Source organism: Lissotriton vulgaris, chromosome 2_1 (genome assembly GCF_964263255.1).
Source record: "Lissotriton vulgaris chromosome 2_1, aLisVul1.2, whole genome shotgun sequence".
Taxonomy (NCBI): Eukaryota; Metazoa; Chordata; class Amphibia; order Caudata; family Salamandridae; genus Lissotriton; species Lissotriton vulgaris.
Window position 1 is genome coordinate 564,222,223 of NC_141687.1, and position 144,179 is coordinate 564,366,401.

Genomic DNA, 144,179 nt, shown 5'->3' on the forward strand with positions numbered 1-144,179 from the left:
GGCCTTTTTGGGGCGTGTGGTTCTGAGCAGACCCATACCTTTAGATCTAAGCAACCTGCTCGGTTCATAGACAGAAGCCAAATCCGACATGTAGGCCGGTGCTCTGTGATGAATTATTTTATGGCACCACAGCATAGCTTTAAAATCAATCCTCTTCCTGATGGGCAGCCAGTGGAGGGCTACGAGAGAGGGGCGAGATGGTGCTCGCCGAGGGAGCCTTAAGACCAGGCGAGCTGCCGAATTCTGTAACACCTGAAGCTTTTTAATATTTTTCTCAGATGTACCCATGAGCAGCACGTGCCTCTGTATATATATATACAGAGGCACTTACCTTTTGGTCCTGAAGAATGCCCCTTAACCCCGGCTGGGGTCATTAGTAGGCAGAAACATGTTTTCCTAATTTTCATCCTGTCCTATGAGACACTATAATAAAGACATTTGATCTCTGAGATGCAGTTTTAATTTTTTTCTCATTTCTTTTTGCACTCAGCCCCTCACCAGCCTTACCTTTGGTCCCTTCCTCTTAACACCCCAGCTCCTCTTCTAGCCCAGAAGAGTCATAGCCCACAGCAGGGACTTTGCAGCCCTGTGGTTAGGAGGGAACCCTATGATGAAGCATGTCACCCTTTGGTGAGTGAGTATTCTCATTCTAAGAAAAGTCTCCTATCACAAATAGGGCGTCACATTTCTCTGGGCCCAACACTGTTATTACACTACTATTGGGGATCTCTCTTTTCTTGTTCCCCCTTCTTTGATTTTATTATTTTTGAGAACAAACTTCTAGTTAGCTTACATTTAGATAGGGAATAGCACGGTCTTCCATTAGGGCCTCTGTCTTTGATTCTTTGTGTGTATTAATAATAACATAATCTGAAGCAGTAGTCAGAGACAGGCAAAAAGGCAGGTCGGGCCTAGAAACATCACCATGAACAACAGAAAATGCAGCCCTATCTGCTACTCCAATCATCTATCAAATGACAATGCTCAAGAAGAACTAATCAGCATCTCCTTGCTAAGAAATGCTTCAATGCATTTTTAAAGTTAGCTCTGCCTCTAATTTGCTCACTTCCGTGTCTGTGTCTCCAACTACAGAAATGTAATTAATACGCTTTCACTTCATGAGGAAACCATCTTTTCCCTTCATCTTGATGTATGACACAACCAGTGGCACCTTAAGAGGATCTGAATGGCTTTAGCACACTCACACATATTAGTACAAAAATGTATGTGACACATGCTCACTCAACTTGCAAACTTACTTAATATGCACATGGGCAGTCAGCTCCAGGTTCTGGGCGTTACATAACAACTGAATTTTATAGACAAGAGAGAACATTAGCTACCACTTTCTCTGATATAGATTAAAGGTTCCGGTGACACTATCCGCCTGATTCATCATTCTCCCGTTTTGCGAGGCCCTAATAGCGATTCATAGCGAATCGCTATTAAGGACTCGCAAAACGGGATTCATGTAGGAATCGCAATATTTTTAGCGATTCCTACACATTCTTTATTTGCGATTAGCAAATTGCTAATCGCAAATAAGGAAAAACTCCCCATTCATTCCTATGGGCCAAAAGGCCCATAGGAATGAATGGTGAGTATTCCTTATTTGCGACCAGCAATTTGCTAATCGCAAATAAGATAGCGATTTGAAGGGTGCCAGGGGTGTCCAAAGGACACCCTGTAGCACCCCTCAAATGAAATTTTACACAGGTGTTGCACACACACATGTCCAAAGGACATGTGTGTGTGTAACATGCAACTCAGAAAAATGCATTTAAATGCATTTTTCTGAGTTTTCGCAATTTACCACGAGGTCTGACCTCGCGGTAAATTGCGCCTAGAAATTGCGAATTCGTAAATTTAAATTGGATGTTGAATTGCATTTAAGGAATCTCAAATAGAGATTCCTTAAATGTCATTCCTCGCAAAATTGCGAGATCGCAATTAGCGATTTTTACATTTGGGATGCTGAATCCCAAATGCAAAAATCGCTCTCGCAAAGGGCCAGATTCTCAGAATCTGGCCCTTTGCGAGCGCTATTTCTTTTGATGAATCGGGCGGTAAATTCATAAAAGACCGGAATTTTGCGTTGAACACCTATCACAGAAACAGTATTCCACTGTCTTCTAAGAGGGTACAGTTGGTAAGCCCCTCTAGTTTACAGGACAGGTACTAAACCTTGCAATGTCAGGGACATTCTGAAGCCTCTGCACTCAAATTAGATTAGTGTGACCCGAAAGCCAAATGAAATGCCAGGATAACAGTTTCACATGCAGTTGTGCCCTCAAGGCAGGGGATCATCCACATTTACTAGGCAGGGAACATTCCCGACTCTACAGAACTCATCCATTTGAGGTCAGTTCTTACAGCATTGAGTTCACAAAAGAAAGAATGTATTGTATTGCATACTTTTGATTTTGAAATATGACTGAAGGTTGGGTGGTGCATAACACGTATTCTTTCCTAGATCTCATTTATTTAGATGCATTGGCAAACGGCATCACTGTCAGTTTCGTTGTTTGGTTTGTGCACTCAGAAATGACCATGTGAGATGATGTTAACATATCAAAGACAAAACATGCCATTGTTTCTTTCCTCTTGTGCCATATGATGCTAAGAGTTTTTCCATGGTTCTCCTGCATTTGCCATATCGGTGTTGACGTTCCAAAAACAGACTAACCAGCACCACATATTTCCAGTGGGAATTCACAAAGTTAATTATTTTGAATGGGGTGTTTGAGTAATCCCTGGTGTCTCCTAACCAGCTCCTAATGTATTTTACTAGCTTTCCATGGCTTTAAGGAAATTACTTTTATTTACATGTATTTGGCAGATTGAAAGCGAATCAAACATTTCTCAAGAAATATGCTCTAAGTTGATCCCCTATGTCTGCAGTCAATCAATCAATCAATCAGGATTTATAAAGCACGGCTAATCACCCAATAGGGTATCCAGGTGCTTGAAGGTCCCGCAGGCTTATTCGAACAGCTAGGTCTTGAGTGCCATTTGTAATTCCAGAAGTGAGGTGATGGCCCAGAGTTGTGTGGGGAGGCTGTTGTTAGTCTATTCTGCAATGTGGGAGAAGGGGCATTCTCCACTTCTGCTTCAGTATATGCAGGGAGAAGGGCCAAGTGAGAGGGAGGCGGAGCATAGCCTTCTCAGCGGTTAGTCAAAGTATAGGCGGTGGTTAATATAGGCCTGTCTTTGGTTGTTTAGAGCCTTGTGTGTGTGGGTCAGCAGCTTGAATTGGCATCTCTTCTGTACGGGTAGCCAGTGGAGTATCCTGAGGTGGGGAGTGATGTGGGGTGTGATGTGGGTTCGTTAGGGAAGGCAGAGGATGAGTCTGGCTGCAGTTTTCTATATGGTCTGAAGTCTCTGTTGGAGGTGTTTGCCAATTCCTATGTACAGGGCGATAGTCTTGTGATCAGTCAAATATATTTGCATCATTTTTAATTAGTGGGATACATTTTTCTAGACACCTTCTGTCCCACCTTTTCTTTTGAATGTAAAGGAGATATTTGCCTAATACCAATCTCATGATTAGTAGAAACAGGAATGGAAGGCACCTTATTTAGGTTTGCCATGAACTATACATTTTCACTGCATCTGCTTATGCATCACCCCAAGGCAGATGCTGCACTTCTGTTCAAGTGGGAGCTAAGTTACTTGAGTACTTGGTACATATACCACATAGAATGGTACCATCCATTGCCCAGTGCTCAATACTTTACGAGTTGTCAAACCCCTCTGCACACAGAGTTTAGCCGTGCAGAGCCATTATGAGCTGCAACCCTTGGACTTTGGCCAGGCTTGGTCCACAATCCTCTGCAAGAGGCTAACCCCTCTGCACAGGGGCTTTAGCCATCCACAGACGCAATAGCTCCAAACGAATCCTGCTGCAGCGTCCACCTCCACATGTGGGCATTGTCAAAACACAGCTATAGTGTTTTGAATATTTTTTTGTATTTGTTTTTTAGGATTTATGGATCCTGAGAACCCAAGGAGCACCCACGATTTACAAATCCGCCATAGGATTCATGAGTCCTGTAGTCAAAAAATATTTTTTTCTATTTATTTTATTGCAAGGGTCCTACTTTGCCTACAGAGTTCAGGGTAGGTTCATTCTTACCCCTCAGGCTCCTTTTTTTCCATCACAGTGCTAGAGGCACTGTGTTTAACAAAGATCACCATCACAGATGTTTTTTTCTGATGCCCAACCAATCATAGCATAGTGATAAATAACTAAATTTAAATGGGTGGTTAATAGACTTGTCACGAAACAACATTTCTGAAAATTCGATGGATTAATACGCTTTTTCATGTCCTTATTACCCGCTCAACAAACACGTTCCAACTACATGTCCCAGCAGGCTCACAGGATTATTGTAGTTAAAAAACGGGCTGAAATCTCAAATTAATGTCTCACACATAGACGTATCTTTGAGGGTTTCCTGCACTAATAAACAATAAATTCTCGATCGTTGGACTTGTTTCCATAGAAACAAGATGAGTTTCTGGTTGTCCGGCGGTTACATCGCTCCATTCTCCATGACCACCTAATGAGTGGTCTAAGGCATTCTGGAACTACGTATCCCAGGAGGCTTGCAGGATTTCGTAGTTCCTTCACGGCTATATTTTGTACATTTTGCATTGTAGCGTTATTACGGAAATTGTAAACTTTTGTAAATGTCGAATGCTCTTATGAGTGTGACTAATCTGTATTGTGTATAGATAATAAATCACACATGAGTTTAGCGTGAATAGCTTAACCAGCTGGGACTACGTATCCCATCAGCCTAGTAATTGGTTGGTTGATATGCTTTATTTCGATACATAAAAATATCTTAAAAGCAGTACATACAACAAATATTTAAAAAAAAGGCATTCACCAACTGTACATAACAAAACATCCAAATGGATAAAAAAGACGATAAAAACATTGGGATAAATACAATTAAAAAAGAATTACATTGATACAGAAAGCCTATTTGAACGGATCAACCAAGACCATTTTAAAAATTTTGAGATGCCACAAACTACAAGGGCAGAAGTGTCTGTTAATAGAATCCGTAGGGCCACTGAATGTTGGCGGTTGCCAAATGATCTGCACACTGGTTTGAGCCAAGGCTTCCTTGGGTTACAATAGTCCGGATATTCAAAAAGGATGTGAGCAACCGTGTCCACCCGCGTGGAGCATAGGGCACAATAGGGGGAATGCTGGGAGGTCGATTTCCATCTCAATAGCAAATTATCTACTGGTAGGGTGCCCACCCTAAACCTAAAGTACAATGGCCTATCAAATGCGATGGAAACCAGATCAAGATAGGGTTCGTAGGCCACCACGTCTTTGATTCGTAGAAAAGCTGATGTGGAATTGCAGTGGCGTGGGTTGCTAATGAGTTTGAGAGAGACCCAGTCCCAGTACAGTTTCTTCAGGGTGGCTTTGGGTGGGGCAGATCGAGTAACCCATGCTTCGCCCAATCCCAGCTCCCCCAAGAGGCTTTTGACATCCCTCAACCACTTTACCCTGTGCCAACCCCCCATGGCCATCACCTCGGACAGGCCCTCAGCGTATGAGGCAAGTTCGGGGACCCTCCACAAACAAACCCACAACAGCAGGGGCCGTAGTCGTGCCTGATCCACAATCGATCTACATCCCAGGTCCAGTAGTACGGGAACTGTGGGTGTGCTCAAGGGGAGAGCCATCAGATCTTTCAAAAAATTGCTCTCCACTTTGGCTATTACCTCCAAATTACAAGTGCCCCACAGCTCTTCCCCATATAGTGCAGCGGAGACCCCTCTAGCTTAAAACACACTCATGACATGTTAAATTACATTATTGAGTGACATCACCTATGACATCTCAAATGACATTATTGATGCCATCAGTGATGACATCAGTGATAACACTATAGTCATATACTGCATAGAGTTACTGAGTGTAAACATGTGAGTTGAAAGCATGAAAATAGTGTAAGGTCCAGAGACAAGTGTTATCGTCCATTATATGGATCAATTCATTTTATTATTATGAAAATCACAAAATCAGATGGTACACAGCCAGAAGCGTACAACCCTCATGGGCTGGCAGAGTGGTATCAGAAAGAAAAAATATGTACCCAACTTTTGCCTACAACCCTGAGGCCGGCAGCGATTTTTATAAAGGGTAAAAGATAAGATTCCCCAAAACAATCCCCCTGCTCCCCTTTTCCTTCTGCCACTGTAAGAAAGTAGTGGGCGTTAAAGATCAGTTACAAATAGAATCAATAGGTGGTAGAGTCAGAATCACAGGGATGAGCACGGTGACATGGATTGGTGGAGGATCAGGAGGGGGCAGCAAACTTAGTATCTTCAAGTAGGAGGGGCAAGTCAGTTGATTGCATTCCGTGGCTAAAATGTGTATAAAGGGAGTCCATTCAGTCTTGTACTCTTCTGATTTCTGATCAAATGTAAGTGATATTTTCTCCATTTCCTGGAAAGACCATAGTTTGTGTAACCAAGTTGTGTATTGAGGGCTTTTATCAGTTCCCCTAAGAGCAAGAATTACCAGGTGTGCCGCTCCAAGGGCCAGTGCTGTGTGTTTTCCCGTTCATGAATAGAGAGTAAATGTCAAGGGATTGCGGAGTCCAAGAATTGTGTAGACTGGAAACCTAGGGAGAGAGGTCACAAATGCTTTGTTGATGTCATCTAGCACCTGGACCCAAAAGCATGAAAGTTTAGGGCAGTGCCATAGAAGGTGGAGCAGTGAGCCCATCTCCCACAACCCGTCCAGCACTCCACTGAGGACTCAGGTTGCCATGCACTGAGTCTAGCTGGAGTCAAATACAAGTAGGATATTATCTTACATGCTGTCTGGAAATGTGTGCTGTACGGCATGCCCTATAGTATATGTTTGCAAACTATGCATCAGAAAGAGGCCTGCAAATCTCATTTTCCCACTGCCTTTGGCCAGGTGTACGAGAGGGGGACCCTTCTCTGTAAGGGATGACGTACAGTTCAGTAATTAGCCACCTGTCGTTATCTTTCAAGACTAACCATTTTTCAAAAATGGTCAGGGGTGTCTCCGCATGGGATCGGATGGAGGGGTTGCAGGACCCAGTGGCAGACATGGAGGTAATGTATACAATCCACATCCTCCAAGCCTGGTATCAATACCAGGGGCCATGCAATGTTTGGGGGAAGAGCAGCCTAGTAATTATATTGTAGTTCTTGTACACAAAGTCATCATATCGCGCTATGGGTCCGGCTAAGCTGCAACACCTGTGCTTTTCAGTATTTAAACATGCTGACTTCTTCTGTCAGATGAACTCCATCCCAGCGAGAGTTTTCGCCGAGAGGTACTGACGGAGAGGTGAGTTAGGAAGTAGAATCGCTGTTGTTTGAGATTCGGACATTAGATTATGACTGTTGTTTGCTGGTTTGCATTGTCGAGTCCTTGATGCATGAGTTGTGCTATATTTTACACTCTAGAGAGATCGATGCTATTTAATAAGTGTCCCGTCGAAGCAAGTCGCTTCCCCTAAATGCTGTGACTTAATTGTTAGCAAGTTTGCATTTGTGACAGTTTTACATTTCTTAAATCTTCCAACATAGAGACAGTTAGGATGCCTACTTGTATATACAAAATGAAGTCCAGGGCATATTGAGTATTCCGAGTTGTGGCTTCTCCATAACCTCAGGATTGTCATTCAATCACTCACTGGAAATAGCCCTATGTCATGTAGAGGACCAATACATTTGTTGATAAAGTTTCCCAAATAGCGGGCCGCTTTTCTCTCCCTGCTGGATAGAAGTTAAGATTTGAGTTTCGAGAAGGATGAATTTAAATTTTTTGTGGGTAGCTGATATTTGACAGATGCGATTGTCTACATTATTTAGCAATGTTAGAATTATTTAATAAATTTGGTTACTTTTTAGTGCGGGGTCTCATGTAATGATACTCGAGCTGGTTCCGTGTGAGGTGAGGTCCAGACCTGGACAAGTAGTGGTAAGCACTTGGTCTATTTACTAAACAATGTCTGAATTTATTTTTGACATGTTGGCACTAACATTAATGATGCAGAGCCTATTTACAAGTTTCTTTCAATTCCTTTGTAGATACCATCAAGCATCATTCTTGTCTCAAGGATTTCAAACAGGATATACACTGTATGTATTTATCCTTTATTTTTTGCAGTGACATTATACGTTTAGAGGTCCTGACGAAAGCCAGGGAGACTCATCCCCATGGCTGAAACATGTTGACCACATAGACAGTGATTACTATCTAACTGACTTTCCTTTCACCTGCACTTTGGTTTTAAATTGGAAAACTTAGCTGAGTATACATCAAATTGATGGTTGGATTGTATATCTCGGATGTTTATCCTATTTTATCTCAAAGCTTTTCACTTTATGCACTGCTTTTTCTCACTCAATTCTTTTGAAAGTAATACTTTCCCTGCTTGCACTTTGTTCTTGTGAGATTCCACAAGTGGATACAACTATACCTTGTTGTTTTTTCCTAATGTTCAAAGGAAAGCTAGAGGTAGTTGATTGGTAATACCCAGATGATGACACTGGGCACACTTATATATGTGCAATGATGGGATACCAAATATCCAAGAGGGGCTCCGGTTCACTTTTTTATTTGTAATTTCAGTTTTCTGCATCATTATGTATCTTTTCCACTCTCTTGACATATAGTAGATAGTGGAAACAGTAGTACATACACCTAAACTGTACTTCTAGAGCACATAGACCTCCAAATGTTTGTTGTTTTGGACATATAAGGAGTAGGGGGATTAAATTTGGTTGGTCTTGAAATAATTTCCCTCTGGCCCCCCGTATCGTAATATTTTTTAACCCAAGGAGCACCCACAATTTACAAATCCACCATAGGATTCATGAGTCCAGTGGTCTAAAAATATTGTTTTTTTCTATTTATTTTATTGCAAGTGTCCTACTTTGCCTACAGAGTTCAGGGTTGGTTCATTCTTACCCCCCATGCCCCTTTTTCCATCACAGTGCTAGAGGCACTGTGTTTAAGAATGATAACCATAACAGACGTTTTTCTCTGACACACAGCCAATCATAGCATAGTGATTTGTAAATCAACAGCTGGATTTACAGATCTGCAATGAGGTGACAGGAGCAAAGCCCTTCTTTAGCACTCAAAAAGAAAACACTTTTTTTTACTCCTGACCCATTTTTTCCTTGCCTCTTGATGGATCTGCATAAAAAATTGCTATGCCAAACCCAAATTGAATCTTATATAGACATGTTTGTGCAAATGTGTCTAATTGCATCAAAGTTATTACAAAAACAAAAAAATGTATTTCCAATGGAGACTTGTACTGCTTATGACCATCATGTGTTGCAGTTATGACCTCACATATTACACACTCATGACATGTTAAATTACATTATTGAGTGACATCACCTATGACATCTCAAATGACATAATTGATGCCATCAGTGATGACATCAGTGATAACACTATAGTCATATACAGCATAGAGTTACTGAGTGTACACATGTGAGTTGAAAGCATGAAAATGGTGTAAGGTCCAGAGACAAGTGTTATTGTCCATTATATGGATCAATTCATTTTATTATTATGAAAATCACAAAAGCAGATGGTACACAGCCAGAAGCGTACAACCCTCATGGGCTGGCAGAGTGGTATCAGAAAGAAAAAATATGTACCCAACTTTTGCCTACAACCCTGAGGCCGGCAGCGATTTTTATAAAGGGTAAAAGATAAGATTCCCCAAAACAATCCCCCTGCTCCCCTTTTCCTTCTGCCACTCTAAGAAAGTAGTGGGCGTTAAAGATCAGTTACAACTAGAATCAATAGGTGGTAGAGTCAGAATCACAGGGATGAGCACGGTGACATGGATTGGTGGAGGATCAGGAGGGGGCAGCAAACTTAGTATCTTCAAGTAGGAGGGGCAAGTCAGTTGATTGAATTCCGTGGCTAAAATGTGTATAAAGGGAGTCCATTCAGTCTTGTACTCTTCTGATCTCTGATCAAATGTAAGTGATATTTTCTCCATTCCCTGGAAAGACCATAGTTTGTGTAACCAAGTTGTGTATTGAGTTCCCCTAAGAGCAAGAATTACCAGGTGTGCCGCTGTGTGTTTTCCCTTTCATGAATAGAGAGTAAATGTCAAGGGATTGTGGAGTCCAAGAATTGTGTAGACTGGAAACCTAGGGAGAAAGGTCACAAATGCTTTGTTGATGTCATCTAGCACCTGGACCCAAAAGCATGAAAGTTTAGGGCAGTGCCATAGAAGGTGGAGCAGCGAGCCCATCTCCCACAACCCGTCCAGCACTCCTCTGAGGACTCAGGTTGCCATGCACTGAGTCTAGCTGGAGTCAAATACAAGTAGGATATTATCTTATATGCTGTCTGGAAATGTGTGCTGTACGGCATGCCCTATAGTATATGTTTGCAAACTATGCATCAGAAAGAGGCCTGCCAATCTCATTTTCCCACTGCCTTTGGCCAGGTGTACGAGAGGGGGACCCTTCTTTGTAAGGGATGACGTACAGTTCAGTAATTAGCCACCTGTCGTTATCTTTCAAGACTAACCATTTTTCAAAAATGGTCAGGGGTGTCTCCGCATGGGATCGGATGGAGGGGTTGCAGGACCCAGTGGCAGACATGGAGGTAATGTATACAATTCACATCCTCCAAGCCTGGTATCAATACCAGGGGCCATGCAATGTTTGGGGGAAGAGCAGCCTAGTAATTATATTGTAGTTCTTGTACACAAAGTCATCATATCGCGCTATGGGTCCGGCTAAGCTGCAACACCTGTGCTTTTCAGTATTTAAACATGCTGACTTCTTCTGTCAGATGAACTCCATCCCAGCGAGAGTTTTCGCCGAGAGGTACTGACGGAGAGGTGAGTTAGGAAGTAGAATCGCTGTTGTTTGAGATTCGGACATTAGATTATGACTTATGTTTGCTGGTTTGCATTGTCGAGTCCTTGATGCATGAGTTGTGCTATATTTTACACTCTAGAGAGATCGATGCTATTTAATAAGTGTCCCGTTGAAGCAAGTTGCTTCCCCTAAATGCTGTGACTTAATTGTTAGCAAGTTTGCATTTGTGACAGTTTTACATTTCTTAAATCTTCCAACATAGAGACAGTTAGGATGCCTACTTGTATATACAAAATGAAGTACAGGGCATATTGAGTATTGCGAGTTGTGGCTTCTCCATAACCTCAGGATTGTCATTCAATCACTCACTGGAAATAGCCCTACGTCATGTAGAGGACCAATACATTTGTTGATAAAGTTTCCCAAATAGCGGGCCGCTTTTCTCTCCCTGCTGGATAGAAGTTAAGATTTGAGTTTCGAGAAGGATGAATTTAAATTTTTTGTGGGTAGCTGATATTTGACAGATGCGATTGTCTACATTATTTAGCAATGTTAGAATTATTTAATAAATTTGGTTACTTTTTAGTGCGGGGTCTCATGTAATGATACTCGAGCTGGTTCCGTGTGAGGTGAGGTCCAGACCTGGACAAGTAGTGGTAAGCACTTGGTCTATTTACTAAACAATGTCTGAATTTATTTTTGACATGTTGGCACTAACATTAATGATTCAGAGTCTATTTACAAGTTTCTTTCAATTCCTTTGTAGATACCGTCAAGCATCATGCTTGTCTCAAGGATTTCAAACAGGATATACACTGTATGTATTTATCCTTTATTTTTTGCAGTGACATTATACGTTTAGAGGTCCTGACGAAAGCCAGGGAGACTCATCCCCATGGCTGAAACATGTTGACCACATAGACAGTGATTCCTATCTAACTGACTTTCCTTTCACCTGCACTTTGGTTTTAAATTGGAAAACTTAGCTGAGTATACATCAAATTGATGGTTGGATTGTATATCTCGGATGTTTATCCTATTTTATCTCACAGCTTTTCACTTTATGCACTGCTTTTTCTCACTAAATTCTTTTGAAAGTAATACTTTCCCTGCTTGCACTTTGTTCTTTTGAGATACAACTATACCTCCTGTTTTTTCCTAATGTTCAAAGGAAAGCTAGAGGTAGTTGATTGGTAATACCCAGATGATGACACTGGGCACACTTATATATGTGCAATGATGGGATACCAAATATCCAAGAGGGGCTCCGGTTCACTTTTTTATTTGTAATTTCAGTTTTCTGCATCATTATGTATCTTTTCCACTCTCTTGACATATAGTAGATAGTGGAAACAGTAGTACATACACCTAAACTGTACTTCTAGAGCACATAGACCTCCAAATGTTTGTTGTTTTGGACATATAAGGAGTAGGGGGATTAAATTTGGTTGGTCTTGAAATAATTTCCCTCTGGCCCCCCGTATCGTAATATTTTTTAACCCACGGAGCACCCACGATTTACAAATCCACCATAGGATTCATGAGTCCAGTGGTCTAAAAATATTGTTTTTTTCTATTTATTTTATTGCAAGTGTCCTACTTTGCCTACAGAGTTCAGGGTTGGTTCATTCTTACCCCCCCATGCCCCTTTTTCCATCACAGTGCTAGAGGCACTGTGTTTAAGAATGATAACCATAACAGACGTTATTCTCTGACACACAGCCAATCATAGCATAGTGATTTGTAAATCAACAGCTGGATTTACAGATCTGCAATGAGGTGACAGGAGCAAAGCCCTTCTTTAGCACTCAAAAAGAAAACACTTTTTTTTACTCCTGACCCATTTTTTCCTTGCCTCTTGATGGATCTGCATAAAAAATTGCTATGCCAAACCCAAATTGAATCTTATATAGACATGTTTGTGCAAATGTGTCTAATTGCATCAAAGTTATTACAAAAACAAAAAAATGTATTTCCAATGGAGACTTGTACTGCTTATGACCATCATGTGTTGCAGTTATGACCTCACATATTACACACTCATGACATGTTAAATTACATTATTGAGTGACATCACCTATGACATCTCAAATGACATAATTGATGCCATCAGTGATGACATCAGTGATAACACTATAGTCATATACAGCATAGAGTTACTGAGTGTACACATGTGAGTTGAAAGCATGAAAATAGTGTAAGGTCCAGAGACAAGTGTTATTGTCCATTATATGGATCAATTCATTTTATTATTATGAAAATCACAAAAGCAGATGGTACACAGCCAGAAGCGTACAACCCTCATGGGCTGGCAGAGTGGTATCAGAAAGAAAAAATATGTACCCAACTTTTGCCTACAACCCTGAGGCCGGCAGCGATTTTTATAAAGGGTAAAAGATAAGATTCCCCAAAACAATCCCCCTGCTCCCCTTTTCCTTCTGCCACTCTAAGAAAGTAGTGGGCGTTAAAGATCAGTTACAACTAGAATCAATAGGTGGTAGAGTCAGAATCACAGGGATGAGCACGGTGACATGGATTGGTAGAGGATCAGGAGGGGGCAGCAAACTTAGTATCTTCAAGTAGGAGGGGCAAGTCAGTTGATTGAATTCCGTGGCTAAAATGTGTATAAAGGGAGTCCATTCAGTCTTGTACTCTTCTGATCTCTGATCAAATGTAAGTGATATTTTCTCCATTCCCTGGAAAGACCATAGTTTGTGTAACCAAGTTGTGTATTGAGTTCCCCTAAGAGCAAGAATTACCAGGTGTGCCGCTCCAAGGGCCAGTGCTGTGTGTTTTCCCTTTCATGAACAGAGAGTAAATGTCAAGGGATTGTGGAGTCCAAGAATTGTGTAGACTGGAAACCTAGGGAGAAAGGTCACAAATGCTTTGTTGATGTCATCTAGCACCTGGACCCAAAAGCATGAAAGTTTAGGGCAGTGCCATAGAAGGTGGAGCAGCGAGCCCATCTCCCACAACCCGTCCAGCACTCCTCTGAGGACTCAGGTTGCCATGCACTGAGTCTAGCTGGAGTCAAATACAAGTAGGATATTATCTTATATGCTGTCTGGAAATGTGTGCTGTACGGCATGCCCTATAGTATATGTTTGCAAACTATGCATCAGAAAGAGGCCTGCCAATCTCATTTTCCCACTGCCTTTGGCCAGGTGTACGAGAGGGGGACCCTTCTCTGTAAGGGATGACGTACAGTTCAGTAATTAGCCACCTGTCGTTATCTTTCAAGACTAACCATTTTTCAAAAATGGTCAGGGGTGTCTCCGCATGGGATCGGATGGAGGGGTTGCAGGACCCAGTGGCAGACATGGAGGTAATGTATACAATTCACATCCTCCAAGCCTGGTATCAATACCAGGGGCCATGCAATGTTTGGGGGAAGAGCAGCCTAGTAATTATATTGTAGTTCTTGTACACAAAGTCATCATATCGCGCTATGGGTCCGGCTAAGCTGCAACACCTGTGCTTTTCAGTATTTAAACATGCTGACTTCTTCTGTCAGATGAACTCCATCCCAGCGAGAGTTTTCGCCGAGAGGTACTGACGGAGAGGTGAGTTAGGAAGTAGAATCGCTGTTGTTTGAGATTCGGACATTAGATTATGACTTATGTTTGCTGGTTTGCATTGTCGAGTCCTTGATGCATGAGTTGTGCTATATTTTACACTCTAGAGAGATCGATGCTATTTAATAAGTGTCCCGTTGAAGCAAGTTGCTTCCCCTAAATGCTGTGACTTAATTGTTAGCAAGTTTGCATTTGTGACAGTTTTACATTTCTTAAATCTTCCAACATAGAGACAGTTAGGATGCCTACTTGTATATACAAAATGAAGTACAGGGCATATTGAGTATTGCGAGTTGTGGCTTCTCCATAACCTCAGGATTGTCATTCAATCACTCACTGGAAATAGCCCTACGTCATGTAGAGGACCAATACATTTGTTGATAAAGTTTCCCAAATAGCGGGCCGCTTTTCTCTCCCTGCTGGATAGAAGTTAAGATTTGAGTTTCGAGAAGGATGAATTTAAATTTTTTGTGGGTAGCTGATATTTGACAGATGCGATTGTCTACATTATTTAGCAATGTTAGAATTATTTAATAAATTTGGTTACTTTTTAGTGCGGGGTCTCATGTAATGATACTCGAGCTGGTTCCGTGTGAGGTGAGGTCCAGACCTGGACAAGTAGTGGTAAGCACTTGGTCTATTTACTAAACAATGTCTGAATTTATTTTTGACATGTTGGCACTAACATTAATGATTCAGAGTCTATTTACAAGTTTCTTTCAATTCCTTTGTAGATACCATCAAGCATCATGCTTGTCTCAAGGATTTCAAACAGGATATACACTGTATGTATTTATCCTTTATTTTTTGCAGTGACATTATACGTTTAGAGGTCCTGACGAAAGCCAGGGAGACTCATCCCCATGGCTGAAACATGTTGACCACATAGACAGTGATTCCTATCTAACTGACTTTCCTTTCACCTGCACTTTGGTTTTAAATTGGAAAACTTAGCTGAGTATACATCAAATTGATGGTTGGATTGTATATCTCGGATGTTTATCCTATTTTATCTCACAGCTTTTCACTTTATGCACTGCTTTTTCTCACTAAATACTTTTGAAAGTAATACTTTCCCTGCTTGCACTTTGTTCTTGTGAGATTCCACAAGTGGATACAACTATACCTCCTGTTTTTTCCTAATGTTCAAAGGAAAGCTAGAGGTAGTTGATTGGTAATACCCAGATGATGACACTGGGCACACTTATATATGTGCAATGATGGGATACCAAATATCCAAGAGGGGCTCCGGTTCACTTTTTTATTTGTAATTTCAGTTTTCTGCATCATTATGTATCTTTTCCACTCTCTTGACATATAGTAGATAGTGGAAACAGTAGTACATACACCTAAACTGTACTTCTAGAGCACATAGACCTCCAAATGTTTGTTGTTTTGGACATATAAGGAGTAGGGGGATTAAATTTGGTTGGTCTTGAAATAATTTCCCTCTGGCCCCCCGTATCGTAATATTTTTTAACCCAAGGAGCACCCACGATTTACAAATCCACCATAGGATTCATGAGTCCAGTGGTCTAAAAATATTGTTTTTTTCTATTTATTTTATTGCAAGTGTCCTACTTTGCCTACAGAGTTCAGGGTTGGTTCATTCTTACCCCCCCATGCCCCTTTTTCCATCACAGTGCTAGAGGCACTGTGTTTAAGAATGATAACCATAACAGACGTTATTCTCTGACACACAGCCAATCATAGCATAGTGATTTGTAAATCAACAGCTGGATTTACAGATCTGCAATGAGGTGACAGGAGCAAAGCCCTTCTTTAGCACTCAAAAAGAAAACACTTTTTTTTACTCCTGACCCATTTTTTCCTTGCCTCTTGATGGATCTGCATAAAAAATTGCTATGCCAAACCCAAATTGAATCTTATATAGACATGTTTGTGCAAATGTGTCTAATTGCATCAAAGTTATTACAAAAACAAAAAAATGTATTTCCAATGGAGACTTGTACTGCTTATGACCATCATGTGTTGCAGTTATGACCTCACATATTACACACTCATGACATGTTAAATTACATTATTGAGTGACATCACCTATGACATCTCAAATGACATAATTGATGCCATCAGTGATGACATCAGTGATAACACTATAGTCATATACAGCATAGAGTTACTGAGTGTACACATGTGAGTTGAAAGCATGAAAATAGTGTAAGGTCCAGAGACAAGTGTTATTGTCCATTATATGGATCAATTCATTTTATTATTATGAAAATCACAAAAGCAGATGGTACACAGCCAGAAGCGTACAACCCTCATGGGCTGGCAGAGTGGTATCAGAAAGAAAAAATATGTACCCAACTTTTGCCTACAACCCTGAGGCCGGCAGCGATTTTTATAAAGGGTAAAAGATAAGATTCCCCAAAACAATCCCCCTGCTCCCCTTTTCCTTCTGCCACTCTAAGAAAGTAGTGGGCGTTAAAGATCAGTTACAACTAGAATCAATAGGTGGTAGAGTCAGAATCACAGGGATGAGCACGGTGACATGGATTGGTGGAGGATCAGGAGGGGGCAGCAAACTTAGTATCTTCAAGTAGGAGGGGCAAGTCAGTTGATTGAATTCCGTGGCTAAAATGTGTATAAAGGGAGTCCATTCAGTCTTGTACTCTTCTGATCTCTGATCAAATGTAAGTGATATTTTCTCCATTCCCTGGAAAGACCATAGTTTGTGTAACCAAGTTGTGTATTGAGTTCCCCTAAGAGCAAGAATTACCAGGTGTGCCGCTCCAAGGGCCAGTGCTGTGTGTTTTCCCTTTCATGAATAGAGAGTAAATGTCAAGGGATTGTGGAGTCCAAGAATTGTGTAGACTGGAAACCTAGGGAGAAAGGTCACAAATGCTTTGTTGATGTCATCTAGCACCTGGACCCAAAAGCATGAAAGTTTAGGGCAGTGCCATAGAAGGTGGAGCAGCGAGCCCATCTCCCACAACCCGTCCAGCACTCCTCTGAGGACTCAGGTTGCCATGCACTGAGTCTAGCTGGAGTCAAATACAAGTAGGATATTATCTTATATGCTGTCTGGAAATGTGTGCTGTACGGCATGCCCTATAGTATATGTTTGCAAACTATGCATCAGAAAGAGGCCTGCCAATCTCATTTTCCCACTGCCTTTGGCCAGGTGTACGAGAGGGGGACCCTTCTTTGTAAGGGATGACGTACAGTTCAGTAATTAGCCACCTGTCGTTATCTTTCAAGACTAACCATTTTTCAAAAATGGTCAGGGGTGTCTCCGCATGGGATCGGATGGAGGGGTTGCAGGACCCAGTGGCAGACATGGAGGTAATGTATACAATTCACATCCTCCAAGCCTGGTATCAATACCAGGGGCCATGCAATGTTTGGGGGAAGAGCAGCCTAGTAATTATATTGTAGTTCTTGTACACAAAGTCATCATATCGCGCTATGGGTCCGGCTAAGCTGCAACACCTGTGCTTTTCAGTATTTAAACATGCTGACTTCTTCTGTCAGATGAACTCCATCCCAGCGAGAGTTTTCGCCGAGAGGTACTGACGGAGAGGTGAGTTAGGAAGTAGAATCGCTGTTGTTTGAGATTCGGACATTAGATTATGACTTATGTTTGCTGGTTTGCATTGTCGAGTCCTTGATGCATGAGTTGTGCTATATTTTACACTCTAGAGAGATCGATGCTATTTAATAAGTGTCCCGTCGAAGCAAGTTGCTTCCCCTAAATGCTGTGACTTAATTGTTAGCAAGTTTGCATTTGTGACAGTTTTACATTTCTTAAATCTTCCAACATAGAGACAGTTAGGATGCCTACTTGTATATACAAAATGAAGTACAGGGCATATTGAGTATTGCGAGTTGTGGCTTCTCCATAACCTCAGGATTGTCATTCAATCACTCACTGGAAATAGCCCTACGTCATGTAGAGGACCAATACATTTGTTGATAAAGTTTCCCAAATAGCGGGCCGCTTTTCTCTCCCTGCTGGATAGAAGTTAAGATTTGAGTTTCGAGAAGGATGAATTTAAATTTTTTGTGGGTAGCTGATATTTGACAGATGCGATTGTCTACATTATTTAGCAATGTTAGAATTATTTAATAAATTTGGTTACTTTTTAGTGCGGGGTCTCATGTAATGATACTCGAGCTGGTTCCGTGTGAGGTGAGGTCCAGACCTGGACAAGTAGTGGTAAGCACTTGGTCTATTTACTAAACAATGTCTGAATTTATTTTTGACATGTTGGCACTAACATTAATGATTCAGAGTCTATTTACAAGTTTCTTTCAATTCCTTTGTAGATACCATCAAGCATCATGCTTGTCTCAAGGATTTCAAACAGGATATACACTGTATGTATTTATCCTTTATTTTTTGCAGTGACATTATACGTTTAGAGGTCCTGACGAAAGCCAGGGAGACTCATCCCCATGGCTGAAACATGTTGACCACATAGACAGTGATTCCTATCTAACTGACTTTCCTTTCACCTGCACTTTGGTTTTAAATTGGAAAACTTAGCTGAGTATACATCAAATTGATGGTTGGATTGTATATCTCGGATGTTTATCCTATTTTATCTCACAGCTTTTCACTTTATGCACTGCTTTTTCTCACTAAATTCTTTTGAAAGTAATACTTTCCCTGCTTGCACTTTGTTCTTTTGAGATTCCACAAGTGGATACAACTATACCTCCTGTTTTTTCCTAATGTTCAAAGGAAAGCTAGAGGTAGTTGATTGGTAATACCCAGATGATGACACTGGGCACACTTATATATGTGCAATGATGGGATACCAAATATCCAAGAGGGGCTCCGGTTCACTTTTTTATTTGTAATTTCAGTTTTCTGCATCATTATGTATCTTTTCCACTCTCTTGACATATAGTAGATAGTGGAAACAGTAGTACATACACCTAAACTGTACTTCTAGAGCACATAGACCTCCAAATGTTTGTTGTTTTGGACATATAAGGAGTAGGGGGATTAAATTTGGTTGGTCTTGAAATAATTTCCCTCTGGCCCCCCGTATCGTAATATTTTTTAACCCAAGGAGCACCCACGATTTACAAATCCACCATAGGATTCATGAGTCCAGTGGTCTAAAAATATTGTTTTTTTCTATTTATTTTATTGCAAGTGTCCTACTTTGCCTACAGAGTTCAGGGTTGGTTCATTCTTACCCCCCATGCCCCTTTTTCCATCACAGTGCTAGAGGCACTGTGTTTAAGAATGATAACCATAACAGACGTTTTTCTCTGACACACAGCCAATCATAGCATAGTGATTTGTAAATCAACAGCTGGATTTACAGATCTGCAATGAGGTGACAGGAGCAAAGCCCTTCTTTAGCACTCAAAAAGAAAACACTTTTTTTTACTCCTGACCCATTTTTTCCTTGCCTCTTGATGGATCTGCATAAAAAATTGCTATGCCAAACCCAAATTGAATCTTATATAGACATGTTTGTGCAAATGTGTCTAATTGCATCAAAGTTATTACAAAAACAAAAAAATGTATTTCCAATGGAGACTTGTATTGCTTATGACCATCATGTGTTGCAGTTATGACCTCACATATTACACACTCATGACATGTTAAATTACATTATTGAGTGACATCACCTATGACATCTCAAATGACATAATTGATGCCATCAGTGATGACATCAGTGATAACACTATAGTCATATACAGCATAGAGTTACTGAGTGTACACATGTGAGTTGAAAGCATGAAAATAGTGTAAGGTCCAGAGACAAGTGTTATTGTCCATTATATGGATCAATTCATTTTATTATTATGAAAATCACAAAAGCAGATGGTACACAGCCAGAAGCGTACAACCCTCATGGGCTGGCAGAGTGGTATCAGAAAGAAAAAATATGTACCCAACTTTTGCCTACAACCCTGAGGCCGGCAGCGATTTTTATAAAGGGTAAAAGATAAGATTCCCCAAAACAATCCCCCTGCTCCCCTTTTCCTTCTGCCACTCTAAGAAAGTAGTGGGCGTTAAAGATCAGTTACAACTAGAATCAATAGGTGGTAGAGTCAGAATCACAGGGATGAGCACGGTGACATGGATTGGTGGAGGATCAGGAGGGGGCAGCAAACTTAGTATCTTCAAGTAGGAGGGGCAAGTCAGTTGATTGAATTCCGTGGCTAAAATGTGTATAAAGGGAGTCCATTCAGTCTTGTACTCTTCTGATCTCTGATCAAATGTAAGTGATATTTTCTCCATTCCCTGGAAAGACCATAGTTTGTGTAACCAAGTTGTGTATTGAGTTCCCCTAAGAGCAAGAATTACCAGGTGTGCCGCTCCAAGGGCCAGTGCTGTGTGTTTTCCCTTTCATGAATAGAGAGTAAATGTGAAGGGATTGTGGAGTCCAAGAATTGTGTAGACTGGAAACCTAGGGAGAAAGGTCACAAATGCTTTGTTGATGTCATCTAGCACCTGGACCCAAAAGCATGAAAGTTTAGGGCAGTGCCATAGAAGGTGGAGCAGCGAGCCCATCTCCCACAACCCGTCCAGCACTCCTCAGGTTGCCATGCACTGAGTCTAGCTGGAGTCAAATACAAGTAGGATATTATCTTATATGCTGTCTGGAAATGTGTGCTGTACGGCATGCCCTATAGTATATGTTTGCAAACTATGCATCAGAAAGAGGCCTGCCAATCTCATTTTCCCACTGCCTTTGGCCAGGTGTACGAGAGGGGGACCCTTCTCTGTAAGGGATGACGTACAGTTCAGTAATTAGCCACCTGTCGTTATCTTTCAAGACTAACCATTTTTCAAAAATGGTCAGGGGTGTCTCCGCATGGGATCGGATGGAGGGGTTGCAGGACCCAGTGGCAGACATGGAGGTAATGTATACAATTCACATCCTCCAAGCCTGGTATCAATACCAGGGGCCATGCAATGTTTGGGGGAAGAGCAGCCTAGTAATTATATTGTAGTTCTTGTACACAAAGTCATCATATCGCGCTATGGGTCCGGCTAAGCTGCAACACCTGTGCTTTTCAGTATTTAAACATGCTGACTTCTTCTGTCAGATGAACTCCATCCCAGCGAGAGTTTTCGCCGAGAGGTACTGACGGAGAGGTGAGTTAGGAAGTAGAATCGCTGTTGTTTGAGATTCGGGCATTAGATTATGACTTATGTTTGCTGGTTTGCATTGTCGAGTCCTTGATGCATGAGTTGTGCTATATTTTACACTCTAGAGAGATCGATGCTATTTAATAAGTGTCCCGTCGAAGCAAGTTGCTTCCCCTAAATGCTGTGACTTAATTGTTAGCAAGTTTGCATTTGTGACAGTTTTACATTTCTTAAATCTTCCAACATAGAGACAGTTAGGATGCCTACTTGTATATACAAAATGAAGTACAGGGCATATTGAGTATTGCGAGTTGTGGCTTCTCCATAACCTCAGGATTGTCATTCAATCACTCACTGGAAATAGCCCTACGTCATGTAGAGGACCAATACATTTGTTGATAAAGTTTCCCAAATAGCGGGCCGCTTTTCTCTCCCTGCTGGATAGAAGTTAAGATTTGAGTTTCGAGAAGGATGAATTTAAATTTTTTGTGGGTAGCTGATATTTGACAGATGCGATTGTCTACATTATTTAGCAATGTTAGAATTATTTAATAAATTTGGTTACTTTTTAGTGCGGGGTCTCATGTAATGATACTCGAGCTGGTTCCGTGTGAGGTGAGGTCCAGACCTGGACAAGTAGTGGTAAGCACTTGGTCTATTTACTAAACAATGTCTGAATTTATTTTTGACATGTTGGCACTAACATTAATGATTCAGAGTCTATTTACAAGTTTCTTTCAATTCCTTTGTAGATACCATCAAGCATCATGCTTGTCTCAAGGATTTCAAACAGGATATACACTGTATGTATTTATCCTTTATTTTCTGCAGTGACATTATACGTTTAGAGGTCCTGACGAAAGCCAGGGAGACTCATCCCCATGGCTGAAACATGTTGACCACATAGACAGTGATTCCTATCTAACTGACTTTCCTTTCACCTGCACTTTGGTTTTAAATTGGAAAACTTAGCTGAGTATACATCAAATTGATGGTTGGATTGTATATCTCGGATGTTTATCCTATTTTATCTCACAGCTTTTCACTTTATGCACTGCTTTTTCTCACTAAATACTTTTGAAAGTAATACTTTCCCTGCTTGCACTTTGTTCTTGTGAGATTCCACAAGTGGATACAACTATACCTCCTGTTTTTTCCTAATGTTCAAAGGAAAGCTAGAGGTAGTTGATTGGTAATACCCAGATGATGACACTGGGCACACTTATATATGTGCAATGATGGGATACCAAATATCCAAGAGGGGCTCCGGTTCACTTTTTTATTTGTAATTTCAGTTTTCTGCATCATTATGTATCTTTTCCACTCTCTTGACATATAGTAGATAGTGGAAACAGTAGTACATACACCTAAACTGTACTTCTAGAGCACATAGACCTCCAAATGTTTGTTGTTTTGGACATATAAGGAGTAGGGGGATTAAATTTGGTTGGTCTTGAAATAATTTCCCTCTGGCCCCCCGTATCGTAATATTTTTTAACCCAAGGAGCACCCACGATTTACAAATCCACCATAGGATTCATGAGTCCAGTGGTCTAAAAATATTGTTTTTTTCTATTTATTTTATTGCAAGTGTCCTACTTTGCCTACAGAGTTCAGGGTTGGTTCATTCTTACCCCCCATGCCCCTTTTTCCATCACAGTGCTAGAGGCACTGTGTTTAAGAATGATAACCATAACAGACGTTTTTCTCTGACACACAGCCAATCATAGCATAGTGATTTGTAAATCAACAGCTGGATTTACAGATCTGCAATGAGGTGACAGGAGCAAAGCCCTTCTTTAGCACTCAAAAAGAAAACACTTTTTTTTACTCCTGACCCATTTTTTCCTTGCCTCTTGATGGATCTGCATAAAAAATTGCTATGCCAAACCCAAATTGAATCTTATATAGACATGTTTGTGCAAATGTGTCTAATTGCATCAAAGTTATTACAAAAACAAAAAAATGTATTTCCAATGGAGACTTGTACTGCTTATGACCATCATGTGTTGCAGTTATGACCTCACATATTACACACTCATGACATGTTAAATTACATTATTGAGTGACATCACCTATGACATCTCAAATGACATAATTGATGCCATCAGTGATGACATCAGTGATAACACTATAGTCATATACAGCATAGAGTTACTGAGTGTACACATGTGAGTTGAAAGCATGAAAATAGTGTAAGGTCCAGAGACAAGTGTTATTGTCCATTATATGGATCAATTCATTTTATTATTATGAAAATCACAAAAGCAGATGGTACACAGCCAGAAGCGTACAACCCTCATGGGCTGGCAGAGTGGTATCAGAAAAAAAAAATATGTACCCAACTGTTGCCTACAACCCTGAGGCCGGCAGCGATTTTTATAAAGGGTAAAAGATAAGATTCCCCAAAACAATCCCCGCTGCTCCCCTTTTTCTTCTGCCACTGTAAGAAAGTAGTGGGCGTTAAAGATCAGTTACAACTAGAATCAATAGGTGGTAGAGTCAGAATCACAGGGATGAGCATGGTGACATGGATTGGTGGAGGATCAGGAGGGGGCAGCAAACTTAGTATCTTCAAGTAGGAGGGGCAGGTCAGTTGATTGAATTCCGTGGCTAAAATGTGTATAAAGGGAGTCCATTCTGTCTTGTACTCTTCTGATCTCTGATCAAATGTAAGTGATATTTTCTCTATTCCCTGGATAGACCATAGTTTATGTAACCAAGTTGTGTATTGAGGGCTTTTATCAGTTCCCCTAAGAGCAAGAATTACCCGGTGTGCCGCTCCAAGGTCCAGTGCTGTGTGTTTTCCCTTTCATGAATAGAGAGTAAATGTCAAGGGATTGTGGAGTCCAAGAATTGTGTAGGCTGGAAACCTTGGGAGAGAGGTCACAAATGCTTTGTCGATGTCATCTAGCACCTGGACCCAAAAGCATGAAAGTTTAGGGCAGTGACATAGAAGGTGGAGCAGCGAGCCCATCTCCCACAACCCGTCCAGCACTCCTCTGAGGATTCAGGTTGCCATGCACTGAGTCTAGCTGGAGTCAAATACAAGTAGGATATTATCTTATATGCTGTCTGGAAATGTGTGCTGTACGGCACGCCCTATAGTATATGTTTGCAAACTATGCATCAGAAAGAGGCCTGCCAATCTCATCTTCCCACTGCCTTTGGCCAGGTGTGCGAGAGGGGGACCCTTCTCTGTAAAGGATGACGAACAGTTCAGTAATTAGCCACCTGTTGTTATCTTTCAAGACTAACCATTTTTCAAAAATGGTCAGGGGTGTCTCCGCATGGGATCGGATGGAGGGGTTGCAGGACCCAGTGGCAGACATGGAGGTAATGTATACAATCCACATCCTCCAAGCCTGGTAATCTTGCAGGAGGGAAAACACAGCCAGGCCACCCTTATGTGTTGAGCGATAAAGGAGGTGTTTGTGTAAGGTAAAGCCTGAAAAAGGTAAAGGATGCTCGGTAGAATGGTAATTTAATGGCTGATATTCTACCCAACCAGGAAATACCTAAAAACTCCCAGCCACAAATTTCCATCTCACATTGCTTGGCAAAGATACTATAGTTGAGGTAGACAGTTTTAGTAAGAGAATTTGCAAGTTGAATTCCAAGATAAGGAATTGAGGGTGAAGCCCATTCAAATGGGAATTGAGACAGCAGAGTAGCCTCTGTTGTGGGTGAGACAGAATGATTTAACATTTGTGTTTTTTTCATATTGACCTTGAAGCCAGGGAAGGTGCCACAAGTGAGCAGCTCTGTGACCAGAATGGGAAATAAATTCAAAGGGTTTGAGATTGCCAGGAATGCCTCATCTGCATAGAGGCTAATTAGATGTTGGTCACTCCCAAATTGAATGCCAGAGATGTCTAAGTGTGCACATATATGTTGAGCCAGGGATTCCAAATAAACGGCAAAAAGGAGAAGGCGACAGAGGACAACCCTGTCATGTGCTCTAGCATAAGGTAAAGGATGAAAACCCACATTTGAGCCCTAGAAGAGCTGTAAATGCTCTTGACCAATCCAATAAACCGGCTACTGAAGCTAAAGATTTCCAGAGTCCTGGAAAACTATGGCCAGTTGACTCTGTTGAACGCCTTTTTAGTGTCAATTAAACGGAGAGTTTGAGTTTTAAAGAATTTGTAGAGCGCTCGTACACCAGGCGGTTTCTTGGCGCTGTGTGATTACTACTACTCAAGGGGCATGAAAGCTGAGGCTTCTCTTTTCGTCCTCGAGACCTTATCGAACAGATGGTAGATGTGCATGGTGTTATCCCTGCATTGACGTGCATGGATGAAACCAGCCTGGTCTGGGGAAATTAATCCTGGCATAAATGGGTTGAGTCGATGTTCTAGGATGCTTGTACATAATTTAGCATCACCATTTATGAAGGAAATGGGTCTAAAAGACCCACACAGTATTGGGTCCTTGCCTGGCTAATGGATGATCGAAAGGTAAGCTACTAATATAGAATCTGTGAGGAAACCGTGAAAGCAAAAGAGTTGAAAAGTTGAGTGAGGATTGGAGATAATTCATGGCAGAAGGTTTTATAGAATTTAGAAGAGAAGCTATCGGGCCCAGAGACTTTATGAGCTTAGGGTGAGCAAGAGTCAAAAACACTCCCTCAATAGGAATGGGTTTATCTAGGGATTTAACTGTTTGCGGCATTCTGGCAGATTGGAGGGTAGTATGTGAGAATTTAGGTGAACTCGATGGGAGCTCCTATTGAATGTGCGTAAAGAGATTTATAAAAGTCTTGGAAAGCTTCAGCGATTTGTGAATTTCAATGTACCTCTGTGGTTGGGGTGGGATGTTGTGCCTGGAAGGACCCAGATTTTATTATCTTGGCCATAGGCGATGAAACAACATTCTTTCACAGTGGTTACTGCTTGGATAGAATTTATGTTTCAGGAAGATGAGGGCATATTCTGCTCTATCTAAATCTAAGCATTTAAGGAGCAAACACATAGGTTCTAGCTCTCTCCAGACCCACTGGTACCACTGTGTCTGTGAATTGTCTCCAGTTCAAGGACTTTCAGGTCGAGTTTCTTCTGCTGCTCTTTCCGGAGTCCATTTTCTGAGTCAGAAATAGCAATGGCTTCCCCTCTGACCATCAATGTTAAAGCTTTGCAAAGGGGGGAAAGTGTGACCTGAGCAGTGTCCTTGGTCTGTAAATAATTGAAAATCGTATTTTGCAAATCAGATAACTTTGAGGGAGATTGAAGTGATAAGTCTCTAAGGCCCAACGCCGAGTGTTTGCTTGAAAGGTGTAAATGTGAATGATAAGAGTTAAAGATGCATGATCTGAGAGTGACAGTGATGCAATAGCGAAATTACCAATTAGGGTCTGAAGAGCAGAGGTCGCTAAGAAATAGTCAATATTGGTACAAAGTTTGGCCGCTGCTGAATAATAAGTGTAGTCCCGAACATCAGGGTGTTGTAGCCACCAGACGTCAGTCAGTCTGCTAGCCAGTGGAGAGACTGTATAAAAAATCCCCGACTGGTCTATGCTTTGGTTAGAGCAGTCTAGGCCATTATCCATGACCAAATTTAAGTCGCCTCCAATCAAGATAGCTGCATCTGGAGGTTGAAGTAAGGGGATAGGGCTTTCATGATAACAGCTTCCTGCTGGTCATTTGGGGCGTACATATTCACCAGTGTGAATTGAAATGTACCCAGGCTAAGTCGATCTGCAATAAATAGACCCTTTATATCAGTCACCTTGGAGAGTATCTCACCCCTAAACCTAGAGCATAATACTCTTCTCTGCTTGGGAGGGATTGGAGGACCACAGCTGGTGTGGGAACTAGCAAGATGCATGCGATGCAGGTCAGTATATTAGCTGGGGAAGTGTTATCCAGTCTTGGTGGACCCACTTGGTGTACTCGATCAAGCTTCAGAACTGTGTCCATAGTCCCAGGATATAGTGAAACAGGGCCCTCACATATTCTCTGAGGTCTGACCCTTCTGTATGAGTCAGGACTCCCCTGATCCACATGTTGTTCCTTCGTGAACTATTTTCTAAGTCCTCGGTGTGGGCTTAGAACAGCGTGATGTTTCTTCAAATGCAGAACTTCTTGTTGGAGGCATTCAATCTCTTCACCTCATCCAAGTTCGAGATCTTCCAAAGTAGACACCCTGGCACCAATCTCTTCCATCTCTCGCTGGACTTCCTGCCAATCTGCAGATAGATCCTTCTTCATCGCCTGTAAATCATCTTGGAGAAATTTGAAAAGTGCTTTCAAAAAGGACCTTTTCTGGATCCCCATTGTCGGAAGTGTGGTTCATGTCCTGCATGATTGATTTACTCTCTCCCGTAGACATGGTAGGGTTTGCAAGCATATCTTTCAGCGAGGAGACATTTATTGACCTGATCGCAGACATGATGAGGATGCTATGTAGCTGGATGTGGGTGAGGACATCCAATCCAGCTCTGGCCCTCAGTTAGGATTTCCACAACAGCAAGCTAGAAGAACTGTAGACCTCTCAAGGGTAAAGAGGAGTGTGAGGAGGAGGTGCCATTTCTTAACCTACAGGAAATTAATTTACCATGTGCTACTCTACAGTCTTTGCTCGAATTCCAGTTTGAATCCTAGTACTGTGAGGAGTGAGAAGTTTTGAGTTCAGGCCAGGAGAGCAAGAAGTCCAGTGCAGAGAACAAATGAGGGGCTATGGAGAGCTTTGCATCAGTCCATAACCCCATGGTTGTTTTGGGAGAACAGAGGGGGTTGTATAGCTGAATTGTTCTGTTGAAATGATCCAGGGCCCTATACTCCCACCTGATGTGGTAGGTTTGAGGGCTCTTAACCACCTTGTTGATGGAAGATGGGGCGACTAGGTACTCCCATGCATCACAAATAAGGGACAGGCAAAGTGCAGGACATAAAATGGGGGGCAGGGCAGTCAAGGGGGTCACCAAATGAGAGAACAGCCGGTGGTGAAGACGGGGTCCACTGTTCAGTGATGGGAGGAAAGATGCGCTGCCTGACCCCAGATAAAGGCTGCCACTTGGTTTCTTTCAGACTATGCGAGGCGCAGCTAGACTGGCGGAGGGGTTTTAGATGGAGTCTCTTAGCAGGCTATGGGCATCAGAGCGTAGCGGAGCTCGGTATGGCGCCCCCACAAGGATCATAGAGAAAACTGGGGGTATTCCACTTCTGCCACCTGGAAGGGCCCTGGGCACCACCATTAACTTACTACCTGTACCCTGGAGGGCCCAAAATCCAACTCCTCTGTGGTCCTGGGTGTCTCTGGGGAACATTTATTGTCATAAGATCAGCCCGCCAGGCCTCAGGAAGGCACGATTTGCCTCTGCCGGATGCCACAAAGTTGGCCCTAAATGCTGTCCACCCGTCCCACCAGCAGCATTGTGCTTGGCTAGGTAATGATCAGCACCCCTCTGCAGTCTCTGCCATCTTGTCAATCAGCGCCACCATGCATTTCTCCAGGCCGCGGTCGATGTCATCGGGTTAGGGCTGAAATGGGATTCTGAAAGGATCAACAAGTACCATTGTAAAGGCAGGAGCTTGTAAGCGCCTGGGGGATTCAAACAGAGCAGGCAGGAAGGGCGCTATACCATACAATATTCTCAGCGTGGACGGAGAGATTGGGAAAAGCATCTCACTTGTCCGCCATCTTGGCCACGCCCCCTTATGGTGCATTTAAAAAAAATTGTGATGTACTGTTTACAATCAGCATTTATCGTTTGTGATGAAAATGTTTGGTTTTGAAACACTGTTTATAATTTACTGTCCGTTTCTATTGATGTAGTGTTCACCATATTAATTTTATAATCATGACTCAGTTATCAGAGAACGCAATTATTTGGGGACTCGCAATCTTAAGTATTGTATTCCCGTGTAAACTTCCTGTTTTGAAGCCGATACCCTCATATCATGTGACCAGCGGCACTTGACTATGCCTTGGTTCATGATTAGTTAATAGTGCACAGTAACCTTTGAACATGGCTCCTCAGTTTGTTCACAGAAACGCTTTTGCTCCCGGTCTTCAAGTAAGAGGGGGAAGGATTGTTAACGGTCGAAAGTTCTGTTAACGCATTTGGTTTAGGATGGGAAAGGCGTGCGTGTGATTAATCAGTTACGCATTTTGTTAAGAAATGGTTGAGATTGCGATTATTTTGTGGTCACGTTTTGGGTCAGCTCGCCATTAACGTCAGTCTGTTTATTTCACGTACGAGGGATGCAAAGTGTTTGGCATTTTTTTCATTAAATGTGTCACATTAAGAATTCTACATTAACTTGCTAGTTTAGATTGACGTTATTTTTTATTATGTTTTACACTCAAGCACAATATAAGTGGGCTAATTAACTTGGTCCTGTATGTTTTCTTTACAGACCCCTGAAGAAGGGTCCTCTAATAGTGACCCGAAATGCATTGGGTTTTCAAAAGATTGGGAAAAAGAATATAATGATGATAAAAACACAAAATCATAAGATGAACATTATGAACATTTGAACAATGAATATAAATATTTGAATCTTTGAAAAAGTGGAGTTTCATTGTGATGATTAAGATTAACATTGAAACCTGAAGGAACTATAGTTCCGCATGTTACAGAGCGCACATCTTTGTCAGGAGTAATGCTTCTCACTCTACGTTGACACTACATTTACACACCCATACAGATTACTGATAACACTATATAGCACACAAATAGTATTGTGTGGGATTCTGTGAATCATTTGTGCAACACCAAATAAAGTGTCTTGATTGTTTTGGCCCAATCTCCAGCAGACTTCATAATTACAGACAAATGTGCTTCATTTTTGCTCTCTTGACAGCTGAAACCAAATAGTTAATTTACAGTTAATTGCATTTCATTTTGTGTCGCAAAGAAACAACATCCTAGTACCATTCTGTAGGAAATTGGGTTGTTGTTTGACTGGGGTGTGAGCCTAGGTCAAGCAGCAACCACAACCCCAAGTTAACCTGTGCTCAACCCTCTGTTAGCTTGGCACATAGGAGTCCGGGTTAACTTACAGGCAGTTTGTAAAGTATTTGTGCTTTTCTTCAAAGAGTAATGAAATGAAAACCAAGGGGCATATCAACAAGGAGGCGATAAAAAATTATCGCTGCTTTTACGGCCGCTTTCGGACGAAAAGCAGCGATAATTTTATCGCAATATTAGCAAGGTGAATCCTTGCTTCAGCACCTTTTCCTGTAACTCCCACCTTTGCATTTCTAATGAGATGCAAAGTGGGCATTCCAGCTTAAAATAACTGGAGAAATGTCGCTAACCGACATTTCTCCAATTATTAAGGGGCACGCTAACAAGCATAGCGATAAGAAAAGTAGCGTTAACCTTGGTTATCGCTACTTTCCTTATGCCTGCTTTTCCTTTGACTGAACACTGTTAGTCAATGGGTGGTGGCTTATAGGACTGAGACCATCCAGATCTATCAACAAGGATATCGCCGTTTTCCATGGAACATCGTTGGAAAACCAGCGATGTTTCATGGAAAACATCGCTATCTCAGGAATAATTATCGCCATTGCGCTATGCGTTGGTAATACGGCGCTAGCATGGCGATAATTATCTGAGATAGCAGGCGATAAAATTCCTCACGCCAAGGTCGGCCAGCGATAATTATCGCTGCCGCTTGTTGATATGCCCCCAAGTTAGAAAAATCAAGTTCTTTAATAAGACCAAAACAAAAGAAATCCAATTACTATAACCAGAGACATTCATATTTACAGATTTTAGTGAAAATAGCACCAGAAAGCACAAAGCTGCAACTGTGAATATCCCATCCCACCAAACTGGGGAATCGTCACAAGTTTAGGCCAACCGTGATGAAACCAAATTAGGCCAGAGGAACAGAGTATCTTAAATACTGGTTTGCAGAGCTTTGCGAAAATCCCCATCAAAGTTGTGTTGTGCATCCAAAGCAATGAATTGGTTCCAAGGTGCAGCAAGGAATTGATGGGAAGGGCCTGCTCATCATGAAGGATCCCAAAGACGGGTCTTGCGTTGTAAAGTCTGGCATCTCAGATGCATCACACAGTTGGGGCGATGCGTTGGGTCTAAAGAGCTGCAACCCTTCAATGGGAAATTGAGTGTTGTCGTCAAGGCTACTGTTAACAATGGATGACAATTCCTGCGCAGACGATGATTTGTGCAGTGGTGGTTGTGAATTTAGGCTTGGGCATAGTTCACAGAGTTTTGCTATGTGGAACTCTGCAAAGTTAGAAAAAACAACAGCGAAGTTCCGCGAGTGGCAGAGTGCAGTGCGAACTGCAGTTTGTAATGTTATTGTCATTTAAATAGCACCAAATCACCAACAGTCTCAAAGCGCTTGTGAGAAATGTAAACCTCTACCAGGGCTACACAGCCTGAAACACAATAAGTCTAAGTTAGGCTTAACCAAAAGCCTGAATAAACAAAAGAGTCTTTAGTTTCCTCCTGAAGGGGAGAAGGGAAACTTCCCTATGCAAGCTTTCTGGTAGCTTGTTCCAAAGTTGAGATATCATCACAGAAAAAGCTCTACCGCCCAATCTGGCTTTATCAAACTGTGGACAGGCCAACAGACTTCCCCCGGATGAACAGTGGCATTGCCCTGGCACATAGCTCTTCAGCCGTTCCTTGATGTATTCAGGAACGGTACCGTGCAGGGCTTTATGTGCAATACACAGGCCCTTGAACTTGATTGGAAGCCAGTTAAGTTGTTGCAGCAGTGGTGTAACATGTGGTTTCCTAGGGAGTTTAAAGGTTAATGTCGCTGCATCGTTCATAACCACCTGAAGCTACCCTGAGATTTTATCAGATGGCACAATATAAGCGCGTTGCCGTAGTCCAGTCTTGACACTACAGTGCGCATGGTGGAAGAGGACAGGAGTGGTACAAGTTTCTAGAGTTGCCTCATAAGGCCCACACAACTCCCCACCACAGCGGTCACCTGATTGGTCAGTGTTAGCTTATCGTCCAACCTGATGCCCAAGCTCTTCACAACTGACATCGGTATCGGAGTAGTATCTAGCTCTTGAGGCCAGAAGGAGTTGGACCAGGGGTCGCACCTTGTGGTAATAGCTAATACCCCCGTCTTGTCCCGATTTACTTTTAGTGAATTGGTAGTCATCCAGTTCTTAGTGAATCGGAGGATATTCTGTATATTCAACTGTGCCTGTGTAGAACTGTTGAAACATAATATTAGTTACATATCATCAGTGTAATTGAACAGCAGACGCTCTAATATTGCCAGTGATTCCACGAGTGGCTGCAAATAGATGTTAAAAAGCAGGGGGGACAACGCCGAGCCCTGCGGGACCCCACATGGCAGAGCGCCTTTCCTGGACACACAATCCCCTGCTTGGACCGTTTGCGACCGATCCTTTAGAAAGGAGGCACTCCACTGGTATACAATGCCAGTAATTCCCAGCACCCGAACAAGGGTCAGCAACTGAGCATGGTTCAACATGTTGAATGCGGCTGAAAGATCCATGAGGATCAATGCCGAGGACTTCTAGTTGGCTGCGAGCCTCAGCTTGACCAGCACTGAGAGCATCACCAGCTCTGTACTGTGTGCCCTGAAGCCCACTTGCCGAGTGTGGAGCAGCTGTTTTTCCTCCAGAAAAGGAGGAGAGTGTTCTAAGTACATGTTGCTCCACTACCTTAGCCAGAAAAGGAAGTCAGGATATGGGCCAGTAGTTCTTCAAGTTATTAACATCTGCCCCTGCTTTCTCCAGAAGCGGAATCACCATAGCTTCCCGTTACCAGGGACAGATTTAGTAAGGACAATATCTCTAGCCTCATCATAGAGAATATCATGTTAAACACCCTAGGAGGGCAGGGGTCCTCTGGAGAGCCAGATTTCACTTTGGCCATAATGTGCGCCAGGCAGTTTAGGTCTAGTGTTAGAAAGACTGAAAGGTAGCCTCCCAGGAAGTCTGGTAGATCCACGCAGGTGTTACCTATTTCAATTAGGATATTCTTGACTTTTACCAGGAACAAAATCCTGTATCTTATTGCAATCAGCTAGATTGGCAACCGCCATCTGTTCCTTTTTTTTTTGGTCCTCATCTCACCTGACAAGCCTTTGCGGGTCTTATGAAGCCGCCTTTGTGATCGGTGGCCCCTACGGCTTACCGCACTAGCTTGGGTCATCCGACCAATCCCTTTTTGTGAGGGAGCCTGGTGTAATCATTCAACCAATTATATTAATCTTAAATTTTGGCCCCATCTCACAAAAAGGTGCCAGATGTTTATTGGCTTGTCTTCTGCACCCTCTTAATCTAGACGAGCAATGGAGAATGAGGCTTTAAGCCAATCTTCCCTTTATGGGGGTAGGGATCTTTCCACCTCTTGCAGACTTCTCTTTTGGCCAACAGTATGAGATGACCTAATTGGCCTCTGTCCTTCTGAGAGAGGGTCTGACTGAGACACCATCATCTCCAAAAAACACTAATGACATGTTAATCTCTATGATGGTGTTGAAAATATCGAATGTTATCGCCCACCTCAGTCCAAAATCTTTCTAGTGCTGGGCATTCAAAAAAGATATGTAAATCATTAGCAAGGGGTAGTGAACATCTGGGGCATTTAGGGGCTGGCTCTGGGGCAAACTTGGCGATTTTTGCGGGAGTATAATAAAGCCTGTTAATAACGAAAAAAATGTTTTTTTAAACAAGCAGGCTTGACATATTTGTACAAAATCTTTAAGAGGGCTCATACAAGGACTCTATTGATGACCCAAGGGAGGTTTCCATCCACACTGCAGTTAAAGGGGGGGTCTCATGATCCTCAGTTTCCAACAAGCTGTTATACCATATAGAGATTTCCTTCTTGATTGGGAGAATAGATTGCCACATCTCTTCGATCTCTCTATTCCCACTGACCTCCCTCTTTTCTGCATTGTACCACGATACTAGCTGTAGGTATTTAAATCTAGAGAACCCCGGCCCAATCTTTGCCCTCAAGTACTCCGATGGATGTATCCCCCCGGAGTCTGCAAGTTCGGCCCAGCTGGTGGTGCCTGCCCTCCTTATGGGCAACGCCAAGCTATCCATTAGGCAGCCTGGTGTTCCCGGTGAATCCCAGACAGGGGTGATGTCCAAATAGTATCCCATACCCCAGCTGCATCTGAGCTGATACCATAGCTCCAAGGCCGCCCTCAAGACCTTCAGACGTACCCGCTCGAAAAATTTTGGTGACCCAAACTTATATAGAAAAGCCTCACTGTCACCTCCTCCCTCTACTCTTGCCATTTCTCCCAGCAGCCTGCCCCAAGCTGACTCCCCTGGTTTACCAAGTAGGATCCGTACGCTTTTGAACTGGAATGCGATAGCGTATAGCCTCACATCTGGAAGAGCAAGCCTGCCTTTCTTTAGTCTGCGCCTTAGTTTTTTTCCATGCCGGACAAACCCCTTTATCTCCCCAAACAAAACTCCCGATCTTGCTCTGTACCTTACTTAAACTATTTTTCAAGAATGTTAATGGTATCGAAGAAAAAAGGTAAGACAGCTTGGGGAGGATGACCATCTTTACCAAGTTGTTTTTTCTGTAAATGGTTAGGGGGAGGTTCCTCCAGCTACTGAAGAGGCCATCTATTTCCTTAATGACCCTGTTAAGATTAAGCCCAGGTATCCTCTCCAAGTCCTTTACTATATAAATCCCCAGGTATCTCAGTTCAACACCGACTCTCCCGGACCACTCCAGATTCCAGCACATGACCTCTGTCTTGGTTTTATTGACTAGATACCCGGATAGGGACCCAAACTCGCACATAAGCTCCTCCACCCTCGGGATCACTACCTCAGGGTCACTTGTATACAGTATTAGGTCATCAGCGTAGAGAGATATTTTGGAACTATATTGTTCAGATCTAAAAGGATAGATTGGATCATCCAGTCTCAACGCCTGTGCCAATGGTTCCATGTATATATTAAATAAAAGGGGCGAGATCGGACACCCCTGCCTGGTTCCTCTCTGGATGTTAAAGCTTGGCGTAAGCAGCCCGTTTAGCAGGATTCGGGCGGAGGCGCCCTGATAGCAGTTCTGCAAGGTTCGAATGAAGGTGGTGCCAAACCCCATTACCTTCAGGACCTCCCAAAGATACACCCAGCAGACTCTATCAAAAGCCTTAGCCGCGTCTAAAGCGACAACGGCCAAGGGTTCAGTCCTCTGAACGGCCAGATCTATGTTGTCAATTAAGAGCTGCGTCTGCTGTGAATGTGTTTCCCTGCGACGAACCCTTTCTGATCCGGATGTATTAACCTCGGGATCAGTTTTGCCAATTTCCCTGCCAAAATGCCCATAAAGATCTTATAATCGGCATTCAGCAGGGAGCTTGGACGATAGAAGTCCGCCTTTTTGTACCCTTGCCAGTTTTTAGGATCAGGACTATTGTTGCCTCCTTCCAGGTCTTAGGAACCTTCCCAGTTAAGCTGTAGACTAAGTTAAAAGTGACCCCCAACGCATTTATCAACTCCTCATTGAGGAGTTTATAGATTTCGCTTGGGAGTGAGTCCGAGCCTGCAGCTTTTTTGTTCTTTGATTTTTTAATCTGATCTGCTATCTCCTCTAACGTAAAGGGAGCTTCTAGTTTGTTCTTATTTTCTTCTGAGAGCGAGGGGATATGTTTATTCCTAAGAAATGACTGGATGGCACTCGGTAGAGGCGCCAGGTCCTCTCTATACAGTTCCGAAAAAATGGAGAGGAGACAGGTCTGCATGTCCTCGATCTTGTTTGAGGATTCCCCGCTAGCATTGATGGTAAGTTTTTTTATATCATTTCTAGCGCGATCAGTTCTCGCTTTCCAAGCCAGGAGGGTGCCAGCCTTCTCCACATACTCAAAGTCCTGCATCATCCTGGAGTTCCACTGCGCCCTACATTTGGCTTCCAGCTTCCCCGATCTTGCCTCTTCCAGATTCTTCAGGACCTGTGTGAATCGCTCCGAGGTTCTGTTTCTTAAACCGTCTCTTTCTTTCTCCAGGTTACTTATCTTCCTCTCAACACCCTTTAGTACCTCAGCTTTGACCTTGTTCTTATAGCAAATTATTCCATGTAGTTTCCCCCTTAGCCAGGCCTTGTATGCATCCCATACTATGTCTGGAGTTGGGGAGCCAGTATTCAAAGAAAAAAACTCCAAAGAGGAAACCTGTACTGCTTCAACCACCTCGGGATCTAAAAGCTTCGCCCTGTTAAGGGTCCACCTCAATGGTTGCCGCTGTACCTCTTTACTCTGATATACAAATTGCATAGGTGCGTGGTCAGAGAGAAGACTCGGGGGAACTAATACCTCCCCCAGGTTAGCCATTGACATTCTATCTAAAAAAACATAATCTATCCTGGAGGAGTGGCCATGTTTCTTGCTATAAAATGTGAAGCCCTGCTGATCCCCTTTTTGAGCTCTCAATAGATCGATTAGATCCATATTGTGAATTATATTTAGTAGCTCTCGACGTATTTTTACTGCCCCTACGTAATGACTCAGATTGGATCTATCTTTCAATGGATCTAGCAGGACATTAAAATCTCCCCCGATGACATAGGGTGGAGGTTCCAACATCAGTACCGACTGTAATTTATAGATATAGGTCGGGTCGTCCATATTGGGGCCATAAAAAGAGGCACAAGTCAGATCGAAATTTTCAAATGCCAATTGAACTACCAACCACCTACCCGTGGAGTCTGATTGTGTTTTTTTAATGGTGCAGGGAGTACCCTGTTCAATTAAAATAGCCACCCCTCTGCTTTGAAATGTCTGGTGCTAAGTGCTAAAGCTCTTAAACCAGGGGACCTTGGAGAAGATTACACGGCTTTCTTCGTGGCTCAAATGTGTCTCTTGCAACATGCATATTTGTGCAAGTGAGAGTTCTAGGTATTTAAGGATTAGCCTCCGTCTCCGGGGGCACCTTAACCCATTCACATTCCAGGAGGTAAAGATGGTCTTCCTATCCCTCATGTCCGTGCCACCCATCGCCCCCCTATTCTATCTGAAGAAATTAACACTCCATCATGGCAAAAAAGACTGTACATAAGGTTGAGATGAGTATGATTTTTTTCCTTTTTTCCCCACTGCTTCCCACCCTTGTGCCCCCCTTCCCCCACCCCTGACCCCGTGCCCCCATATCCCCTTTTCCCATAAGGAACACTCCCTTATAATTTGTAAAGGCTTATTTAGCCCCCCCCCACATGGCATAGTAATAACATTATCAATGTTTAAACCAAATTCCTACTAAGAACGTATCATATGTAGAATAGCCCGCCTAGGTCTACCCCCCCCCCTGTCCATCTCTGATCTTAAGTATGAGGGCATCTGCCTCGTCACCAGTTTTAATTTGGTACATACGGTTGTTCCACATCACCCTTAGCAGTGCTGGAAATTTCAGCTGAGCTTTGGCTCCTATACTGTTCAGCTCCTTCAACCTTTTCCCTAGCTCCCACTGTCTCGTTGCAGTTATATGCGAGATAGCTGATCTTATTTGGAAGGTGAAAGGGTTAGAACTATTGAAGTGTATGCAGCCAACTTTCAAGGCGGAAGACAAAATCTGCTCCTTAATAGAATAAGTCAAAAAATTCACCAAGATCTTCCTAGGCTTTTGCTTTGCAGGATTTCTTCTAAAGGGATCACGATGCACCCTCTGGATGTCATGCATGAGGTCCACCTCTGCGAATCTTTTAGTACAATTCCTTTCAGTAGAGATATCACGAAACCCTTAATGTCAGCCCCCTTCAGGACTTCAGGAACATTCAGGAGTCTCAAGTTGTTCCAGCGCGAGTGGTTTTCTAGGCACTCAAGATCCTCTTTTAATTCTTTGTTCTGGGCAGACAGCTTGATCACCTCTGCACTGGTGGTGAGCATGGATTCCTTAATTTTAGGAATTTCTGTCTTGATTGCCTCAGTTCTCAGGGTGACCTCATCCAGTCTCTTTGCTAAAACTTCACACGATGCCTGGATCGCTGCCTGATTGGCCTCAGAGGTTAAAAAGCTTTTGGTCATTTCAGCTTGGTTGGCTTCAGATACCGTAAATCTACTGGTGATTTCATCCATCATAGTTAGCAGTATGTCGGCCAATGAGCGTGAGGTTGCCTCTGATTTATCTGTGGCGGCCTCTATAACTGCTTTATTGGACATGGCGAAGTTGTGTGCTATGTGTGCTTGCTCTGGCTGTGATACGCTTGGGATGTCAGTACTTTCCATTGATTCGACGTTATCCATTGGGAAATTTTCTGTTCCTTCCCCCCACCCCCCAAGTACTGAGTACCTATTTGACAGGCTTACGCCATAGTGCACTGTGTCCACCTCCTCCACCGAATCTGATGTTTTGCCTTGGTTCCCCTGTATGACAGAGTTCATGGGTGACCCAGATGTACCCCCTTTAATAATACCCCTGTAGCATTCTCCATCACAGCTCCAGGGGAAGACTGGATAGGGTGGGGAGGCAAAGTTGGCTGAGGAGAACCGGTGGTGGTGGAAGTAGTAGACATTACTTTATAGAAGGTTTTAAGAGAAGGGGTTACTTTGATTTTAGGGGCAGCACCTTTAGCATTCTTACTTTTGCCCTTACCCTTCGTACTTTTGACAGATAGATACTCCTCAGAGGTATTCGACTTAGCTTTGCTCTTTTTTGCGCGCACCCTGACTTCAGACACTGGGGGTGAAGAGCGTGAGGGGTAGAGAGGTTTCCCTTTAGCTGAATCAAACACTGCCCTCGCTCGTAATGCGTACCTGTTAATTTTAACTGGGTCAGAGCTCTTTTCTTTGTCGCCAGAACTACTGGATCAACAGCACTGCCAGCATCAGCACCCCCATCAAGCACTCCTTCTCCTTCTACTTCCATACATTCAATTGGAGCACTAATGCACTTCGCCTCTTCACCTTGTTGCAGATTGAAACCTCCATAAGAGAGAACATTGAAGTCACTAGACAGCCGAGTTCCTGTCCCAATATTCACAGGGTAGACATCCTTGCTGCCCACCCAGGGCGGGGAAAGTAAGAATTGCCGACTTCATGTCTTTAATGCCTCACTGCTTGTCTCAAAGGTACTTCTGTTTCCTTTTTAGGTACAGTTCCTCTCACCAGCTCTTTCTCCTCGATGCCGCCTCCACTGGCTCTGCTCCCGGTGACCCGGAACAGAAGCAGGGCCAAATCGTGCTTCTTCCGTCTCCAGGTCACCTCCTCCCAAAGCCAGCGCCGATTCCTGCGGACGCCGTTCACCTCGCTCTCCAGGTTCTCGGCGCTCCTCTCCAGACCTGCTCCCAGGACCAGAGGGGGGGGGCAATAAACACCGATCGGGCTCCGGGGGCATACTCAAGAACCGCAAACAGCATCAAGGTATCTCAGAGACGCGAGGGGCCTATGGGCTATAAGCTATAAAAAATATCGGCAAGAATTTCTTACTCCATAGGGGGGAGACGAGCTGCGGCCGTTTAGCTGGCAGCTGCCATGTTCCTCCCGCCCTCTGTTCCTTCTTTTGACTCAGTTCCCTCAGCACCTTGTGGTCTCTTTCTGAGTGTCCTTGGCCACCTTGATCTTCCGCTCATAGTACTTGGATTTCTTTGCGATGATTGAGATTTTGTAGAGGGCTAGTTTTGCTTTATATTCCTACCAAGCCTTCAGGTCGTACGATTTCCACCATTGTCTTGCGCACTGACGTGGGGCCTGTTTTGTCCCTCTTAGTTCATCTGTATACCACAGGGCACCCTTCACTCTATCCCTTGCCCTTTCCCTCCGTTTGGGGGACACCTTATCAATAGCATTCCTCAATCAGCCTGCAAGCTTCTCATACTCCAGATCCGGGTCCTCCGACTGTTTCCCTAGGTGCATTCTCTCCCCCAGTGCCTCCCTCAAATCGGATTCCTCTATTTTGTGCCAACTCCATACCGTCCTCCACACTGGGAGTGGGTATTTCGGTGGACTGGGCACAGGAATCCCAAAGCTGATCAGATGGTGATCTGACCAGCTGCACAGTCTGCATTCGAAAACCTGCACGTCAGGCACTGAGGTTGAGATAAGCTCTAGAGTATGGCTCTTCTCATGGGAGGGGATCTCCACCATTTGTTACAGCCCTAGCATGGTCATTGCCTCTTCTAACCCGCTGGTCACTGGCTCTCTAGCAGCCTTATCCCAGTGGTAGTTAAAGCTCCCCATCACTAGAATCTGTTGATACCTAGAGCAGAGATCGCTGACCACTTTGGTGAGCAGGTCATTGAACAGGGGGGTTGACCGTGGAGGACAACATATTACCACTTCTAGGAGGTTGAAGGATGATTTTAGCCATATTTTTATTCCCAGGATCTCTGCTCCATCTAAGCTCTCTGGTCCTATCCTCTCTATGGGCAGGGACCTGAGACAGAACACCGCTACCCCCCCCCTTTTTCTGTCGTGTCGATTGTATGTCAGGTCATCATAATCTGGAGGAAGGGAGGCCACTATGTCGTGCCTGAGGCCTCCTCTAACCATGTTTACGTGAGTGCAAGAATGACTTGTTCTTTGTCTTGAAGTAGGGTAAAAATTTCCAGGTTATGCTTCTGGAGCGATGGAGTCTTCAACAGTGCGGCCCTGAGTCTAACGGGATCACCAGACCCCACACCATTCACTCTCTGAACCTGGATACAGTTACTCTCTAGCCCCCCCCTTATCAACCATCAGTTTATCCAGGTATTCCTGCCAGTCGGGTAGAAATTCTACCCAAGCGGCAGCTCACGCTCGCAAACTTACCATCTGCGGTTGTGAGCAGGGTAAAATCTCAGCTGCACATCGTGAAGCGGACTTTTCTGCACTCTGCGAGCTCCGTGGAGTGCGGAGTGCAGAAATCTCTGCAAACTCTGCAAATGGAGCGCCCAGGCTCAGTTGCGATGCGATTGCCGTGGTGATGTTGGGCTTTGAGACAGGTCCAATCCATTCAGCAGCAGCGATGCTTTGGTTCTCCTTGGGTTTGCACAGCAGAGGAGATGCCTTGGTTCCTTTGGAACCAGAGAGATTGGCAGAGCACCGTAAGCCCACTTCCTACAGTCCAGGACTGGGGTGGCATCACTAGGCAGGGCAGACTCACCGATGGCAGAGACAAAGTAAAGATGGAAGGTGGTTGGAAGCCTGTTTTGTCCCGGAGGCTTTAGATTAGCCGGCAAGGTCAACTAGCCCTTGAAGTCACTCTAGGCTCTGCGTTTAGGAGATTCTTGTCCAGTCCTTCTTACCCAGGCAGGAGGGCAACAGGTCAGTGCCGAAAAGCAGGAGCCCAGCAGAGTGCAGACCATCAGAGTTGCAGTTCTTCAGAGTCACAGCAGTCCTTTTTCATGGCAGAGTATCCATAGTTCCATAAGTGTACTGAAGAGTTACTGTCTGAGGTCCTTCTTTTATACACAGTTGTGTATTTCAAGTGGGTAGAAGCTTTTACAGCCATGCCTTTGAAGTGCACATATGCCCTGCCTTCCCTAGCACTACTCCACAATACTTATAGGGGTTTTCAGCCCTTTGTGTTAAACCTATTCATGTTTAATTGAGGTTAGATCCAGCTCCTCCCTCCCATCATGTCATTGATGGCCCATTCAGGCACACCTAAGCTCCCATTGTGTGTGACTGTCTAGGAGGAATACACAAAGCCCAACTGCAGACATGAAATGGCTAAGGCAAGAAAAAGCCAACTTTTTAAAAGTGGAATTTTTGGAATTGCAATTTAAAATATGACTTCACCATGAGTTAGGATTTAAAAATGTGATTCCAGAGACACCAAACTTGAAGAGGTCATCTCTTCCCATTTGGCAATTACAATTATAAAATATCATAAGGCAACTCCAATGTTATCTTATGGGAGAGATGGGCCTTACAGTAGTGAAAAATGAATTTAAGAGTTTTTCACTACCAGGACAAGTAAGACAGACGTACATGCAACTTTTTAAGTACAGCGCACCCATCCCTTTGGGCTGTCCATTGCCTTAGGGGTGACATATGTATTAAGAAAGGAGGGTACGGGCCTGGCAAAAGGTTTATTTTGCCACGTCAAAATGGCAGTTACAAATGCACACACAGGCTGCAATGGCTGACCTGAGACATGTTTAAAATACTACATAAGTGTGTGGCACAATCAAAGCTGCTGGACAACTAGTAGCATTTAATTTATAAGCCTTGAGCACAGGTAGTGCCACTGCACTAGGGACTTGCAGCTAAATTAAATATGCCTTTTGGGTATAAACCAATCATACCATGTTTTAAGGAACGAGCACGCACACTATTGCACTACTTGGCAGGGGTTAAGTGTGCAGAGTCCGAAATCCAGCAAAAACAAAGTCAGCAAACAGAAGGTCTGGAGGCAAAAAGTTAGGAAGTAAAACACAGCAAGAATGCCAAGTCTAACCTTCAGAGCCCCATGTACTCCAGCAAGATTGTCATATAATTCACTTTAAACTTCTCTTACTTTGTAGTCAGAGTAAATTGAAATCCCCATGTTAAAATAATAAAGAAGCCTGAGGTTTGACCTCTATCTTTGAAGCGACTCAAATGTGACCAGAATTTCGAAGTTACCAAACATCATCTGACATGCCATCAGTAGGCCATGAACCGCATTTTGAGAAACCCTGGATTAGAGAGTACAAGGTGTAAAAAAAGAAAATATATTAAGGCATTAAGCCTTTTCAGCTCTTTAAAGAACACTAGATCCCAATGCAGTAACCGAGTACACTTCTGCTCCCAGAAACGAAATACCTCTTTTATCCCTTGTTGACTCTATGCTTCACTTGGACCCTGCACAGCACTCCACTGACTTTTGCCTTGGTGTGCGCTATATAAATACACATGTATACATTGATTTATTTATTTAGGTATTTTTTTTTTAAACTATTAAAATTAGTTTTATAGTAATATGTATTATTATTCATGAAAATCCAAACCGTTTGTTTAGAAGCCTCATTCATACCCGAATAATTGCCTTGTTGTTCTCTCGTCAGAGCATTGTTCTCTCAGGTGTTGTTTGTCACTTTGGTGTTCAATTATCTTTGGATCTTAACTAAAAAGGTGTAACTCAGCAGGGTATATTCTAGGAAAGTCGGCTTTGTTGTCTGGTTTTTGGTACTTGCTTGGATATGTGCGGGTTTCTGAGTATGGGTAACACTCATCTGAAGACAAACAGAGAAGTACCTCCAGCACGGAAGGATTGGGAACCAACTCAAAACAATTTCCCGGTAGTTAGGTACGGTGCTTAATGCCGATTACAACAAAACCTCAGGACAATGCATTTGATCTCTTTCTAACTTGCTTGTTGCTTAATTGTGGATTAATTCTAAGAATCACAATACTTAAAGGGCTATGCTGTTACGTATGCTACATTATTTATTTTGCTTAGTTTTGTGTATCGTAAACAGAAAAACAGAAACAGGTCAGACTCTGGAGAAATTCTGAGTATGTGTGCAAATACAATCACTAAAAAGGAAGAACACAGCAGGAATTTTACAGGTAAGGGCTTCACGAGATATGTGCCTTGGCCACAGAAATTCATACCTGTCCCTAAGAGCAATCACTCAACATTGAATGTTTAGCTTGCTGTACATTTTTCTCTTAACTCAGAAGGTTGTAAAGCACTTCAACCTCTCGTCAGCAGTAGCATGAGCTGCACAAACGCTGCTAGAATACAATTACAATACTTGTACTTTGATTATGATATGGAAAAATCATACATACCTGACTATACTACTTTCCTATACAAAACCAGATAAAAGTATTGACAGATGTGATGCAACATTTTTGGCCACCCTTCCTACCATTGGTCCTCCAGACTGAGAGTTGATAGGAGTTAGCATTACCTCAATCAAATAACAATTAACAGTGTAACCCATTTGGCTACAAAATAAGGACCAGGAATCAGTGACTGTATTTAAGGGGATTTATTACCAATTAGCAGGCATACACAGATCTCAGCACCAGGATATAAAGGTACAGAATAACAACAGGAAAATCCAACCTCTGGAAGAAAATGAGGCAGACTAGAATTAAGTAAACAAGCAATTAAATCAAAGCAATTCAAAGATTAACATCAACATTTGATGCTCAGAGATGAGTTTCTGGTTCTCTCTCCTATACATGAGTAAAGTCTAAGTTAAAGTCCAAACTCAGACTATAATTGCATCTAACAGAGTCTCAAAAAGCTAGGGAAATTCCATACAGAAGAAACATTTAAACAGGGCACAAAATAGGAAAAATGAAAAGAATGGGAAGGTGTCAGCATTGTAGAAGCTCGTCACGATATTCTTGGGTCAGGGCAAAAGTGTTAGCCTAAGCCAAGTCGAAGAAAGTGTGGGCCACATCAGACAGTGTATACTCCAGGTATTTTCACCTTGATGTCACAGATAATACCCCTCTGTACAAATCATTAGGGGTATTATTGTCCCTTTCCATTCTCACGTTGTAGACAGCAACATTTGCAAAGTATCCCACACTGGAAATGTAGCGAAAGATGCTGTATAGGCCTTTAAGTTAACGCTTTGACTCTCCATTTTCCTTTGTCGATGTCTTCTTCCCAGGCTCTATCCATCAATAGTACAGTAATGTATCTATTCCCGAACTAACAATCCATGAGAAAGCACGTGCAAGGAAAAGTAATATTAGCAAAAAGTGTAAAACAGTTATTTATGCAACATGGAAATGCCGGACTAAAAATGTTAACCTAATGTGTTAATCAATGATGCATATTTAATATGCGTGTACAATTTCAAACACAAATTAATATAACTTTCAGTGCATTAGATTCGTATTACGGGTTGCACAAGGGAAGTGACTTTCAAATGCATGTATCTAAATGTGACAAATACCTACATTTAAATGCAATACACGAACCATTAGTGTACACATAACAAAAATTATTCTAATTTCAAATATAAATTAAATTTCATAACATGGCAATGGCTTCTACACAACATCGAAACAGTAAAGTCATTTAATGCATTAAGCAACACATTATGAACATCAATTATGTTTAATAAAGGAGTACATGTCTACTAAGTAAGGATGGTTTACTCACTATGGGCTAGATGTAGATAAATTCAATTTAGCAAGTCCTTAATAGCGATTTTTACCGAATCACTATTAAGGATTCACTAAATTGAATGTACGTAGGAATCGCTAAAATATTAGCGATTCCTTGATATTCCTTAATAACGAATCGCTTATTGAGATTCGATATTAAGGAATACCTTGCCATTCTTTCCTATGGGCTAGGAGGCCCATAGGAATTAACGGGAAGATATTCACTATTTGCGATTCGGTATTAAAGAATCGCAGTAGTGGGAGCTATTTCAAGGGTGTCAGGGTGTCAAAAGGACACTCTGTTGCACCCCTGAAATGTGCATGTGTGCAAATGTGGTGCACATGCATGCCCTAAAGGCATGAATGTGTGCCACATGGCACTTTAAAAAAAGCAAAAAGTGCTTTTTTAACCCCTTCGATGCTGATGACGGCCCCCATAAACCCGCCCACTTCAAAAAACGCTGCACAGGCGCAGAATCGCGGCCGCGCCCAAGGGGTTAAAGGAAATCGCTAATTACCACCAACTTGAAGTTGATGGTAATTAGCGATTCCATGTAATAAACACATAGATCAAAGTAGATGGAAGGTATATCAGGGACATTTCAAGGATTTTTGGGGCCATGGGCCAAATGTATTTTGTGGCCCCTGTTCAGAACAGTTTACCATTTATTATCCAGTTTCAACTCTGTCATGCTTTCTTTAGCCAGGTCACTGACAGTGCACAGGCACAATCATCCAAATTCTAAATGTGTTTATGTCTAATATTCAGGCCTAATGATGTGTGTTTTCAATACTGTAACACAGAAGCAGCTCACTGATATTACTGCAAATAATCTCTGTGACACCCTTCCATTTATCATATATGAGTTCCTGTTTTGAGGTCAAAGAAACTTTTTGTATGGATTTTGCATGAAACAATCAAACAAAACATTTGTCCACAAAATGTCCCTAATAGACTCTCACACATCACCCATATTAAAAATAAAAGGGAACCCATACGTAGAGCAATCTGTTTAAGAATTATTCAAGGTCACCAGGGCAAGAATCTCTGAAGAAAGGAGCTGGCCCTATCAGGGCCCCCTTGACAGGCTTGCAAGACCCCAATTTGCCCAAGCTTTAAAATGTCTCTGCGGTATATAGATGTATAAAAGAAGTAAGTATACGTAGATTAAAGATGCATGAGATAAACGCTTGTTTTCAAGTGTTGTACTTAAAAAAATATATTTTTTAAACATAATTATTCTACATTTTTATACAAAGCTATACAAATATATAGGTACATATCTATAGTACAAATAAATGCTTGTATACAGAAGGATGTGCTGTATATTTCTGTTTGCGTATGGTGCTTATCTAGGGAAGAGCCAATTCTTGAGTAGTTTTTTGAAGATAAAGTGGTTGTCTGTGGATCTTATGTTGGGGGGTAAAGAGTTCCATCGTTTTGCTGTTTGAAAAGAGAAGGATGTGCCACCCACTGTTTTTTCCTTGTATTTTGGGATTTTGAGGTGAGGTGCTACTCTAGGGCGCAAGTTCCTTTGTATAAAGTGTTTGGTGATTTAATTTCTGATGAAGAGTGGTCCCATTTCATTTATCGCTTTGTGGGTGATACAAAGCAGCTTGAACATGGTTCTTCTGGCAACCAGTTCCCAATGCAGGGCTTTCAAGGCAGGGGAAATGGGGTCTCGCGGTCTGAAAATTGGTGAGTTTCCAATGTCTTTGGGGCATTCCAGTTGAAGGAGTATTTGTGTATCATCTGTATAGTTATAAGCTATGAGGTGAAATTGATTGATCAGTACCGGTACTGACTTCATGTAGTTGTTTAAAAGCATGGAAGAGATTATATAGCCTTAAGGGAACCCTGATTTTGTGGAATACGGTTTGGATGAGAAAGGTGGGGAATGGAAGACATTAGTTCTGTTTCGATGGTAGGACACAATCCAGTCTAGAGCAGTCCCCTCTATGTCGACTTCATAGAGACTTTATGTCAGTGTGTCATGGTAAACAGTGTCAAAGGCAGCCGGGAGGTCCAAGAGGAGTAGCGCGGGTACCCCGTTGCGGTCAACCGTGTTCTTCAGGTCATCCCAGATGGCAAGTAGGGCAGAGTCTGTGCCTCTTCCCGGACAGATTCCTGTTTGGAAGTCTGAAAGTATTGCAATCTCTTCAGTGAATTGTGACATCTGGGCGAAAGCTGCTCTTTCTATCAGTTTGTCCAGGAATGGTCCATTTGTAATGGGTCTGTAATTGTCAGGGTTCACCGGGTCAAAGTTTGTTTTCTTCAGTAAAGGGCATATGTATGACTTTTTGAGTTCTTCTGGAAATATCCCGGTAGTTAAGAAATCGTTGAAGATTCTTCTTACTGGGGACATGATTTCTCTAATTCTACAGTGAATGATCTTTTAATGAGGATGTGAAGTGCACCACTTACATTGATATTATTAGGGCACACAGGAAACATGTGCTAAGTGCACGTTTATTTAATGGATTTGTGATGTATAAGGTGAGGCTAAAATTACGCTGCACCAGATGTAAAGAACTACTAATGGTTTTTTTAAAAGAGAAAACTAAAATCAGAATCAGTTTTGGACTGGCCTAAAGGGCAATCAGGCTGTGTCTGACAGGCCTGTATGACAGGTCAGCGTATGGGCCAGTTTTTGGCTTGTTTGGGGACCTGTTGGGTCTGCTAAGATGATCTTTCCAGTTGTTTTTCCAGATATTACCACAAATGTAATCTGCAGTAATGCATGCAATGTGCCTATTCTTGCACAACACCTATACAGTGTGCCATTACCGATTCAAATCTGCCCTGATTTGCAATTGTGGGCCACTTTTTTAGCTAGTGATTAACCACTTGGATGCTAATGACAAGGGTAACTTGTAATGCACTGCCCATTCATTTCAATGGAAATCTCATTACATGAGAGTCTTCCCCTTAGCATCCAAGTGGTTAAATAATGGAGGCTACTTCTCGCCACTTGTGTTGCCAATGCCGATTTTCTGTCTCAGTTTGAAACTGGGAAGAATATAAAACAGAGGGAAGATCTGTATTTCTATATAAATGAGAAGTCGAGCAAAAGAATGAGAAGCGGGAGAGGGCAAGGAAACAGTCCCTCACATGCACAGCAATGCACGGTCTGACGTCAGCAGTGCAATTATGCATCATCCAATGGAACTGCTGTTCGGATGACAAATACAAGAATAAGGAAGAAATACATTGAATCAGGATCAGGGAAATGAGTTAGACAACAATGCCATCCAATCATGAGCTAAGGGCCAGCTCTAAACCCACTCTAGGTATATCTAATTTATTCAAAACAATTGGTGACCTAATCTGTTGAAAAATTTAACCATCCACAAAATGCTGTGGTACAGACATGGCTGAAGAGGGTTGTCTCAAAGCTCTTTTTTGTGTATTGTATGTTATAACTTATTTTTTAAAACATTCTTATTGCATTTTATCAGAAATATAAACATGACAGAAATATAAACATGACTAAAACAAATAAGATCATACACCATCGTGTCATGTCCCACCGCTTGCCATAACATCATAATATATGCAAACATTAAACAGAAATAGTGTTGTGCAGCAGTAGGGGTAGTAATGCTTTAGGTCACTGGTTAAGATTTGGGTCACAATCTGGGTGGGATCTGGCCTAAGCAAGGGTTGGGGTCTCCTAGGCTTATATTATGGAGGTTTAAAGGGTTTGTCAAACTGGGGGTCACTGGCAGTCAGTGGGGGTGGGCAACGGTCTGTAGGGGTCTGGGAAAGGGTGAGGCAGGGATAAAGGGGGTGGAAAGGGTCTGTACATCCGAGGGTACGGTGGGAGAAATGGAGGGTACTACAGGACATCAGCTATCCTGGGAGAGCCACTGCTGAGGGTGAGGGAGCCAGAGTCCAGGTCTCATTGGGTCCCCATGGGGTCTTACTGTGATGAATGCTCTATGGGTGCAGGGGGCAGGAGTGGAGCAGGGCTGCCTACTATTAAAGATAAGTTGGTAGGATCTGGGGAATCTGTGAGTGAGACCTGTAGATTCTCCCAGATATGGGCAATCTGGTTGGTGGTGTAGGCCCCTCACCTTCTCTCATCAACCGACCTTTGCTTCAGCTCTTAGTCATCTAATGAATGGATGCTACCAGGTCTCAATGGATAGGGGTAATGAGAGTTTTCAATTCATGGTGATAGATCATTTGGCCAATATGAGAGCCAAGTCCAGGAAGAGAGTCCTCATCTTGCGATTATTGGGATGCTTAATAATAACCAGGTTGAAGGTCTCCCAAATGTTAACCCCTCCTATTCCTGTGATCGTTCCGAGGCAATGAACCACACCAACCCCGAATGGACAGATTTTGAAACAGCCCAGAGACTACGTTTTAGGTTTGCAGCCAAGTCTGAGTATCCGGCATATGCATCAAGAGCTCCCAGAAATATCCCAGCAAGAATCTGGGGGGAGAGATTGGCCCAGTAAAATATAAAGAATTGCATGATTTGGTGGTGAGCCTTCTTGGAGACCTTCTTTAGATAGGCTTACGCCCGGACCCATTCCCTCTCATGTAGGGTCTTGCTGAATTCCTCTTCCAGTGTCTTCCTTAGGGTCTGCAGGGAGCCCTGGAATTTTTCTGTAGGGGCTCCAGTGAGCCTTTTAATTAAACAGTGACTGCTACATGATGTATGGGTTTGGAGAAGAACAGGGGTGCACTTGATCGAGTCTGGCGGTTCCCATGGGTTGTTGTGTGTATTGGTGACTTCAGGGCATGTCAGACTAAGGGCCTGATTTAAATCTTGGTGGGACTCCTTTTGTCCCTCCAAGACAGAGTTTACAAGTACTCAGTTGAGCTGATGGATTCCTGCCCGCCGTATTTAGATGTGGGTTAGCTGATCCCCTGTCTGTTTTGACAGACAGTTTCTGTCGCATAAATGGTTTGCTGCTGTCGACGCATCAGACTCCTCTGCTGGCTAAAATTACACCATCACAGTCAGGGTGGCAGGATTGGACAGAGCTTACTTAGATTTCACTGTTGTGGTGCTGTTGTTCTGGTGGCTGGTTGCCAACAGAGTGATTCTGTCACGGGAGGCATTCAACATTGCACTATTCCTCTGGCTTTTGAATGGATGCTAGCATCTCACACCTGATGTGTTTTGGCTAATTGTTTCCATCTGCATAAAGCACTATAAAACACACTCCATGATCCTTTGCATTCCACAGCAACAGAACTTTGTTCTTGTACACTTTTTTTGTGAACTCAAGTGTTTTTTTTCTGCTTTCTCGGTTTCTTGCTTATTTTGTTGTTCTCTGTTATTTTTATCTTGTTGATTATTACAATCATTTCAGTTTTTCATTTCATAAAGGCAGGGAGGAGAAATCCACATTTTACTGAGGGAGAATTATTCAGTCACTGTGGAAGAAATTATAGAAGTAGAGTCACAATTGTTTGGAGCCCAAGTACAAAATACAACTACAGCTTAGAAAAAGCACGAGGGCCAGAATAATTGACAGAGTGAATTTTGAAGCAAATAACCTGCGCAAACAGGAGAAAATAAGAAAGTGGTGGAGTGACCTGAGGGGAGCGTGTATTATCTGGCCTCCAAGCATCACCTGAAGGCCCAGAGGGCTGGTGATGGTTTTTCCAGTCCCCCCTTACAATTTTATCCCTGGGAGGAGAAGGTCTTGAAGATCCTACATTCAGAAGGCTTGATAGGAATCCCTGAGAGGAGACTGGTAAGCTAGACTTTTTAATGTGTCATAAACCTTATCAGTCCAAAGATATGATGGACCAGGTCCTTACAGAGCTCCTGTAGATGAAGCAATAGCAGGGGGAGCACAATCCCTGACTGGGGTGTTGCAGGATTGTTTTATCCATATATGCAGGGCTTTTCCAGCAGCATCTTCCCATTTCGGTTATCTAACAACATCTGGGCCTACAACATCTGTCTCAGCCACAGAAAGTGAGGTCCTGCGCTGAGAGGAAACAACTGCACTCACTTCAGTCCCAGCAACTGTGGATCCAGAAGTCCCACTCAGGAGGGGGCGTTCATCCGGACCATCAGTAGAGGAAGGCAAGACCTCCACCACCACCAGCAAGATTCACAGAACCTAATTTCCTTCAGTGTGTGACTGCCATTCACTTAGTGGACTATTTTCTGGACACATTGGCCCTTGTTATGTCAATTGTATTTTGGATATTGGATTTCAAACATATTTGGCTCTTCAATATTAGTTCACCATGGTTGACTTATTATGTTTTTTGATTGGTTTGTTGTTTACATCCTGTTTTATTTTATTTGGTTTTGTTGAAAAAAAAAAAAAAGATGGGTGTTGTATGTCTTTTTCAATCACTGTGCAAGTTGCCTTTGTACAAGATCTGTACATCCAAAGTTTGTGTGTCTTTCACAGGATCAACCTATGTTCCCTTTGTACTTCATAGCAGCAAATAACTGCAAATGCCACAACAATGAAATGTCCAAATTAAGATGACAAAGTGAAGGAACGTAAAAAGATTAATACATAAAAACATCATGTGAATGACATTTCAAAATAAACACATATTTTCTAAACACAATCAAAAATAAATGATGTCATTTACCACAGTAGTCAATGTGTCAAAACTTGAATCAACAAACATGTTTGCTCCAGATTTACCTTAACTTGCCCTTTCACAAAGATGCCTAGCGCAGACTTTCTCAATAGATTAAAAGTTAGCTTTAAATGTAATGTCATAATATGTGAATATATACTTACACTCATGTGAAAAATTGTCAATAACATCTTGACATAAGTCAATTCCTTCCTCTTTATCACTATCATCTTCATGTGACATTTCGACATCCCCACCAGGTTGCTCATCATGGTCTTCTTACCTCTGTTAAGTACGTGATATTCCATCGCACTGCTATGTTGTGTAACATCCAGCATGCCATGCTGAATTTGCACACCTGATCGGGTGAGTAGGGGAGGGCTCCATTACTCTTATTCAGACATCGCAAAAGCCCACTCCACTGGCCTCCGTGTTGTTCCATGACCTAATTTAAGTGGAATTCCCCTGGTGTTGTTGGATTCCTCAGTGGTTCTAACAAACATTGTCGTTTAGGATAAGCGGAGTCTCCTGTATGAAATGGAAAAACCAAATTTTACATACAATTTTTGATCATTAAACTTGAAACAACAAAATATATAGAAAGTTTGTACTTATCAATAAGCCAGACCCTCTCAAGTTGTAACATTCGCATGGGTATGGTACTTTTCTGTAGTACAAAGGAATTATGTGTTGATACTGGAAAACGTGCACACATGCTAGTGATACACAAATCTGTTAAGCACACAACTTGCACATTGATTTCATGTAAATGTTTCCAATTGCAGTAAACTTGCTCTCTGTCATATAGTGGCACCAAGTCAATAAATGTGCCATCAATTACTATAACCATATGTGGTAGGTGACCCACTGCAAAAAAATCTCCCTTCACATTGGCAAAATCTTCATTTCGTGGAAACAGTATGAGGCTGTTGATGTGTCTCAACATTGCAGAAACAACTTCTTGTAGCTCAGCACTAGAAGTTGGTTGTGGCATTCCACCAGATACTGCAACTGTGAAAATGGAATGATTCTGTGGCCATAAAATGGAGCACTGCAATTAATTTCCCTATTAGAGCAATTGGTGTGGGATTCCTATTATAAGGCAGAAGATCTGGCTCCAGCTGATGACATGAATCAAGAATAGTTGCCTAAAAGGGTTCAGAGAAGTAATAAAAAAAAATATAAGAGCAATAATGGGAAATAGCAAAACTGTGGCCAAATGGTTACCCGCATGCGGGAGATAATGATAAAAATAAACCAAAGTTCAAAAGTCTTGAAGCAGGTGAACTTTGGCATTTTGGAAAATGTTCTAAGAAATACATTCATGATCAGATATACTTACAAAGATAAAATAAAACTATTGTGTATGTCTTTACAGCATCTTCAGGAGCAGGTGAAGGGGACGTGGCCCAAGAATGTGGGGAAGCAGCTGGTCCCTGTGTTTTGGGTGGTGACACATCTGACAACTATGGACACAGTGGCATGGAGTTTAAAGGACAGGAATGGAGGCCACCAGCTTGTCATCATCTTCGTAGGAATCCACAAGTAACCAGTCCCTAGTGGTGGTAGACTGTACAGGAAATGTACCAACGTCATCCTTGGTCACCACCCAGAGACCCTTCCCCACCATCCCTTTTGCTTTAACCCAGTTGGCCAAGCCTGGCCCCATAAAAGGGCTGGGGTCTTTTTTGCCACATGCACCTCACCCAATGCCAACTAGGCTGCACTGAGTGAGGAGGCTATTGACGTCTTACACAGCATCTCTGTATGCCAGATTGCGAAAGTGAATGGCAGGGCCATAGCTGCCAAATGTAAAACATTGTTGCATTTGTGGATGCCAATCACAGTCCAATGTCTGGTGTGCAGAGATCATTTACAAAAATAGCCTATTCACTCACCTCATCCTTCCAACCAGCTCAACATTTTGCCCCAACTATGGTCCCTTACTCAACCCAAATCTCAACTCCCACCTCAAGCCGAAGCATATTCACTTTGTTGCAGGCCCACTCCAACAGACACACACAAACACAAACAGGAACACAAATAAAAATATAAACAATGTACACACATTAGTGACACTACACCCACAACCACCACCACACTCACAACCACTAGCACACCCACAACTACCACCACACACACAACCACCACAACCAAAACAAGAAGGACTACGACATACACATGCATCACAACCACACCAACCATCTCAACAACAGACTCATCAAAACAACCACACTCACTCAAAAGCACACCTACACCAAAAACAAAACCAACCAAAACCAAACACACATACTGTTGGAAGCCAGAGTTCTAGTCACGCACCACTGTCACCAAATGCGAGACCTGGGAATCCTCACTCAATGTTAGGCCAAGTAAGGACACAGTTTGAGATAGCCCTGCTCACCTCCTTAGTAGCTTGAAAAGAGCAGCCAGGCCTATCTCCAAGGCACAAGTGTACAGTATGTACAACCACACTCACAGCAACTCACTGATGACACCACAAATAGACTCCACACGAGTTTGATAAAACGAGTATAAACTTTATGTAAAAAGATGGGGGCGTGGCTAAGCAGGCGACTAAGATGGCCGCTTGCACTTGAAGCTCCGCTCGCCGGGCACTTTTTAAGCCCGATTTACTATATTCTTGGCGAGAATGACTGTGCGGATACCTCTCCAGACTGCCCGGGAGGACTTGCGGAGTGTGGAGATGCCATCGCCGCATCTGATCCGGTGCCTACTCTTCTCCAGACAGTGCAGCTGCCCTGAGGCCTTTCCAGAGGCGGTGCTGATGTGTGAGATGTGGCTCGAGCACTGAAGGTAAGCGCGGGCCCCCGATCGGAGTCCTCTTTTGCCGGTATTGGCCCCCCAATCTCCGCTAGTAAAGGTCTCCCTCCCCCACCCCCCTTGGTGAGGCTGAGTGTGCTGGTCTTGGCGCGTTTGGCTGCTGGGAGGCTTCTTCCGGGCCTCATGGTCGTGGCCATGCTGGGCCTCGATTTGCATTGCAGCCAGTGGGGGTGTGGCAGGCTAGTGGGGGAGGCCTCATAGGTTCCACATTGGGGGTCGTGACGGCGGGATGCCCGGTCGGGTGTGCTGGCTCCCTTCTCCCCTTCCTTCTGGATGACCCCCGCATTGGCACCCGTTTTGGCCCCGGGAGGCTGGAATTGCTGTCCCTGCGCTGGCCCTGGTCTCCGGTCTTGCTGGAATCTGCAGACTTGGACCCCCTCGGAGATCTGAGGGCCGGTGTGGATGTATGCTGTTTTTGACATCCTGCGCCATTACTGCTGACTCTCTATAGGGAGGCGCCAAGTTCCTCGACCACTCTGATCCCTGAGAGCGAGATGTGCCTGGCCCCCCTGCACTGGATTACATGTTTGCTGGTTTGGGTTGACTGGTGTTTCTCTGCCTGCTATATGGACTGCACGTGTGCCCTGGTCTGAGCACTCCTTGACTAGCGTTCCTCTCCTGTTGGCTGGCAGACCGGCTTTGGGCTGCCCTTGTGCTCCTCTGCTCGTGCCACCAGTTGCCTGCCCTCAGGATACAGCATCACACCTCTGGGTGCCCGGCCCTGTGGTGCACTCTCTATGGGCCTAGTTCATCACCTTTCGTAGTGTGGCTCTGTGTTCCACGGTTAAGCCCGGAGGCTTGCCCCTTCCTATAGGTCCACACCTCTGTGATTCTGGTCCTACTCCCCCCTTTTTGGAGGCATGCCTTTTCCCTTCTCTACCTGCCCAGGTGGGCACGAACGGTTGCAGTGCGCAATGGGGCGGAAAGATAGTAAACAGCGTATGTTGCGGTTTAAGAAGTTCACAGACATTACTACTGATGACCCCACTGACGCGGACGATGGTGCACAGGGCAGCGACGATGTAGACAACCCTGCTTCGCTCACTGTTGCCATGCTTAAGGAGATGAGAGCTGGCTTCAAGGCCCTGGATGGCAGGTTTGATGCGCTGGATAAGAGACTGGCTGATATGGGCAAAAAAGGTTCAGGCACATGATCGTCGGTTGGATGTAGTCGAGGCCAGGGTCTCCGACGTAGAAGATGTTGCAGCACAATCACAGAAACGGCTAGAAAGGGTGGAAAGAATTTTAAAGGAAGTGGCTATCAAGAACGAAGACTTAGAAGACCGTAGTCGATGGGAGAACGTACGCATTATTGGCGTGCCAGAGATGGCCAACTCGGGCCGGATGGATGTCTTTTTGAAGCAACTACTATCTGATCTGTTTGACAGGGAGTCCTTTGTGCAGGGATTTGTGGTAGAGCGTGCCCATAGATCACTGGGGCCTCGTTTTAAACCCGGTCAACCTCCGAGAGACACATCATTGCCAGACTCATGAACCTCAGGGACAGGGACACTGCCCTTTGTGCTGCCCGTGAGCGAGGGGACGTCCAGTGGCAAGGGAGAAGGCTCTCCTTTTTTCCGGACTTCACAGTTGTGGTGCAAGATGCAAGGCGTAAGTTTAACAGTGTGAAAGCTGCTCTGAAGAACCTGGGCTTTAGATATGGGATGCTGTACCCGGCTAGACTAAAGGTGGACATTGACAGCAGATCCCACATTTTTGAGAACCTGAGGCACCGGTGTTTTGCCATGAGTACAAGAAGAACAACAACGGCGCGGCGGCTGCTGCACGTTCGACATCTCCCTCACAAAGCGGTTCGGAAGCCAGTGTGGAACTCTTCTTCAATCCTGGAAGTAGCTGATTCATTTTAGCGCTTGGAGGCTCTATAATGTATATTCCATTGTAGTATTTTTTAAATTTGTCAATATGTTATGTTTTGCCCGGCCGGCGAGGCGTTGCGCCTCATGGTGCACACTGTGGTATGTTTGTTGCTTTTGCCAAATTAACGGTTCTCATGTGTGTTTATTGTATTACAATGCTTGTTCGAATTGCACCGATATTTAGTTTTTGGGGTTGGGTTTTGCCTTGCCAGGGACAGGGTGGGGCTGGGTGATGGATGGGGGGGGATACTTGCTGTTTTTTCATATTTGTTCAGTTAGCACTACACAGGTCAATGATAAACAGCAATGGGTCCGATTTTTCAGACATATGCTTGTTGATACACTTGTTAGATGGCACATTTAGGCTGGCAGCCCGGTACTTCCGGAATTTCTTTAATGTCCTGGAATTTTAGAGGATTGAATAACACTCGGAAAAGCAGGCAGGTACTCAATTATATCGCTCGCCACAACATTGACATAATTTATGTGCAGGAAACACACTTGCCCAAGTCAGATGCTCCGTCCATGGCGATGAGCTAGGGCCCCATAGATACTTTTCCAAATACAGCAGTTATGCTATAGGTGTGGCCATAATTATCCATAAGGGAGTCCCTTTCTCCCTCACCAAGGTTATCACTGATGTGGAGGGCCAATTTTCGATAGTTGTCGTTTTTCGATAGTTGTCGGCTCTTTGCTGGGTCACAATGTTGCTCTAGTGGACATATGTGGGCCTAATGTTGACTCCCCGGAATTTTACAATGTGTTGCAATACACCTTCTGGCTCTAGACCCCGGTATATTGATAATGGGAGGCGACTTTAATTTGTTGTTAGATCCTACTAGAGAATTCACTTCCTCCACTCCTGACCTTAAGCATCGCTCAAGTCTAGTCATGCATGACATCTGTAAGCAGTGCTCACTGGTGGATATTGAACGCAAACATCACCCGGCCCGCACAGCTTATACTCACTACTCTGGGTTCCACAACACTTGGACTAGAATAGACTATTGGTTAGTATCCCCGGGAATTGCTGGTTGGTTCCCTGGGTTAGATACGATGACTCGTACGTTTTCGGATCATTCACCGGTCATACTTCGTATTAGAATTCCTCGGCCCGGGGATATGAGAGGCAATGGCGTTTTCCTGGAAAGGCACTTCTAGATCCTGTGTTCCTTGAGTGGGTGAGGGAGGCCAATGAGATCTATTTTGAGATTAACACTGGGTCAGTGGATACCTGGGCGGTCCTTTGGGAAGGTTTCAAGGCCTATATCATGGGGGGTTGTACAGCTAAGAGTGCAGGGGTCCTGAGAGATCTATGAGCCACTTTAAGCCGTCTTGAGACCGACATTGCCGCTCTAGCTGTGGAGTTGTTGGACCGTCTGTCGGAGGCCGGGGAGGCTCGTCGTTTGGCTTTACTGATGGAGTTTAGGGAGACCGCGGAACGCAAACTCTTATTTCTCAGCAAACAGCACGTGGCCAAGGTAATGGAGAGGGTGAACGGCCTGGGAAGATATTGGCGCATACATTCCGCCCCCCACACAGCAATGCCAATATTACCGAAATCAAAGGTCCGGACGATCGGTTGATACACTTACTCCAGAGATATGCAACACTTTCCTGTCACACATTAAAGCTCTGTACACCACTAGAATCTCCGGGGACCTTTGTGAACAGGGGGAATATATTGCCAAAATTGCCTTAGTGTATCTTGAACGGAATATGCAGGACGTTCTTGCCATTCCCATATCCCAGGACAGTGTGGTGGAGGCGATAGATGCACATAGGGGCTCCTCGGCGCCCGGCCTTGATGGGTTCTCTGTGGATTTTTATAAAGCGTATAAAGATGTGTTGGTTCCGAGGCTGATAGAGGTGTATGCGGAAGTGCTCGAGGTCGGTATCCTTCCCCCAACCTTCAGGGAAGCTGTCATCATCCTTCTCTGTAAGCCCGGCAAGGACCCCTCACTCTGTGGCTCCTACCAACCATTATCCTTGCTGAATCTTGATTACAAAATTTTAGCCAAAGTAATTGCCATCCGGCTGTCTTTATTGATGGAGTATATTATTTCACCAGCGCAATCTGGCTTTGTCCCCCACAGGTCTATTTCCCTTAACCTGTGCACGTTGTTTACAGTATTACATAGTATATACCCTGCCGCTCCGGCTGCCGTGGTGCTTCTGGATGCCGAGAAGGCGTTCAACTCCCTTGAGTGGCCTTTCTTCCTTTCGGTGATGCATTGTATGGGTATGCCTGAATGCTTCATCTCTACCACTGTTCTGCTATACACGGACTGCGCCTGCATGGCACGATCTCCCCGCCTTTCCGTCTGTCCCGCGGCACCCAACAGGGTTGCCCCCTGTCCCCATTGCTTTTCATCTTGGCGGTGGATCCCTTGGTTCAGCATTTTCAAGAAAAACATCTACACCGTGGTTTGCAGTTCCGCACCGGTCCTCTCTTGATGTCATTATATGCAGATGATACAGTTTTATATGTTCGGCAACCCCACCTTAACCTCGAACCCCATATCAGGGAAATTATCCATTTTGGCAGGTTCTCCGGTCTTTGTATAAACTGGCACAAGTCAGTGATTTTTACGTTAACAAGTAGTACAACTACATGGGACTGTGAATTACCGCTGGAATAGTGCCATGACGCGGTTAAACATCTCGGGTTTATGTTCATTTGGATACTACCTCCGTCATTAGGCTAAACTATGGCCGAGCGATTAGCGCTTTGGAATCACAGGTTTATAGGTGGTTGCGGCTGCCTTTGTCAATGGCCGGCAGAGTGGCCATTATTAAAATGGTAGCCCTCCCAAGGGCTTTGTATCTTTTTAACAACATTGCCATTCCTCCTACCCAGTCCTTTTTTTTTTATAACTGCGCCAACTTTTTTTGCGCTTGGTATGGGGTGACAAAAGACTGTGGGTGAGTTGGAGGGTTCTAACACTGCCGCTGGAGCAGGGCGGATTGGGAGTTCCAGATATGTATCTATACTATTTGACTGCACAGTGTTGTTACTCCTATGCTTGGTACCATCCAGATGCCCGAATCCCTTATTTGAAGCCGGAGGCAGATCTGGTACTGCCGCAGAAATTGTCTGCAGTATTACCTAGAGGGGTCCCGAGGGACCCACGGAATATTCAAACAGTTTCCACCACTAGTTTGGCGTGGGACAAGTTGCGTAGGCTATTGGGTATCGACCTATTATACTCTCCGGCACTGCCAATCCCGAATCCGACATTGCTTCCTATCACCGGTGAGGTTTTGGTGCAACGCACACCGGCTAAGTTTCAGATTTCTACAATTTGTGATCTTTTTCCCGACAATCATGTTTTCTCAGTATCTGAGGAGGCTCGGTTTCAGGATTGCTCGTTTATGGCTGTCTTTGTATTGTGACACATACGTCCCGTATTTGCGGGCTGCCTTCCCCATGTTTCCGATTGCGCCTGGACCGTTCACTCCACTGTCGGTAATAATCGAAAGTCCAACGGGTGCATATTTGGATTGGTATCCAAAATATATAAGCAGTGTATTATGGATCTTCCCTTCTCTGACGTTAAGGTCCGTACGACATGTGAGCGAGACATGGGCTGTCCTATAATTGATGATCAATGGTAGCAATGTTGCAGGGTCACAAAAGAGGTGTCACTAAACAGTAGGCACAAGCTGTTGCATTTGAAATTTCTTCGCAGGATGTACCACACCCCTGCTTGGTCACACAGGACAGACCCCTCTAGGCTTCACCATTGTCAGAAATGCTATGCTCCACACGCTGACTTCGCTCACCTCTCCTGGATGTGCCCAAAGTTACAGCACTATTGAGTACAGATACAGGACACACTAGGAGACATACGTGCTATGACACTTGTACCCACTCCCGAAATTGCGCTGTTGGGATATATGATTAACTTCCTAAAAAAAATCAGAAAGCTCGCTGCACTGGGATTCCTACTGGCCAAGCGGGAGGTGGCATTGCTCTGGGGTTGCAGGAAAGCCCCTACTTCCCATGCGTGGCTTCGCAGTTTGGGGTACTGTAATGTGAACTGCGAGGAGTATGCTATTCACGTGCCCTGCTCCTCCCACCGATAGACATTTGGGGACCATATAGAGCATATATTACCCGTAGGTGTAGTGAAGTGAATAAACAAGTTGCCAGTGGCATTGTTCCCAAAGGAGTAGGCTAGGAATGCCGTTAGAGTATTTGTATTCATTGGACATGATTTTGCCTATGCATGTATGTATGTCACTGTGGATTGAGGCTTAAATTGGTAGGGGCTGGCATGTTGGTTCCGGGAGAAGGAACGTTCATGATGGACCATTGACAGAGTGGCTTAACCTGCATATCTTTTCTGTATATCTTTCCAACTTGTTTCGGTGACCTGGGTTAGTACCGGGTAATGTTTTTCATGACCCCATAAGTGCGAAGGCGCCTTACCATTTTACTGATATGTGCATTGTTTACTGACATGTATATGTGTAAAACTGAAAATAAAGATTTAAAAAAAAAATCTTTATGTAAAAAGATATACGATCAGACCACATGATACAAAAGCCAACACATAATAAAGGGTATTATTCATTCCGGCTGGCTGGTAGGTTCAAATCCCAACCACCGCTTTCCAAATGCTATGCTGGTCTTAATGCTAGAATCACACATGTTGCAATGGACAAACAATAGTGCGCTGTGTAATGATACAATCCTGTGCTGGACAAGGGAGAAATAATACAATGCGAAACAATACACCCTGGTACTTTGCAATGAGAGAACAATTGCAATGTGTACCGCCATAATCATGTACTGCGCAAGGAAGGAAAAATGCAATGCATCATTCTCCAATCACATACTTTGCAATGAAGAAGTAATACAATGTGCACCACTACAATCATGTACTTTGCAATGAAGAAATAATGCAATGTAGGCCGCTAAAATCTTGTACTTTGCAATGGAGAAATAAGGCAATGCGTAGCGCTACAATCATGTTCTTCCTTATGCAGAAATAATGTCAGGCATCATAAGACAGTCCATCAGTTCATTAGCAGCAATATTGGCAATGTGTATTACGACAGTCAGCCTCTTCTATAACAGTTGCCCCCCACGCGTAATAACGATGACATAAAGTACAGTTTCTCACTGCCGCTCCTTTGGTCAGTGCGGCGCCCAATCTGAGCCGAAACAAAGGCTCACGTTGCCAGAAGGACTGAGAGGCTGTGAGAGTGTCCCTTTGAGCCCGCACCCCACCCAGGCAGTGATCCATGTTACCTGGGGGGCGAAACCCCACTCTCCTCTCCTCCTTCAGCGAACTGGGCATTCCGTGCAGAACTTTCTCAATCGGCCTCAGTGGCTCGGCCCAGCAGCTGAACTCCACTGGGGCAGCTGGGCCGCGACTGTTACGAAAGTCTCAGGCGGCTGCAGGGCACACGTACCCCACTCCTCTGAGATTACGTTAGTCCGGATGCATGTTCACCACAGCACCCTCCGGGTCTCCTCTGGCACAAAGCCACACACACAATGCCGATGGGACTTTACGTGGAATCCGAGTGCACGTTCACCAGGCACTCCTTCCTGCGGTCTCAGTTGGCACCAAGACACGCACATAGTGCTGCAGAGACTAAATTTCTTCTGGTGCACACAATGATCAGCCGATCACCTCCACAGTCCCTGGTTGCACCAAAGCACCCTCACTGCTTCACTGAGACTTACTCAAATTTTGGTGCCCTGATCTACAGACGCTCTTCAACAATGCCTTTGGCTGCACCCCAACATGCAAACCATGTCCAAGCCTCACTTCTCCTCCGGTACACTCGATGACCAGGCGCTCTTCCCCAGCGCCTCCGGTGCACCCCAACACACATCCTGCGCATCCGAGACTCACTCCACTTCCGATGCACACATTGACCAGGCGCTCCTCACCAATGCCTCTGGTATATAACGACACGCACCGTGGGCGTTCGAGACTCCCTTCACCTCCGATGCAAACGCTGACCAGGCGCTCTTCACCAGCGCCTGCGATGCACCATGACACGCACCCAGCGTGTCTGTGTCTCACTTTACCGCCAATGCACACGCCAACCAGATGTTCATTATAAATGCCTGCTGTGCACCACGACATGCACCCAGTGCATCCAAGACTCACTTCACCTTCGATGGACACGTTGACCAGGCGCTCTTCACCAATGCCTGTGGTGCACCACGACATGCACCCAGCACATCCGAGTCTCACTTCTGCTCCGTGTGTCCAAGATCCAAGGGTATCAACCTGCCACAACATGTGCCCACCATGTGGCTTGAAACTTCTCCGGAAACTTTTATGTTCCTGTGTTTACAAACAGGGAGCCAGCTCACCTCAGGCCTTTGGGGTAACACGACACAGCACAAAGCACAGTCTTCTTCAAACAGCCTCTTCCTTGGTTATTTGCAGACCAGCCCCAGATCACGAAGTAAGGGTTGGTCCTTCCCAGCAGTCTCTTCAGTTGTTCCTTCCTGGATAGGTGTAAACCTTTTCATTCTCAATCCATTTCTATTCCAATGTTCAGGGGTCTCAGCTCTCAGCTCTCATAGTTTTACCCCTAAATGTCTTTGAAGTTTGTTGTGCTCAGGGGTCCCGGACCCCTGCCTAAATCAGTTCTGGATGTCTCTCTCCCAGTGTCACCTTTCTCCTTTTGATACTGGGGGTCTGAAACCTTAATCACTCAGCAGGAGATGGGTCAATTGTTTTATAGCCGCAACCCAAACCTCTTCACCTCCTGGGCTTCTCCTCTGCCTACTCTCCAGTTGTAGGTCAGCCTGGTGCCAAATCAACCCCTCCCTTGGGTCGAGACCTTCCCCAGCTCCTCTCGCCTCTCAGATCCAGACAGTCAATCCACATTCAGCAGAGACACGCAGAAATGCTTAAAGCACAAAACCCAGCCACTTTCTAAAAGAGTGGTTTCTGAACACACAGTGACAAAACCACTTTCATAGAAAGATGTGTTTTGACACTGAGTTCATACATACTAAACTTCAACTCTCCCTTTTAAACGTATGAGAAACTAGGCTAACAAACACAAAACCCAGCCTACCCCATTCTGTCCTATGGGCATAATGGCCTTTCACCAGTAAAAACAAAATGGGGTGTTTTTCGCTTTCAAGACATAGCACAGACCTCGGTACATTCCCTGCCTTTTACTTACATTGCACCCTGCCCAGGGATTACCTGGGACTTACCATAGGGGTGCCCACTGTGTACGCAAAGCAAAAAGTAAGGCCTGACAAGTTGTTGCACTTGTCAGGACAACATGCTAACTTAGCAAACTGCGCGCAGGCCCTACACTGCACCTTTGCATTACTAGCCCTGGTACACACAGTGCACATCACTAGGGACTTTACTAGTAAGGCAAACATACTAATCATGGCCAACCAATTACAATTACACTTTACACAGGGAACACTTGTACTGTGACACTGATCAGCAGTGGCAAAGTACGCAAAGCATCTAAAAGCTAAGGAGGTAGAGGTAAAAAGTCAGGGGTAATCACGCCAAGATATGCCAGGTCTATCAGCGTTCCCTCCAGTGGAAAAGTGGGGAAACTACCTACCCTTATAGGAGTTCCCTTCAATAAGGTGGATAAAACTGGACAGACCATCAGCATTGGCATGTTCTGTTCCCAGATGGTGTTCCACCGTGAAGTCCATCCCATGTAGGGAGATGGATCACCTCAACAGCTTTGGATTCTCACCCCTCATCTGCATCAACCATCTGAGGAGCCGGTGGCCGGTTTGAACCAAGAAGTGGGTCCCACTCAAGTAGGGTCTCAGCTTCTTCAGTGCCCAGACCACAGCAAAAGCCTCCCTTTCAATTGCACTCCACCTCTGTTCCCTGGGAATTAGCCTTCTGCTAATCAAAGCTACGGGTTGGTCCAAGCCTTCGTTGTTCAATTGTGAGAGTACTGCTCCCTCCCCATGCTCTGAAGCATCTGTCTGCACTATAAACTCTCTGGAGGAATCCGGCACCCGTAACACGGGTGGGGTGCACATGGCAGTTTCAGGGCATCAAAGACGGTCTGGCAGGCATCAGTCCAGACCACCTTCTTGGGTTGTTTCTTGGACGTCAGTTCTGTTAAGGGGGCAATGAGGGTGCCATACCCCTCCACAAACCATCTGTAATACCCAGTGAGTCACAGAAAAACCCTCACTCCTGATCTTGGGGTGGTTCCCAAGCCGGAATGGTATCAATCTTTGCCTATAGGGGCGCCACCTGACCTCTCCCCACCAGGTGTCCCAAGTAAACCATGGAACCCTGCCCAATCTGGCACTTACATGCCTTGATAGTTAGGCCCACCCTCTGTAAGGCCTTCAATACTTCAGAGGTGTTGCAAATGTTCCTTCCAACTGGCGCTGAACACTGCAATGTCCTCCAGGTAAGCGGTGCTGAATTCCTCCAGCCCACTCAGCACCTGGCTAACCAGTCTCTGGAAGGGGCAGGGGTGTTCTTCAACCCAAAGGGCATACCTCTGAACTGGTTGTGCCTCTCAGGCGTTGAGAACGCTTACCTCTCCTTGGCCCCCTCAGTCAAGGCAATCTGGCAGTACCCAGTTGTCAAATCTAATGCACCAGGCAGCTCCCAGCCGATCCATGAGCTCATCAGAACTGGGGATGGAGTGTGCGTCTGTCTTCTTGATCGCATTGAGCCCACGGTAATCCACACAGAAACAAAGTTTGGTAGTGGCACCCGGCGCAGCAGCTTTTGGCGCAAGGACCACTGGGCTGGCCCTGGGGCTGCTGGATGGCTCAATAACCCCTAGCAACACCATCATGGAAACCTCGTCCTTGATGGTGGCGTGACCTTAACAGCTACATTGAAAAATGTTTGTTTTACAGGCAGACTGTCTCCAGTGTCCATATCATGAACACACCAATGGGTGACTCTTGGGGACTTTCTGCTCACTTTGACTGCCCTTCCTGAAAACTCTCACTACTTCCCTGCTGGTCCTTGTGTGTGAAGCCTTGGTGGGACTGCCGCTGGTTTCCCTGACTGCTACTGCCATCACTGTGCCAGGAACCGGACGTGGACTACACCCCCCAGAATCCTCCAGTGGCGCAGTTTGCCGCGCCAGAGCACAGCGCCAGGAGGCGCTCAAAACCACCTGAGGCTTCCCGCAGCACAGGACTTTCTGCTCACTTTGACTGCCCTTCCCTAAAACTCTCACCGCTGCCCTGCTTGTCCATGTGTATGAAGCCTGGGTGGGACCTCCTGCTGGTTTCCCTGACTGCTACTGCCATCACCGCACTGGGAAACGGACGGGGAATACCCCCCCCCAGAATCCTCCAGTGGCACGGTTTGCCTCGTCAGAGCACAGCGCAAGGAGGTGCTCCAAACCACCTGAGGCCTCCCGCAGCGTGGGACGCATGCAGGCGTGCCCGGGCGCAGCTTGGGCGAAGCCCAGGCCAAGGGCGGGCCTGTCCTTGCCCGTCTGTGACCGACTGAGACCGGGCTGGGCCCATTCTCTTGGTCTTTGGACCCTGAAAACAACTAGAATTGGACAGTAAGCACATATTTATGCTTGTTGATTTATTGCACCATCAGGATTGTTTTTCTTTTCTCCCAATTGGCCGTGGACTGGACTATAATTGTCTGAATTATAATTATAAGTATATAAGAATTGAAGAGTGTCTGTAGAGCTCCTTGTACATAAGGGCCGGACCTTTGAGTAAAACTTAAATTTGATACTCTTTCCCCTATATTGCAGTGAATTTGGATAAAATGGGAAAAAGGAAATTGACTAGCCTAAAGCCTAGTGTAGGAAAGAAAATCCACATAGAGTCCGAACAGACCCTATTGAGCTACCTTAATGGAGCAATGGGGGCTTTGGATAAACAGATTAGCTCAGTGGAAGAATCTCTGGAAGCAGGTACCTCACGGCTAAACCCTGAATTAAATCACTCTGAGCTCATGGATAGGTCAACACAAGCTTCAACGACAAAAAATGTTCAAAATGGTTGTATACAGCACATCCCCGATGAAATAATCTTAAGTGATCCAGACTCCTCTTTACAGCCTCCTCAAAAGAAACAAAAAAATCCCACTCCTGATGAAAACATAGTAGCTTACAATAACACAAGCAAGGGTAGTAAAAACACCAATATAGATAGTGCACCAACAAAAGTCAAACATAGCCACCAAGGAAAAAAAAGTGGGTTTAAGAAAAGCTTCTTTAAAGGCTAGAGATGAAAACAGCAAAAATCCTTGGGCTTACAATAATGATATAAAAAAAACTTAACAACCCTGGTGGCAAGGCTAGATCTTTACTTGAGAGTCAGACTGGATCAAATGGGGTCCAGACTGACCCTCATAGAAGAGTTTATATCCAATAATAACAAGCAATGTGGAGACGATGCTAAATCCCACTCTAGCCATCAAGGAAGGGTAAATATGGGTAAAAACAGGAATAATAGACTCCGAATGGATCAGGAAGAAGGTCCCTCTAACCTTAAGGAGAAAGAACCTCAACTTATCGGTCCCACTATGTCCAAGCAATTGGTAAAAAACCCAACAAGAGACCTGTTGAGGCAGACTGATAAGATCAATCCAACTAAAGACACAATTTCCGGGGGAAGGATTTGGGGCCTCAAAGAGAACTATAGAAACTTCGGATACAACTACCCTTGCAAATCCTTTCAATGTCTACCAACACCCAGTTTCAAATCCTGTAGGTCCAAATCGGGGCGATTTGGGTACTGACCAACACCTAGACTTACCACCTGCTGCCACCCAATATATAATTGTGTTGGCAAACGTTACGAAAAATGCACCTTCGGAAATAGAATCCAGGGAAACACTCAGAAATAAATCACTTAATTGGTTGGGCATGAAATCAGGTCTAATTGAGCATTTGTTTACTGAGTTTAAGATGGCACGAAGGGTCCAGTGGGTGGGCAGTCGTGGGAAATGTTTTTGGGAGACTGCATTGTTCTCACTTTTAGATCCCCCTTGCTGGTTAGGAACATTTTGTGGGAGAGGGGTAACAATAACTCCTTAGAAATGGGGGAGATCAATATACTCCCACTTGGCTTTTTCTAACCCCTGCCGAGCAGGCCCAGACCATATCTAGGATTGGTAACAACACATTGAGCCATGATTACAGTTATGATATACCAACTTGTAATAGATTCAATCTGTTATCGGGATTGAAAGAAACTGACTGACTTACTGTGTCTAACCTCAATTGTTCTGGGAAACAGGATTCTCTGATCTTAGTGGATCAGTATCAATTAATACACCTGTCTCCACCCAATCAGACTACAATTACGACCACCCTTGTTACTGAATCTAACCCTTGTATTGAATATCCTTTGAATCTACCACCAAATGCGGCATTAGCTTCCAGTAATAGAAGAGAAACATCTGAGATTCTACCTTACTCCGATTCAAAACCTGGGATCATTAGTCAAGGCCTTGTATCCACAGGACCTTCAGATAAATCCTCCCTTAGCATACTCCATTGGAATATAGCTGGTTTGCGCTCTAAAGTGGCCAACAAAATCTGGCTTAGATTTGTACAAAAGTTCAAAGTCCTTTGTCTCCAAGAGACGTGGGCTAAATCCGAGATACATATAGGGGGCTTTAAAACCTATTTCTCACCAGCACTTCCTTCACCTTCTGGGAGAGCCAAGGGAGGTATGATTACCTTTGTTTCTAAACTTGTGGATACTAAGCAAATTGTACCATTTAAACTGGAACATAATTTTCAAATGATAACTTTGCTCTTGAGTAAAAGTGACACCCTTGTGTTGGTTAACTATTACAATAATCTCCATGAGGGTGAGTTAATATCAGTAATAAAGGACATTTTTCTTTCTCTGCAAGAATTAAAAAACAAGACAACTCAAGATCTGGTAATTATATGGGGAGGCGACTTCAATCAAACTATATGTAGGTGTAGTAGTAATCTAACTTGTGGTCTTTGGGACAAAAATGAAATTGCTCTAACCCATTTTCCCCATACAACAATTGGGGATTCATTGAATGAAACTCTTTTTGGATTAGAACTGAGTTTGGCTAATGAACGTACGATTCCCCCAGTCGAGCTTACATGCACGTTTAATGGTAGAAGACTATCCAATATTATAGATTTTATTTTTATTTCTAGCAATGCTCGATCTCGGCTCTTGAATTTTAAAACCCATGATAATGCCACTAGCGACCATTACCCTAATAGTATTACTATTTCACTTCCATATAGGTCGCATAGGCGCAATTCTTTGAGGATTCTTGGGCAAAATACTTTGACCTTGGATAGGCTAAATGGGTATTCGCTTAAGTGGGATAAAGTGGACCCATCAGCGATAACCAAGAAAGTAGTACAAAATTCATTAACGGCCATTGAAAAATGCCTTGACCCTGCTACTTCACACGAAGAGGTTATGATTAATTTTGCAACCATAACAAAAACAATAAAAGAAGCCCTCTTTATAAAACTAAAAGATCGAAAGGCCAAAGCTAAAAGATGGTTTAATAATGTATGCACTAAAGCATACTTTAAACTAAAAGTAGCTCTTCATAAAGAAGTAAGGGATAAACAGGGAATTGTTAACTTTAGAAGGAAATATAATCAGGCCATAAAGTCCAGGAAAAATGAACTGAAAAATGAATTATGGGATCAACTACATAAAAGCTGTATTACAAAGAATAATATTGCCTTTTGGGCAACTATAAAATCTCCGTTCCTTTCAGAAACTAGAGACATTCCCAAAATTGAAGTGGCGATAGATGAACATACATGGGTTGATTACTTTGCCCGGATTCTTGGCCTACCACTTAAGGGACAGGAAATATATAGTGACATGGTAAAAATTAATACTGAAACGAAGTTAACCTCCTTTCCTATAGTCCTTGATATCACGTATGTGGAAGTAGAGCTTGCCTTGCTAACTAGTAAAAGTGGAAAGGCTCCAGGCCCAATGTGGTCCCAGTTGATTTTTTAAGCACAATTTGGAACTGTGGACCCCATTGTGACCAGAGTTTTAGAAGCATCATGTGCAGTAGGGCTGGTAGACTCATAGTCAGAATCCATTCTGGTCCCGATATTTAAAAAGGGGAACAGTCAATCCCCTTCTAGTTACTGTCCAATATCCCTGTTGGATTTCCTGGGCAAGGTGGCGAGGCGCATCATTCTCAAGCGACTCCAACATTGGGCGGACGATAATAAGATATTATCGGATATTCAATTCAGGTTTCGAGAAGGACTGGGCACCATAGAGCAAGCTCTGAACCTGACCCTTTTGATGGGGAAATATGCTAATGCTAAGGGTGGGACTTTATATATGGCATATGTTGATCTATGAGCAGCTTTCGATTGCGTGAGTCAAATTAAATTATGGTCCATTTTATTGGAAATGGGATTAGAACTAGTTCTGGTAAATTTCTTACGTGAACTATACTCTGACGCAAAAGCAAGAGTGAGGTATGGTGTTGAGGGGGAACTAACGGCATTATTCAAGGTAGAGAGGGGGGTTAGGCAGGGCTGTGTCCTGGCAACCTTTCTTTTTACACATTATACCAATGGATTAGAACAGGGTGCCGGGACCTGCCTCTTGTTAACAAACGCCCACACCCAGCCCTACTCTAAGCTGACGACGTGGTCATTTTAGCCTGTACCCCCTTAGAACTGCAACGTGCTCTCGAGAGATACCATACTTCCATGGCCAATCTAGACCTTAAAATTAATATAAAAAAAAACTTTGTTATGTCTACAGGATCTAGAATTAAGAGAACAAGGGCTATCTTTATCAACAACACTAAACTTGAGAGCACAAACACATACTCTCTAGGAGTTCTAATAGATAACAAATGTTCCTGGACGCAGGCGATTGAGACTAGAAAATTACTCTTCATGAGGGCAACAGTTACATTGGTCAACTTTTCATGTAGATTAGGAAAAAGGCCTCCCACCGAACTTATCCATATTTATCAGGCAAAATGCATAAGCATTGCGACCTACGGGGCAGGAGTGTGGGGCTACGGAAAGGTGGATGCCCTACAAAAGGTTGAAAATAGTTTTTTAAGGTTTCTCCTTGCTGTCCCGCAAGGCTCTACGACCTATTCTTGCCATATGGAATTGGGTTTGTCATATCCGAAGGACATAGTTAAAATCCAACCACTTCTTTTATGGCATCGTATTTGGTTGTCTACCAAAACTATCTTTTGTCAAGGAATTATTCAGGACTGTCTTCTTCTGGAGAATCCTCATAAGATTGGTTGGATTGCCTATATTAAACAGTTTCTGTCCGATCTGGGCATGATAAAATATTTCTACTCGCCTATGTTAATCTCAGAATTCTCCAGAAAAAAAGTTTAAAAAGCTATGTTCAACGCATTTAGAACAATTGCGGTTGGCCAATGAGGTCAGCAAAAAATCAGTTCAACATATGCTAACAGTCCAAACGACCTTGACCATACAACCTTACCTAACTTTCAACCTGAGCAGCTATGAAAGATTTTTACTAACTCGGTTCAGGTTGAATATTTTCCACCGTTTAGTCACCTTTCCGAAAATTATTGACTGGGTAAAGATTCTACCAGTTTGCACTTGTGATGAGATTTCTTCTCAATCCTCATTGCATACAGTACTATTTTGTAAATTCTATAACAAACCAAGAAAACACTGGCTAATCCCAATTTTAAGAAATATGGGCTTTCGAAGATGTCGTCCTGCATTTTGATCTCTCCAATTTCTGGTTGAAGAATGTATTGTGAAAACCATAGCCACATATTTTTTAAGTTTGCTGTCAGACATAGGCCAAACTTAGATTAGGCGGGAAAATAATATTCTGCCTGTGATTATACATATTTTTATTCTCTGCCTATATCATTATGTTTTAAATTGCTCTTAAAATTGAGTACTGTACCTTTGCACTTTATATCATGTTAAAAGTAAAACCGTCAATGAATTTTAACTTCTATGATATTAGATGAAAACATTTTTAATACTTTTTATATGTAAATTTTCAAATGTACTTTTAAAGTTTTTCACAATTCATGAAAACTGAATAAAGGATTATTTCATTGATTTGATTGACTCCTGGGGTCAGAGAGAACAGGGAGGTGAACTGACCCAACACCTGCCGACAGTTCCCCCGCTGTTCCGGGGTCAGGGTAGGCGAGAGGTACACCCCATCCACTGAACAATACTTCTCCTTGACTGATAGGAGGTCAGGAAGAGGTTCACTCTCCTCTTCCACCCCGCATCTGTAGCCAAGAGCATGGTCACCTCTTGAAGTGTGGTTTGAGGTGGTTCACATGGAGAACCCTCAAAGGGTTCCTAGGAGAACGTAAGTCCACCAGGTAGGTCAATTGGCTCTTGCGCTCAACCACCTCATAAGGCCCAGTCCAGTTGTCCTGGAGCGCACATGAATCCACTGGCGCCATCACCCACACTTTCTGCCCAGGTTGAAACTTGACCAGAGTGGCATTCTGGTTGTACCACCATTTCATATCCTCCTGGCTGGCTTACAGGTTTGGTAACTATATAACAAAATAAGGAGTACCACCATAGATAAGGCTGGAAAGCGATATCGGTGGGATGAGATTCTAATGATGAAAAAGAAGTCCTTCTTTGTTTTTAAGGAACCCCTCATTCACCGACCTGGTCGGTGACATGCTTCATCATCGGGGCCACCTTGACCGCCGAGTGCCGTCAAGGTGTGCTGCAACACCTGGGATACAGTGGAGCGGGTATGTGAGTGATGAATGTAAAGAAAAAGTCAGTGAGTTAAAAATTGTCCTGGTATGACTTATACAAAGATTATTTATTCTAAGACTACTGGACAATGATAAAAACAGTGTATGTCGATACAGTGAAGGCTTAATTTAGACCAAATGTATCTGTGATATATGATAGGTCTACATGTTTCAAACCAACAAAGGGACCAGGTCGGTGAGTGAGGTTCCTTAAAAACAAAGAAGGACTTCTTCTTTTTCTTCATTAGAATCTCATCCCACCGATATCGCTTTCCAGCCTTATCTATGGTGGTACTCCTTATTTTGTTATATAGTTACCTAACCTGGGGATCGGGAGTACCCTTCCGTCCACCAAGGTGGATAAAATCCCTTTGCTCTCCATTTTTGTTTATAATATGGCTTACAGGTTTGCCTGAGCAAGCTGCCTGAAATGCCTAGTTTGTTTCCTGAAGGCCAGCATGTAGCTGTATACATCCTGGGGGGTTTACTAGGAGCCTTCTCCCAGCCCTCCTTCACCAAACTCAAGGGTCATCTGACCAGGTGCCCATACATGAGCTCAAAGGGAATGAACTCCAATGACTTCTGTGGCAACTCTCTATATGAAAACAGAAGGCATAGCAAGAGGACGTCTCACTTACGCCTCATGGGTTCCTCCGGACCCATAATCATGCCCTTCAAGGTCCGGTTAAACCTCTCAACCAGACCATTACCCTAGGGATGGTAAGGTGTGGTGAACTCATAAGTTACATCACACTCCTTCCACAGACATTTCATATGCCTAGATATGAAATTAGTACCCCTGTCGGACACCACCTTTCTGGGGAACCCCATATGGGAGAAAATCCCATTCAGTGCAAGGTCCACCACAGGGGCTCTCACCGTCCGGAGAGGGATGGCTTCCGGGTACCGGGTGGCATGGTCCACCAAGACCAGAATGAACCTGTTGCCCATGGCCGTCTTGGGATCCAGAGGCCCCACAATGTCAATGGCCAGCCTCTCAAAAGGTGTGCTGACTAAAGGGAAAGGCTGGAGGGGAGCCTTTTGCTTCCCTCTACTCTTACCACTCTCCTGACAAGTCTGACAGGTCATGCAATGAGTATCAGAACTCTTGCGCATCTGGGGCCAGTAGACGTGCTTGACAAGCCACTCAGAGGTCTTATCCTGCCCCAAATGTCCAGCCAAAGGTACATCATAAGCCAACCCCAATAGGAAGGCTCTGAAGCGCTGGGGTATCACCAGTGTCTAGGCTGACTCAGGCTCAGCCACTCTTGGATTACTATACAGGAGATCGTTCTCCCAGTAAATCAAGTGTGATCCCTACTGATCACCTGCTGCCTGCTTTGCTGCCTGATGCTGCAAACCTACAAGAGGAGGCACTTCTTCTGTTCCTCTCAGAATTCCACCCTGGAGGGCCCCCCTTCCTACTGCCATTCGGTCAGCCCGGGAAGGTCACCCAGTTCAGTCACTTATTCCCCCGTAGGCTCCTGGGCATCGCCCTCATAAGGTGCCTCCTCCTAGACCGTGGGAATTGTGGGGGAACTGTGGGGGCTGATTTCCCATGCCCCCTTCCTCTTCTCTTACTGGCAGGCACCTGGACCACTGTTTCAGGCTCCAGGTTCTCTTGAATACCTTAACTGGCTGCTATAGACCGAGTGGTCACACAAGCCCACTTAGGTAGACCCAACATCTCCAAATGCACCTGGCGCTCCACCTCCTTACAGGGGTAACTCTCCAGGTCATTCCCTAGCAGACAGTCTATAGGCATGGATGAACTAAAAACAACCTTCAAGGAACCCAAGACCCCTCCTCATTCAAAGGGAACCAGCGTCACCTTGCAGAGGCGAACGGAATTGTCTGCTGACATTACAGGGTGAAGCACATTGGGAATAACTTGCTCATCAGATACCCACTGACACCTGACAGATTTCAAACTAGCTCCGGTGTTCCTCAGAGCCTCCACCCTCCGTCACCCACTGCCTGTACTTTTTAGTGTTCTCAGGCAGAGGGATTTCCTGGATCATCTCTCCATCTCCTAAGGAGACCAGTGTCATAACTGCTTGCTCCTCCCCATTCTAAGGACTCAATTCCTCCCCCCAATTCTAAACTCACTAAACCAGTTGTTAGAGCACCAGTGGGTGCAGATGACTTTTTGGGAATTTATGGGAAATATGACCCACTTCTTTACAGAAGTAACATGTAGGAGGACCTTGGGGCTCCTTTTTGCCCTTGAAGGCCCACGCCTTCTTGGCCTTGGGGGACAGGGACCCTTTCTTGGGGGGGAACTACCTTAGGGTCCTTTAGAGGACTCCTTGTGGTTACCCTTGTTCTCCGGCAGGGGATGCTGCATACTCTTGGCAGTGGTACTCCCAATCCCCTTGTGGACCCGGGTACTAGTCCAGCGTTCCACCTCCTCAGCAAGCTTACTGGGATCAGTCAGCTTGCTATCCAATAGATGCTGGGGCAGCTCTGGAACACACAGACTACTCAAGTGCTCCCAACTGATTAAATTGCATAAGCCCTTAAAATCATTGCCCTTGCTGCCCATCATCCAACCATCCAGTGCCCGTGTGTACTCATTCACACATTCTACCCAAGTACAGGATTCTAGATTCTTGGAGGTCCTGAACTTCTGTCGATAGAATGTCTCTCCACAAAGCCTCAAAGTGTTTCGATAGGCCCACCCCCCAATGCTTTTCAGGCACCTCATTCATCCTTAGTGCGATCTCATATGGCGTGAACCATGTATAAATGTCATCACCCCTCTGATAATCTCGTACTTAATCCTTTGAAATGTGCACCTTCCCTACAGGCACTAGTGGTGTTCTGCCACCATTCGGATTGGGCTCAGCTGGTCTACCCTAATGTCCAGCTCCATCATGCTTAACTCATGAGCGAAGAGTCTGTTTCTCTTCCAACGTGAGAGCGTTACTGCTCTCCTCTGCTTGAAGTTTAAGTTTTAACACCTCCAACTCATGCAGTCTGACCCTTTGGTTTTCCTCCAACTCCTCTGGTGAAAAACTCCTCCCTGAATGGCTACTACCAGCCCCTGCAGCTGGTCCCTCCACTGGCAAATAATTTGGACCAAATCGATTCCCTAGGTCATCCTCTTCCACCTAAACATCACCCGTCTCCTGAGCCTCTTTGGCTTGCCAAAAGATCCTCAAGGCCACACTGCAGCTCCTCCTTCTTGGTGCAACTCTTCATGGGACATCTCAAACCTCTGCAGAATGTCCTCAACTGATCAACCTTGTAGGTAAACAATGCCTCAATGCTAAACTCTAATTCTGCAGCCACAGCCTCACCGACTGTCTAGCTCCCCTCCTGAGACATGATGTGTGGTTTAAAGGTTACTCAACAATAGAATCGACAATTCAAAACAAGATGTTGTTGCTTTGTGTTATGCGATCAATTTATGATGTACACCAATTATGTTAGTGGTGTTGCACACATGCGTTTCAATTACGTAAGGTTTTGATCCCACTTCTCTGCCACCAAATGATGGAGGCAGTAGTCCCAGTCCCGCACACTGTCAACAAATGCGAGACCTGGGACTCCTCACTCAAAGTTAGGCAAAGAAGGGACACCGTTTGAGATAGCCCTGCTCACCCCCTTAGTAGCTTGGCACGAGCAGTCAGGCGTATCTCCAAGGCACAAGTGTACAGTATGTACAACCACACTCACAGCAACCCAATGGTGACACCACAAATGACTCCACACGAGTTTGATAAAACGAGTATAAACTTTGAGTGAAAAGATGTATGATCAGACCACACGATACAAAAGCCAACATATAATAAAGGGTAATATTCATTCCGGCTGGCTGGTAGATTCCAATCCCAACCACCGCTTTCCAAATGCTATACTATAAGGCCAAACGTATGAACATGCGGTTGCAAAATATTGGTCACATATTGAGATTCTAATTTTGTTTGACCACTAAAGATTTGTATTTTGTATTTTTTTGACCACTAAAGATTTGTAAGAACCAACCTCTGTACTAGTAGGTTGCGTCTTAAAAATCCAAATCAGAGTGTGTGGTAATCCTACCTAGCTCAAATATATTAAGGAGTTAGGCACAGATTGGAGTCCACTACCATTGGCGGTCATCACATTCATGGGTGGCCTGCTAGGGCCAGCAAACCACCATTACCGTGATCAAATTTAAATTAAACAAATATTGTTTTTAAATGCAGCATCTTTTCCCTAAAGGAAAATGGGTTGTGGTTGAAAAGGAACATATATGTTTTTTCAGCTTGACAGTTTCAATGGTCTTGTAGACGACTGCCTACTCTTCAGCAAACTTTTTTTTTAACATTCATAAAGTGTAAGGGGTCTCAAGGGGTTTCCTTTCAACCAGTAACACTATATGATCAGACCAAAAGGCTTCTGAACATTATTAGATTTTTGTCTCCCCATTCATCCAATGACAATTATTAATGAAAAATGCACAACAGATAAAAATTCCATAACCATGGACATAATATAGTATATAAGAAGAAGTAGGTAAGAGGGCTCCACGGGAATAAGCATTCCATGGAGAATGACTAGGAAAGATGCAAAAAGATAGTCATTTTTTCACAAAGTCCCTCCACCATTAAGCTTTTCTTCGTCTTCCCCAGACTCAATCTTGAGATCCCATTCTCGGATTGGTGAAAAACACTAGTTTAAACATCTTTCCTGATGGAAAAACAAGTAAAGTGCCCATGAACACAAAAGGACCCTGTTGGGGTTTTCAAAAAGATATACTTCGAACTAGATAGTGTTTCCAAAAGGGTATTTTTAACATCCCACCCGTGTGCATTCTTTAAACTGCACCCAATTGTGGACATAGTCTAGACTTACCTTGTATCAAGTTTTACCACTTTCATTTTTAACTCCACTATGAAAAGTTAACCAACAGATTTGGATTCCCAGTTCCCCACCATACCTGGTCTTTTCGCCCAGACCAAAAACATTTTCTCAACCATCATACTTAGGGTCGTATCTTTGTTTGTCGGGTTTGACCACACCTTATATTATCCTCACATGCAGGGAAGTACCTTAGTCAATAATATTAGGGAGTGGGAGTCTGGAATTTCCCAAAAAGCAAAGTGGTATAGTAAGAGTCATTAGCTTTCAGTTATTTGGATAACTAAGACCAGTCAGTGCAGAGTCTCAGTAGACAGTCTGGACTATGGTGACCACTTTAGTTTAGGTCCTCAATAGATAGGCTGCAGTGTCCATTTTATTCCAGTTCCTCTTCACAGACACAAAGGGCAGAAATACCAAGAAACGAATGCTTGCATAAATGTATACCTAACATCAGCAGATCAGATTTAGAGTGGTCAGTGGAGCAGGCCATTAAGTAGCACATGCCCAGCAGCTGACCGTGATTGGAAGGAGAGTTGGTAGATGCAAAGGGCTACACAAGGATATGTTCAACAAAAGCATTACTCCAATATATTATCTGACAAATGTGGGATCTACCATTACAAGCAAGGCTCTGGGTCAGAAAATGTTGCCACCCAAGCTACCTCAAAAGTATGGAAACTGTGACTATTGGTCTCCAGGAAATGAATTCCAAATCAGATCAAATAAAAATGGTATAACGATATAAGAATATAAAATCACTGGCATGAAGATCTAATTTCTGATACTTCTCATATACATAAGGGGGTTCACACAAAGGAAAACCGATTTTGAAGCAGGGAACATGTCATTTAAGAGACAACCTCAATTATTGAGCACTTTATGTCAAGGAACCACTGATAAACTGAGAAGGGTGTAAAGCTCCAATGTTGTGTGTTGGTCAGAATACTGTAATCGTTATCCCAGGTGGGCACTGCTTTAAGAGGGGTGACACGGTATGGGGGTCTTTAAAAGTACCATGAGCAAAGAAGAGTAACCAGGTGCCCTTTCAGAGAGACATGGCCTACATTAATATGGGTGTCGTGATTTACATAGTGTGCCACCTGACCAGTCTTTGTGTGCCTCTCTGTGAATTTGATGTTATGACAGCCAGACAGATAACACAACCGATACACCCATAAAACAAGGCAGACTTATTGGCTTTGACAAGGCTTATTTGTATTATCAAATAAATGAGTAACAACAAAGATTTTGTTGTGAATAATTTGAATTGAAAATGTTCATATTCTGAAAATGTGAGACTTAATTACACATTTAAAAAACAACATCTGTGGAGGCATAGGAGAATGTCGTACTTCTGTTCTATTTCACGGGGCAATTCACAAAGGCAAACTGATTATGAGTAAATCTACAAGTGTAACTTAACTTATGCACTTTGCAGTACATTTCTTACTTTTGGCTATTCTCCATTTATAAGTATACATTTACCACAGTATAGACCTACATGTCTTCACCCCCTAGATTCATGTGGTGGAGCCTAATTTACAAGTGTAAAGGTACTTCAAATAACTTTTTACACATGGGTGGAAAAGTGTAAATGTAAACTTTTTTAAAAAGTTTGAAAAGATTGGGGGCATGGCTGACCGCCGAGAAAGATGGCCGCTCACTGAAGTGGCTCCGTCGCCCGTCACAGTAATCTCCCAATATCCATACACTTATGCAAGCCCCATCTCAGCGATCCTTATCCCTGGGCACTGCTAACATTGTAGTGGAGGTCTGTGTGGTGGCGAGATGGCTCCACCAACCTGAAGGTGAAGACAATGATGTGGCCTGGGAAATCAGGCAGAGCTGTGGCCTAAATGTCCCTGCACGGGTGGGGAGACTGCGGGTTGGTGACTCCTGGCAGGGACGGATACTGAGTTGCACACTGGCTGTGGGAACTGCCCCATCAGACCCGGATGTGCAGTTGACAATGGACTGCCACGCTCACCCTGTTATAGGCTATAGCTGAGGCGAGTAGTGTGAGACCTGAAGGATACAGATCTAAAACTTGTGCATGGTCTCTGCTGGATGGCGCTGACTTACCCACCTGTGCCGCTTGTGTGCAGGTGGCTGCAGGTGACTCTGCAGGAGGTCCAGTCGGGGCCTCCAAGCTGTTGCGGCCTGCCTTCCAATGGAGTGGGCACTGGGCGCTGTGCCTATTTGGCAGGCGCAATATTAAGGACCAGAGTGCTGCAGGAGACCCATGGCTTACCATCACCTCCTCGGGCCTTACCGTGCTCCAAGAAATGTGGGCTGCGCACCACACTGATAGCGGGACCCAGGCGGGGTGGGGGGGTTGGGCCATCATTACGTTTTTTCTGTTCTGGTCTATGTTGATCCCTGGAGACCTGAGGATGATTGGGCACACACTGCTCTCCTTGGTAGACATTGTGGAGGCGGACGACCTGTGGAGTTGTGTTGTGCACTCCCCCACGGTGAGGGAACTCTGCCACCTGTCCCACCGGTGAGAGGTGAGGAGTGAGGGCTGTGAACATTGCTGGAAAGGCTGCAGGGACTCTCCCTTGGATAGCAAGCCTGTTGTAATCTGGACTAGCCCTGAAGAGTGGGACGGTGCGCTGACGATGTCTCAAGCTGTTCTGCAAGGGAGCGGGAGCACCAGAGATATTGTGACTTTGTTGAGAAGTGAGGGAGAGGTGCCATGCTGCGAAGGGTTAGACCCCCATTGAGCCCTGCAGGCATCTATTTGAGAAAGCCCTTCCTTCATACCAAACAGGTGAGAATACTTAACTGAGACTTGTGAACTTGTGGTTCTGGAGCCGGAGCCTGGGCAATCCAGAGAAGCTCTACTTTGTGCGGTACGAGCCCTAGACCTCAGAGAAAATTTGCATTACTACAAGGCCTTTTGCAGCTTCTGTGATGGAGGGACACACAAGGGAAAACCTCGACAGGTCATGTCGGAGACCTGTGGTTACCAACTGGCTGGTGGCGGCAAGTATCCGGTGTCCCCTTCTCCCCTCACTGGTGCCATCCCACTTTTACCACCAGAATGACCAGCGAAAAGAATGCATGAGCCCCCACCAAATGAAAATGGATGAATTTGCTCTTTCCAGAGGGCCACAGACCCCGGAGGGTGACCAAGGCCAATTATCTTCAATGACCGCGCAGACGTCCGAAGATGCCTCTTTGTCGCTTCATGATATTATGGCTGTCATACAGGGAGAGCGCACCATGCTGAAATCATACATAGACACTAAAACAATGGAGGTCTCCCTGGTGCTGGCAGATCTCTTCAGTATGGGGGCCAGTGTTAAAGAGGTGGAGGATTTTGCAGTACCCTTGCTTCAAGACAAAAAGGCCCTCAAGATTCAAGTGGGTGAATTGGAGGCGTCTAATAAGTTCCTGGAAACATGACTATAAAGGTAGATCCTGATGCAACAATGTTTGTATATTGGGAGTCCCTGAATGCATCGAGGACATAATTCTCAAGCACTTCCAACAAAGGGGCCTCTCAAAGTTCTTTTCTGTGGAAAGGGCTACCCGGGTGCCGGGGTGGGCAGCCTCGGTCTGGGGCTCCACTGCGGCCAATTCTCACCAGATTCTCATTTTCAAGACCGGGATGCTGTGGTCCAAATGGCCCAAGCGGGTCTGCCATCGTTGTATGATAATGTACACAGCACATTTTTCCAGAACTTCAAATTGAAGGTCCAAAGGAAGAGACACAGTTTTCTAGAAGTAAAAAAAGCCCTGAGAGAGAAAGGGGTAAAGTAGTCAATGTTCTTCCCGGCTGGACTGCGATTTGAATCGGAGGACAAAGCTTGGTTTTTCCCTACACCAGAGGAGGCCTGGGAGTGGCTGGAGGGATGGAGAACAGCTGGAGGCTCTGGCCATGAGGCAAGGTGTAGAAGGCAGAGGAGGAGATCGGAGATGACTGACGGTTGGTCCGTGGTGCCTCCCCGGCGCTGGAGAGAGATAGGGACCGTCAGCAGAAGGATTGACAGTTGGATTCAGGTTCAAACTCATAGGAGTGGTGTTCTCCTAAGATAGCTCTGATGAACAGCGCTAAAGTGGTATTGATGTCTGGGGTTGAAATGACTTTACCGCCCGGATGGCTCAGTGGAGATCCTCTTCGGTGCTCTGACGCCGCTTGGTGCCTTTTTCGGGGTTGCATAAGATGCCGTTTTGAGACATTGACTTCGTTGAGACATGGAATGATAATTTAATTTTATTAGAAGTAATGGTGCTATACAGTTCCTTTAAAAGGGGATGGGTAATGGGTATGTAGAGTGGGACACAGTCACCTAAGTTTACTGTTGGGTTGTTGTGTCAGGCACTCTGCCGAGTTGGGGAGGCATGCAGTTCTGGGACCATCATGCAGAGATGCGAGAGGTTTTTATTCCTGATTTATGCCTATGCAAGTTTTCCCTGACAAGCCAGGGGCCTGAGTAAGAGGGGTATGGGTATTGTTCAATGAGTTTATGTGTTTCCTCATCGTATCCACTTTGATGCAGGAATGGCAGTTCATGTATACCACACTGAATGACTCGATATGGCTGTCTGGGTTGGTGCAGTTCTGGATTGGTGCTGCCGGGGGGTCCGTCGATGTAGGTTGGGGAGACACCTTGTAGAGACGAATCACCACTGGGCTAGACATGTCCATCCCTGAACTCCGATTCTTATCCTGGAATGTACACAATTTGGGGGACAAGATTAAACGTGGTGTAGTGCTCCAATATATTAAGCAACATTCCCAGGACATCATACTATTGGAAGAGGCTCATCTTATGGGTAACACCTGAAAAGCACTTGATTGTTGGGGTTTCAAAATGGTGGTTCATGCAAACTACACCACCGGGTCCCGGGGACCAGGATACTACTTAAAAAGCACTTCCCCCTCTCTGTAGAAAAGTCCTGAGTGGACAAGTTAGGTAATTATGCAGCCCTCACAGGTACATGGGAGGGTGAGAAGGTAATAGTATATCTGTATATGTTCCGCTGGCGATGTTTGGTACCATTCTCCCTGACCAGGGTGCCCTAATGCTTTAATTGCCTGATGGTGGATTCCTTATGGGGAGACTTCAACATGACATTTTGTAATTATAGGCATCATTACACCCTGATGCAGCCAATACTTACGAGTACTCACCTTGCAGAATTCTTAGCTACACTGGGCTTGGTTGATGTCTGCAGGGCCCTTAACCCCACCAAACAGCACTTTACATTTCACTCCAGGACGTATGGTAGTCTTTTCCAAAATGACTTTATTTAATCCTTGGCCTCCTCTCGTCCGAGTTTTCAGGAGGTACGGCACCTAGTGACAGGTATCTCTGTTCCCTCACCCGTATGGGTGAAGAATATCCTGGGAATCCCATGTACTAGGGGCACGATCTCACTAAATCCCTGTTACCTTAATCTTCCAATTGTATGGGAAGGGCTCAAACAACATACAATCCACTACTTTAAAGAGAATGAGCTCTCCGTCACCTCTACTCTGACGCTCTGCGAAGACTATAAGGTGGTAATTAGAGGCCAAGATCTCTCCCTGATGGTGGAGAACAGGCGAGACAGGCTAGCTGGGGTAGAAATGATTGAAAGGCACCTTTTAGAGCTAGAAGGCCAGCTAGTGGGAGATGAGCACAGCGAAACACAACAATACCTAAACCTTAAGCAGCAGGAATATAGAGGCATGGTGATGGAGGTGGCCAGGTACAAATATAGATCTACGCAATACCGAGTGTATGAATTGGGGGGCAAGACAGGAAAACTACTCGCATGGCTGGATAGGCATGGCCAAGTGAACCAGTGGGTGGCGGCGATAGACGATGGTGGGTGGCGGCGATAGATGATGATGGGTAGCACCTCTGCGATCCACAGGCTATTGCTGATAAATGCGCAACCTACTACTCTCGCTTAAGTATCTCTGGGGTAACAACCACAGAACAAGAATCTCTTGACTTCTTGACAGATCGACCGCTCCGGACCCTTCCTCTTGAAGATGTGACACTGCTAGATAGTGACCGTATGGAGGATGAAGTGAAGCAGGCTATTCAAGCCCTAAATTTGGGCAAGGCACTGAGGCCTAACGGCTGCCCATAGAACTATATAAATTCACGACACACAGCATAGCTCCCTACCTATTGAAAATGTTTGAAGAAAGTTGATGCAAAGGCGCACTCCCTGAAGAACAGAGGCCCGTCTCTGTGGATGGTAATTCACAAAGAGGGCAGACAACCTGAACAATGTCCCTTTTACAGACCTATTTCTTTATTGAATGTGGAAGCACGGATTCTAGCCAAGCTTCTAGCACTCCACCTGATTCCACTCATTTTGAAACTGGGTCATCCAGACCAATTGGTGTTCATGCCAGGTCACAGTACTGTTCTTGACCTGCAGCAGCTCAACAGTGTCTTGTGACGTCAGCATAGAATCTGTGAGGATGCAGCGATCCTATGTCTTGATGAGCGCGTCGCCTTCGATACAGTGGAGTGGCAGTACCTCTTTGCTGTGCTTAAACATATGGGCTTAAGCCCTGACTTTTTGTCCTGGCTGTGGCTGCTCTATGCTGCATCCTAGGCACGGGTAGTGGTAATCAACAGCAGTATGTCCCAAATCTTTTCCCTCCAGAGAGGAACCCAGCAAGGTTGTCCCCTGTCTCCACCTTAATTCTTGAACAGTTCGTGGCCTGGGTTAGGAGAGACCCATTGATTCATGGTTTATGGTGGACAGAAGACTGGGACGACAGTATCCACCTGAAGGACCGACAGCAATGTCAGTTTGTCTCTGGCGTGCAACACTATGCAAACTATAATAGGAGAAGAGGGTAGAACAAGCCACACCTTTGTGGAACGCTGACCTTTTCGGGACAACAGCAATGTGACAGTGGTTTGACAAGTGTCACTTAATTGGAATCTCTTCGGTGGGAGGTCTATGCTCCAAACAGGGGGTGACTCCCTTTGCCGGTTTGCAAAAGTCTTATAATTTGGCCCCAGCTGAGGTTTTTCTTTACATACAAATTCACCATGATCTGCAGGCTGCACTATCCCATGGGAACGAACTGCTGGAGTCTTCCCCGTTGGAGAAAAGATTATCGGAGGAACATCTCACCACTAAACAATCTCCCTCACAGATCAAAAACATATCAATAAGCCCCCTGATACACTCTTGCACCTGGGGTAACGCTGGGAAGCCAATTTACCTGATATGCAGGAAGATGATTGACTGGAAACCTTGGCTTAGCCCAAGGAGGTGGCCATAAGAATGCATTTTCAACTGGTGAAGCTCAAAATACTGCATATGGTTTACCTGTCTTACCTGTCTTGCACCACATTGGTAAAAATAGATAGAAGGTTGGATATGATGTGCCTTAGACAATGTGGGCAAGAGGGTACTTTTTATCAAATCCTGTGAGAATGCCCCAAGGTTCGGACCTGTTGGGAAATATTGCTGTTGTGTATGAGTGAAGTCTTTTGGGTGACCCTGTCATTATTGGCTAAATGGTGCCTCCTTAATGCCTGGGTACCCACTGACCTGGCACGTCCTGGGTCCCCTTGGGCATGATGATAATTAAGCTGAATATAGCACAATTTCTGGGGGGCAGAGTCCACGCCGTACCTCTGAGAATGGAAGAGGGACATGGACTGGTAAATGGTGTTGGAGAAGTCAATGTATAAGGGTAGAGGCTGCCCCCGAAAATGGGAAAGAATCTGGGGTAAATGGAATGCAACAGGGGAAGTCTATGTGTCATCCTGATGGCCACTTTAATGGTTCCCCGATGCATGGGGGAGAGTAACCCATGCTGGGATGCAAAAAGTGCTGTATCACCCTCTCCGATTTGGATGGTGCGTATTGAACTTGGGATTGATTTTCGTTGTACTGCTAACCAACTGTATAAGAATGTGATAATGTATAATGTGGTATTATGCCTTACTCTAATAAACAGAAGTAATTAAAAAAGTTTTAAAAGATTTATAAAAATATTTTTATAATTAATATTATTCATGTTCATTAATTGCATATCTTTATTTTAAATGTATAACAGTATAAAAAAGAATACAGTGTTAATATTTAGAAAAAAATTCTCTTCTGGGAGTATAAATGTAAAAAGAATCCAATTAGACAAATTGATGACAATTTTAAATACGCATTATAAATGATTGGAAACAATGTATAGAATTATCTATAACAAATGTAATTATTTTTGTAATAAACATTAATGTGTAATTAATGTGTACATCTAACAAAGGTTAACAAAAGACCTGGACACCTAGCCTGTCACTGATTTAGAGACAGCTGCTGGCTGGGTTTTTCTGCTGGGGATTTCCCATACAGGTTTTGCCACTCACCGTTCATCTAGCCAACAGAAGCCCTGCGCACCCAAATACCTTCTTAATGCAGGCTGCAGCGCAACCGAGCAGCAGATGTGTGCAGCAGGCATGGCACTGGTTCACCATAGGCAAGCCTGTCTGCTGCAGTTAGTGTCTGGACCACACCCAGTGCCATGATCTCCGATCCTCACATCCCCAAGATACACCATCACAGAGCTCTACACCCACAACCCCAGATGCTGCAACAACCACTGCCATCACGCTGACCCACGTTCTACAGTAGGACCTTTTACCTGCACCCACTGCCACTTCACATGATTCAGAACACTCATCGCTCATCGAGCAACCCCATCCCAAACACACCTCAGGCACCACCTGAACAAAAACACCAAATTGCATGCACCCTTCTCAACAAATGCTCTCTATGCAAGCATTCCACCAAATTATGTGACCTTGTCTCAGCGATCTCCAACAGATATTAAATTACTCACCAGGACCACACCAACAAGAGACCATACAGTGCACCACCACCACCAACTACAACACCACCACCCCCATGAAACATCTCAACTTCAAGATCCATCCGTCAGAGGCACCCTCACATACCAACCCCCAGGCCCGCTCTTCAGCTTCTGCAACACCATTGCAGAATTCATTGTGCCACTGGCCTTAGACTCCAAGGACTACAAAATTAATTTTAACAGTATCAGAAAGAAGAGGAGCAAACCAAATCCCTAAGTATTTAATTTTCGATGGTTGCCAAGAGAAACCACAGTGTTCAAAAAGATGCTTTTGACAGATAGAGTTCAAAGGTAGAATTTCACACTTATCTACATTAAGACGATATCCAGAAACTTTAGAAAAGGAGGAGACTTGTTGTAGAAAAAACGGGAGTGAAGACTGAGGATCAGAACAGTACAGAAGAATGTCATCAGCGTAAACCGAGAGTTTAAATTGCAGAGAACCGAATTGAAAGCCGAAATATTAACATCATTTCTAATTTTAGTGAGAAAAGGTTCTAAAGCTAAAACAAACAATAAGGAGGATAAAGGACACCCTTGTCTCACTCCTCTTTGTAATGGAAAATAATCTGAAACCCTACCATTTGCAAATATGGAGGCATGAGGGCTGGAATAGAGTAGGGAGATAAAGGAGATACATTTTGGGGGAAATCTTGCCCACTTAAGGGCTTGAAACATAAAATCTCAGCCTATCCTATCAAATGCCTTCTCAGCATCTAAGGAAATGGCAGCCAAAGGATGGGAAAGTGAAGGAGCCTTACTTAAGATATTAAAAAAATACACGCGAGTTATCTGATGTTATCTGATGTCTCAGGCTCCTCTCGTGGCTCCTTTCAATGCCTCTTGAAAGGAGCCACAAGAGGAGCCTGAGACAGAAAAAGACAGAAATAGCAGGAGTAGTTTTGGAAAGAGAAGAGAGGCAAAGGAATTATAGAATTCAATGGTAAAGTCGCCAGGGCCCGGGGCCTTACCATGCCTTAATGACGAGACTGCGCGGGAAAGTTCTGTTAGAGAGATATCAGAGTCTAGGGAATGAAAGTCTACGTGGGTAGAAGGAGGTGAGGGAATATCCTGGAAATAAGAAATAAGATCAGCTGAATCAGGACACGTTTCAGGGGTATATAGAGTTCTATAGAAAGAAACAAATTTGTTTAAAATATCTTTATCCTTAAACAAAGACAGACCATTGGAATCGCAAATAGATTCAATTTTCTGTCTGTTTTTTCGTATTTTGAGATAATTGGCTAATAACTTCCCCATTTTATTTTGACCGCCATAATAACGAGAATCACACTTCAATAAAGAATTCGAAGCAGCGCTTGTGGTAAATTTGTTAAAAGAAAATTTTGCATCAATAAGTTTTTTAAGGGACGACTCAGTGTTGGACTGATAATAGATATATTCAAGTTTTTTAATGTTATCCAAAAGCTGAGCTGACTTAGTTTGTGGTTGCTTCTTCTTTTGAGACACGAAATCAATAATAAAACCTCTAGAAGCCGCTTTAAAAGAGTCCCATACCATCACAAAAGGGGAGTCAGGGAGTTGATTGAGTTCAAAAAATTCCGTAGCAAATGCAGTAAATTTGGTACAAAAGGAAGGGTCAAGGAGAAGAGAGTTATTTAATCTCCAACAACCAGGATGGGGGAAAAGGGAATGAGATCAATGTCTACAAAAATGGGAGTGTAGTCTGAGATTAAGATTGATCCAATGTCTGAGTGAAGGGTAAGTTGGGCTAGAGACTTACTTAGAAATAAATAATCAATACGGGACTGTGAATGATGAGAGAGAGAATAAAAACTGCATTCTCTAAGGTCAGGATTACATAACCGCCAAATTTCAAAAAGGGCATTGTTGTGTATAGAAGCAGTGAATTGAGAATGCATTTTGGAGGTGGAAAATTTGACTTTAGAATTTCTGTCCAAAATAGGGTCTAGGATTTGATTACAGTCACCACCCAAAAAACATAATCATCAGTAAGGGTAGCTAATTTTTCTGAAATGGTCGGCCAAAACAATTTATCAATACTAGTAGGAGCATAAACATTGAAAATAACCACAGGAATGTTATCCATGTTTAACTTAACCAATGCCCATCGACCCTCAACATCACATTCTTGAGAAACAAGAGAAATATTTTACTTTTTGTAACATAATAACACAACTCCATTTTTCTTACCCATAGCAGGAGAATGAAAAACATGACCCACCCAGCAACGCTTAAGTTTCAAGGCTTCAGCTTCAGAGAGGTGGGACTCTTGAAGAAGAGCTATATCCGCCATAAGTCTAGCTAAATGGGATAAAACCCGTTGCCTTTTAATAGGGTTATTCAACCCTTTAACGTTCCAAGTAACAACTCTGAACTTGAATCAAAAAAATTGTGTAAAGAAAAACCATTAGCTGATAAGAAGAGAAAAAAGGGGTGAAATTAATTAGGAGCAGAGAAAGTAAGAGTGTAAATAGGGAGAAAAGAAAAATTATACAATTTTGTAAGGATGAGGGAAGAAGAGAAGAGAATAAAAGAGAGAGAAAAGAAGAGAGTAAGAGAAAGTGAAATAGACAGTGCGTAACAAAGAGAAACAATAAAGAACATATTTACGGATACAAACTGAAGAGCGGGGGTGACGACGCCAGAAGACGACGAGCTCAACAGCGAGAACAGAACATCATTAGACATCCGAAAAAGGACAACATGTAACTTGACTAGAGGGTAACACCGGGAAGAAGAGAAAAAGGGATAGGCCTGCAAAGATAGGGAGAGAGGACACTGAGCTGTCAAAAGAAACAAACAAAAAATATCTTTTATGTAACAATACTAAGATGAGGATAGAAAACTTGTAGGTATATAAGCACACAAAAGGGGGAACATAATGAGGATGAAGCACAACAATAAATATATGAGTGAGCTAAGCTTTAAGCTGAACCATTAAACAGGTCTTTAGGTGTCCTTGACATCAGCCCCATGTCGTCTGAGAAATTCCATCAGAGCAAGAGGATCTTCAAAAGTTGTAGTCTTGTCTTTGTAGGTAACCTTGAAAAGGCAATGGTGAAGTAGGCCAAACCTGGCATTGAGAGCACGTAGTTGCGGGCGCATATCCAAGAACTGTTTGCGTCTGTCTGCTGTTACCTGTTCAGAAGAGGAATACCTGGAGGATTTATTAATGAAAAATCCACCACCATATGATAAGGAGTCTAGGTCCCTGAGTACGAAAAATCCATTCTTTAGACCTCCCAGTAACAGAAGGGCAAGTGCATCTGATACGATAGGTCCAGGTTATAGGCCTAGTGGTAATGAGGGGTCGAGCATGCCTGATCCGACTGTTCCATATTATAGGCCGTCTTGTGGTGAGGGACCAAGTATGACAGTTCCTACGGCCCGAATCTTTACCCTCCTTTGATTCCACAAGTAGTACATGAAACCTCCATGGAAAAGGTTTTATAGGAACGAGAAAGAGAAGCTCTAGTTAAACAGAGAACGGAACTTATTCAAAAAATATCCCAGTTAAATTCAAGTCCTGAAGCTCTAACAATTCCAGTAACTAATGGTCCAGTTGTCCCTCTTTACGGGGATAGACAGGCTAGTCCAAAGACTCCAGTTATTACTCCAGCTGTGGTGCAGCCAAGAAAAGAGACCTTAATAGTTGATGACCAGGTAAGTGAATGTGAGTCTGTAATTTCCCTAATGGATCTGCCCATAAGGGAACCAGAAGGTAGTGCACAGAGAAAGAACACTCAGACTAGTGCAAGAGAAGTCCTGATAGAGTCATCTACAGGTACTCGAAGTGCCACGGTAGTGACTCCGGAAGAAATAGATCGATGGACCAGAGAATTAGAAAAAATAAATCCTCAGCCAAAACCATTAGATATTTACAAATTAAGAATAGAATTGGAAGAACTGATGGCTGGGAACGTGGGACTAGACAGGCTGAACACCCTTAGTGAGGAAGAGTTACTATTTATTTACAAGAGTATTACCAGAAACACCTGAGTGCTCCATGAGAAACTAATGGACACAGCAGCTAATATGGGAATAGACGTCAGCAGATCCAAAGTATTGCAAAAGCCCTACAGAGCAGAATTTTCAGACAAAGATTTAGAAAACATGAAAGTGTCAGGAAAAAAGGTGCAGATAAGAGAATTGCTGAACCTGTTACAGAAATGGGGAGACTTAGAAAAATGGAAAGCCAGATGGTCAAAGAAAAGGGAAGACAGTAGATCAAGGCAAGTGTCTTCTGAATGTGTCCTAAAAGAAGCTGACAAGACAGAAAAATTATATCCTATGAGAGAAGTGCCAGGTGGAGGATATGTACATGTTCCATGGTCCAGACAGGATATTGTGTCATTTACAAATGATTTCCCAAAATTACGAGAGAAGCCTGTAGAATGGTACAGACAAGTCGAGAGATTTGTTAAGGTTCAAAAATGTCTCCTGAAAGATTTAGATGGGTTCTTTGACATTGTAGTTCCCGTAGATTTGTGGACAGAATGTAAAATTGCTGTTGATTGGTCAAGTGAAGAATATCAAGAACAACAAACATTTAAGGAGGGTCAAAGGGGATTTTAAAGACCAAGCTCTGATGCAGCCCCTACATATACTTGGAAGACAAAAAGTATCAGAGGGTCTAGGATTAACAAGAACAAGAACGCCGGATATGCACCTACAGAGGACTCTAATACCATGCTATGTGTGTACTTTAGAGATATAGGTCAGCCTTACATAGAACCCACCAAGTGATCAGATAAGGATGCCCATCAGTCACCACACGGAACCGCCCTTCATCATTTGGGTTCCTCTTAAGACCACTCTTGGTGTTATCTATTATCTTTCACATGGAGGGCTAAGGTTGTTAAAAAACCCTCAGATGATCAGATAGATTTTCCGTGGTCTTACTTCACAACTAGGAGGATGCTTGAGTGTTGAAAGAAGGGACTGATGTCGCAGTGCAAAAAATGGTGAAAAAAACAAAAAGAAAGTGTGTGAAATAAAATTGGATGAGGGGGTACTGGACGTAAACTTTATTCTATTGCTACCCTCTCTACCAATGTTAAAAAGTAGTCAGAGACAACCAAAGTATTTTTGGATCGTCTAGATGTATTCCAGGGTCAACATGTTTCAGCAATTTATGAAGCAGATTTTCATTGCTTTCATCAGGACCACAATAAAATGATTGCTACCACAAACAAGTGCTCTTAAAACAAAAAATTGGTGCTCAAAACTTTGAATAAATTTCAAAACCGATACTTAGATCACCTGTATCCACTAAGTGTCCACATCGGTAGCTTCACCTTTCCAAGTTAGGGGTTTCTGGGAATAGTGAAAACATGGAAATATTTAGTAGAAGTCTTGTTAGTAAACACCGCGTTCTTTTGTTGTGGAAGAAGGAGGATAACAAGTTGCAGAGGTCTTGGGAGGGAGTAATGTCGTTTGAGCCGGCGGTGGGGTTGGTAAATTCTTTGACGATGTTGAATAGTTCCTTGCTGTTGTGGGCGCTGTTGTCGAGTCGATCCTTGAATGCTGATTTCTTGGTGGATCGGATCAATTGGTGGTGTTTGCGGGTGGCGGCCTTGAAGGTGGACAGGTTGTTAGTGGTTGGGTTTTTTCTCCAGGTTTTCTCGAGAGTACGGCACAGCTTCTTGGATTTCTTAAGGTCATCGTTGAACCAGGGGGCCTTTTTGCTACCGTGTCTGATCTGGTGGTTTTTCAAGGGTGCTAGTTCGTCAGCGCTGTGGGTGATCCATTGTGTGAGTTTGGTGGCAGCTTGGTTTGGATCCGATAATATGGCAGGAGGGTTTTGGTTAAGCGATGTTAAGAGTTGGTCGGTGGTGATTTTGTTTCAATTTCTTCGAGGAACAAGTTGTGGGGGGTTGTGTCTTTTTGTTGTTGAAGTGAACGCAGCTGTGGTCCGTCCAATGGAGAGCTGTGGTGTGATCGAGGGAGATGTGCTTCCTGGAGGTGAAGATAGGGTCGAGCGTGTGTCCGGCAAGGTGGGTGGGAGTGTCAACAAGTTGTTTGAGTCCGAGATTGGCCAGGTTGTCCAGAAGGGTGGTGGTGTTGCTGTCGTATTTCTTTTCCAGGTGGAAGTTGAGGTCTCCCAGTAGGATGTAGTTCTCGGAGTTGAGGGCATGTGGGCTGATGAAGTCAGTGATGTTTCGTTGAATTGTGTGCGGGTTCCTGGTGGTCTATAGATGACGGTGCCTCTAAGTGTGGTCCTGGGGTCAGTGTGGATCTGGAAGTGGATTAAAGAAACACACCCGGTCGAGTTGCCTTGCACCAAAGTGGGGAAAACCACGACAAGTGATTCTTGTTAGCGGTGAAGTGTGCGGGTGTGCCACAGTGGATCCATGCCAGCCATACGAAGAAGGTGACAGAAGACGAAGAAACTGAGACTGAAGATTGTGAAGCTGAGGGGTCTCCAGATGTTGATCCTGAAGTAGCTGAAGAAGAACAACCAAGCACCAGTCAAGATGATTGGGTCCCAGTAATCAACCTGACATTCGACCCAATAAGAACCAGAAGACAAACCTACTTAGATAGAGAGTGGGAGAGTGAGGACGAGACAGGAATAGAGGGAGATAATCATCAGATCATCGAAATCCATGTCAAATCTGATGAGGAGGAAGGTCAGATAGGGCCAGAACAGGTTATCGGCACACCTCCAAGAACTCCTGAGATTGAAAAGGGACAGGTAGAAAATAGGGCAGAAGTTCAAGCGGAAGAAAATCAAAAGTTGGAAGTGCTTGAACAGGATCAGATAGAGCTAGACGAATGTGTTCAGGAAATAGAAGTTGAAACAACCGAAAGCAAAATTCAGCATACACCTGAACAAGGCCAGCTTAGTGACCAGGCAGAAGAAATCGAAATAAGACCTGGAACTAGTCAGATAGATAGGGAAGAAGAAAACATTGAAGCAGGTGTGCCACTACTGAACGAAAATAAAAGAGCATTTGAAGAAAGTCAAATTACAGTGCCAGTTAAAAGATCAAAGAAAAAGAATAGAGAACCAAGATTTGTCAAAAGACTGAGATTGAGACTAAAGACTGTAGAGGAAAAACTTGAGCAACAGAATCAAGACTACAGTGAAGCTGACTTGTCTGGAGCAAAGCCTAAGAGAAGAAGTGCACGAATAAAGAGACTGAACAATAAGTATCAGAGCCCCGAATGGACTTATCTGGTGTTGGAGGAATTTGAAAATCTTGATATAAGTGATGAAGAACTGATTACTGACCAGACTTCCGAAGAAAAAGAACCAACCTGAACGTTGCCCTGTGTAAGCAACCTGTGCAAAGTTACGAAGAGGGGTTGAAAAAACTTCTTTTAAGCAAAAATGTCTGATTCCACTGTGAATGGAAGACCTAGACGAAATTGTTGTAAAACATGCTGCAAAGTATGTTTGTGTAGTATAGCAATAGTACTGATATTATGGATAGGACTAACAATTACTATTCCTTACATGATGAGTAAAGATACTAAATTGTACCCTACTAAACTAGTGACAAAAGACACAGAAGTTCTGCAAACAGAAGAGACACCACAAAGTGTAGAAGGACATGAGAAAGCACTTAGCCTTAGACAGACCGGAATGGACTTAGATGCATCAGATGAGGGAGGACCACACTATCACAGAATAAAGAACAGAACTCATTTAAACGTATTTGCAAACTTGTTAGTACACTACATAGAAGCCATGGACATAGAAAACTGTTATGTCTGCATGAAGCTACCTACTTCAGTAGCTGAAGGTGTGACCTATCATCCTTTACCACTAACATATGGAATTTCCTGTAGCATTTTAGCTAGTTTGTTCTATAAAAGAGGACTGTTACAGTACTACTATTCTAACTCAGCGGTAATCTTTTCTGAACTTTCTATACGTGGAAATCTGAATCATGTACATACTAAGAGTGATGTTACACGTTATATGGGAGAATACTTTCTAACAATAGGTACAATAGATTTAGGTGAAGCACATAGAGATAACTTAACCTGTTCATTACATGAACAAGAGAAAATGTTTCTAAATATGGCAGAAAAAAGAAGAGAAAGTTTCCAAAGAAAGGCGAATGATAAAAGACAGAAAACTCCTAAGTGGGCAGAAAACATGGGGAGCACCTCAAATGGCGGATTTCGAAAGGAAAGGGAAACTTTGTCTTCACAGAGGAAAGACTAGTTATTATAATAACATATTCATTGTTTCCAGTGAGTGCGAACACAATTACAAGGTAATTGGAGGTTGGGGTTTCAAAAATGGGTCAGAACCTGTGTTGCCTGGAATTAATTATATATGTGGAAACAAGGCCTATTTCAAATTGCCGGATCACTGGTATGGAAGCTGTTATTTTGGAATTGTCTTCCCGAAAATATACCATGTGAATGAAGTCGCTGGAAGCAATGAGAACACTAATGGATTAGTGCGTAGTAGAAAATAAAGTGTAGGAGAAATATTAGGTGATATATTTAGTGCATTGATACCTGCAGTGGGAGTGACTCTGAATACGCACAGAATTTGCAAATTGTCTACAGTAGTAGATCGGTAATCAACTAACACTGCTGCAGGTTTCCTGCTGGTCAATACCGAAATGGTTGTGATCAGATCTATGGTTTTACAGAATAGACTTGCTCTTGACACTCTATTGGCAAAAGAGGGTGGAGTCTGTAGAATGTTGAAAGCACAACATTGTTGCACTTACATTCCTGACAAAAGTGTTGAAATTAAGAAATATGTGAGAAACATAACTAATTTGGAAAAGGAGCTCAAACCACTGGAGGTTGACAGTGCCTGGAAGAGACTAACTGATGGTCTCTCCCCGTAGGTAATTGGTTTTCTAACATAGGTAAAAGTCGTGTGAGTAAAATACTGATGCCAATAGCAGGAACAAGTTTAATTGTGCTAATCATAATAATTTGCTGCAAATGTCGTAAACACAGAAAGAAGTATGCTGTGAATAGGAGAGGAATGAAACGGAATGTTGATGAACTTGAATTAGAAGAACTGAATAATCAGATTTACAAAAGAGCAAAGAATTTTCATCCTAATAAGGATGCAGGGAAAAGGCTGAACAAAAAGTTTGAAGAAATTGAATTGGGTGAAATGTGAAAAGTTGGCATCTGGTTCCATTAATAGTGATGATAGTAAATATCATAAAAGAGGGGATTGATGGAGCAAGTATTCGCACGTTACGCGACTTGCTTGTATTCATGAACCTCGAATAACCTTAACTTTGTAATCAATCTGTTTTGTCTTACTAATATTGCACATTTTACACTACACAGGGTGTCTCAGTGAAGCTTGCCTATGTGTTTACTAATCATAATACGCTTGCCTCTAAAATGGCCGCTGCTTTGCGGGAATTTAGTCTGTGCATGCGTCGGTCATACCCATGTGACGTGATGCACTCGCAGTTCTGGTGGGAATTTGTTGCTCACGCGCAGTGCATTTAAAATGGCCGCTTTGTTTTCTCACATGCTCTAAACTTGCAATGCTGCTGTTGCAAAGCTGTCTATTCTGCACTTACCCTAATGCTATAGTTATTATAAAGTAAGGGGTGTAGTATAGCAAATCATGGTATACATTATATTCATTTTTTCTGTGTTTCTAAATTGTTTTCGCTTGCTTTTCATGTATCGTATTCTTTGGGCCTGGGAGAAGCTTGATACTCCATCTTTGAAGCCCGTATGGTAGTAGTCACGTGATGGGGAAAAGAAAGTCATGCAACAGTGGAATTTAGCCAGCTGGCACCCGAAGCCAAGATGCTCATGAGAATCGACCTGTAACCCAGCGGGACGAAGCTGAACTGTACCTGCAATTGCAACATTTGTATTAAAACTACTGTGTACCCTATTGTATTCTATAAATCTTATGCCTTGGGAACTGGAATGTAAGGGGTGGGTTCGAAAATGAATATTAAGCCTGAGAAAGTCTAAAATCTAGGTAGTGTGATGACTTAACCTCCTCCGTTATCCAATCAGAAGTTGGGGATCCTTTCACTTGCAACATTAGTGGGTGGTACACTGACCTGAAAAACAGTATAACTAGCCTAGGTTTAGCTAGAGAATTTGTCCGACTTGTCCGAATAGCTGACCTGTCAATGACTCAACGAACTCTATAGGTGTTTGATACAGAGAGCTGCGGAGCACTCTGTCCGTATTTTCCACAAACCCAGTCGGGGTTTCGGGAACCTTAAGTGCTGGCGAAGCACTTTGCTGGGAGATTCGAGAACCCAATCCGGGTTATTGGCAGATTCCTTGCAGGGAGGGAGTAGCGCAGGCGTTGCATCCGAAGCTGCAGGTGTTGGTCATACCCTTTTGTGAGCCCGGTCCTGATCCAAATCCTGGGGTTATCCTGTCCTGACTGTCCATGAGCTGTACCTGCTCGACTACTGGCAGCCTAAGTCCTTGAGGGTCCTTTCCCACCTTTTCCAAACTGACCTGCGGCCAGGGTTAGTCTTCAATCTATACTAGGTAAATATACTCTACGTGGGTGTTTGTCTATCTAAATTCTCTTTTGTCTCAAATAAAGTATAATAGCCTATGTCCTTTCCTCTGTCTCTCTATAAATTAGATTTACATGCAAATTTGTCTATTAGCATGTTCCACTTTTCTCCCTACCTTTAGTCTATTATCGATTTGTCTACATATATAGTATGTTCCATTCTTACCTTCCCTATAGAAAATAAGCACATCCTGATAAATCAAACTGCATAAATTTTGTTTTCTCTGAACCGTTAGTGAATTTCGAAAAGTCAACCTTGATTAGTATGTTCCCTTTCTTTACCCGCCTTTAGTACAATTGTGAAAGTCTATTAATCAAAATAGCGTGTTCCTTATTTTTCCTTCCATTTAGTTCTGATTTCTAAATGATTCTTACTCTCATTCATAGCTATACAATATTTCTAATTCTAGTTATAGATAGTCTGATCTGTGTAAATTTCATGCTCATGGCATTTGATGATGAAGATAATTAGATAAAGGTTTTGAAAACTTCCTGAGTTTGTGGTTATTATTAAGCATGGGCGAATTTTGTGAATTTGCGATCCAGGAATTTCCGGATTTGCGAATTCGCGATCCACAAAATTCGCGAATTTGTGCGAATTTGCGGATTTTTGTTTTTTTGCGTGTTCGCTGGTTTTTTGCGTGTTTGCGGGGTTTTTTGCGTGTTCGCGAGACTTTTTGCGTCTTCGCGAGCCGCTTGCATAGCGAAGTTACCCATGCAGTCGTTTATGGGAGAGGGAGAGATAGATAGATAGATAGATAGATAGATAGATAGATAGATAGATAGATAGATAGATAGATAGATAGATAGAGAGAGAAAGAGAGGGAAAGAGAGAGGGAGAGAGAGAACGAGAGAAAGAAAGAGAGGCCGTATCTCTGAAGGGCCAGATTCCTGAGTTGCCCCTACAGAACATACAGCTTTTTATTTTTAGCAAAATGCATATGAAAATTGGGCTGTAAAGGTCTCTTTTAGTTTAACCCCTCCTGACAACTCAAAATGGGTGTATTTGCCATCCTCTCCCTTCTTCCTGTTTTTTATATCTGTAAGTGCTTCCTGATGAGGTTTAATTCCTTGGACAGGTGCCTCGTTGCCTACTTGTAACTATTCTCTGACTCTGCTTCAAGGGTCAGAGCAGGGTCAGAGAATAGTTGCAAGTAGGCAAGGAGGCGCCAGGAAGCAATTAGCAGCAGGTGTCCAAGTTGAAGTTAATTTGTTTGTAACCCTTTTGTAAAAGGTTACAAAGAAATTAGGTTCAACTTTTGCACCTACTGCTGTAACCCTTGCTTGGCTGAAAATTCGTCCCCGCTGATTCCCGGATTTTACCGCGATTTCGCGAGATTCGCAGATCGCGAAATCGCAGAAAATCCGCAAATTCGCCCGCGAAACGGATTTTACGCCCACCCTTAGTTACTATAAAGGTATAAACATTATTTAACGCGTATATGGTATTTGTGTTGTCTATTTTGACCCACAAATCCATTGTGATCAAAGGTACCTGTGACGAGGATTGGTAAGTTAGGTACACGGAAATAGAAAAGTAGAGAAACTGAATTACTGATAATAGTGTGTAGGTTACCTGATTAAAGTATAAACATGAAAATTGTTTTTTTATGGGCCCAAGTGTGCATTGTCCAATGACAAAAGTTTAGTCGGGTGACCTGCGCGCTCTATCGCCACCGTCATGGAACAAGGCAACGTTCACATTAATCCTTAAACCCTCTAAACCATCTTGTTCATGCAACTCATATCGACCTATCTCTCTGCTCAATATAGACTATAAAATATTTTCAAAAATATTGCCAGAGAGTTTAAACGGGGTGGCAGAGAATTTATTACATCAAGATCAGAAAGGATTTGTAAGATGTAGGGGAATAAAAGATCTCATTTACAACTTGGTCTGAGCGATAGATATAGCAACCTTACACAAGATTCCTCTGGCAGTAATAACAATAGACGCTACGAAGCCGTTCGACAGAGTAAATTGGACATATTTAAAATTTATATAAAAAGAAAATAATAGAGGAAAGAATATTTGTTGGGCAATTTCACTGATATATAAATCGCCGTCAGCCAGAATCTTGGTAAATGGGAACCTATCTGAGTTAGTTAAAATTCAAAGATGCCCTTGGCAGGGTTGTCCCTTATCCCCTATGCTTTTTAATCTATATATAGAACCGTTTGCTGGAAAGATTAGAACACATGATAAAATACCCAATTTTATATTTAGAGAGTGGGGCAAAAGGTGGCATTATATGCGGATGACCCCATGATATATACGAAGAATCTAAATACCATCCTTCCCTTAGTATACCAAGAAGCACAAACATTTGGACAGATTTCAGGCTATGAAATAAACAAAGCCAAAACTGAATGTATGGCCTGGAACTTGTAGACTCCATTCATCCAACAAAAAAAACCATAAGGTACTTAGGAATATTGATTACACAAGACATTGAAAGAAATTACAGAAATAAATCTCCATAAAATTGGAAAAGAAATACAAAACTCCATAACCGGATGGACATATCTCCTGTTGACGCTAATCAGGAGAATAAACCTAATAAAAATGATGTTGTTGCCAAAACATTATTTTTGTACTACAAAATATACCATTAGCATTTAAAGAGAAATCTTTAAAGTCGCTACAGGCAAAACTCAACACTTTCATTTGGGCCTCGAAAGGAGCACGAATCACAAGGAAGAAATTACGAAGGAAAAAGAACAAAGGATGCCTGTGTCTCCCGGATCTAGTTATGTATGCAAAGACTTTTCCCTGAAAACAGGAAAAATGCTAATGAATACACCAGATGGGTGGGACATTGGCATAATGTTTAAGGAGATGCTCCTGGATGTGGAGAATGGAAACCAGGGCTTTCTATACAAATTCGGGGATCCAAGATTCTAAAGTCAGTTTAAAAATATTACATAGTCTAGCTACTAACTGGGCCAAAATGTAAAAAATGTTAGGAATCACCTACTTTAGTGCCCTTGCCCCCATATGGAATACACCAGGTTCACCAGAATGGAACAAAGACTTTCGCGTAACCCTTCTAATTAAAGCAGGAATTCATCAATGGGAATAGTTAGCTCCGAGTGGGGTTTTATTATCCTGGGAAGAGATGAATTCATTGGCGGACAGAGATCTATCTAAATTTAAATACTGGGAAATAAGCAGTTGGCATTATTCTGTTGGGTCAGATGCAGGATTATCTAACAAACTGGAATCAACATTAGTCAAGAATACGGCAAAGAAAAAAGAAGTATCAACCCTTTACTGGTTACTCTTGGAAATGGAAGACGGCGAAATAAAGTTACCAATGCAACTATGGGGAGATAACTTGCCTGGCTGCAACATCAAAGAATTATGGCAAGTATCTCATGATATTCTACACTCGACAGTACAACCTGCAAATTTAAAAAGAAACCATGTTTTTTGTATTCACAGGGTCTATTGGACTCCATTTAAACTCACAGAATTTTCTTAGGGTCCGACCCCAAAATGCTCAAAGCGCTTCCAGATAAAGGTGGATGACATTCATATGTTTCTAACCTGCCCAAATTTAAGTCAGTACTGGGAGGAAATAAACAGAGGTATGGAGAGCATATTTGGTGTAACCATACAGGTAAGCATACATCTAGTCTTTTTCGGGTTGCTACCACAATATAAGTCTATGCCAAAGGGGGAAAATAGATTATGTTTATATCTGGTTTTAATTGCACGAAGAGAAATATGTAAAAGATGGGTTAAAGATACCCCTCCAACGCTCCTAGATTGGGTAACTTTTATCAGATATACAATGAAGATGGATAGAGCCAGATTAGACAAAGATAACAAAAATAAGAAAGATTTCAGGGCATCATGCGAAAGTTGGTTAGACACATTAAGTTAATGTACTAAATATTGCATACTAGTCCAATGATTAATTCAAATAAAAAAAATAAAAAAATTCAAATTCAAGTCTAACTCAAAAGATATTGCAACCCGGAAGTTGACCGAGATTTAAACAGTCCAGCCAGCACTGGCCTTCACTTGTGATCACCCTCTGGTATCTTGGCACAGAGCAGGCAGGCATACCTTAAATGTAAAGTATTTGTGATACAATTCAAACAGCGAAACAGTGAAAACATCACCCAATGAAAACCCACACAGAATTAGAAAAATAGAACTGACTTTAATAAATAAATAAAGAATAAAATTACAAAAATCCAGTTAGTAGAACTGAAGGTGTAGCATTGAAAATTAGTGTCAAAACACACAAAGCGACATTGAGGAAATTTGTTTGCACCAAACCAGGACAAAGTCACAAGTTCAGGTTGACAGCAATGGAATTCGAGCTGGCTACAGGGACCATGTTAGGCCATCTAAACAATGGGGCATATTCTCAAGGGCCTATCTCCAATTTATCTGCACTTTAGCACCGCAAAAGGGGCAATAGTAATCTTTCGCCTGATTCTCAATCTGGTGCAAACTGCTGACGTCGCCAGTTTTCCAGCGATAGCTGCCGCAAAAAACATCACCACGGATGAGAGCAACAACTAATGCTAATGATATGCAGAGTAGGCGTTCCGTGCAAAAGCACACAAAAACAACACTGCGCTACATTCTCAACTACCAGCCAGATCTTCAATGTGATCCAAAAACAGGCAATATGGCCCGTTAGCAGCAGGGATTTAACACCTGCCTTTTACTGGTGTTAAGCCAGACGCCAACCTGCAGTATGAAAGGGAGCTCAGCCCAGAGCCACATCTGAAGACCAACACATGTCATGGAGCTACTGATCATGCAGCTCAGAGACCCAAGAGGGTCACAACACACACCACCACCCCCGGCCCCCCAGTCCCTGCCGACTAACACTGAGGCAGCACAGAACAAGACCGCTGACCTTCCCATAGCGGTATGGCCCCCAGCCACACAATTGCAGAATGTGGGTAGAGGTGGGAACCAGGTATGTGTGAAGGAGGTAAGTCACCCACAAATAAGAATGAACCCACGCCAAGTGTTGCGGTGATGTGCTGGACAGACTTTAGTATGCAGAGCACAGACATGTCCATGTGGAAATGTACTGCTGGTGTTTGCAGTGTTGTGGACAGAGGACACAACCATGTTACCTCAGGCAGTGAGGAAGACCTCGGTCATGTAGCTTTGTCCCCCCCCTATAAGCGCAAGCGGAGTGGGATGGGCGGCATACGCCAGTCCATCGTAGGGGTGTGAAGACTTTGCCCGGGGCTTTGGGCGTGGTTCTGTTCTGGCCTGGAGAAGGAAATAACTAATGTGTGTGTCACTGTTGTAGTGTCGGCCCACAATCGACAATGTTACAATGTAGCATGCACATGGAGCGCTGGCTCGCACGAACAGAGAAATGAAGGAGCGCAAGACTTCTCAGGGTCTTGGCTCATACATGCCAAGTGCTGTGTGTATCTGTATTGCCGCAGCATGAGCCAAATACCTAGCCCTACTTGCAGCACAAGTTCAGCCAGGCATGAACTCTACTTCTGTGTCCGCCCTATCCTTACAATAGGCCTACACTCACGTGGCCGTCCACCTTCAATGGGCAAACATCACAGTGTAGTTGTCAGGTGTGTAAAAATGGTCAGAAAGGCATGACAGTGGTGTGTGGTAAGAGGGCAAGTGATGCAACCGTGCAGCGCACACAAGTAAATAGGCTTGGAGAGGGAGGAGCAGCTGAGAGGCAATGTAACACACAGTGATACCCCACAATTGCCACAAGAAAGATATGTCAAATACGAATCCCAAAGTCGCACACGTCCCACCCCACCCCCAACAAGCCACATCACATTTCCTGAATGCAAGCAGATGACAAACTAACATCAGGGTTGAAAGCTCTTTGTCTGAACTATCAGGCGGGAGAACATCTGCACTTCCGACCTCAGCATTGCATGTGTCCTGCACCCCCTGACAGATACTATAGCAGCTTATGACGACTCCCACACTACGCACAGCCTGACGAAAGACCAACGTATACACACCTCACAGACCTTCACACTTAATCCCACACCATCCCAGGCGTACAACTGTTGCACACTAAAACAACAAATTGATCCGAGCTGTGGCATTTCATCCACAGAACTGGCGATGGTCACAACAGAGCTGCTTCAAACAGAGCCACTGATGCAATGGCACAACATCCCGGACACATGCAAAACCCCTGTCACCTGGTACTGTACTGTGCACGTATGCTGTATTTACTGGGGCACTGTCATTGGAAGTGCTGCAGATCAGTTACCGGCTAAGCTTCCGCCTTGCCAACATCACCTGCGTTCAGCCTGTGCTGCATTGTTGATCATGCATATTCGAGTGGTCCATGGATGTCTACCTATTCAACAGGACTATAGCTGAACTGGATTTTGACATGTGTGTAAGCCCCCTTTGGCCCATGACCAGTAGTGTCACAGTGATACCCATTTATGAGATGCCTTGATACTTGGCATACATGCAAGCAGCTGGACCTGGGAGATTGCACAAAGCCTCATGTCCAGTGACCACATTGAACCGCTCCCCTATTGGACTGTAGTGCTACTTGGTGAAAGGGGGTGAATGTAGCACATCTGTCCGGACCTGCTCTAATGGATCGACTTGCCGTCCTGTTTGCTGAAGTCGACAATGATGTCATGTTGGAAATGATAGCCTACGAAGCTGCAATTGCTTTCATGGACGAGTTGCTACGTACCTGCAGCCACAACTGATTGAAACCCGTTGCACATGTCCCAACACCTGGTTGCATCTTGGAGATCTGGTCACATATCCCACGACAACAGTGAACATGGCTGCATCCCCTGGACTCCCAATACATGAGCGGACAACAACGCGGGTTAACACACACCTATGAAAGGTGAGGCACTCCTCCGGATTGGACAGCGGCGCTTGGCAACGTTCCTCATTCTGACATACTACTGCATTGGTCTGAATGTTGTGGCACTTATCTTGCCCATACTGACACGCATGTGCTAATAAAGTCTACTCACCTTCACTCGTATTCAACTGTGATGAGTGTTGATTTGAATGATAATGTGTGTCTCAATGCCTATCTGGGTCACGGCCATACTTGTGCATTGATAGCATTACCCGGGGAGTACATTTTTGTGGAATCACTATCCCTACATTCATCCATACTTTCATTCTTGATTGATCATGTCTATGGCACATCTGTGTAAATTGAAATGTTTTATTCACATTCAGAGGAGTGTTGAATATGGACCAGTACAGGGCCATGCAAAGCTTGGAGGGCCAGCCAGAGTCCTTTCTGGATTGTCAAATTCATAGGGAGTGAAAGACTATGGTCCACAGTGTGATTGCTGTGTCATTGGTAACCAAACTAACTATGGCAGTCCATGTCGAGGTCCAAGGTGAGTGTCGCTCAGTGTATAGTTGGACAGTGGGAGGTGTTATTCCAGGGCATGATGCAGAGGGCAGAACCAAGCTGAACCTGGCCATATGGCCGAGGTGAATGCTACCACGTCTTTCTAGCCACAAAGCCAGATTCATCATCATCTTCGTCCTCTGATGTGTCAGGTGCCTCACATGCTGTGGTGGTGTTTTTTCTGCATCACTGTGTGGCAGTGACACATCAGGGGACGGAGGCGGAAAATCTGCTGCACTGTGTGGCACTGACACTTCAGGGGGAGGAGATGTGGATGAAGGAGTAGCTACTAACACTACTGAAGTGAGATACATTTCTCACTTCTTGGAGGGCTGAGAGGGACTTGGTAGGGGAGTACACCCTCCCATGTGTAAACCTGTTGCACAAAAAGTACTCCCCTAGTTGTTGATCCGGCGAACCTGGATAACTTTAATAACTAAACCTGAGTTGACACTGGTGGAATGTCCCTATGTGAAGTTCAGAATAGTTCATCACCAGTAGGTGAGGAAGGAGGTAACTCCTTTTGTTTTATATTCCCTCACATACCCTAGTGGTGTCATGCTTCATCATCTGGACACCCTGATGCCTAGAAGTCAGGGTGGGCTGGACCATATCTCAGGAAGCTCTTAGAAGATTTTTTGGGCCAGAGGGGGATAAAGATTAAAATTCCTCTGTCAGATCCCAGTTTCCCATTATTCTTGGATCTGGCAGGGATATTAAAAAGATAAAGGAATAGGGTTGTGTGGGATATTATGGTCCTAAGACCCTACTGCCAGAGCTCCCTGAGATATGGTTGAGCCCACCATGACTTCTAGGCGTCAGGGTGTCCCGATGATGAAGCATGACACCACTGGGGTGTCTGAGGGAATTTAAAACAAAAGGAGTTGCCTCCTTCCTAGTTATTAAAGTTATCCGGGTTAGCCGGATCAACAACTAGGGGAGTACTTTTTGTGCAACAATGTAGTAGTAGCACCAGCATCCATCTGCGCCAGGCCTTGTGGTGGCAATGCCATGATGAGGATCTGCAGGGCATGGAAGATCCCAGCTACATCTCGCTGGTGTGCAGCAGTGGCAAACATTCTTTCCGCCTGCATCCGCTTTGAGCTCTCCATCATTCTTCTTATGTGTACCAACTCACGGATGACATCGCTTGGGCCACTCTGACTAGGCAGTTGCTCTTTGTTCAGAATCATGACTCCAGCGATGTCAGCCATGGCTTGTTGTAAAGCAAGGAGTGGAGAGTGGGTGTCCGTTAGGGTCTGTGATTGGTCCCTGATGGGACTTAGACACCCACGTGTGGCATCTAGTTTGGCTGCCATGAGGTCGGACCCCACTTGCAGCTGGTCAGACATTTCCTCCTGGCACCCTAACACACAGAGGTAGGCCATGTGTTGTTTGTGGGGGTCATGGGAGACAGCCGTGGTGGTGGGTGCTTCCTGCTGTGTGTTCTGTGCAGGGGTGGGGTCTGATGGATGCAGCTGGGCTGCCCTGCTCCTGGAGGTGGGGTGCCGGGGCTGTCCCCGAGCTTTTGTAGTGCGTTGGTGTGGATGTTGGGGAGGTCCTCTTCATCATCAGTGCTGAGTTGTGGGTCTGCTCTGCAGAAGGTGTTGATTCTCTCTCTGCAATGTGAGAGGGAAATGCAGATTGACATTGTGTTCACATATATGATCACACACTGTACAAGTTTACTGTCAGACTGCATGGCAATGTCATTGTGACTGTTTATGAGGAGACGCCTACTTGAAGTGGTACATTTGGCATTTCTACACCATCAGGGATGTGAGGTTGTACTTGTACATTGTCATCTCACAGGGGCATATTACCAAGCAATAGCGATAATTATCGCTATTGCTTGGTTAGAGACAAAAATGCATCGCCGACCTGCGGTGATATTTATCGCAGATAAACCTTGGTATTACTAAGTTTTATCGCAAATGCGATAAAAATCGTCCGCAATGCATGAATATCGCTGAAATGTCAGCGATATTCAGGCATTACTGAGCTAATGCTCTTAGCCATGTTATCCACCTCCCATTGGATAACATGGCTAAGAACTGCTCAGGGCAGGTGTTAGCTTTTGGAGATATTCGCGCTTAGCGCGAATATCTCCAAAAGTTGGTAATAGGAGATAGTGATGTTAGTGACTGTTTCCAGTTGCTAACATATTGGCACGCCCACTTTGCATGTCATTAGTGATAAATTTCTCTGACATGCAAAGTGGGGCCCAAGATGGTCGCTATCTCCTACTAGCTGTCGCTAACTGGTGTTAGCGACAGCTAGGTAATAGGGAGATAATTTTATCTCCGCTTTCTTGGCTTTTAAAGCCAAAAAAGCAGAGATAAACCCCCTTGATAATATGCCCCACAGTTTTCTGCTATGCCAAATGCGAATGCCCATTTTCTGCACACTAGCGGCAGCAGTTGTGTTGTATGTTCATTTGTGAAAGTGTTGCAGTTTGTACCACCTTGTTGTCCATGTTGAGGTGATCTGCATCTTATTTGTGTGTGCTGCGTTGTGTGCGAGTTGCCGCTTTGGCTCTAATTTAGCTGGCCCTTGTCCCTTTCAGGCAATGTGCCTTTCACTTCTGTGCTTGTACAGTGTTGAGATGTTGCAGACTTGCGTAACTTGGGCTCTTGGTCGGAGTTGTGACTCTTGGGCATGGTCTAACCACAAATGTGCTATTCTTACATGTGCATGTGTGCCATTGTACCCATCTTCCCCCGTCGCCCCGGTTGCTGGTCATTACTCACCCTGTTGCTGTTGGTTCAGGTCATGTTGGGCAGTGTCTGGCCCCTCAACTCCTGCCACCGTCTCCCCAATGATGGTCCCAGGATTTTCCTCCCCGGGGCTTGTGGAGTTCTTGTTGTCCTCTGTACTTGCTCCAGCTACCTCCATGGTGCTTCGCAGTTGTTTGGGTCTTGTTTGTGTTTTTGGTTGCCGCTTTTATAGTGATTTTGGCCACATGACTTTCGGGACTTGCAGGCTGGGGCTGCTTCCCGCAGGATTTTTTATCGCAGATGTACCTATCACAATAATTTTTGCGTTGGGGGTTTAGATGTTTATCGCCGTCCAGGGACTTTTATCGCAGACATTTGACGCGTTATTGGGATACTATCGCATGTTACAGCCGTGTTGTGAATACGACGTGGACACAGAGTTATTTTCCTGTCATAGACACCGATATGAGAGATTGCGTTAACCGAAATGTTGGCGATGATTATCACACGTTCTTGAGAATATCCCCCAAAGTTGTTTGCTGCCTGATAATCAGACTCCTGACTTTGTCCTCTTTCCACATTATGTTTCAATCTTTCTAGATATCCATATTCTCCTAATATTCACCCCAATGCAGCACTTTCACTAAAGAATACTGTCCTCCACAATGTCTTTTCCTGTTAAAACATACTCTTTTCCTGTTAACACATATATCTTCTCATGACTCCTTCTGGGGAGACCCTTGTCTCCTTTTTCAGGAATGAAATACAAATTTATTCCAATAGGCATTTTGTAATTTTGCAAAATAAGTGTCCTTATTCCTTGCCTTTTCAATTGTCTTTTTTCCTCTGGTTTAATTTTTTTTCCCTAGAACTATCATTTCTGATGTTTCGTGGGCATCAATATTTCTTGGTGAAGATATCTAGACTTAGCATTAATTGAATATTTTCATTCCAAGGGAGTATTTCCTAAAAATGGAAAATGAAATTGTATTAACCCCTTTGGTGCTTCGGACGGCCCCTGGCCGTCATACGTCACGGTGGGCGTGTGCGGAGGACGGCCCGGGCTGTCCAAATCCCGCCCATTCTCTAAATTGCCCGCACAGGGCGAATATCCGCACCGCGCGCAAGGGGTTAATGCTTCTACAGCTGAAATTTGCTTGTGGTCCTTTCCAAGGATCTACATTTTAATCCTTTGATTATATTTGATTGTGATAGAATGTTAACTCAGAGCCTCTGAATTAAATCTTCACATGCCGTTAGCTGTTTTCAGAAATTACTCTTACCTTAAAAGATTGTGCACTGATTAATATAGCTCTCTGTGTAGCTTGATTGTTCAATCTGCTAAGGCACAATTTATGCACCCCGTAAATTATAATTTTCTCGTAGGCTAGCTAATTCAATATGTCAGAAAGAATTTAGTTTATGTATACTTCCTCAGGGGAAGACTTTGTCAGAAGCATCCTGTTTCCCTGGCCTGCTTAAGGTTTGCTCTGAGCTTCAAATTCAAGTCCCGCTCCACTATAGTCTAATATCCACTTGTTGTGCCTGCTTTTTCTGATCGAACAGCCAGGTCTTGAGTATCCTCCTGAAGGTCAGCAGATCTTGGGTCTGTCGTAGGCTCAGTGAGAGGGTTTTCCAATTCTTGGCGGCGAGGTGGGAGAAGGATCTCCCACCGGTGGTTGTTCTTCGGATGCGCGGGACGGTGGCGAGTGAGAGGTCGGCAGAACGTAGCAGTAAGTTGGGGATGTAGAAGGAGAGCCGTCTGTTGAGGTAGGCTGGGCCAGTCTTGTGGAGTGCCTTGTGTACGTGGGTGAGAAGCTTGAAGGATATCCTCTTGTTGACGGGGAGCCAGTGCAGGTTTCTCAGGTGGGGGGGGATGTGGCCGTGGTGTGGTACGTCGAGGATCAGTCGTTCCGTGGGGTTTTGGTTACGTTCTAGTCCTTTGATGAGCTTGGTCGGGGCTCCCACGTAGGTGGTGTTTCTGTGGTTGAGTCTGCTGATGACGAGGCCTCTGTAGATCTTGCGGAGCATGCAGAGGGTGTTGAAGCAGGAGGAGGAGACGGCGTTGAATTGCTTGGTCATTGAGAGCATTGAGTCGAGGATGATTCCCAGGTTGCGTGCATGGTCGGTGGGTGTCGGGGCTGCCCTCATTGCCGTCGGCCACAAGGATTCGTCCCAGGCTGAAGGGTTGGAGCCGAGGATGTGGACCTCCATCTTGTTCGAGTTCATCTTTAGACGGCTGGTTTTCATCCAGTCGGCGACGGCCTTCATTCCTTTGCTGAGGTTGGCTTTGGCTCTAATGGGGTTCTTGGTGAGGAAGAGGATCAGCTAAATGTCGTCGGCGTAGGAGATTATGTTGAGGTCGTGCTGTCGGGCTACGTGTGCGAGCGGGGCCATGTAAATGTTGAACAGCATCGGGCTGAGGGAGGATCCCTGGGGTACGCCGCAGATGATCTCGGGGGCTTTGGAATGGAATGGGGGAGGCGGATGCTCTGGGTTCTGCCGGAGAGGAAGGAGGTGGTCCATTCCAGAGCCTTGTCTCGGATCCCTGCGGCGTGGAGGCGTGCCCGTAGTGTGCGGTGTCAGGCGGTGTCGAAGGCGGCAGAGAGGTCTAGGAGGATGAGTGCTGCGGTCTTTCCGTTGTCCAGCAGGGTCCTGATGTCATCAGTGATGGCGATGAGGGCAGTCTCGGTGCTGTGGTTGCTGCAGAAGCCAATTGGGAAGGATCCAGGATTCTGTTTTCTTCGAGGTATCGGGTTAGCTGTCTGTTGACGGTTTTCTCGATGACCTTGGCCAGGAAGGGGAGCAGAGAGATGGGCCGGAAGTTCTTGAGGTCTCTTGGGTCTGCCTTAGGTTATTTGAGTAGGGCGTTGATCTGGGCGTGTTTCCAGATCTCTGGGAAGGTCACGGTCTCGAGGGAGAGATTGAAGACGTGGGGTGCGATGGAGCTGCTTGCTCTGTTGAAGACGTGGTGTGGGAATGGGTCTGACGGAGAGCTGGAGTGGATTGAGAGCATGGTCTTGATGGTATCATCGATGCTCACGCTGGCCCAGGCTAGCAGGGGGTCGTGGTCGATGGTATACGGAGGGTCTTTTGTGTTGCTGTCTGTTGGGGCTGTCTGGGTATTGAAGCTGTCATGGATGTCTGCTTTCTTGTGGTGGAAGAAGGTGGCGAGGGAGTTCCACAGGGCTTGCGACGGCGGGATGTCATTGGTGTTGGAGCTGGGGTTGGAGAGTTCCTTCACGATGTTGAAGAGCTCCTTGCTATTGTGTGCGCTGTTGTCGAGGCGGTCTTTGAAGGAGGTCATCTTTACCATCCTGATGAGGTAGTGATGGTTGCGGATGGCGTCCTTGTGTGCTGCGTGGCTGACTGGAGTTGGTTCACTATGCCATTTCTTCTCTAGTTTCCGGCAGGCTTGCTTGGAGTCTAGGAGTTCTGTGGTGAACCAGATGGCCCTCTTGCTGGTGTCCCTGTGGGGGGGTTTCTTCAGCAGGCGAGGCTGTTGGTGTAGTCCTCGATCCAGCTTCTGATGCTGTGGGCAGCGACGTCAGTGTTGGAGGGTTCGGTGGGTGGGCTGAGAGCGAGGTTTGCGTGTAGTTGGTCTTCTGTGATTTTGCTCCAGCAGCGGCGGGGATCTTTTGGGTACAAAAAAACAAGGGAAATATGAGTGGAACAGAGGACAGAATGGCACAAAAACTAGGGGAAAATGAGTGGAACAGAGGGCAGAAAGGCACAAAAAAATAGGAAAAAACAAGTGGAACAGTGGGCAGAAAGGCACAAAAAACTAGGGGAAAACAAGTGGAACAGAGGGCAGAATGGCACAAAAAACAAGGGAAAAATGAGTGGCACAGAGGGCAGAAGGGCACAACAAAACGAGTGGAACAGAGGGCAGAAGGGCACAAAAAACAAGGGAAAAACGAGTGAAACAGAGGGCAGAAAGGCACATAAAACGAGGGAAAACGAGTGGCACAGAGAGTAGAAGGGCACAAAAAATCGAATGGAACAGAGGGTAGAAAATGTACAAAAACGAGGGATAAAAGAGTGGCACAGAGCGCAGAAGGGCACAAAAAACGAGTAGAACAGAGGGCAGAAGGGCACAAAGAACGAGGAAAAAACGAGTGGAACAGAGGGCAGAAAGGCACAAAAAACGAGGGAAAACGGGTGGAACAGAGGGCAGAAAGTCACAAAAAACTAGGGAAAAACGAGTGGAACAGAGGGTAGAAAGGCACAAAACACGAGGGAAAAGCGAGGGGCACAGAGGGCAGAAGGGCACAAAAAAAAAATGGAGCAAAGGGCAGAAGGGCACAGAAAATGAGGGGAAAACGAGTGAAACAGAGGGCAGAAAGGCACAAAAAACTCGGAAAAAACGAGTGGCACAGAGGGCAGATGGGCACAAGAAAATGAGTGGAACAGAGGGCAGAAAGGCACAAAAACGAGGGAAAAACGAGTGGCACAGAGGGCAGAGGGGGCGCAAAAAAAAAACAAGTGGAACAGAGGGCAGAAGTGCACAAAAAACGAGGGAAAAACGAGAGGAACAGAGGGCAGAAAGGCACAAAAACCGAGGGAGAAACCAGTGGAACAGAGGGCAGACGGGTATAAAAAATAAGTGGAACAAAAGGCAAAAGGAGCACAAAAACGAGGGAAGAACGAGTGGCACAGAAGGCAAAAAGAGCACAGAAATACCGGAACAACAAGTGGCACAGAGGCCAAAATACAGGGGCAGCTAAGATCAGTAGGCAGAACGGGCAGAGAGGCTAGGGGTCAGCGAGGGGAACAGAAGGGAAAACCGTCCAGAGACACGGGGGTAGCGAGGGGTACAGAAGAAAAGACCGGGCAGAGAGAGCACGGGGACAGCGAGGGGAACAGAGGGAAGAAAAAGAGACTTGGACCACGTGCAGGCAGCGGGGGAAGACAGACAACAGCAGTCACAGACACAACAATGAAAATACAGGCAATACAATAAAGCGGAGAATGACCAAACCTACCTACGGCCTACCACTATCCACTAGGGATGAGGCGCAGGTGGTAGCCTTCGGTGGGGAAGGGCCTCGAACTTCCTTGTCTGCTACTGCTTAGAGACTTTTTTTTCTGTTCCACTGCCTCTATTTAACTGTCTTGATAGAAAACGACCAGCAGAGGTCAGTAAAACAGCAGAATTGCTTTTTGCTGAGGGACTTTCTTGTTTCAATTTTTCTGGAAACTGCCTCTATTTAACTTTCTTGACAGAAAACGACCAGCAGAGGTCAGAAAAATACCAGAATCACTTTAGCATTCCCTAGACTCTAGCCCATAGAAATTGTCATCCACGAGCACCCGTAGACAATAATATTTTTTTCAAATCTTGTATTTTCAGTGATATGCCCACTGAAGACCCTAATTTTATATTAAAAACAGAGCTTTGGACTATACCATTTCCTGCTGAAAGGCAATATTTCTCTCCATGTGTTCCCATACCTGCCGTGTCACGCAGTTTGGTGATTACTTTCTCTCCATGTTAAAGAACAGTAGATGTTTCAGCATCCAGGTTAAATACATATAAGGTCCCAAAGGCAAGACCGATTGTTTTGGAAATGCTTGTTTAGAAGCAGGCAGTGGTCCGTGGGACAACATTTTTTGTACTGCCATGCACGAAGAGGAAGGGTTACCAACAACTTGAAGCTGGTGGTAAAATTTCGGTCGCAAAACATTCTTATATACCGCTGCAATTCTGTATTTGGAAGGGACGCCCTAAGCACGCCCCTTCCTAACATCGAATCGGAAACCCTATTTGCGATTCAGTAATAGGTTACCGAATTGCAAATGGGGTTTGGTACCTCAGAAAATGCTTTCCAAGCCGTTTGTGAGCAGAAAAATGCTTCTTACATCTGTCTCTTAGAAAAGCATTTTTGCTATCACAATGGACCGATTTGTGACGGCAAACATGCTTCTTACTTGTGGCCCATTGTTTGTTTGTACTCTAATGTTGTATATTTCAAAGAGGCCCATTGAATCACCTGCACCCAGAAATGTCACCAGCTAACTTGAGACATCCGATCTGCGCATGGACTGCAATTTTCCAGAGAACAAGCCATTTATCACAAGTTTGCATCTTTGTACTGTCTTGACTCATCTGCCCCTCTATTTCCAAATCCATGGTTTACCAATGTTCAAAGAAACATACTGCTGCAGTTAAAAAAGTGTTTCCCAATGCACCTTTGGGTTAGGAATCTGGGGTCACTCCGAGAATTCCTGAAAGGAGGATTTTTAGAGCTGCCGAACAACCACTTCCAATATTGAACATTTAAATGCAATTTCTGATGATGCAGACAGTTACAGACTGAAATCAGATCAATAAAAAACGAATTGAATTAAAACCATCGAAGAGCTTTGGAAGTTTTCATCTGGTTACGAGAACTTGAAAGTCAGGTCTTTAAAAGCATAAACTCATTGAGTTTCATCTCTACTGGGCAATAATTGTTCAAAGCTGTAGTTAACAAAACCACTTTGCTGAGACTATGCAGGCACGCTCGCGCAATACGAAACCTGCATATATGAAAGAACATTACAGCTTTTGTCGGAGGTTTACCAATGTGGCTGACGCGAGAGCTGGAAAGGCACGCTTTCTTTGTAGAAGGCGTTTGTTTTTGCTCCTTTCCTGCCAATATTCTTAGTAGAATTTCCCAGGGCTTCAGTGGGGGCCACTTCCTGCATTTCACAGGAAGTTTGAGATCGTGCCGAGAGGCGCTCAGCTCGGTTCTTGAGGTTTCAGTTTCAGGGCCACAGCCAGTAAGCACAACTCCCCCCACTTATTTCCTATCTACACATGACTGGATTATCACAATTTTCTTATGAACTGAGACGTGATTATCTGTATTTAAGAAAAAGCACAGTTCATTAGCCTTTTAGAGTGATTGTTTAATGGAGATTCTGTCCCTTCACACTTGTAAACCGTAGTCAGGACCAAAAGTGGAGGGTGTCTGCACTGAGTAATGGTGCAGGGGGTAAAGAGGGGGAATTAATGACCACAAAAAAAAAAAATTGAGATAATTTAAAAAAACTTACCTGCCCCTCCTGCCATATCGCCACTCTTCTCCCCCTCACTAGCACAGACTCCCAGATTCCCCTGCAGTCAATCCTGAAGCTGCTATCATTCATGAGTGCAGCACCAGGATTGGCATAGGCACTCTCGATTTGCGCTCTCAGAGAGACTAGAAGCCTGTGACCTGGTGTCTCCAACCAAGAAATGCAGTTGGGGTTGGAAAGAGCTTCAGTGTGCATGACACTTTGGCCGACCTGAGACGGGCAGCCAAACCGTCATGCGCAATGATCACAGTGCTCACCATTCTCCCTCAGTGACAGCCCCCGCGATGGCCCCAGTCGCGGCTGGAATGACTCGTGGGAGGGAGGGGCATGGGGGTTGCAAGAGAGGGGGGTTAATAAAAAAAAATTCACTTACCTTCGCCTCTATTCCCGCGTCACGTCTCCTCTCTCTGCTCCTCACAGGAAGGAGGCAACCTCCCTCTCTTCCCCAAAGCCAATCACAATGCTGCAATGGCAGCGTTTTAAGTGGCTGGGACGCTAACCTCACAGGCATCTATGGGGAGGCCGTTTTCTCCATGCAGAAAATGGGAGAGTGCCTATGACTGGTTTGGTCGGCCCTGGTATTCATAATACCATTTTATGTTTCTGTTTCTTGCACTGTGATAAAGGAGTGCGGCGACGCTTCTCCGCCCACGTGGAAGAGCTGCCCCTGGATGGCCCCACCCCCAAGACTTGTTCAGGAGAGAAAAATAAAATTATAATATACCTGGTTTATTATCATTTTATTTTTTAATTTTTGCAGCTGCTGGCAGACAGTGACGCTCCTCCACTTTAGCGGAGGAGCCGCCACTGATCAGGGCCACTGGAATTATATGATGGGGAGGACCAAATTATTCTTCAGGATTGACTCAATTATGCATCAAGAAAAGGTTTAAGAAGTGCCTCTGTTTGTGTGGTCACCTCCAAGTTTTTCAACTAATGCTGCTGGTGTTCTATTCTGAGAGTGCACTGAGGCCTGCTAACCAGACCAGTCCCTAAACCCTGACCCTAAAAGGACATGTTAGCATGGTACTCAAGCCATTTAGGTTACAAGAGTACCCACGGTTTCCAGCACTGATTGTTCCACCCTGGAGGACCCCAAGTAAAACGAAGCCCCTAGTCTGCCACTGCATACTTGTAGAGCAGTCCTGCACTGCTAGTCTGGCTTTGCCTTTGAAAGCAATGGCAAGGTCACCATTCCTCTGTACATGTGTGTAAGTCACCCAGGCCTACTGAGTCCTAAAGGCAGGGTGCAATATTTGACACAGGAAGGACATGTACGTTACGTGTCCTGACAGTAAAACATGCAAAACTACTGTTTTCACTGTGGAAAGTGTTACACGCTGACCCCTCAGCCAAAGTGGGTCCTCCAGGTTATCAAACAACGTATTACATAAAACTCAACTTGCATCTCAAATTGAAATTAATGCAACTTATTATAGTATGCAACTATAGCAAAGCTGCTACTTTGCTGCCCTTTAAAACGCCTGTGCAAGGCCAGGAACACATGGAGCCTGCCCCATGAGACAGCTTTCTGCCCTCCTGCAGAGACATTGAGAGATGTGCTAATGAGTTTCAGGAAGGAGAACAATAAGGGATTGCAGGTCAGGGATGTTTTACCTCCCTCCTGTAGGAAGCGCCTTGGGTGTTAGTTAAAAAAACAGACGTCAAAGGTAAAGCTGCCTTTGAAGGGCAGACGTGTAACATTAGGAGGGGGGCTGCCAAATTGTTGAGGTATGTTGGCTGTCACAAGAGAGGAAATGAGTTGTCAAACCATTTTACCTGGAGGTTTTCAGCCCAGAGGTATCCACACCCGTGGGGTGAACTAGGGAGGTCTGATCACAGAGAGAAGGGTCTTGCCAGCCTGAGAAGGGCCAAATAGAGCATCCTGAGATAACCAGATGCTGCACTCCATAGGAAGTGATTACCGGGAGGGAGGAAACCTGGTATCCATTAGCCACCAACTGCATCCTGCCCTGTGGGCACTTTCTGAGCATTAAGAGAGCACTCCTGGCACCCAGACCTCAGATCTGAAACAACTTGGAATAAAGACTGCCCTGCTGCACCGAGGGGCCAGCAAGAGGAGGCTGCACTGTTGAAGTCTTTACCTGCTACACCTGGTGGCTAGCGATGGAAAGCTATCTCCAGAGTCCAGTCAAGCAAAGAGAACTCCAAGGGCTTGCTGACTGGCTTCCTGTTTGCTGCACAGGGACACAACAGCTGAAGAAGTCCGCTGAGGTCAAGTGGTAGCCCAAAGAGTTCAAGCCACTACCACTGCTGCCATGCAGTACTGAAGACCAAGATCCGATGCACAGAGTTGCATCCAAGTTTATTGAGACCAGGAGTGGTGCCAGAAAGGTGCTGGGACCCTCAGAACGTGAGTTATCTACCAAGGAATTATTGACCTGTGAACAATGGGTGACCAGTAGTCCAGTGGCAATTGGACTTCGGGCAGACGGGAGTGGACGGGAGTGGACATCAACCCTGCAACCGGGACCCCCTCAACACTTTTATGGCCCGATGAATCCCTAAAGGAAGATCCTTAACACACAAGTCACATCCACAGTATCCTTAGAGTATCGTCAGCAAACCTTTGTCCCTTGAATCAGTACCGCTCCATAGAAATCCATTGCAACTCAGATAGAGTTTGAAACAACAAGGGGAACAGTGATAGGACGATATTTAATGGGGTCCAGTGTACATGTCCTAGTCTAGAGCACACAGAAGGATACAAAGTTCCCCGGGGAGAGTACTACAGTGTGGAGAAGGAACTAGGTGGGTTCCCTTGTCGGAACTAGAGAGCCTCACACACCCAGAGCGTTAGGTGTGAAACACACCCTGACTGTAGGATGTCCAGTCTCATCATCGGCTCACTGCTCCTCGTCAGACCGGCACTGCAATGTCTGACGGAGGGCCCAAAGGCACTCTTTTGGCGGAGTTCTTTTGTTCCTTGCCGATGGTGTGTGTGAGTGAAGGAGAAGTGTAGTCGGTGCAAAGTGAGTGAGTGTTAAAAAGGGTAAGCAGTCCACAAAGGGATTTATTGACGTAGCTGATTCCCTGAATAAAAGGGGTGGGAGGGGAGCTAGACACCGTGGAGTTATACAGCACACTAACTCAACCCCCTGGTGTGGTCAACATGTTTCACACCAAACGGCGATTCGTCAGGACCTAAACAAAGTACTACACAAGTGATATTATGCTCATTCAGGAAGTAAAAAGCAAATACAACCTCACTAGGTCGGTGACAAAAGAGAGCCAGGAGGTCCTGCTCTAATTAAGCGACCTAAATGTAGGAGGAAAAATTGATTAGAAGAGAGCGAGTCAAGTCATATCTCAATTTTGCGTTTATACATTTAGATGATATGGGGTGACTTATAGTGAATGCTCTCCACACTGTGGGAGGTGAGGGGGGCGTGCAGGGAAAGCGTTCATACCAGTAACTGGGTGGTTGAGAATATCCCTACATAACCGGTCTAGATATGGTGCGATTATTATCTCTCAATGGAGAAACCAGAGTGCAAATAAAAACACTAGTCTGAAGTTTAGAGCCGAATCTATCAAAGCCACACCCATTCCAAGGAGAATAGAAGGAAGGTTCTTACCCTAAGGGAGAGTAACACGGGCCTCGCAGCGTGCTCCCGTGAGGCCAGCGCTGTCTGGTGGGTATACCTGTAGGGTATGGAAGGGAAGGATTGATTTGTGTGTGACAGGTCATGGGGTAGTATGCAAATGCCTGGTGGTAAAGGCTTGTTCAACGGGTGACTTCCAGCATTAGGGCACCCACTACCGCGTATCCAGTCGTGGGGTGGGCAAAGCGCAGAACACTTCGTCCGTGTGGGATGTCTACGGGTCAAAGGAACCCCCGGCGTGCAGCCCAGCACGCACATTCAGCACCAATGCAACAATACACGCCACAGTCATGAGCGCGAATGAGAACGCGCCGAAATACGGCAGAGCGTCAAGCCCGGAAAAAACCTTAAAAGTGCAGGCTCAAGGGCGTACGTGTGATCGGTGGAAAAGCGGGTGCTAACCCCCTCCTCTCCCTCCTCTGAACCGCTGGCCAAAAGGTGGCGAAACGACAGGGGTGTCAGGGGGGGGCCCGGGCGGAGCTAAGAGCAATCCCTGTTACCGCCAATGTTGAAAGGCTGCAAGAGTGGATATGAGCCTCAGGTGATCAGGGTATGGCGACAGACCTTACCTGTATCCAAACGCTGGGAAGGCGTAGACACCTACCCCTCACGCTCGCGGCACCTGGTCAGGGTGCGGAGCAGCTGGTAGTGAATCCCAGGAGGGTCCATCTTTAAGTAGGCTGTCCGTTAACTCGCCAGAGCGCCGCGGGTTTGGTGGCGCCCATCGCGCGTCATGCGCATGCGTACAGGTGGCCGGGTAACTAGAACAGTTACTGGATAATGATGGCAAGCATGGAGGCCATGTTGGTTAGGTCGCAAATGCCGGCAGACAACAGATGTGTGGTCTGCTAGGGGATGGAGTGGCACTGGGTTGCTACTGATGAAAAAATATCATTCAGGTATTGGTGAGGATGGTAATAATAATGATGATGACCTAGCGGGCGGGCGGGTTGGGGCCATGGGTGTGGTGGCACCTATCGCGCGTCATGCGCATGTGTAATGGTAGCACGGTAACTAGAACAGTTACTGGGAAATGATGGCAAGTATGGCGGCCATGTTGGGAAGGTCGCTGATGCCGGCAGACAACAGATGTGTGGTCTGCTAAGGGAAGGAGTGGCACTGGGTTGCTACTGATGAAAAACATCATTCAGGTATTGGGAAGGAAGGTCATAGTAATGATGATAACCTAGCGTGCGGGTGGGTTGGGGGTGGGGGGGTGCCGCGCAACTACTAGAGGAAGGGGGCTGCTACCAGTTAGTAACCCCAGAGATGGCATGGGTGCCCTTATGATGGTCGGGTTGTAAGGCTCGTCTGGGAGGTAACAGGGGTCGGACAGGTATTAGGGGGGCCATCGTGTAGGGATAACTCGTTCATGGATCAGCAAGGGTAGGACATAGATCCTCTGTAGTTAGGTGGCCTGTGCCCAACTTGGGTGTGTGTGATGTATAGGCCGAGTAGGTACAGGGGCTAGCTAGGGAATGTCATCGGAACCGGTAGCCCAGGGGACTGCATCGTTAAGCCCTACTGTATCAAGCAGAAGGCGGTGCACCCATCTCTGTTCAAGCCTAAACAGTGCCTGCCTGGTCATGGCTGGTTGGGACTCGAGCACTAACCATTGGATGCTGTCAGCAGAGTGATTGTGTAGTTGGTAGTGTTCATACAATCTCGTGTGAGTCCTGGAGCACCGTATGTTGCTTTTGTGCTCCGTTATTCTGAGCTTCACCTGTCTCATGGTCATACCTATGTAGAATTTGTCGCAAGGACAGATCAGGAGGTAGATACATTTAGTACTGAGACAATTGGTGTGTCTGTTGAGTTTCCACGTGAAGGAATCAGTGAGCTTGATTTCTTTACATTGTCTAGACTGGGGACACACCGCACAGCCACCACAAAGGTAGTGTCCAACAACAGGTGGGAGGTGCCACAGTGTCTGCTGCCCACTGCTAAGTTGTTTCTTAGGGCGTGTATGTATCAGGGAGTCTTTCAGGTTGGCCGTCTGTTTAAAAGCAAACCTCGGTTTGGGTAACTCAGCGCCCCCTGAGTTAAGGATGCCCCAGTGCTTGTTCACAGTTTTTTTAATAAAGTTGGAGTTTCTGGTAAAACTAGAGACGCAAGTTATCAAGTCATTACGCTCTTTTTGGTGTACTTCAAGGAGGGCCTCCCTATGGTTGTTTAGTGCTCTCTTACTGGAGTCACGTATCAATTTAGTGGGGTACCCTCTGTCCTGCAGTTTGTGTTGGAGGATATTAGCTTCTTGCCTATAGTCATCCCTGGCGGAGCAGTTTCTACGTACCCTCAGGAATTGGCCGAAGGGTAAATTCTCTCGTAGTGCTCTGGGGTGATGGCTGTTGAACAGGATTTAACGTTAGAGTAGGTACAAGGTACAAGGTACAAGGCAGTTTATTATGATGATTATTTAAAATCTTACAACATTTTAAACTAAAAGAAGAATTTAAAGTTAAATTCCAGTTTAAAATCATATAAAATGACATGACATAGTCTTTACAACCCATTAAGTATTTGTAATAGCTACGTCTCCGAGTTTCTTTTTGGCTAGCAGTAGGAACTTTACAAAGGCGGAGTTTAAAATGATATCATTTGAGATCATACATTTCATCACGGCCTGCCTACATGACCGTATGCTGCGTGAGTTAAAATGAGCTTTTAGCAATGATTTTCTCTCTTGGAGGAGTTCAGGGCAAATACACAAAAGATGTTGAATGTCTTCCTCACCCCTATTGCACAGTCTGCATTTTGTTTGGGTTACTTGAAATTCCCATGGGGGAAGATGGAAAAGCCCTGGCATGGATCCGAATCTCGCATTGAGGAGGACCTGCTTGTTTTTTTGTGTCCACGGAGTTATTAGATATTGTTGTATCTCCTGCTTATTGTAACCATTTAGCACCATCCAAGCGTGTTTCCTCTTTGTAAGGGTAGCTTTTTTCTTTACTATGGATAAGTGTGCTGTGGTTTTGTTAATGATTTTCTTGAATGATGTCTTTGTTATATTCGTTTCCCATATAGTCGTAACCCCAAACTCGTTCACTGAATCTCTAAGATATAGAGCTGCAGAGGAGGTAGTATCCCTCTTTATTTCCCTCCATTAGAGCAGCGATATCTCATTTTGTTGGTCGCTTTTTATTTGATTCCAAACTTTTATAAAATGGCCTTGCCTTGCGTATTGTTGATTGGTTAAACCAAACTCCAACCTTACTTGCGCCGGGGAAGCATTCACTGGGAGGTGAAATAACACTCGGTATATTTTGGTTATAATTTTGTTCAAAATATCACTGTCTTTACCCATTAGGGCTTCGCTACCTATAAGCGATGGTGGGTAGGAGTTTTGCACCGACAATGCTCAGGAGAGGTCCATACGACAAAGAGGGAAGCGATTTCTGCACAGTTCTAAATGCAGCCGCTAGTGAGTTTGCTTTTCTTTGAGCATCACTTTTATGTAACTGGTAGTTACCCCTTGAGTCAAATAATACGCCCAGGTATTTATAGGCCTCTACTTGTTCAAGTTCGATTTTATCCATGAACCATTGGCTTTTATATTTCAGCTTAACGTTTTTGGCTATTACCATAATCTTTGTTTTGGTCTCGTTTATAACCATTCTGTTCTCTTTAGAATAGGTATAGGTCCTTTTCATTAAGCGCTGCAGGCCCACTTTTGTGTGGCTCATAAGTATGACGTCATCCGCGCACATCAGGCATGTGAGCCGCTTGTCAGCAAGTTTGGAGGGGTGCGCATTTTCCTCATCCAATATTCCTGGAAGGTCCGCAAGAAACAAGTTAAAAAGAAGGGGGGCTAAAACACAGCCTTGCTTCAGACCTTCGTTAGCTGGGATCATCTTGGATAGGGTTTGACCATCCCCCATCCTCACACTCACCCATGTCTCTGAATATAACAGGCGGATAAGATTAAGTAGGGAGACTGGAATTTTCATTTTTTCTAATTTTTTCCAGAGTAGTTTTCGATTGACGCAGTCGAACGCGGATTTAAAATCAATAAAACAAAAATACAAGAGTTGCTTTGATCTTATTGATTTGTTTATAAGTAGGGCTAGAACTAGAATGTTGGTCGAAGTACCTAATCCTTGAATAAAACCTGTTTGGTTAAAAGGCATTATTTTTGCTTCCGTCACCCAGGCAGTTAGTTTCGTCAATATTGTTCTGGCAAATAGCTTAGCATCGGAATCTTGCAATGTGATAAGTCTATAATTTTCTGGCAGTGCCCAACTACCTTTTTTATGAATTGGAATAATTAAGGATCCGCGCCATGAGTTGGGTACCGTTCCTGAAAGAGCGACTTCTATATACAGTTTCTCTAGGTAAATTGCCCATAATTCCGGGTTTTCTTTGAAAAGCGCAGACGGTATCCCATTTGGTCCAGGAGCACCGTTCTTCTGTTGTTTTATGAGTTTGATAATCTCTTCTTTTCCTGTATGGTATTGTGTATCCATATCATCATCATGATAGGTAAAGACATTCTCTTTGTAAGATGTATGCTCTTGTTGTATTTCCATGAAGGTTGCCTGTATGGGGTCTTGATTCAAATGTTTCTTCAAGAACTTGTACCATTCCTGCTCCGTTATCGGAGATGAGACGACATGCTTGTTGGGTCTAGCAAGTCCATTGATAAGGTACCAAAAGTCTCTTGAATTCTTCTTGTTGCTTGCAAAAAATATTTTTGCCCAGATTGATTGTTTCGCTTTGTTTTTCTCATCCCATATCAATTTTTTCAAATTCTGATTTATTAACTTTAACTTTCCTATGATTTCTGCCTTTACCCCCAGTTTCTTAGTCAGTCTTATGGTCCTATTTCGTTCTTTTTTCAATGCCCTAATTGTATGAGGTAGATTTAGGTTACCATTTTTTTCCTTTTTGGATGCGTTTCCATTTTTAAACCTATTAGCTTTAGTTTGGCCTTCAGTTTTAATCAGCGTCTCAATCAGATTTTCCCATTGCTCAATTACTGACTTTGATGTAATGTCTTTCATGCATTTATCCTGGATCTTCTCCACTTGATCATTCATTTCCTCTTTATTCCTAATGTTCCAGGTCAATTTTTTATAGTTGATAGTACCAATATGCCCTTCGACCGTCTGATAGGCTTTTTTCATAGCTATTCCAGTATCCATTAGTATTAACTGCTGGGCATGGTCACTTTCAATTACTTTATTTAGTTGGTATGAGATGATGTTGTGGAACATATATAGTGTAGTCATGGTGTAGTTAATCCTCGAGTTTACGTTGTGACCGAAGTAGCTGTAGCTTGGTGGGACGTCCGTTTTTATTCTACCGTTAAGTATTCGAAGTCCCATTGCCTCCATATCCTTTACAAATTTCTGTCCTATTTTATTTGTAATGCTGTTGTTATCTGTCCCAATGTCCTGCTCAGGAATTAGCCATTGATGGTTTTACAGTAGCGTGGTCTCATCTCTTGGATGAGATGACAATAAGTTGAGATTAAAGTCGCCGGTTATCAGAAAATCTGCTTTCGGATCCTCCAACATTTTATTAATTAGAGCGTTGTTCAGGGTTCCACATGTTGATTCCCTACTTTTGTTGGTTGGCAGAATGTAGACCGTAATCAAGTATAATGTTCTATGATTTTGAGAAATAATTTTGGGATTAAGTTTAACCATCAAAATATTTGAATCATCGATCTTGACTTGCTCATGGTCGATATGCAATGCATTAGAAATAAATATTGCCTGCCCTCCACTGGCTCTCCCGAACCTCTGCTCTTTCTTCGCATTTTCATAGTAGCCGGCATAGCCATGAAGCATAAATGGGTTAGGTTCCTAGGTTTCCTGCAAAACCACAATGTCTGGATTTCCCTCTATAGAGTTGATTTGTGCATTATTAATTTTTCCCGTCAAACCATTGATATTCCATGAAAGTAGTCTAATTCTTTTTTTAACTTCACTATTATCTCCTATTAGAGTAGGATTGCCATATCATTGTGGGTGTTTATTATGAAGTGCCATGTTAATCCATTTATCATTAATTTCTAGGTTTCTTTCTGGTGCGTTTAGAAAGATGGGGCATCCCTTTTTTTCCGGTGATCTGCCAAGTGCGTTTTTTAAGATTGATGAAGTCTTTGGCCCTACCAATTTATTTTTTAGTGATGTATCAATTTCTTTAAACGGGGTAGGGTAGACCTCTGGGGTTTGCTTAGTTACTATTGTGCCCCAGGATTTGAATATCAGCTGCTCCTTCATTGTCTGTTCAGCTATGAGAAATGATGTTAATGAGATTAGGGTTGGAGTCTGGGTGCTCTGTTTATCCTCCATAAACTGAACAGAAATAATGTCTTCAGTTGAGATGTTATTCAGTGAGGGTATGGATTTGAACAGTCGGAGTAGATTCCCTCGATTGAGTATGTCGTGGCAACCTCTAGAGCGAAATTCTGGGGTCAATATAATTTTCTCACTGATTTTTGGACTATGTCGAATAGCGGACTCCTTTTTCACAATTTGTTGTGTTTTATAGCGGATAGTTTTATTCCCGTCCCTTGAAGTAATCTGGAGGTGGTCTCTTTCAGGTGTTATTTCGGGACAGGTTTCTACCCTCCGTACTGTGAGGTCCCTTTCTTTTTTTGACTCATCCTCCATGACAGCTTTATTGTGGGAAGGAATCCTATTTACAGTCAGTTTAGTAGGCATAGTTTCATTCACTTTGTAACCGTTGGATATTATAGGTGCTATTGCTTTTTTATTTTGGATTTCATCCAGAATAGGTCCTATATGCACATTGTCTAATATACTATTTGTTAATTGAACTTCCCCTGGTCTGTTGTCTTCCCGTTTCGGGAATAGAGGTTCCTTTATCTTGCTAGTTGATACTAAGTTTGGGCCATTTGCTGGTTTGTTTCCAAAAATAGGGAAGAAGGTCTTTTTATCCGTTTTATTATTTCCTGAAGTGGATAGTGACCGATCCTCTACTATATTGCTTATGGTATTCAACTTCGGTTTCTCATTTTTTCTTGCTTTGCGGAGTTTTTTCTTTTGCCGTTTTGACATCCTAGAGAAACCATCTAATTCGGAATCGCTATAGGTTTGATCGTTTTTGAAAGAGTTACCTATAGTTTCACCCGTAATTTCTTTGTCCAGAGGAGCTTTTACCTGGGGGAATGAGAGAGTGACTATGTCACCAGATTGATTTATTTGCTGTAGTGGTTCGGTGAATATTGGGTCTTCCACACCAGCGCCAGTTGTAGATTTTTCCATTGTTTTCATACTAGCCATGGTTGTTATAGGTTTATCATTACTGGCTTGGATGTTCCTTTTTGTGTCTTCTATTATACTTGTTAGTACTGCTGGAAGGGTTGATAGTTTGTCCATAATAGGAACATAAATGCAGTCAGAGGTTGTTTTTTCATTTTCTCTGTTGAACAGGAGAAGACTGTTTCTGTCCGTGCCCTTGCGGAAGAGGGTAGTGCTCAGACCGGCTGGGCCCAGCTGTATCATGAGGTCAAGAAAAGGGAGGGATGTCTCAGACATGGAGCCTGTAAATTTAAGGTATGGGTTCTGTTGGTTGATCCATGTGCAAAATTGAGTGCAGCTATCGCGGTCACCTTTCCATAGTATCAGAATGTCGTCTATGTAGCGACGCCATAATGTCAGATGTTGTCTAAAGGGGTTGGATTCTGGGTAGATGAACTGGTTCTCAAAAGCTGCCATGTAGATACAGGCAATATTGGGAGCAAAGGTTGAACCCATTGAAGTACCCCTGATTTGATGGTACATCTGTGATCCGTATTGAAAAAAGTTTTCTTTTAGGGTAATGCTCGCGCAGGCCATGATGAATGGTATTGGAGTAGGTGAGGACCACTCCTCCTGCATTAGGGCTGTTTCTACAGCTTCTAGTGTGGCCGCTTGGGGAATATTTGTATATAAAGCTTCCACATCAAGCGTGAGGAGGAGGTCAACTTCTTCTCTACCTTCAATGGAGTCAATGAGGCGTAGGACATCCCTTGTGTCCTTCAAAAAGGAGGGTATTTTCTTCACAATGGGCTGGAGGAATACGTCACAGAACTTGGACAGTGGCTCCAATAATGAGCCAATTCCAGAGACGATAGGTCTCCCTGGGACTGGACTGGTACCCTTATGGATCTTAGGCAAGGTGTAGAAATAAGGGACCACTGGGTCCGTCGTTAGGAGGAACTCTGCTTCGTGTTTCGTGATCCAGCCATTGGTCTCGCCTTCAATGATCAGACAGGAGATGTCTGTGGTCAATGTACTGGTTGGATCTGCCGGAAGGGGTCTGTAATGGGTGGTGTTGGCTAATTGGCGCTTACACTCTGTGTCATAGTCAATGGCATCTTGTATGACCGTTGCTCCCCCTTTGTCAGCTTGTTTGATGACGATGGAGGTGTCACTGCCCAAAGCTAAGACTGCCTGTCTTTCAGCTCTACTCAGGTTGTTGAAGCTGCTGGTCTGTGGTTTGTTCTCCAGTGACCTCATAACTGCCCTCTCAAATGTCAGCACCTCGGGTGGGACCATCCCATCCGTTGGGGTGAAAGTGGAGGGGTTACGAAGCCCTGTGTCAGTCGTCTCAGTTGCTGGTTGGTCTTGGAAGTAGGCCCTGAGGTGTACTTTGCAGAAAAGCTGTTTTATCTCACACATTTCTGTAAAGTCTCATGGATCAACCAACAGAACCCATAACTTAAATTTACAGGCTCCATGTCTGAGACATCCCTCCCTTTTCTTGACCTCATGATACGGCTGGGCCCAGCCGGTCTGAGCACTACCCTCTTCCGCAAGGGCACGGACAGAAACAGTCTTCTCCTGTTCAACAGCCATCACCCCAGAGCACTACGTGAGAATTTACCCTTCGGCCAATTCCTGAGGGTACGTAGAAACTGCTCCGCCAGGGATGACTATAGGCAAGAAGCTAATATCCTCCAACACAAACTGCAGGACAGAGGGTACCCCACTAAATTGATACGTGACTCCAGTAAGAGAGCACTAAACAACCGTAGGAAGGCCCTCCTTGAAGTACACCAAAAAGAGCGTGATGACTTGATGACTTGCGTCACTAGTTTTACCAGAAACTCCAACTTTATTAAAAAATCTGTGAACAAGCACTGGGGCATCCTTAACTTAGGGAGCGCTGAGTTACCCAAACCGAGGTTTGCTTTTAAACGGACGGCCAACCTGAAAGACTCCCTGATACATACACGCCCTAAGAAACAACTTAGCAGTGGGCAGCAGACACTGTGGCACCTCCCCCCTGTTGTTGGACACTACCCTTGTGGCGGCTGTGCGGTGTGTCCCCAGTCTAGACAATGTAAAGAAATCAAGCTCACTGATTCCTTCACGTGGAAACTCAACAGACACAACAAATGTCTCAGTACAAAATGTATCTACCTCCTGATCTGTCCTTGCGACAAATTCTACATAGGTATGACCATGAGACAGGTGAAGCTCAGAATAACGGAGCACAAAAGCAACATACGGTGCTCCAGGACTCACACGAGATTGTATGAACACTACCAACTACACAATCACTCTGCAGACAGCATCCAATGGTTAGTGCTCGAGTCCCAACCAGCCATGACCAGGCAGGCACTGTTTAGGCTTGAACAGAGATGGGTGCACCGCCTTCAGCTTAATACAGTAGGGCTTAACGATGCAGTCCCCTGGGCTACCGTTTCCCGATGACATACCCTAGCTAGCCCCTGTACCTACTCGGCCTATACATCACACACACCCAAGTTGGGCACAGGCCACCTAACTACAGAGGATCTATGTCCTACCCTTGATGATCCACGAACGAGTTATCCCTACACAATGGCCCCCCTAATACTTGTCCGACCCCTGTTACCTCCCAGACGAGCCTTACAACCCGACCATTATTAGGGCACCATGCCATCTCCGGGGTTACTAACTGGTAGCAGCCCCCTTCCTCCAGTAGTTCCGCGGCGGCCCCCCACCCCCAACCCTCCCGCACGCTAGGTTATCATCATTACTATGACCATCCTTCCCAATACCTGAATGATGTTTTTCATCAGTAGCAACCCAGTGCCACTCCTTCCCTTAGTAGACCACACATCCGTTGGCTGCCGGCATCAGCGACCTACCCAACATGGCTGCCATGCTCGCCATCATTTCCCAGTAACTGTTCTAGTTACCGTGCTACCTTTACGCATGCGCATGACGCGCAATAGGTGCCACCACACCCGCGGCCCCAACCCGCCCGCACGCTAGGTCATCATCATTATTATTACCATCCTCACCAATACCTGAATGATATTTTGTCATCAGTAGCAACCCAGTGCCACTCCATCCCCTAGCAGACCACACATCCGTTGTCTGCCGGCATTAGCGACCTAACCAACATGGCCGCCATGCTTGCTATCATTATCCAGTAAGTGTTCTAGTTACCGGGCCACCTGTATGCATGCGCATGACGTGCCATGGGCGCCACCACACCCGCGGCGCTCTGGCGAGGTAACGGACAGCCTACTTAAAGATGGACCCTCCCGGGATTTACTACCAGCTGCTCCGCACCCTGACCAGGTGCCGCGAGCGGGAGGGGTAGGTGTCTAGGTATTCCCAGTGTTTGGATACAGGTAAGCTCTGTCGCCATACCCTGATCACCTGAGGCTCATATCCACTCTTGCAGCCTTTCAACATTGGCGGTAACAGGGATTGCTCTTAGGTCCGCCCGGGCCCCCACCGCCCCCCTCCGTCGTTTCGCCACCTTTTGGCCAGCGGTTCAGAGGAGGGAGAGGAGGGGGTTAGCACCCGCCTTTCCACCGATCACACGTACGCCCTTGAGCCTGCACTTTTAAGGTTTTTTCCGGGCTTGACGCTCTGCCGTATTTCGGCGCCGTTCTCATTCGCTCTCATGACTGTGGGCGTGTATTGTTGCATTGGTGCTGAATGTTCGTGCTGGGCTCCACGCCGGGGGTTCCTTTGACCCGTAGACATCCCACACGGACAAAGTGTTCAGTGCTTTGCCCACCCCACGACTGGATACGCGGTAGTGGGTGCCCTAATGCTGGAAGTCACCTGTTGAACGAGCCTTTACCACCAGGCATTTGCATACTACCCATGACCTGTCACACACAAATCAATCCTTCCCTTCCATACCCTACAGGTATACCCACCAGACAGCGCTGGCCTCACGGGAGCACGCTGCGAGGCCCGTGTTACTCTCCCTTAGGGTAAGAACCTTCCTTCTATTCTCCTTGGAATGGGTGTGGCTTTGATAGATTCGGCTCTAAACTTCAGACTAGTGTTTTTATTTGCACTCTGGTTTCTCCATTGAGAGATAATAATCGCGCCATATCTAGACCGGTTATGTAGGGATATTCTCAACCACCAAGTTACTGGTATGAACGCTTTCCCTGCACGCCCCCCTCACCCCCCACAGTGTGGAGAGCATTCACTATAAGTCACCCCATATCATCTAAATGTATAAACGCAACATTGAGATATGACTTGACTCGCTCTCTTCTAATCAATTTTTCCTCCTACATTTAGGTCGCTTAATTAGAGCAGGACCTCCTGGCCCTCTTTTGTCACCGACCTAGTGAGTTTGTATTTGCTTTTTACTTCCTGAATGAGCATAATATCACTTGTATAGTACTTTGTTTAGGTCCTGACGATTCGCCGTTTGGCGTGAAACATGTCGACCACACCAGGGGGTTGAGTTAGTGTGCTGTATAACTCCACAGTGTCTAGCTCCCCTCCCACCCCTTTTAATCAGGGAATCAGCCACGTCAATAAATCCCTTTGTGGACTGCTTACCCTTTTTAGCACTCACTCACTTTGCACCGACTACACTTCTCCTTCACTCACACACACCATTGGCAAGGAAAAAAAGAACTCCGCCAAAAGAGTGCCTTTGGGCACTCCGTCAGACATTGCAGTGCCGGTCTGATGAGGAGCAGTGAGCCAATGATGAGACTGTTCATCCTACAGTCAGGGTGTGTTTCACACCTAACGCTCTGGGTGTATGAGGCTCTCTAGTACCGACAAGGGAACCCACCTAGTTCCTTCTCCACACTGTAGTACTCTCCCCGGGGAACTTTGTATCCTTCTGTGAACTCAGATAGAGTGTCTGGAACTGCTGAAGGACTGATTATTCTGTTAAGCTAAACTATTCTTTAAAAAAAAATATTGACGTTTTTAGTACATCAAGGCCTGAACGACCCTCGCATAAATGCTTAGGCATTGCTGCAACAGGTTTCAGTGATACTACACAGAACACCAACCCCTTAAGATCCCCATACATCCTTGACACTAATGGTCTCATGTATCTTGCAGATAAGGATCCTCTATATCCTAGAACCATACAATTGTACCTCTATCTCGATGAGGGCTTCAGCAGGCCAAATGGGGGGAGATGGGGTAAAACAATACCACAATATTCTGCCCACTGCTTCCAGATATCATCATGCTTCTGGGGGCAGCCTCTCACCTGAAAGATTGCGATCTCCATCCCCATGCACTTGTCCATGGCCGATGTCCACCTACCCAACAAAGGCGCAAACCTTGCCTTCCAGTGCTCGGCGATATTGTGTTTAGCTAGTGTTAGCCCCAAATGCTGTTTATATCGATTCACTCCGATCTCCTCAAGGTATGAAGGAGGACCGACTTGGGCTTGAGTGGAATCTCCCACGACAACACCTCGGCCAAGAGGTCACACCATGCCAGAAGAGCTGCAGTGCAGGACAGCTCCAGACTGTCTGGAGGAACGTCCTCTTCTCTACACCACAGCAGATGCACATGGGGAAGGATGTCACACTCATCTACCATAGGTGGTACCTAGTATAATATGCTCTATGCAGGTACTTAAATTGGATCAGACTGTAGTGTGAAGATATAGCAACACAACGGGCCCACCATAGCCTTAGGCGAGTCACCGCCATTCAAGTCTTCAATGTCTCTCCTCCAAACCCCCCGCAACGCTGACAGGGTGGTGTGACTATGTGTTACCAATGTCTGGTACATTTGTCGAAACTTGTGGGAACCCAAGTCCCCCCTTCAGCTGCCTACCCTCTAGTGGGTTTAACTCCGGCAAGTACTCGATGCTCTGAATATATGGAAATAGAGATTGTCGGAACTGCAAGTACTTGTAGAATTGGTTATGATGAAGTTGGTATTCGTCTTGAAATTGTTATACTGATTTCAGCACTCTTCCCTTCATAACATCCCCCAATGTGGATATACCTATGAGGTCCCATTATCAGATCCCTGACAGTGCAGCCACCTGACGCAGGAAATTCCCATGCCACAACTGGGTCTCCCCGGTCAATCAACCTGACCAGTCCGCTCGCCGAACAGTCTGCTGCCATATTTTACCACCTTGGCTGCTGGGGGCAAGTGCTCCATCCCCGAATTACTAAAGAGAAACTCCAGGACTGACCAGTTGCCCATCGCACAAGTCTCCACAGCATATGCCGGATCAGCTTGGTCACTATACCACCACTCGTTAATGTAAAGGAGGTGGGAAGCAGCATAATAGGAGAGCACATCTGCAGTGGCTATTCCCCTGTAAAAGGTGGACTGAACACAGGTGCAGAGAGCCACGCAGATTGCAACACTCCACTCACAGGAAAAGATTAAGGGTTGCATTCATTTGCCGGAACCACTAACATGGGATGTTGCCTGGGTCACCCTGAAGCCGATACAACAGTCGCGGCAGAGACACCAGATTGAAGATGGCCAACCTACCCAGCAGCGACAAGGGCAAGGGGGTCCACATTTTCACGTCTTCTCTGACCCGCCACAAGAAAGGACCAATATTATTCTGCAAAGACATAGCCGGGTCTGGGGAGATATAGCCTCCCAAATATTGGAAGCCGGCAACCACCTGGGTCAGTTGTGATGCCCATGCTTTTTTCCCTTGGTACCGCAGACTTCGTCGGGTTCATGTAGAACCCGGAGGACTCACCAACAACCCATAAGAAAAGTGTTGACTTCTTCGGGTTCATGTAAAGCCCCGAATTCGCACCAAAAACCCTTAAGATCTGTAGTATCCATGGGCCAGAAAACGCTGGATCGTTAAGAAAAAAACAAGACATCTCCCTCGGAACCACGTATAGTGCTATCCTATTGGATACCTCAGCGAACTAATCAAAACCACACACCAGGGGGTCATGCCTCGCCCATGCAGCCAGAGGCTCCACAGTGATTGCGAATAACAGGAAGGACAGTGGACACCCCTGGATTGTGCCTCTGTGTATGGGAAACAGATGAGACACTACATCCACCATGCAGAGAGACGCTGACAAATATATTTAAAGCATGTAGTTATATGTGATGAACCATGGGCATAGGTGAAGGGCCTGCAGGAGGATAAATAGGTACTCCAGCTGATAGAATCAAAGGCTTTTTCTATACATTGGCTAAATAAAGGGCCACTGGCCTCCCTAGGCCTGACGCCTTCACCAGTGCATTGTGGACCTGTTCAATATTATGGCAAGCGGACCATTGTGACATAAAACCAGCCTTGTCTGGGTGAACCAGATCAGAAATTTGCTGGAGAAGGCGATCGACCAATACCTTGCCTAATAATTTAACTCTATATTTATTAGCGAGATCTGCCGGTAGGAAAACCGTTCCTCAGGCTTGTAGAAGACCACTATTTCTTCATTTGGCCAATCAAGTGGAAGAATCAACATGTCAGTAGCTTCCTGCAGTGCCCTCAGCATGTGTGTCCCCAACTGGGGCATGTATGCCTTCAAAAACTCACTTGGGAAACCGTAAATCCTTGAGCCCTGCCGAAGACTGCCAATGCTCCTGTCAGCTTCTCTACTATGATTGGTTTGTCAGCTGTTTAGGCATCAAATCTGATTCAGGTCGGGGAGGCAGAGTGCATACAAAGTCAACAATTTGGAATGGAATGGAATGGAATGGAATGGAATGGAAATAGATTTATAGAGCGCGATTGCTGCCCGGGGGCGTCCAAGCGCTGGGAGGTAGGAATTGAAGGGACCGGTGAAGTGACACATTATAGCTCGGAGACTTTGGTGAATAGTAAGGTCTTCAGGTTTTTACGGAATGACAGCAGGTCCGGGTTGGAACGGAGTGAGAGGGGGAGGGTGTTCCAAAGTTTGGCGGTGTTCACCGAGAATATCCTACCACCGGCTCTGGCTTTCCTTACTCGGGGGACCACTGCCAGAAGGGCCTCAGAGGAGCGGAGGTTCCTGTTTGGGTGGTAGGGGATGACGAGCTTGCTGTTAATAGCAGGTCCTGTTTTCCAGAATGCTCGGTGTGCAATGCACAACGCCTTGAATGACACTCTGTGTTTAACTGGCAGCCAGTGAAGACTTTTTAGTGCGGATCTGGCTGACTGAGCTCGAGGAATTTTTAACAGGGTGCGCGCTGCGCAGTTTTGCACTATCTGGAGTTTCCTGAGGGTCATCTCGGGAGCCCCCACGTATAGAGCATTGTTTGTGTCAAGGCGGGACTGGATCAGGCCTTGGACTGCCACTTTACTGGCTTCTGGAGGCAGAAGTGGAAGGACCTTCCTTAGGGTTTTGAGGATGCCGAAACAGGTGGCGGACAGTTTGGTAGCCTGGGTGGAGAAGGACAGCTTGCTATCCAGCCACACTCCTAGGCTCTTGACGCTTTCCTTGGGGGTGGGGGGAGTGCCCAGGGCTTGGGGCCACAAGGAGATAAAAGGTGTTGGCGAGACAGGGCCTAGAAGCAGGAGCTCTGTTTTTTGGTCACAGGTTAGGAATTCCCACCGAGCATAAAGGGTTTTGTAACACTCTGTAAAGGCATGATCCACCTCCCGGGGACAGGACTGTAGCCGACCCGCAGCATTGGAGCACAGACACAAGCGCAGATATCTGTGCAACATGACACAAATGGTGTAGCAATTTACTAGACTTGTCGCCCCACTGATATATCCTCTTCTGCAATGCCTGCTAAGTCATCATTGCCTCATCTAAAAGCAGTTGCTGCATTTGTTACTGAGAAAAAAGGAACCAGGGCCAAACCAGCACCCCACCCCATCCTCCAGAACCTTCTGCTGAGCCTCCAACTCCACCACTTTTCCGGTTCTACGACATCGCTCCCCTGCACAAAAACGAATGTCCACTCCAGTAATGTGGGCTCCGGAACTTCCCATAAAACCACCCCTGAGGAAGCTGTGTCAACATTAAAGTAGAAATATTCAGTTACGGACCGGTGAAGTTTGGACCTGTACGATGGGATACGAAGATGCCATGGTGACGTATGCCACCGAAATGGGGCGCAATGGTGACCAAAATGTAATGTGAGGGCCACAGGAGAATGATCTGACAAGCCTTGTGGCAGAATCGTGACCGCAGAGACACTGTGCACATATGGGCATGAAAGAAAGAGTTAATCCAACCTGGAGAAGGACCCATGGACTGCAGAGAAGATTGTATATCCAGACTTCGCTGCTTGGTAGGCCTCCATGCATCCGCCCACCCTAATGAGGACGTCAGGAGGTGCAGCCTAGATTCACAGGAGCCCTGGACAAGCCTGGTCAAGCACCATCTGTCTTCCCCCGGCACCATTACATCATTCCTGTCCCCACCCACCACTGATAGTCCATCTAGCAGCTCCCCCAAAGTCGCAGAACCCTTTCGGCAAAGGCCTGGCCCAAAGGAGGGGGGGCATAAACACTGCCCAAAGTCAGCAACTCCCCAAGCAACATCCCTGTCATCAGGTGTACCTCTCACCGAAATCAGTCGACACTCTAGTAGGCCTATAGGGGACCCTGAAGTGAATAAGAATTGCTGTGCCCCATGAGCCCTGAATGTTATGTTATGTTATGTTACTAGGATTTTTGAGCGCACAGCTGCCCCAGCGAAGGGGCGTCCCGGCGCTATAACTGGAAAGCAACATAACAGGCAGAAACAGAGAGAACAAAATTTTTTTTAATAAGGCAGGGGAAAGAGATACGATTTGACAGCCTTCCTAAAAACCAAAAGATCTTCCAAGGCTCGAATGTGCCCAGGAAGCGCATACCAAAGCTTGGCAGCCAATACAGTAAAAGAGCGACCACCTAGTCTACTTTTTTTAAAGCGTGGAACAAGTGCTAGATTTTGACTAGCAGAGCGAAGACTGCGAGATGGCATATACAGGGTCAAAAGATGCTGGAGGATGGAAGGGGTGTCGGTTTTAAGAATTTTAAATGCGAAACACATTGTCTTAAACTCTATGCGCCTGATCACTGGCAGCCAATGTAATTTACAAATTGTGCTACGGGCTGAACAGAATCGTGGCAGGCCTACCGGAGCCCTGGCAGCCGCGTTCTGCACCCGTTGGAGTCGCAGGACCTCCGCCTGATTGGCGCCTAGAAACAGTGAGCTTGCATAGTCAAGCCTTGATGCTATGCTGGCTTGAATCACCAACTGGCGTGTGGGGGCATCAAAAAATTTGAGGATAGGCCTCAAACCACGCAGGATGCCAAAGCATGTAGATGCCACCTTCTTAGTGTGGCACGAGAAGGTAAGCTTGGAGTCAAGCCACACGCCAAGGTTTTTGAGTTCAGAGACCGGTTTGGGTGGGGGACCCAACTCGTTGGGCCACCAGCTCGCACCCCACAGATCAGGATGTTTCCCTAGTACCATCACCTCGGTTTTGAGGGCGTTGAGCTGTAGACAGTTGGTAGTGAGCCAGCTAGCAACAGCCCTCAAACCATCCGCAAAGTTAGATGCCGACTGGTCAGAGTCCCCATCGAGAACCACTGCCAGCTGGGTATCATCGGCGTAAGATACCATAGTGAGACCCCAACTCTTCGCAACCGTCGCCAAAGGTTGGACGTATAAGTTGAAAAGAGTGGGGCTCAGCGCCGAACCTTGCGGAACTCCTTGAGTAATGGCGTGAGGTTTTGATCTGAATGGTGGCACTACTACCTGAAATGATCGTTCCGCGAGAAACGACTGGAACCAGTCCAACGCCTTGCCAGATATGCCCGCCTCACCAAGCCTGCGGATGAGAATGGTATGGGATACAGTGTCAAAGGCGGCACTAAGGTCTAATAAGACCAGTGCCGCCGTTCGACCTGCATCTAGTACAGAGCGGAGGTGTTCAACCATATATAGGAGTGCCGTCTCTGTACTATGGCCAGATCTAAAACCATTCTGTGTAGGATCTAGAAGGTGAGCGGAATTCAGATGTTTCGTTAGGATGTTATTCACATGGGCCTCTGTGATCTTTGAGACCCATGGAAGGAGAGAGATGGGTCGATAGCTCTCCGGCTTCACTGGATCCAGTCCCGGCTTTTTTATGATGGGCATAACACAGGCCGCCTTCCAACTAGGTGGCACTGACCCGGTGGTGAGGGATTGATCCACCAATTTGCGAATTGGTGGGAGGCAGATAGGTGCGGAGTCCAAAAACTGGGCCGGTCTCAGAGGGTCGTCCGGCGACCCAGACTTAACCTTGGCTACTAGGAGATTAAACTCCAATTCCGACGGTATGGGAAGAATAGCCAGGCATTGTGATGTACGCAATGTAAAGGTCGTGCTGTCAGAGTCAGCTTTAGGAAAGGAGCGGTAGATGGTGTTTACCTTCTCCACAAAAAAGCTGGCTAACAAATCACAGTGCGCAAGGGAGCATATCTCCGTGTTAGGAAGTCTGTTTGCAGAGAGCTCCTTCAAGACCTTAAAGACCAGCTTGGAAGGATTGGAACTAGCCTGAAACTCTCCAGCATAGTAGTCGGCCCGAGCCTGACAGACAGCTCTGTGATAAATCTTAACCCTCGCCAGGTAGAGTACCTTTAGATCTCTGTCGTAGTTTTTCCTCCATGCTCTTTCGGCTTGACGGCAGGTGGCTTTAATCCGTCTCAGTGCCTCTGTATACCAGGGGTTCGGTTGAGAAGAGCGATTTCTGCTCCATTTAGCTGGAATAAGTGTGTCTAACGCTTGGACAATCCAGTTGCAGAAGGTGTTATAACCGGTAGCAAGACGATGGAAATCCTCCAGTTTGAGCTTTTTCCAGGGGCGCCTGTAAGATGTTTTATCAGGCATCCCGGTTTGGCGTGTTGCCATAGTGACACAAAGCTCAATGAGATGGTGATCACTCCATCCCATAGGTCTGGGAGTAGAAACCTCGACCAGTTGGAGGTTAGTAAAAACCGGATCAAGGATGTGGCCACCCTCGTGGGTCGGAAGACAGACCAGTTGAGGTAACTGCATTGCTTCGAGATCATCCAACAGACTACTAACCGCTGGCATATCAGTGGCATCAAAATGTATGTTAAGATCGCCGACGATGGTTATCTGAACAAACCCTGAGAGACAAATCTGATCAAATCCTAACCGTGCCAGGCACGTCATTCTCATTCCCATCATGTGAGTCTCTTGTAGCATCACAAAATCTGTCTCAAGCCACTTGGCCTAACTTAAGTTTCTCCATGTTTAACTTTATCAAGGTTACCCCTCACATTCCTTGTCATTACTTCGACCCCCGCGGTCCGATCCCCAGATGTATGTGCGGTCAGCCATGTCCAAGGAAGAAACCATGTAGAGCCAGAGTATCCAAGGGTCACAGTGTATCTGTGTCGGTTTCAGGTCAAAACACAGCAAACCCCAATAGGCAAAGTAACCACCCTCCACCCAAATACCTCAGCATGTAAGGAGTATATGTCAAGGCAGGTGTACCCCCAGGACCTCAACAGGAGCCCAGAGGGACCCCACGCCAATGGATCCCCGAACTCAATACCCCCTTAAACATAAGTCTCCGGAAGCCTCAGGAATGTACTTCAAAGGGGGCAGTCAGCCCTGGAAGTCCCACGAAAATAAATCAGTTCAGATTTATGGCCCGAAAGCATAGGCCAGAGGCCAAGCCAGAACCCAACTGGAGCCAACACTGTGTCCATAGCTTGTGTCCATGTATGGATCTTTGCCCTGTGTCTGAGATCTTTTCGATGTGGACTTCTTTGAAGGATTCCGCCGGTCACTTTGGGAGGAGTCAGTTTCCATCAGTGGCTGGTGTATCCAGCTGGAGGTGCCCTGTTTTGCAAAGACCACTTCAAGTTGTCTGAAGAACAGGGACTGTACCGTATATATAACCCTCATACATGCAGGGTATAACAGCATGTACTGAACATTCAGATTGCGCAGTCTCCGCTTCGCCGCCATGAAGGATTGACGCAGTAGCTGAACTATCCTAGTGTAGTCTGGGATTATCATAATGACATATGAATCTAAGTTATCCTGACCCAGGGCTAATTTGAGGATGGCATCTCTGTCTAAATAGTTCAAAAACTTAGCAATTACTGGTCGGGCCAGGCACCTGGGGGTGGGGGGGCTTCTTCACAAGAGCCCTGTATGCTTGCTCAACAACAAAGCAAGGTGACGAGGAACCTTCAGGCATAATGGATCACAGCCATTCCAACAGGAACACCTCCACTGATGTTCTCTTGCACCCCTCCGGAAACCCAACGAGTTGCAGGTTGTTGCGACGGGTGTGGCCTTCTGCGTCTTCCACTCACACAACCAACTCTTATGTAACCGCAGTCACTTTATAACTTTCTGTTGGAATGATGCCTCTGTATCCTCCACTGTTGACACCCCAGTCTCCGCTTTGGTTTGCAGCCAACTGCCTTTCAGAGATCCTGCGGAATTAGGGTGACTTCTGATCCCACCACCCGATCTTAGCATTTAGTGTGTCACACTATTGCTTGATGGCCGCCAGCAGCGCTGTATTGTCTGGGGATGTCCCGGCCACTTCAGATCCACTGGTGGCACTGGTTCCTAGAGTTGTGCAATGGTCCATGGTACTCTGGTTTTTTTGTGAGTTGGTGGACTTATTCATCATGAAGACTCCAGGAGGGCCCCTCTGGTTCAGGTTGGTCATGGGTGTCCCATCCCCGATCTCCTAAAGGCGAGCCAGGCAGTCTCATAAGCACAGCTCTGATGGGCTGTCTTCTCTCCTGGCAACATCAAACCTGGGTCTGCGCACCACCAGCCGGGCCTCACAGAACAGCCCATTCCTGGGCCACAAGCCGCACCAGGGCCTACCCCAGCAGCTTCTGCAGCCAGGGACCAGCCACAACGCAGACCCCCTAATGGGATCACATGCAGCGGACCTCGAGCCTGCAGCACACCTACCAGGAGCCATTCGGAGGGAGCAACCTATCACTGGCACCGCTACCCTAGCCAAGTCTGGGCAAACCGGTTTACAGGTCTCAGCTCCAGGCCAATGTTGTGCAGGTCCCGGGATGCACCGCAGCTGCTCAAGCAATCTCGGTCCCAGTGACTTCAGGCCTGTGCACAGGGCTGAGTGCAGGCCAGTAGCCCCGGCCTACTGCAGCAGTGACTGATCAGTTGCCCGGTCCCACTGGATTGGTCCTACCTCCATATGGCTTTGTGGTTCTTCTGCCGCAACCCACGGCTTCTACCTCTCCCGGGGTATGGCCGGCAAAGCAGAGTCTCCATGGCCCGGATATGTGCTGTGCCCAGTTTGGAGGTCCCAGCCAGCATCCTGGGACAGGTTTCTGGGTAACACCCCTCATCAGCCAGGCGAGCTTGCATCCAGTGGCAAAGTGAGCAAGGGACCCATGTCTGGGCATATCCTGGATTCAACCCAGATCTGTGACTGGGGGTGAACATCTGAAAGGTTTCAGCGCTCCTTCCATCATCTCCTTTTGTTTGCTTTGTTCGCCCTAAATTGGCAGGGTATGCCCAGACGTGGGTCCCCTGCTCCCTTCACCACTGGATTCAAGCTAGCCTGGCTGATGAGTGCTGTTAGCCCCAAACTGGTCCCAGGATGCTTGCTTCCGGTCCAGGGAAGACATGGCTTGGCAGTTCAGCTGGACTGTTCCCATGAGGCACAGTGTCAATAATGATTTGCATATAGCTGTGTCTGAACTGCGGTGGGGAAGTGAGCTAAACAATGATGATGGATTCAACCCAGATCTGTGACTGGGGTGAGTGTCTGAAAAGTTTCAGCGTTCCGTCCATCATGTCCTTGTGTTTTCTTTGTTTGCCCTAAATTGGCAGGGTATGCCCAGACATGGGTCCCTTGTGCTGCACAAGCAACTGATGGAGAGCCAGAGAGTGCCTCCCTGACCTACCCAGATCCCGAAGAGGCTTAATATAGCCAAAAACGAAGGTACTATTTGACCTCAATAGGAGCAACATAACGATATGTTCCATTAGAACTTTTTCTTTCTCACTAACAGAGAGGTGAGAGGTCTTTGTTTTGCACTGTGGTCCTGAAGAAAGCCCATATGACCCACCTGGCATAATAAGGGCTGAAACATGTCGACCTATACCACTTATTGAGTGTGAACGAGTCATAAACACTCCAGTTCACCGATTGAATTTTTAAAGTCTTTGCCTCCAAAACAGAACTAATAAAAATAATTTTTCTGAATAAGAGAGACATTTTTATCTTTTCACTTTTTCACGTCACAATCACTATCACTGATCACTACTGTTTTTATCAATGGGTAATGCCTCCTGGATGGAGGTTGCATAAAAAACTAACCCTATGATTATGCACACACGTGTGAGGGACGGCGGAGAAACAAGATATACCGCCTAACACCGCAATATTTACCAGCAGGTGCATGAGGGTTTTTATTGCGACTACTCAGAACATTTACGGCATACCCAAAGTTATGCAGGACAAGTGATCCTTCTCCCCCTGATCAGAATATATAACCTTAGGAAATTGGTTGGATCACAAATTCCTCCTTCCCTCCACACTGATTCTGGTACAGACATTATTAACCTATATAATTTTTTGTGGGTCAGAAAGCGGAAGTGACAGAGGGAGTAGCATAGTGTAGGAGAGCCTGCTGCGATGAGCGGAGACAGACGAGGACGGCTGAGGATGTGCCCGTGGACAGTGAGGCAAGTAAGCTGCGTTTCGGTGTGGGCAGGCGAGGTCCCTGCAGTACGCGGTCCCTCCAGTCCGTGCGGAGGCAGCCGGTACTATGCAGGTGTACTTGCATGAACGGTATGGGGCACTTTTGTCCTATGCCCCGCTCAACCCTTGCCTCTTATTTTTATATCCTCCTGGCTCTTTCATCTCCCTGGGGAAAAGTCCCCTACCCCCACACCTACTTTCTGTGGGATAAAAAGAGAGACCACTACACAGGAAGCACTGATCCTTATGCAATACTTGACGCTTCTGCAATCTGACTGGGCAGCTGTTTATGCAAGTTGTTTGCGCAGCTGAGTAGAGGCTGAGGTGCACCTGAGAGCAGTAGGGTTAGCCCGATGGTCATGGTGAGTGCCTGGAGAGCTTGTAGTGCGGCGAGGTTGGGAGGTCCGATTATTGCAGCCAGAAGAAGGCCAAAGGTGCAAGTCAGAGGGGAGTCACTACCGAGTGCGGGTAGAAGGTGGGACAGAGGGGGCCAACTCCCCTCCTCCCCTCCCTCGAGCCCCCCTGCCACAATGTTAGCTTCGTCACCTCCAGCGCCATCACTGGTGATCTACATCTATCCCAGCAATGAAGGGGGAAATCATTGGCTGCAAGCTAGGCTAGGACTCGGGTCCAGGACCTACTACGTACAGAGGAGGCCAGCACAAGGCCTGTGTGGCCTGCCTCCAGCTATTAGTGGAACTCCGCCCCGCTGATCTCCGTCCAACTGATGACCCCCATACAGATTCCGGATCTTGCGTAACAGAGGTAGCAGGGGGCAGAGGATGAAGATAGAACGTAAAAAGTCTCGGAAGACTTGGGGAGCCGAGGAGGACATTCAGGATGATACCAAGCAGGCATTCGTGCTTCATCCGCGGCCCATCATAATTAAACCAAATCATAACCTTCCACTGGGAAAGGCCAGCTGGCTGTATGGAAAGCCAAGCAGTCATGCAAGCAAGGAAAATGCTACCCCGAAGAAAGGTCTACACTCATCGAGCAGAGCCCACAGAGCCCACTCAGCAAGCCTTAGCCTAACCTAGAGGTCAATCAGCTCAAGGCATCACACATGCTCATTAGTGAATTCTTCAGTAAGGCAAAGATTCAGATCCAGACACGGGCAAGTTTACCGCCATCTGACAACCAGGATTGTACTGGACAAGTCACTGACCCTCACTTATAGTCCCACTGACGAGCCATCACTTGAAACCTCGCGGCAGCGCTCATTTGAGCCTCGGGCAAACCTTGAGCCTCTTTATCAGCCTTATTTCTTCCTGGGGGCTCAAGAACGAGCCTCAACAATGTTCTAGATACAAAGAGGACCTGCTCCTCCACTCCAGTAGACCCCTGGCACATAGAGGCTACTCCAAGACCTTTAAAGCTAACCCCCTCATATCCAGTCCATCTCCAAACTAAAGCAACCAGCCCGCTTGCTTTGTTGAACTTCCGTAAGTGCCAGGCTGGACCTGAAGCAGCTGTTATATATTCATTTTAAGTACACTTGCTTTCTGTATGTTTCATTTGTATTAAGAGTCTTGTGGTTGCAATCACAAGACTTGATCTGTGTACTGTGTTCCAGAACCTTGCCTTTCAGTCGTGAAGATTCCCCTGAACGTCACTCTGGACGTTTGGCCTATTCACGACTGGACGGCTCTGGTTGTGGGTGTTTCGGAATTGAATAAGAACTTCAATAAACCTGCATCTGATTCATCTACAAGTATCCGGTGCATCTTTTAACATATTGGCGACGATTGGGAACTTTCCCGCACCCACCGCCAGAAGGACAACCTCTTCGGGTATCAGACAAACTCACCGAGACACTTCTGCTTTCTGTCTCAACTTGTCCTGCCTCCGGTCCATCCCTCCTCCTTTGAAATCAGGTTGTATTTTCACAAGTTTTTCCTACAATTTCAACTGATGTTATGACTGTTCTCCCCATGCGCATGAAAGCATCCACCGACTCTCAAGCTCGCGCTACATCACGCGCATTCACCAACGCCTCCTGCCTCGCGCTACATCACAGGTGTGAGTAAATTACCCAGGCAAATTTATAAACCAACTAACACATATAAAGTGGTTTAAACCACATACAGAAAAAATATTCCACTACTGCTTGTACATATATAGAATTCAAATTTAATATTCATTAGAATAGCATCACAATTGATAAAATTGGCATAATTATGCACACAAGATATAAAAAATTATTTTGCATTATAGCATATGCATGACTACAAAATAAACAATGATTCATAGATATAAAAAACTGTTGGATGGTTCACTGTCTCCTGTCTACGCATTTCGACACTTTAACGTGCCTTCTTCAGGGCTGTACCATCGTGCTATTATTAGGGTAAAACAGGATAATCGTCTCTGGCTTAAACCGAACAATGTTCAAAGCCGTAAAGGGTTGCCGTAGAGGGATGGTATGGGATTGGTTTTCAAGGATTGTAAAATCACATTAAAACACACATTCTTCAGTTTTCATTGTCCATAGGTGCCATAATTAATGTTTTTCAGTCCATATTAGAGGTACATCATCCAGAGTCTAATATGTGGGTGAGTGCATCAAAAGTTGTTACCAGCGTTGTATTCAGCGTTTATACTCTCTGATAATATTATTCAAACAATGAGGAAACTTGGACGCTGTCACCGCTCAATATTCGTTGTTTTCGGTAGCTCGTTTCGCGCTATATGAGGATATGTTAGAAGCGCGGCTTTATTTTGTTTTTCAGAACGGACCTCCTGAGGCAGCGTTTCAGCGGTTCCGGTATTTCGGCATTGGTTTATAAATTTGCCTGGGTAATTTACTCACACTTGAAATTTGCCCTGACCCAGGAAATTGAAAGGTATCAGGGGGTCCTTGTTGTCTCACATATCGCGCTACATCACACGCATTCACCAACGTCTCCTGGCTCGCGCTGCATCACGCGGGCTATGTAACAATATCAAAATTCAAGCCCACCGCCTGTCAAAAGTTACGTTTATCGGTAACCCCGACAACGGCGTCTTCGGCCATTTTCAAGTCCTCTTTCACAATCATTCAGCGATAGGCACGCTTTACTGCCTGTCACTTTACCATAAGCAAAACAAGGCTTCTCTCCAGCGATAGGCACGCTTTACTGCCTACCACGTTTATTTCACAGCATAATAATACATTTATATAAGCAACGTTTTTCTTCAGCGATAGGCACGCTTTATTGCCTACCATGATCTTCTACATTGCAAACAAGCATTTATAAATGCAAAGTTGCTCCTCAGTGATAGACACGTGTTATTGTCCACCACGTTCATTTACAATTCACCAAAGCATTTATAAATACAAGCCTTTTCTTCGGCTATGAGCATGCTTTTTTGCCTACCACGTTGACCTATTTTACGGCAAAGTGTTCATAAATGCAAAGCTTCTCTTCTTTTATTTTATTACAACTCACCCACAAGCACATATCTTTGTCATTACAACTTTAGATACAAAAAAAGTTGTTTTCACCATGGCTTCTTCTCAACAGTTTCAAACGCCAGCTCCATTTTTGCAGACTCCAGGAAAACCTCCACTCATTTGGCGCAACTGGCTCAAAGGTTTTGAGAACTATTTGGTAGCTATTGACGCTACTAAATATGATCCTCCTCGCAAGGTCGCTATTCTTTATGGTTGCCTAGGAGTTGCTGCTCAACAGGTTTTCGAAAACCTTCCTCACATTCCTTCTCCTTCTGGTGATTCTGGTGACAATTGGAACGTTTATCAAGAGCCATTGCTCGACTTAATAAACAATATGACGATGAACCCAGTATTGTTTTAGAACGTCATCATTTTTTCAAAGAACTCCATTAAACCTGTATCTGATTCATCTACAAGTATCCGGTGCATCT